Raw genomic sequence first — 144,179 nt, 5'->3', positions numbered from 1 at the left:
CTACAAGTGTCGCATTCCTTGTGTCAAGCCACTCATGACAAATAGACAATGCCAGAAGTATTTTACCTGGGCCAAGGAGAAAAAGAACTGGACTGTTGCTCAGGGGTCCAAGGTTTTGTTTTCAGATGAAAGTAAATTTTGCATTTCATTTGGAAATCAAGGTCCCAGAGTCTGGAGGAAGAGTGGAGAGGCCACAATCCAAGCTGCTTGAGGTCTAGTGTGAAGTTTCCACAATCAGTAATGGTTTGAGGAGACATGTCTTCAGTTGGTGTAGGTCCACTATGTTTTATTAAGACCAAAGGTGGCACAGCCGTCTACCAGGAAATTTTAGAGCACTTCATGCTTCCCTCTGCCCACAAGCTTTTTGGAGATGGAAATTTCATTCTCCAGGATTTGTCACCTGTTCACACTGATAAAAGTACCAATACCTGGTTTTAAAACAAAATTATCACTGTGCTTGATTGGCAGTCAAACTCACCTCACCTTAACCCAATAGGAAATCTATGGGGTATTGTCAAGAGGAAGATGAGAGACACCAGACCCAACAAGGCAGATGAGTTGAAGGCTGCTATGAAAGCAACCTGGGCTTCCACCTCAGTAGTGCCACAACAAGCTGATCGCCTCTGTGGAGACCAGACTGAACCAAAGGATCCATTTTGTCTCCCAGATTAAATCTGCTTCTGCACAGCAAACTTGACATTTCCTTTTATAGAAGTAATCACGCGCGCATTTCTCCTTGATATTGTAGCCTTTCACCCACATACCAGATATTGTAACTTTTCACTAGTATAGATTTGCTTTGTAAGTGATTATGAAATATGAGCGCTTGTGCGCATGTCTGTAAATGCCTAACTTCTTACTATATAAAGAAGGGGCAGCGCCCAGTGAGGCAGGCGTGCTCCGGGGCTACCCCTGTTTATGAACACACAACCTTTGTGCTGCGTGTCATTTACTTGGATTCCTCAATCCAGGAAGCCAGGGACGGAAGAGGACTCAACATTTCTTGGCGCCCGAAACAGGGACCCGAGGCGAGAGTGTCTACTCGAGATTCACCTACGGATACGGACAACGGAGATCTGGGATAATGGACGGCAAATGAATTGAAAAACCTGGCCAGGTAAGAGACATTATTAGTTCTCTTATCTGCCCTGTATTATCCGAAAGATCTCTACGAGCCGTGTCACGCTGGGTTAGTCTAGTAGTGAGTAGATACCTATAAAACTCGGGTTACCATATTGTATAGATTTATGAGTCCTGTCCCTGGCAGTGTGTGAACAAGTGTGAAGGTTGTGGCATGTTATGAAAGAAGGATAAAAGTACGTAGAACAATAAGCCGAAATTGCTAGGACAAGTCTTATTAGTGAAGTCAGCCTAACTGGGTCATGTGGTTGCGTCCTTTCGGGGAGACCTCCGCCCATGCTTGACTCTCTTTGAGAAACTTGTTCCTTCATTTTTGGATAAGAGTTTGATAGAATGAGCCCAGGACACGAGTCCATGAGCCTGGGACAAGTATGATAACAGAGACGGAAAGTTTGGTGATCTGTTTGGTGTTGCTGTTCCTGTTTGCGTGCATTGTAGGAATCAAGTTTATTCTGCACATTAGAAAGAACGGAGCAGATCAGCCCTTCAATATCTTAGCTCCCTAGGAAAGAAGACAACGAGACATCACTCTAGTGAGGTGATTGTCCAAACGTCACCTAGGATAAGTGTAGCTATTATTGAAAAGAAAAATGGGAAATAAACAGACAAAATCCATCTTAGGACAAGTAGAAGCAAAAGATATCATACAGGAAAGATGTGGAAAGACAGTCAGAAGGCAGATCAGAAGGGTAAGAGAAAAATTGGGAATTTCAGAAGCACTTATGTTCAGTACAGAATGGGAAAAACTGAGTAAAGAACGAGGTGGAATTATCAAAGACAATGGGTGGGAAGAAATCATACACTGTATGATAAAGGTCTCAAAAACAGCTAAAGAGGAGAATTGGAAGTATGATCCAGACACTTCCAAATGGAGTATGGGTACGGGAAAATGTTGTGCCACGACTCATTCAGTTCCTCCTACTTACCTAGATCCGAATGTTCAACCATTTGTACCTTCTGAAGGAGGACAAACCAAACCAAATTTATATCCTGGGTTAAATGGGGTGGAAGGATGGGTGTGCAAAAATTGTGGCCAGCAGAATCCAGACTGGAGAACTGAATGTTCTGCCTGTGGGGCCCCCAGAGGTCATCAATTGTTAGCTCCTGTTAGGATAGTACCGAAACCCTTCAGAGAAACTGGTGTAGATGGAGCAATGGCAACTAGATATCACCAAACCCGACAATACTTCCCTTGGTCCCCCGCTGAAGGAATGTCTCTTCTACATTATGCACCAGATCCTACCCAGTACCCAGTTAGATTCGCACAGTATATTCAGCAAATTATGCAGACTCATGCAGGAGTCTGGGCAGATGGAGAGGAATTATGTAGAATGAAAATGACTCCTGGTCTCTTCCAGGAACTGCTAACACATCTACAGGGACACAGGCCACAGGTGGGACAGGAGCTACAAGAGGGACAAGCGGGACAAGGTGCCTTACAAACGATAGAATCAGGAACACAATTTGTAGACCATTTAATAGTTTTCATGAGGCAGAAACAGAGGCAGAGAGGAACAACGGGAGTGGTGGCTCAGAGACCTGGACAATCGGTAGATGAATATTATCTAGGGGTAGAGAATAATTTTAGAGATGAAGGAATAGATCTAACCGCTCCAGGAATGATGAGGTTAATTACAAAAACCTTTATAGATGGATTGTCTCCAAAAGTAAAGGAAAAACTTAAGGCTGCAACTCCTGATTGGAGAACCTTGGAAGACCCACACTTGGCCAGGCAAAAAGCCGTAGGGATAGAGTTGGATTTAAGAGAAAATCATAAGCCTGTCAGAATAGCGCAAGCAAACACAACAGGTGGAAGGGCAAGACATAATTTTCCCTGTCATTACTGCAAGAAACCAGGACATTTCCAGAAAGAATGTAGAAAGAAGCAGGCAGACATAAAATCAGGAAAATTTGTACCAAAGAATAAGCCCTCAGACATCCAACAGACATCCATAGTGGATGGTCCCATACCAGACTCAGATTGACTCAATGTGTTACAAACTTCCCTACCAGCTAGAAGACCTATAATACAGGTGAATGTGGGGGGAAGAGAGATTCCATTTTTAATAGATACAGGTGCAACTTCCTCAATTTTGAATCAAGATTTTCTTCCAAACCCGGAAGATATTTCACAACAAACAACTTTTGCTGAGGGTTATGATGGGGTAATTCAAACACTACCATACACTGTGCCCCTAGAGGTCTCCTTAGGACCTAAATGTTTTGCATCCAGATTTTTGTATGCCAGAGGTGCCCCAACATGTTTGTTGGGAACTGATGTCTTGAAGAAATTAGAAGCTAACATCAATTTTAGGGAAGATGGCACAGTCATGCTGACTATCCCTGATGATGCGGAAACATTAGAACAATATGTCAGAATTCAGGCTTTTGAGGATTATACTGAAGAAAAAGAGTACACCACAGATCTAGACCTCTCAACAGTCCCAGAAACACTGTGGGCACAGGGTGACACTGATGTGGGATTATTGCATATCTCTCCTGTAAAACTATCTGTGCAACCAGGAACTGTTCTCCCACAGCTCAGACAATACCCTGTGAGTGCCCAGCAGGAACTAGCGATTACAAAACAGATAGAGGGATATAAAGAGAAAGGAGTTTTGGTAGAGATACAATCACCTGCTAACACTCCTCTGTATCCAGTCAAGAAGAGAACTCTTGATAAGGGTTCTATGCCCAAATATCGTATGGTACATGATCTAAGAGAAATAAACAAAGTTCTAGATCCAATCACCCCAGTTGTACCCAATCCTCATACGTTACTATCACAGATACCAGCCAGTTCTCAAGTGTTTACTGTAATAGATCTTTCAAATGCATTTTTCTCGGTTCCTTTACACCAAGACAGTTGGCATTTGTTTGCATTTACATTTAAGGGCAAACAGTTGGCGTGGACACGCCTTCCACAGGGAATGATACACTCCCCTACTCTTTATTCAAATGCCCTACAAACAGTCCTTCAGAGGTTTGAACCCGAACCACAGGTAGTAATTTTGCAGTATGTGGATGACCTACTACTTTGCTGCCCAGATCTAGAAACTGCAGAAAGGTCCACTGTGAGTTTACTATGTTTCCTAGAAAAAGAAGGGTGTAAAGTGAATAGACAAAAGCTACAAGTTTGTCAGACCAAAGTGGTCTTTCTAGGTCATTGCATTTCTCAAGGTAAAAAGCATCTTACACCTCAAAGAACTGAAGCAATAAGACAGATGAATGAGCCTAGAAATCATAAACAGCTACGAGCATTTTTAGGAATAGTGTCTCATTGTAGACAATGGATTATACATGCCAGTCAACTAATGCAACCACTGTATGACTGTGTAAAAAGTGAACCTTATTTGTTGACAAAAGAAGGTCAGATTTCGTTCCAACAATTAAAATATGCCCTTGTTTCAGCTCCAGCGTTAGGGCTACCAGACTACACCAAACCATTTCAGCTTATGGCTGTAGAAGTTGATTCCCATGCTACAGGAGTTCTTACCCAGAAGCATGCAGGGAAACAAAGACCAATTGCATATCTTTCAGCAAGGTTAGATCCCGTAGCTAGAGCAGCGCCAACCTGTGTACGTGTAGTTGTTGCTGTCTCACTATTGTTGGACAAAGCATCAGAAATTGTCCTAGAGCATCCACTCACAGTTCAAACTACACATGATGTTTATGGGATATTAAACCAGGTCCAACCAAAACACATCTCCATGGCCAGACATTTGCGGCTTCAGTGTTCTTTGCTGCTACCCTCCACTATCACATTTGCAAGGCTTCAGACTCTCAATTTAGCTACACTGCTACCTCTCGAGTCTGAAGGGGGGAATAAGGACACTGATACACACACAAATTTTTTCCCTACAGACACACATGATTGTACAGAGCTCATTTTACAAGAAACGGTAGGCTTACCCAATGTATCCGAAACACCACTTCAAAATCCAGATTTAGAGCTGTTTATAGATGGTAGTAGGTTTGCAGATGACACAGGTAACTTCCATACAGGGTATGCAGTTGTGTCAGGATCTGAAACTCTCAAAGCAGAACCGCTTCCACCGAAACAATCTGCACAAGAAGCAGAACTAACAGCATTGATTGAAGCTCTAAAAATAGCTGAGAATCAGACAGCTAATATATACACTGATTCTAGGTATGCACATGGTATTGTGTTTGATTTTGGAGTAATCTGGAGAGCTAGAGGTTACATGACAGCGTCAGGACAACCTGTAAAACATGCCTCTCTGATCAAACAGATCTTAGAGGCTGCACAAGAAACAAAAGAAGTAGCAGTAATCAAGGTAGCTGCACATGTGAGACTCGACACTAGGGAATCTAGGGGAAATGATAGGGCTGATAAAGCAGCCAAAGCAGCAGCAGTCAAACCCTTACAACAGGTCCATACTGTAAACCTCACAGAAAATACTGAAGATAGACTGAGACAAGCACAGGAAGATGCAGGAGAAGAGGAGAGGGACAGGTGGAAAAAGGAAGGGGCAGAAGAACAAGAGGGAATTTGGAAGAAAAATGGACTAATATGTCTACCTAGAGCCTGGTACCCGATAGTAGTTGGTGGATTACATCACCCTACGCATGTGTCTGCAAATGCAATGACACTACTGGCAAAGCAAGTCTGGTTGGCTCCAGGTTTTGGCAACTACGCAAGAGACTATTGTGCTGCATGCGCTATATGCCTGACACATAATCCCGGACAGACAGCAAAGACCCCTATGAAGCACCACGTCCGACCTCTCTACCCGTTTCAACGGTTGCAGATAGACTTTATCCAGCTGCCAAAGAGTAATGGGTATGAGTATGTGTTGGTGTGTGTGGACATGTTCTCGGGGTGGCCAGAGGCCTATCCAGTTCGGAAAGGCTTCAGCTAAAAACACTGCTGTAAAGCTAGTTACCGAACTGGTGCCCCGTTATGGTCTCCCTGAAGTGATCGAGTCAGATAGGGGTACTCATTTCACTGGAGAAATATTTCAAAATGTACTAAAAATGTTGGGTGTTGAAAGTCAGTTACACACTCCGTATCATCCTCAAAGTTCTGGTAAGGTAGAACGCATGAATGGAACTTTAAAATTAAAAATACAGAAAGCCATGGCTGAAACAGGAAAGCCTTGGACAGAATGCCTTTCACTGGCCCTTTACTCAATACGCAATACCCCAAGGGGTAAGACTAAACTGTCTCCATATGAAATTTTGTTTGGCAGGACTGCCAATTTAGGATGTTACTTTCCACAGCAACTTGTGTTAAATATTGAATCACTGACTTCCTATGTGCAAAATCTTCAGAAACAATTAACTAAGGTGCATGCACAAGTTTTTGCTTCCCTTCCAGATCCTGATAACACTGAAGGAAGTCACAAGTTGGAACCAGGTGATCAAGTCTATATAAAAAGACACACCAGAAAGGCTCTTGAACCAAGATTTGACGGACCCTTCCAAGTCCTGTTGACAACACCTACATCAGTCAAGCTTGAAGGAAAGGCATCATGGATACATTATACTGCCGCATAAAGAAGAAAATGCACAAGCTTCATGCAAAAATTTATGACAAATAATAAAAGAATATGTCAAAGGGGGGAATTGTGGAGACCAGACTGAACCAAAGGATCCATTTTGTCTCCCAGATGAAATCTGCTTCTGCACAGCAAACTTGACATTTCCTTTTATAGAAGTAATCACGCGCGCATTTCTCCTTGATATTGTAGCCTTTCACCCACATACCAGATATTGTAACTTTTCACTAGTATAGATTTGCTTTGTAAGTGATTATGAAATATGAGCGCTTGTGCGCATGTCTGTAAATGCCTAACTTCTTACTATATAAAGAAGGGGCAGCGCCCAGTGAGGCAGGCGTGCTCCGGGGCTACCCCTGTTTATGAACACACAACCTTTGTGCTGCGTGTCATTTACTTGGATTCCTCAATCCAGGAAGCCAGGGACGGAAGAGGACTCAACACCTCCATGCTATGCTGTTGTGGACGGGAAGGGTGGACATATGGTGCAGCCCTCGGATCAGAGTTTTCAGACCTTCGACTATCCTGGTCTGAAGACTGCACTTTGCCCATGTCTGTTATATACGAGCCGTATGCTAATCTGTATACTGGGTGTTATGTACCATACTATGTACTATACTATGTGCACATATATACAGTGTTATATGCACAGACTGGGCTAGAAGACAGGATAAAGAAGTGCAACAGGATCTTGTCAGGTTAAAATTTATTAAAATATAAAGGTTATGCTAACAATTTTGGAGCACATGATCCCAGCTGCTGCAGGTCCACGGGTCATTAGATCATATGTGAATGTAAGTAGAGGAGATTGAGAATGTTCCGCGCTGCTGGTAAGTGGAATAGCAAATTCAGGTACACACCGGAAGGGTATGCAGCTTTTAATTTGTTGACACGTTTTGAAGTTACTATACTTCTTCTTCAGAACAAAAACCATATAATACCATATTGGAATAGAAAGTAATCAAAATATGTTATGTGCCAATAAATTGTACCAATAAAAACAAGCCCTCTCATGACTCTCTCAGTTTCTCCATCTCCTCTCCTGCCGGCGTTGGCAGAGATCGCACTGCACTTGGGTGATATCAAAGTTCAGTGCAATGTTTCACATGCACCTATAGACTTATATGGGCGCGTGCAATCTGAATTTGGCTTGCAATCGCAGCATGCTGTCTGATCAGGATCTAATCAGAGCATGTGAAAAAACGCCACTGAGATCAGAAGCATAGGATTAAATTGGTACAAATGCAATGCGATTTATAATTCGATTGCATTTGTCCAATTTAATCGCAGGTCAGAGCGAGCCCTAACATCTATCTTATGCTCTAGGCTGAGCACTTACACCAGAGATTCCGTGTAAATCTTTGCATTACATCAAATATTTCCTAGAATGAGGCAGTTGGGGACACTGTGGACGCTGTCTGGCCTATGATCCAGCGGTGTTAGTCTTTTAACAGTTAACAGAAATGCATTGGCTTCCACGTTACTGATAGAACAAAGACTCTGGAAAAGTGCCATGGCTCCTCGCCCCCCAAAAGAAATCCAGTGAATTCTGCGCTCCCAAATCCAGTTCCACATCTCCCGTCTGACCCCCTCAGTGTGCCTAAACCACATTTAACGTCCACGTTTGGTATTTTTGCAGCGATTTCTGTAGCCCACTTAATTTACTTGGCCAAGAACGAGCCAAGAATGAGCTTGGCATAAACTATGGGCACTACAATGTATGGGCACTACAATGTACGGGCAATATAATGGAAGTTTCGCAGTTTTCACTCAGCAACATCCACTGCTACTTGCTTCTGAAAACACACATGGAGTAAAAATTGTCACTACACCTGTAGATAAATTTCGGGAGGGGTGTAATGTCCAAATTAGGGTCACTTGAGGGGGGATTCTGCTCTTCTGGCACTTAAGCGATCTGTATATGGAGTCTGCAAACTAGTCTAAGATAATTTGTTCTCCAAGAGTCAAATAGCACTGCGTTCCTCTGGAGTCTGAAAGTGTGACTGAGCAGTACTGTACAGACACATATTGGGTACTGCTATGTTCAGCAGAAATTGTGTGACAAATTTTGTTGCCAGTTTTACTCATCTCCCCATGTGAAAATATAAAATCTGAGGCTAAAACAAATTTTTTTCTGGTAAAAAAGTAATAATTGCTTCTTCACTAACCAATGGTATAAAATTCTGTGACACATTTGTGATGTCAATATGATCACTGCACCCCTATCTTTCCTGCACCCCTAGATGGATTTATTGAGAAGTATAGTTTGTCCAAAGGGGCACTTATGGGGGGTTCTGCTGTTTTGGAATTTTAGGAGATTTGTTAATGTGACATGTGTAGCGTTTCCCTTACTTCGGGTCTTGGCACTCGCTTGGCACGGGAATAACACATACAGGCACGATTTCTTACACAAATTAAGTCCGTTCCGGTTTATTAAAGCGCACCGTAAGCCAGGTTACACACAGTCTGTTACTTTAACACGTGTGGCTTTACAAAACATTCGGTAGTCACGTTTTTTTTCTCCTTTACAGTTCATTACATGCATCAACGGAACATATTAAACCCCGACAGTCTGTTCCAATGGCAGATACGTCTCTGCCGTATATTACAGGTTTTTCCCATACCAGGGTTTACCTCTCAGGAGCTTCGGCTCCACACACTGACTCCTGCCAGTGCTGGTTTACAGGGAAACTGCCTCACTGGGATCACTGTCCTTGTGACCAGGGCACCTCAGATAGTCCAGACCCACAGTAGGAACTGTAGCTTCCCCAACTGTTGTGAATTCCGCTCTTGGGCTCCCTCCGGTGGTTGTAAGTGGCACTTTTGTGAGTTCTGCTCTTGGGCTCCCTCTTGTGGTTTCAAGTGGTATGGCTGCTCCTTGGATTTAGCTGTCAGCAGCTGCTTCTACTGATTGTCTTTTCTGCTCGGCTATTTATGCCTGGCTCTTTCCTTCAGCCAGTGCCACTTGTAAATGGTTCCTGGTTGGATTCACATCTCTTTGGATTTCCCTGTTATCCTGACCAGTTCAGCAAAGCTAAGTTCTTGCTTGCTCTTTTCTGTCCACAGATAGTGGACTTATCCGTTCTGTGCTTTCTATGTTTGTCCAGCTTATCAGTATGAATTATCTCTGTGTTGCTGGAAGCTCTGGGAAGCAGATTTACCCTCTACACCTTTAGTCAGGTGTGGAGATTTTTGTAATCTCTGCATGGATTTTTGTAGTGTTTTATACTGACCGCACAGTATTCCATCCTGTCCTATCTATCTAGCTAGACTGGCCTCCTGTGCTCATCCTGGTTTCATTCTGTGTATGTCTTTTCCTCTCCACTCACAGTCATTATTTGTGGGGGCTAATCTATCCTTTGGGGATTTTCTCTGAGGCAAGATAGTTTTCCTGTTTCTATCTTTAGGGGTAGTTAGATCTTAGGCTGTGACGAGGTGCCTAGGGAGAGTTGGGAGCATCCCACGGCTACTTCTAATGTTGTGTTGAGCTTAGGGACTGCGGTCAGTACAGATACCACTTCCTTCAGAGCTCGTTCCATGTTGCTCCTAAACCACCAGATCATAACACCCAACACAGAAACCATCTCAGGCTCTGTACATGCAGCCTTTCCATGCGCTTGCAGGAAGTCCAATCACAGGCACTTCCAACACACAGGCCATCAGTCCATGACCTAAGCAGGTGCTTACAGGACTCCAGTCCATCCGCAGACAATCCAACACTCTGACCATTCTAGGACTCACACTCTTACCAGGTGCTTGCAGGACTCCAGTCCATACTAGGACAATCCAACACCACCACCATTCAGTCCATAGCCTCAGCAGTGCTTCCAGGACTACAGCCCACTTCAGGACAATCCAACACCCAGGCTATTGCAGGACTCACTCTACAGTGCTTCCGGGACTTCACTCCAACGCCAGGAGAATCCAACACTGACTGTTCATTAGGTCCACGGTCTCAGTGTTTCCAGGACTCCAGCCCATACCAGGACAATCCAACACTGACCGTTCATCAGGTCCACGGTCTCAGGTGCTTGCAGGACTTCCCCAATGCCAGGAGACTCCAACACCGACCCTCCAGGACGTAGCACATGGAACAAACGGATCCATACACAGGAACCACACAGGAACCCTTGTGACCCACACCCTGGTCACATTACATACCTGTAACCACTCCCCTGGGTGGGAGTGTGGGTGTGTGTGGCTAGTTTGATCCTCCCATCTCTCATAACTAGCCCTGCCAATCTCCCATTAGCATTTACACAATTACTTGTGGGACTACAGGTCCCAGCACACCAACTTATCTTCAGACTGACAGCGCAGAGTGTCTTCCTGTGCAACACAAACACCGGCCATTTACACTCCTGCCAGACTTTGTCTCATCAAATTTATGCTTCCTAGCGCATCTTGAAGCACACACATCGCCCCCTGGCTGTAATGTGGGTCACTGCACCACACATGGTACCTGGAAACCATAACAGCCAAATCTGCACTGCAGTAGGTCATCCATTCCCTTCTGAGCTGTTCAGTGTGCTTACAAAATAGCTACCGATTACATGTAGGGTATTGGTGCACTCAGGAGAAATTGCACAACAAACTGTGAGGCCTATTTTTCGTATAAGCCCTTATAAATAATTCAAAATTTGGAGCTAAAACATCATTTTAATGGCAAAAATATAATTATTCTTTCTTCACTGCCCAATGGTATAAAATTCTGTGAGGCAAATGTGGTGTCAATATGCTCATGGTACCCATAGATTAATTAATTGAGAGATGTAGTTTGTAAAATGGGGTCACTTATGGGAGTTAGGCTCTTCTGGCTAATGTGATCGCACCCTCAAACCATTCCAGCAAAATCTTTAATATGGCGCTCCTTCCCTTCTGAGCTTTTCACTGTGCCTCAAATGTAGTTTTGAACCACATTTTAGGTATTGACGTACTCAAGAGAAATTATGTAACAAATCATATGGTCCATTTTCTCCTATTATCCTTTTTGAAAGTTAAAAACTTGGAGCCAAAGCAACATTTTAGTAAAAAAATTTTTTTAATTTTGCTAAGTTTTCACTTTTGTTTTGTAAAATTATCAATATTTTCATAAATAAATGCAAATCATATCAACTTAAATTTAACACTAATATGACGTATGTTACGCCCAATAGTGGCAGATGTGGATTTGTGGACCCACCGTGCCACAGGGCAGGGCCTGCCCATGAAGGGGAATAGTTATTTGGTATTTAGCTTTTCACTGGAGCTCCTGATGGTTGAGACAGACTGGGCTGCAGGTAGCCGCCAGGTACCAAACCTAGGCAGAGCCTGGTACTGCAACTGCTGACCCCAGGCGTCAGATACGCTCACTCTAATTAGGGCTCGGTTTCCTTTCAGACTAGTAAGTTCTGGCATCTCTACAGAATGGTTACTGACATGGATTCGGGCTTGGTTCAGACATGCTGGTCTAGGATACTGGATCAGGGTTTGGCCGCACACAGACCAGGAGACGAGGTTCAGTCATTGAGCACTCTGGGACCAGGGGTTGAGGATCAGGCACTGGCCACTCCGGGAGCAGGGGGCGAAATGCAGGCAATGGTCGCTCAGGGACCAGTGGACAAGATTCAGGCAATGGCCACTCCGAGACCAGGGGACAAGATTCAGGCACTGGCCGCCCTGGGATCAGGGGACTACAGATACAGGACTGGACACACAGGGACCAGATGACTTTGGATATAGGACTGGACACACTGGAACCACGAGACTATGGATACAGAACTGGCCACACTGGGTGGGACCAGGGATACAGGTTCATGATACTGGCTGCACCGGCACCAAGGGACCTCACAACTCACTAGTAGTACACCTTACTAACTAATCATTCTACATGTTGCTTGGCGACTTCATAGGGGAGAGGGAGTTTTTCATACACGATGTCTACCAGCTATTGGCTTGGAGTCATATTGCAGGTGTACTAATTATACTATATGCTTCTCAGCACCCATTTAGAGCATTTAGTACATGCTCGCTGCCCCTTTAAAAACAGAGGAGCGCACGCACGCACATACTAGGCGTGCCGCAGTCCTGCACACAGGAAGGAGCAGCACGCCAGGGACCGTACCAGGGCCCAGGGTGGTGAGTAAGCCGGCGTTGCTGCAAGGAGGAAGAAGGGTTGCCGGCAGCAGTGCTACAAAATACAACGTCCTCAAAAAGCGTTCCAGAGTTATTACCTCATAAAGTGACACTGGTCAGAATTGAAAAAAATGGCCAGGTTATAAGAGTGAAAACAGGCTATGGGGTGAAGGGGTTAGCTCGGGAGATACATCATGTTAGGTTTAGGGTCCTCGCAAAGGGGAACGCCTTGTCCCTGGCTGTTGAGCTCACACAATTTGGTCTCCTCCATGCCAGGTATTCTGACACCGCTCTCTTGCCGGCTGATTATTACTAATCTTAGCTGACAACAGAGTGGACAATGTGTGTAGATCACACAGTGTACAGCCCCTGAAAGGAATGTCACTGATGACGCTTACTTTCAGAGAGGGGACAGGAGCTGTAGCTGTGACCACAGCCTCAGCCCCCTGCTCTGATTACACTTTGTTTGTGTATCCTAGCATGCACTGGAGGCTCTCAAATGAATCGTTCTCATACAGGAAATAGGTAAAAAATACAATAGGAGTTAGATATTGTGTAGGGAATGGTAGAGAATTTTATTTATTAGAAAATAGCTTAGATTACGGCACTAAATAGATAGGAATTGAGAATGAAATTAAGTTTGACTTCGTACCTCTGTCCTTTTGTGTAATAGGTTCATTATGCAGCAATGGTCTGCATTATATCACAAAACACAATGCCGAGTTTATATAATAAATTATTTTCTTGTCTGATGCTGGAGAGATTACCGTATATACTCGACTATATGTGTAACACCCCAGGTAACCGGTTGTTAGGAAGGAAGGATCCCTTTAACAGGTAACCAGCACATAGACTGTTCCAAGACTGTTCTGTTTCCAGGCTAGAAGGGGGAGCTCTGAACCCGGTTTCAGGGGAGCTTCCCTAGATATATATTCTGGCCTGGGGGAGGAGTTAGTCAGTCTGTCAGAGACAAGGAAGGAGTTCAGTCAGTGAGAGGAGTCTGTCAGAGGGACAGAGGAGAGAGGAAGTCAACAGAGAGAGTCAGAGAGAGGAAAGCTGGGGCCGTGCAGAACCATGGATCTGCAGCTCCTGAAAGGAAAGAGAGGAAGAGCCGTCTGTAGGAGACTGAAAGGGGAAGAGAAGCATAGGAGAAGTAAAGAGCTGGAGGGAGGCTGCAACTGAGCTTTCTCCATTCTGAAGCACAGAATTCCGGAAGCCGGAGGACCAAGGTTGTGGGGGTAACTCTGTGCCCCATGGCAGAAATCGGCAGACAGGAAATTGCAGGTCGTCTGTCCATCATTAACACACGAAGGCACAGTAACAGATAGAGCCCGGAGTCATCTGAGAGACACCTGTAAAAAGGCTCGAGTTACCTGCCATATGGGTAGTGTCCTACCAACAAGGGGGGCAGAGAACGTGAGGACCTTGTGTGATGCCTAAGGGAGCAAGGGACTACAACACAGTGCAGAAGGGAAGGCTTCCAACCCCACCTGGCTAGGGGGATTCCTGAGTCGCTTCCAAGCCAGCCGAACCATACCAGTACCTGTGATCCGGTACCCTGGACTGTGGCTGCTTTATACTAGTAAAGAGGTAAGGAGACTGCAACCTTGTGTCCTCCGTTTCTTACTACACCATCTTTATCTACTACACCGGGAGACCTGGGGACCCAGCTTCACCTGTGGGAAGCCATACTATCCCATCTGCCATAACATCACCTCAGTGGATCCCTTTAAGCAGCGTCGGTCATCCGTGACCGAATACCACAGGTGGCGTCACAAACATTCTTATTCCTAAAAACCCCTTTAAAGACCTTGCCTATAATTTCGATGCTCAGGGCCACAGACTGGGTCACTGCCACCGTGTCCACCCCTTTAATGATGACCGGACCCAGTACCAAGTATCCCTAAGGCCTTGGGCACTCCATAAGCCGACCCGAGTATAAGCCGAGGCACCTACTTTTGCCACGGAAAACTGGGTAAGCTTATTGTCTCGAGTATAAGCCAGGTTTGCATCGTCCCCTCATCCCTGTCCTGCTATGCATGGCTCCCCCTTTCCTGTCCTGGTATGAATGCCTCCCCATCCCTGCCCCTGTCTGCATGCCTCCCCCGTTCCATCCCTGTATGCATGCCTCCTTATACCCTATCCCTGTGTGCATGTTTCCTATTGAAAAAAAAAACAAAATATCATACTCACCTACCTGCGCGCCCTGGGTGCTGGCACTGCATCTCGTTTTGGCCGCCTGTGCCTGCCTGCAGCTCTTCCTGTGCTCAGCGGTCATGTGGTACCACTCATTAAAGTAATGAATATGCGCTCCACGCCTATGGGAGTGGAGACGCGTTAATATTCATCACCTTAATCAGCGGTACCACGTGACCGCTGAGCACAGGAAGAGCTGCAGGAAGGCGCCAGCGGCCGGTACGAGATTCAGTGCCAGCACCGAGGACAGGTAGGTGAGTATGATGTGTGCTGGTTCCTGGTACCCGCTGCTCCGCTGCCCTTCCTGCTCCACCAGCTTTCTGTACCGTGACTCGTGTATAAGCCAAGGGGGGGGGCGTTTTCAGCACAAAAAAATGTGCTGAAAAACTCGTCTTATACACGGCATCTAAAAACACTACAGAAGCAAACTTAAAAAAATCTAAAATTTGTTTTAGTCACAACTGTATACCCTTTGCCATGCTCCATGATGGAATTTGTGATTGGTGGTGGTCATATAACCAAAACCCAAGGATTGCTTGAAAAAAAGGACTGTTGTGTCCTGCTGAGCATTGTACCTGTTTAGATTATGTCAGCATTTCTCCGCTCTGCTTGAAGAGCTCAGCTGAGTATGGAAGATGTCAGTGGAGCCTGTGACTGAAGTGGTTTGGCTTTGTGCTCTGTACTTAAAGCCGCAGCATTTCAGTCCGCCCCTCTCAACAAGGTCAGCACTAAACACAGTCATATATCTCTTCTTCCCCCTGATCAGCTCTCAAGACAATGTTAAGGCAGCATGGTGGCTCAGTGTTTTGCAGAGCTGGGCTCCTGGGTTCAAATCCCACCAAGAACAACATCTGCAAAAAGTTTGTATGTTCGTGTGGGTTTCCTCCAGGTACTCCAGTTTCGTATGTATGTAAATGTAATGTATATCTAGCGCTACGGAATATGATGGTGCTATATTAGCAATGCATAATAATAAAGGCAATTCTACTACACTATTCTGGTACAGTTACCACAGCCCAGCTGTGTCACATAATCAAGTGATTGCAGAGTTCTGCATCCATAGAAGAGAGCATCTCCATTCCCCGTGAGCGGATAGTGCTGCCCCCTACTTTTCTGTGTTAACACTTAATGTGATCATGTGATGACATGACACAGATACACCTTACATTTTGAGTAATCAATAGCTGTTCCTATCAAGGTACTGAAATCTGTAGGGAATTTTTTCTCCGTGTTTAGGTAACAATGTTGTACAAGACGTTTCCACAAATTGCTGATTTATTGTGTTATGGCTGATGATCCACTTTACTCTTTTACAATATGCATCTTGGTCTCAATTTCGAGACTAACACTATGAAATTGCTTTGAACACAAAACTGGGCAAATGGAGAAAAAAAAACAGTAAACTGAGACCTGTGAGTAATGCTTTACAGTCCAATGGAAACATCTCAGTGCTGCTTTACAGGACAAATAAACAGTCTGGGTTACAAGATGCCTGTGGTCAGGGCTGAGAGCACTGAAAAGCAACAAGGGTAGTACAATTTGTATAAAAAGTCAGGGAATCTACATATGCTCTGCTTACATAAAAAAAATATTTAATTATATTCTCCAAAATATGCCATCTAGCATTCCAGAAAGCACAGCTCTATTTAACGTCCAGTATATTTTATCTTAGGTAAAGATAGGGTGCCTGCTTTTGGTAGATGGGAAAAGATGTGCTTTGTAATGCTCAAGAGATAACTCAAATATAATACTTCAGCACAGGATAAAAACACTCTGCATTCTCAACATGGACGTTCATAGCATTCCCACCGGATATGCCATAACTGTCTGATAGATGTGAGTCCCACCTCTGGGATCCGCACATATGTGGAGGTTCCCTGAGCCACCTGGTAAGGCAACCCCATATCCAAGAAGAATATGAATGGAGCAGTGGCCAAGCATTGCTATTTTTTTACCCCCTAAAAAGCAAGACAGATTTATAAATCATTTATATTATATGCAACTAAAATTGTACTATTGAAAAATATAACTTGTTGTTTTGCTAAAAAAAAACAAGCCCCTACAAGCTTATTATTGCCTTTGAAAAAAGTTATCCCTGATCTGTAGGGATCCCCAGCAATTTGAAGATCAGATCTCTGCAACCCTGAGAATGAGGCTATACAGCCCGGTGTTAGATGGCGAGAAGGGGCACATGCTTAACCTTGTTTTCATTCATTGTCAGTGATACTGCTGGAAAAAGTTATGCATCAGTTCCATTTTTGCTGCTTTTTTTCCTTGTGAAATTAGCCCCAAATCCTTATGTCAGCAAAGTCAATGAGAATCTTGAAATACTGTGCACATGATCAGTAATTTTCAGGATTTGTGCTGCTTTTAAATCTGCAGCATGTCAACATGTTTTTGATGCGTTTTTCACCCATTGACTTCAATTGAGTCAGTCAAAAATGCAAGTATAAAAATGTTTGTGGATTTGCACATCTTGTCCAGCAAGACATCAATCACTATGGCCTGGTATCGTCGCATGGGGATCAATGTGGGAAGATTGAAGTGTACACTACACAACGTGATGATCTCTACCTACACATGTATGCCAACCTGATGCATTCTACACTACTCATGTATGCCAACCCGATGCACTGTACACTTCTCACATATGCCAACCTGAAGCACTCTGCACTACTCATGTATACCAACCTGATGCACTCTGCACACCTTATGTACTGTATGCCAACCTGATGCACTCTACACAATTTGCTTATGCCAACCTGATACACTCTACACAACTCATGTATGCCACCTGATAAAATTCACATACCAGGAAAACACTAAATCAATTCCAATATAGGGTCACTTGTGGGGGGTTTCCACTGTTTAGGCACATCAGGGGCTCTCCGAACGCGACATGACACCCGCAGACCATTTCATCAATGTCTGTGTTCCAAAACTGGGCACATATTGCTGGAATTTGAGCCTCCCCTTGACATGTATTAGGGACTCATCCACGCAGATGTTCCTTTGGGAAGTTTACACATCAGCAAACTTGTTGCTGAAGTGATCAATAACCGGACGAACTTTGAAAAGTCGGTCAAAGTTAGGGTCATCTCGGAGAGGACATTGTTCATTATCATTGTAATGCAAAAAATTTTGGATGGCCTTAAAGCATTTACGGGTCATAGCCATGCAGAACAGTGGAGTGCTATATAAAACATCAACACTCCAAAAATGTTGGAAGTTCTGGCTTCTTCACTAACCCCCATGTGAAGGATAAGGCCCCAAAACTTCATCATTTCTACTGTGTCTACAGGGGTCCAGTTAGAAAAAGATGAAAGGCGAATTTGGGCCCAAAACTGTTAAGAGTACAAATTTGTCTGGGACACCATGAGGTTTACAAAATCCTTAGAGAAAAAGGCTTAGAAAAAGTCATTTTGGTGTGGCCAGTAGTGTCAAATTTGGTTCCTGACAGGGCCTCAAAATCAAGAATCTGTGGCTCATAATCATTGGGGGGTGAAGTCCATAGGGGGTCATTAATGATGGGTGCCAGGGCCGGACTGGCCATCGGGCACTTCTGGCAAATGCCAGAAGGGCCGGTGCCAGGAGTGGGCCGCTGCCGCTATCAGCGGCGCCTGGGCCGACTCCTCCCGCCAACCCTGACTCACCCCTCTGATCGCGCGCCCCGCCCAAATTCAACTATATCGGCGTCTATGAAGCCGGTACAGTTGAATGCAATAATGGAGGAGAGAGTGTCCGCTGTCACTCCCTCTTCCATCATTCCACACTCTGGCTCGCGCACCTGCTGTGTTGCCGGGCAGACTGCAGATGCTGAGACCGGAGCCGGAAGCAGCACGGGGCACGAGGAGAGGTGAGGAGAGTGTTTTTGTTTTTTTTAATATATCAGTGAGTGATAATTGGATTGTGGGGCAATTGGGGGGGCTGTATTACATTCTATGGGGGCTGTGCTGTATTACATTCTATGGGGGGCTGTGCTGTATTACATTCTATGGGGGGCTTTATTACATTCTATGGTGGCTGCTGCATTACATTCTATGGGGGCTAGCTGCATTACATTCTATGGGGCTGGCTGCATTACATTATATGGGGGCTGGCTGCTTTACATTGCTGTATTACATTCTATGGGGGCTTTATTACATTCTATGGGGGCTGGCTGCATTACATTCTATGGGGCTGGCTGCATTACATTCTATGGGGCTGGCTGCATTACATTCTATGGGGGCTGGCTGCATTACATTCTATGGGGCTGGCTGCATTACATTCTATGGGGGCTGGCTGCATTACATTGCTGTATTACATTCTATGGGGGCTGTGCTGTATTACATTCTATGGGAGCTGGGCTGTATTACATTCTATGGAGGCTGTGCTGTATTACATTCTATGGGGGGCTGTATTACATTCTATGAGGGGCTGTATTACATTCTATGGGGGTTACATTATATTCCACGGGGGGTTGTATTATAATCTGTGGGGAGGTGGGCTGTATTACATTCTATTGGGTGCTGTATTACATTCTATGGGGTGCTGTATTATATTCTATGGGGTGCTGTATTATATTCTATGGGGGCTGCATTACATTCTATGGGGGGCTGTATTATATTCTCTTGGGGCTACATTATATTCTATGAGGGGTGATGGCATCATACTCTATGAGGGGGCTACATTATATTCTATGGGGAGCTGCATTATACTATATGAGGAGGGCTGCATTGTATTCTATGGAGGGGCTACATTATATTCTATGGGGGGCTGCATTATGCTCTATGAGGGGGCTGCCATGCATATGCAGGGGCTGCATTATACTATATGAGGGGGCTGCATTATATTTTCTGGGGGTTTACATTATATTCAGGGGGCTACAATATATTCTGTGGGGTGGCTGCATTATACTCTGGAGTGGCATCATTATACTATATGTGGGCTGCATTATACTGTATCGAGGACTATGGGGAATACATTATACTATATAAAGAACTATGGGGTGCATTATACTATGTGATGTGAATTGTACTACATGGATGGCAATGGCGGTGCATTATACTATATGGGGGACTATGAGGAGTGTATTATACTATTTGGAGGACTGTGGCAGTTCATTATATTATATTGAGGACTGAGGAATGTATTATACTATATGGAGGACTGAGCAGTGTATTTTGATATATGGAGGACTATGAGGAGTGTATTATACTATATGGATGACTGAGGAGTGTATTATACTATATGGAGGACTAATGAGTGTATTATACTATATGGAGAATTGAGGAGTGTATTATACTATATGGAGGACTGAGGAGTGTATTATACTACATGAAGGACTATTTTATTATTATTATTATTATACATTTTTATAGACTATGAGGAGTATATTATACTATATGGAGGGGTGTATTATACTATATGAAGGACAGAGGTGCACCTTATAATAAATGGAGGACTATGGGGTGTATTATACTAAACAAGAAAAATGCTGCCTATTCATCAAGTGATTGGATTGTTTATGTGGGGACAGAAATCCTTGTTCTCATCAGCACATCACTGGTGTAAACTGTAGATGTGCTGCTGATAACATGATACTGTATGGGGACAGCTTGATCTAATTGTGATTGTTCTGTTCCCTTCATTCTTTCTCAGTTGGTGTAAAGAGGCCGGGAAACAAGAGAAAGACTTCAGTATTGTCGATCACACTCATTTAGCGGCCTTAGATCAGTGCATGTAAATACAGCAGGGAGACCAGGCAAGGATAATGACAGTTGTAGTTAGCACCCGACACCTGGGAATAGCGCTAACTCTACTGCTTTTCCCAGCTGCCAAAGCATTTAATTCTGGTATGTGTAATTATTTTTATGGTTGATGTCAGCTGCGTAATGTCAGCTGCTATCAATCGCTGGTGTAAGTAATGGAGAGGTGTCTATCAGATACCCCCACTACTAGCCCAGTCCTGGCAAGACCCAGCAACTCTGAAGAGCGGTGACGGTAGCAACAGTACCGCTCTTCACAGTCGCCGAGCTCAGCGCAAGACCCGGAATATCTGAAGAGTGGTGACGATACTGATGTCACTGCTCTTCAGAGTCAACGGGTCTCATGCTGCACAGCGGAACCAAAAGTGTCTATAGGCAAAGTTTATGGAGCATCAGAATGAGGTTCCATAGCCTTTGGTCGTCTCATCCCTTCATTATCTGCGAGATCCAGTTATGTAGGTAAAGTAGCGGCTTTTCTTGGTACTGCAACTAAAAGCAATAAATAAGACTGAGCTGTAATGCTAGATACAACTGTAATTATATGTTATATAGCCGTGTTACACTCCCCTCACTTTTTGTAACCTACAAGTGTACAAAGATATTATACAGTCACCATGCGACAAGTGGGCCTGTGTGACTTCAAATGCCAGGGCTGAATTTTAGTCCCAGTCCAGCCCTGATGGGCGCTGACTCATTTTCTGTCCTGGGGCGTTTGCATGGCAGTTTGGTATCACTTGATGAAGAAATGGAGAAGATAAAATAAAGGAAGGTGGCAAACTCTCCCTCACTGTCAGTGTTGGAGGCAAGGAAGGTATATGACTCCTGGGCCGAATACCGTGATTGGAATGGGTGGGACATTTTTTCACATGTGTGGTGTGTGTGTGGGTATACCAAATTGTATTCATGTGTGTGTGTGAGTGTTTGGTGTAAACTTTTTTTATTTAGAAGAGAGAAAAAAAATCGAAAAAGATAAAAAATAAAATAAAAAGAATATAATAATTTGGTTAAAAAAAATCAAACTTACTAAACGGAGGTCAGTAAAAAATAAATTACTGAGCACCTGCAACTATTTGACACTAACCCTGACTACATTAAGTAAAAAATGCTGTAGTAGATGCCGATTACTACGGCATATTTTTACTATCCCTAATCTTGTTCTGCCAACTAATCTAAATTATTATTTTTTCCTTCTTTTGGCTCCCTCCCAAACTAAAAACATCAACTCTCAGCCGCCTCAGAAATGGCGCATCAATAAGATATGCTAAATCTGATGCTTAGCCTTGCTCTTCCCACTTGCCCTGATGCAGTGGCAAATGGGGGTAATAAGGTTGACATGAAGTACCGGGGTTAGAAATGGAGAGGCACACAAACCATAGAGTTCTTTATTTGAAATAAATGACCACACGGTTTTACACATTTATTTAAAAATTAGATGGTGGCCCGATTCTAACGCATCGGCATTCTAGAATATGCATGTCCATGTAGTTTATTTGCCCAGCCATGTAGTATATTGCCCAGCCACGTAGTATATTGCCCAGCTACGTAGTATATTTGCCAGTGACGTAGTATATTGCCCAGCCATGTAGTATATTGCCCAGCCACATAGTATATTGCCCAGTCACGTAGTATATTGCCCAGCCAAGTAGTATATTGCCCAGCCACGTAGTATATTGCCCAGCTATGTAGTATACAGCACAAAGTCACATAGTATATTGCCCAGTGACGTAGTATATTGCCCAGCCACGTAGTATATTGCCCAGTCACGTAGTATACAGCACAGAGCCACGTAGTATACAGCACAGAGCCACGTAGTATACAGCACAGAGCCACGTAGTATACAGCACAGACACGTAGTCATGTAGTATATTGCCCAGCTACATAGTATATTGCCCAGCTACGTAGTATATTGCCCAGTCACGTAGTATATTGTCCAGTCACGTAGTATATTGCCCAGTCACGTAGTATATTGCCCAGTGACATAGTATATTGCCCAGCCACGTAGTATATTGCCCAGCCACGTAGCATACAGCAGAGCCACGTAGTATACAGCACAGAGCCATGTAGTATACAGCACAGACACGTAGTATGTTGGCCAGTCACGTAGTATATTGCCCAGCTACATAGTATATTGCTCAGCCACGTATGTAACAGGTTAAAAATAAAAAATAAACATACTCACCTTCTGAAGGGCCCCTTGTACTGTCGCCTGTGTGCGGTGCACGCAGCAGCTTCCGGTCCCAGGGTTGGATGAGCGCAGGACCTGTGATGATGTCGTGGTCACATGACCGTGACATCATGGCAGGTCCTTCTCGCATAGCATCCTTAGCACCGGAACCTGCCGCTTGCACTGCCGAGGACAGGATGACACGTCGGAGGGCGAGAATAACGTTTTTTTTAAATTATTATTATTTGTAACAGTAGATCTTTTTACTATTGATGCTGCATACGCATCATCAATAGTGAAAAGTTGGTCACACAGGGTTAATAGCTGGCATTAACCCTGTGTGAGGGCAGACTGGAGGGGAGTACGGAGCAGGCACTGACTGCGGGGAGGAAGGAGCGGGCATGTTGCCGCCGGACTGCGCCCGTCGCTGATTGGTCGTGGGCGTTTTGCCGCGACCAATCAGCGAATTGGATTTCCATGACAGACAGAGGCTGCGACCAATGAATATCCTTGACAAAAAGACAGACAGAAAGACAGACAGACGGAAGTGACCCTTAGACAATTATATAGTAGATAAAAACACGTTATACTCTTCCTGACACCTAATCCCCAATGGCCTTGTCCCCTGTAAAAAAAAACAAAACAAAAAAGAAAACAACAACCATAATACTCAACTGTCCAAAGCGAAGAGATAATCCATAATGTCCCACGATGATCCTGATGACTTTGAGAGGAGTCACATCACCAGTCACTGATGTGACTGCTCTAAAGGACAGCAGGCTCACATTGACACAGGAGGTAATCGCTCCTGTGTCAGTGTGTAGCTCTGAGCTGTGGTGAGAAAGTTTACCAGAGTTCACCAGCTGATGAACCCTGATGAACTCGCTGATGATGCTGCTGCTGTGTGAGAACTTTCTCACGCAGTGGTGGTGCCGTAAGTCAGATCACCGGGGCTCATCTGCTGATGAACTCCTGTGAACTTTCTCATCACAGCTCAGCGCTACACACTGTACGCTCCTGTCACTGTGCAGCCGGCTGTCGGGTAGAGCAGTCACATCAGCTGATGGAAATGCTTCACAAGTCATCTGAATTGGCCAATCAGCGGCCACTTCACTCTTCCCTTCTTCGGATGTAACTGACATCCAGGGGAAGTGAGAACTGCAGCTGTTCTCTCACTTTTTCCAAATATCTGATTTGTTTGAAAAGTAAAGCGGCCATTGATTAGTCACAGTGATTGTGTGCCTAGTGAACAATGTCACGCAAGCCCAAGGACAGCCAGTACCAACAACGCTGGAATGGCACCCGCACCAGGTGTGAATATAGCTGTTATTAATTTATAAGGGGGAAACATAGTGATTGAGATGGAGTTGTCCGAGTAGTGGACAACCTCTTTAAGAAAGACACAAGCAGAGGCTAAACATCATATTTCCTGTAAGCTTTATGCTTTAATTAAGCTTTTACTTGGAAACCATATTATTTTTTAATGTGGGAGGCGTTTTCTTAAAGGGAACCTGTCACCCCGAAAATCGCGGGTGAGGTAAGCCCACCGGCATCAGGGGCTTATCTGCAGCATTCTGTAATGCTGTAGATAAGCCCCCGATGTTACCTTAAAAAGGAGAAAAAGACGTTATATTATACTCACCCAGGGGCGGTCCCGCTGCTGGTCAGGTCGGATGGGCGTCTCTGGTCCGCTGCGGTGCCTCCCATCTTCATTACAAGACGTCCTCTTCTGATCTTCAGCCACGGCTCCGGCGCAGGCGTACTTTGCTCTGCCCTCTTGAGGGCAGAGGATAGTACTGCAGTGCGCAGGCGCCGGAAAGGTCAGAGGCCCGGCGCCTGCGCACTGCAGTACTTTGTCTGCCCTCAACAGGGCAGCGCAAAGTACGCCTGCGCCGGAGCCGTGGCTGAAGATCAGAAGAGGACGTCTTGTAAAGAAGATGGGAGGTGCCGGAGCGGACCAGAGACGCCCATCCGACCTGACCAGCAGCGGGACCGCCCCTGGGTGAGTATAATATAACGTCTTTTTCTCCTTTTTAAGGTAACATCGGGGGCTTATCTACAGCATTACAGAATGCTGCAGATAAGCCCCTGATGCCGGTGGGCTTACCTTACTGGGCTTAGTGGGGGGAGATTCGCACCACAGGGTGTTAGAAATTAGGCATTGCTGTGCCACTTCTATGATGGATATTAGCATTAAGCAAATCCACCTTTTGTTCCCCTCAGTAACATCTTAGCCTGGTAACGTATATAGGGCACATGGAAAGTCACTTTGTTTGGTTGTGCTTTAGCAATATAGTGGATGTCTCTCTATGGCTGTTATGTCCCTCTTTTTTGGTTCTAGCACCTTTTTGTTATTATGGGGTAATTTTAATTGTTATAAATAAAATCTGTTTTATTACTAAAGTACCACTTTGTTTGGGATTACCTTTATTCTAATCTCCAAAGATGTGATTTATAGAGTTCCTATAAGGGATGAGGCTGTAGCAAATGAGCAAAAAGTTGCAAAACTTTGCTCAAATTCCACCCCTGAGAAATTTTCTGGTTTTTAGATGCCAGTTTTCTGCCTTAAAATGGATGATCCATTTACCCCACAGTAGTTAATTTAAGGCCACATTCACACGTTCTGTATTTGGTCAGTATTTGACATCAGTATTTGTAAATACTGAAGTGATGTGTTTCTATAACTTTTCACTCTTAGGGTATGTTCACACGTTCAGGATTTCCATCCTTTTTTTTTCCTGACTGTTTTTTAAAAAACTGCAGCTCTTGGCAGAAAACGCAGGTCCTTTTTTTGGTCCTTTTTTGGTCCGTTTTTGATGCGTTTTTTGATGCGTTTTTTGATGCGTTTTTTTGATGCAGTTTTCTAGCCAGAGTCTGTGTGTTTTCTAGGAATTTTTTTAGGGTTAAAATGGCTGAAAATACCCTAACCCTACCCCTAACCCTAACCCTACCCCTAACCCTAACCCTACCCCTAACCCTACCCCTACCCCTATTCTAACCTTAGTGAAAAAAAAAAAAAAAAAAAATTCTTTATTTTTTTTATTGTCCCTACCTATGGGGGTGACAAAGGGGGGGGGGTGTCATTTACTATTTTTTTATTTTGATCACTGAGATAGGTTATATCTCAGTGATCAAAATGCACTTTGGAACGAATCTGCCGGCCGGCAGATTCGGCGGGCGCACTGCGCATGCGCCCGCCATATCTGCCGGCCGGCAGATTCGGCGGGCGCACTGCGCATGCGCCCGCCATTTTGCAAGATGGCGGCGCCCAGGGAGAAGACGGCCGGACGGACACCGGGACGCCGGGTGAGTATAAGGGGGGGAGATTAGGGCACGGGGGGGGCATCAGAGCACTGGGGGGGGGCATCGGAGCACTGGGGGGGGGCATCGGAGCACGGGGGGGCGGGATCGGAGCACGGGGGGGGCAGCCACACTCCGCCCACGCACTTCCGCCCGCTCCCCGCACTTCCTGCTGCAGCGGTTCTGCACATCAAACCGCAGTAAAACCCGCAGATATATTTTTGATCTGCGGGTTTTACTGCGGTTTGGACCTCACAATGGAGGTCTATGGGTGCAGAACCGCTGCGGCTCCGGAAAAAGAATTGACATGCTCCTTCTTTTTTCCGGGAGCTATTCAGCGCGTCTTTTTTTTTACAATTTCCGGACCATGTGCACAGTGTGTCCTGTTTTCCATAGGGTACAGTGTACTGTACCCTGCATGGAAAACAGCCGCGGAACCGCAGCGGCAAAACCGCCGCGGTTCCGCGGTAAAAAACGCACTGTGTGAACATGGCCTTACTATTTCACTCCTGGTTTTGGCATATAAATACTGATGAAAAATACTGACCAAATACTGAACGTAAATGTGGCCTAATACTTACCTATGCACTTAAAGGCAAAACCTTTTTTTGCTACAAAAATAACCACTAGAAAAAAAAAAGCAAATATGCTAAATTTTTGCAAAAAGTGCAGAGTGGAAACCCTTTTTGAAAAGTAATACTGCTATCCGTTACCTATTTTACCACTGTGTGATGATTATCTAGTTCAACAATTTTTTAATACTAATCTCCAACAGTTTCATATGAAATATGCACAAATGCGAACATCGCATATATTTTCTTGAAATGTTGGCAGTAATAGAAAAAAGGGAAAGGAAAAATTGGGATATGCAATGTTTTCCATAGAAATGCTTTCTCCACCCTTATCCTGGAGGACAGTGACTTTCTACTGCATCTGAAAGTAGGAATGAATGTGAAAAATACCATAAGAAATGTTAATAATTAGTGTTCTGTGTGTTTTTTTCAGTATCTGTTCAATACGTGAACCATCCACCATACTCTTGTGTGCCCGTATACTTCTTTTTGTATAACATGCAGCATTTTTGGGAGATTACGAAAGCAGCAAATGAGTAGTTGTCTGCCGCCCATGTGACAGGACTGCCCATAAATAGCCCAGACTGGTTTCCGTTTGTTTTGTAGGAATTAAAACCTCCTCTTTCTCTCTCGGTCTCTTTCTTTTTGTTAGGTCAGGAAATTATATGCATGCGATCCACATGAGCATACAGGCACAGCCTGGGAAATGACTGTGTGTTAAAGTTCTTGTCTCCTGATGATGTGTTATAGGAAATCAAACTCCTCTTAAAGGATGGCTATTCGAGAGCTGAAAGTTTGCCTTCTGGGGGTAAGTGTTCCTCTGGTTTTTTTTCGATATATGGATGCGGGAGGGATTCTATCATACAATGGAAAAAAGCTGTTAAATGCCACTTCTGCATTCTGTACTGCATCTCATTATGTTCTCAGTGCCGTTTACAAGTGTCACGCCGAACCGAGTTATTAATTTATGTGCTATGTGCTAATTTATGTGTCTTTGCCTGATGAACAGACCTGTGTAGTCTCGAAAGCTTGCAATTTGTTACCATCTTTTCAGTTAGCCATTAAAAGGTACCAACCACTGAGGACTCTCAATTCTAAATATTTTTCTGTGCTATGACGCTACTTGTTTCATGTACAACGACAAATCACAGAGGAAATGGTTTTCTGATGGACAAAAGAAAATGGCAAAGGACTGTTATAAAGATTACTACAAAGACTTAATTTTAGGTTTTCACTCTCATACATAAAATCTTCCTATTCTAATTGGATAACAGTTACTTATGGATGTATCTGTAGTCTGCAGCTGATGTTATAATGGAACTTTTCTCCAGATTTGAGAATTACAAAGTATGTTATTATCTCAGATGAATAAGAACTCTAGGTTGAAACGGTTCATGTCCTGTCTGCCATCTAGATATGTGCCAGAAAAGGATGACACTAGAGATTTGAAACAAAGAGAGCTCCATCCTGCTTTGTTGCATTCTTAACATTCATTCTGGATTGTGGAAAGTGCTGATCCTCAAAGAGGTTGTCCACTACTTGGACAACCCCCTTCTTAAATATTATAATCCCCAGTTTAAAATAAAAATAACAGATACTCATCTCCTGGCCCACCAGATTTTTGCGGGGCTTGTGTGACTTTGTCATGCCCGTGAGCACTGCAGCTAATCAGCGTTCGCTAATGAGTTGCTTCGCTCACACTTCTTTTGGACATATGAGGATCATTCGAAGGAAGCGTGAGCAAAGCAGCCCGTTAGTGGTTGCTTATTGGGCTGCAGTGCTCATACGAAATAACAATATCAAAGACCTGATGCCAATATTGCAGGGATGGTGCTGGAGCAGAAGGTGAGTATCTGTTATTTTTATTTTGCAATGGAGAATATGGTATTTATGAAGTGGTTGTCCGAGTGGTGAAGGATCGTCTAATGAAATGCAGAAGTAGCATCCATTGCCAATCATTTCATCTCTGTGAAAACACTAGAAAAGCAAATCACGTGAAATGATGAAATGTAACATCTTGTGCCATGTTTTTGTATTACCGCCGTCATGCCCATCACGTTACAAACAAAAGAGATGGTCAAAGTTTGCAAGAATCTGAATATATTGTTAATGTTTATCAAAGTAACTATTCACTCATGATTTTTAAATAATTACATTTCATTTATTGCATGAAATAAGTATTTTATCACCTACCAACAAGCAAGAATTCTGGCTCTCACAGACATGTTAGTTTCTTTTTAACAAGCCCTCCTACTCTGCACTTATTACCTGTGTTAATTGCACCTGCTTGAACTCGTTACCTGTATAAAAGACACCTGTTCACACACTCAATCACACTCTAACCTCTCTACCATGGCCAAGACCAAAGAGCTGTCTAAGGACACTAAGGACAACATTTTAGACCTGCACAAGGCTAGGATGGGCTACAGGACAATATGCAAGCAGCTTGGTGAGCAGGCAACAATTGTAGGCACAATTGTTAGAAAATGGAAGACACACTGGATGACTGTCAATCTTTCTCGGGGCTCTATACAAGATCTCGTCTCGTGAGATAAGGATAAATCTGAGAAAGGTCAAGAATTAGCCCAGAACTGTATGGGAGGACCTGGTCAATAACCTGAAGAGAGCTGGGACCACATTCTAAAATATTACCGTTAGTAGCAGACTACACTATCATGGATTAAAATCCTACAGGGCAAGCAAGGCCCCCCTGTCATGCCAGCACATGTCCAGACCCGTTTGAAGTTCACCAATGACCATCTTGATGATCCAGAGGAGGCATAGAAGAAGGTCATGTTATCAGATGAGACCAAAATAGAACTTTTTGGTATCAACTCCACTCGCTGTGTTTAGAGGGAGAAGAAGTATAAGTACAACCTCAAGAACACCATTCCAACAGTGAAGTATAGTGGGGGAAAAATCATACTTTGGGGGTGCTTTTCTGCAAAGGGGACAGGACCGGGCTGTATTGAAGAGAGGATGGATGGGGTCATGTATCACGAGACTTGCGGCCAACAACCTCCTTCCCTCATTAAGAGAACTGAAGATGGGTCATGGCTATGTCTTCCAGCATGACAATAACCAGAAACACACAGGCAGGGCAACTAAGGAGTATCTCTGTAAGAATTTCACAGTGGCCTAGCCAATCTCCAGACCTGAACTCAATAGAGAGCTCAAAATCAATGTTACCGAGCGACAGCCCCAAAACCTGAAAAATCTGGAGAAGATCTGTTTGGAGGAGTGGACCAAATCCCTGCTGCAGTGTCTGCAAACTTGGGCAAGAATTACAGGAAATGTCTGGCCTCTGTAATTGCAAACAAAGGTTTCTGTACCAAATATTAAGTTCTGTTTTTCTATGATATCAAATTCTTATTTAATGCAATAAAATGCAAATTAATTATGTAAAAATCATACAATGAGATTTTTTGTTTTATTTTTATATTCTGTCTCTCACAGTTGAAGCGTACCTACGATAAAAATTACAGACCGCTCCATTCAAAGGGTTCCGCAAATTGCATCTTTTATAGGCTTTGTATCACAAATGCATAGTGGATATTGGGTAACTCCAGCATTTCTGTGGAAAGTGATGTCACTTCATGGTTCCTGCTGTTTACAAATCTGTAGCAGAAGTTGTGTTGGTATTTCCTAACAGTAATTTTTCCATTTATTGTAGATTTATGAGCATCTTTTGTCCTTTGTCTTTTCTCTATGGACATAAAATACATTTTACTGCTTACATTGATTACTAGCTTCTCACATGAGGAGAGTTTTGCTGAGAATACTCATCACTTCTGTTAAAGGGACTCTGTCACCTCATTTTTCGCATATAAGCTGCTCTTATCTACAGAATTCTGTAATGCTATAGATAACCCCCGATGTATCCTGAAAGATAAGAAAAACAAATTAGATTATACTCACCCAGGGGCGGTCTGGTGCTGTCCGGGTCCGATGGGTGTTGCAGGTCCGGGTCCAGTGCCTCCCATCTTCATACAATGACGTCCTCTTCCTTGCTTCTGTTGCGGCTCTTGCGCAGGCGTTATTCTCTGCTCTGTTGAGGGCAGAGCAAAGCACTGCAGTGTGCAGGCGCCGGGAAAGGTCAAAGACTACCAGCGCCTGCACACTGCAGTACTTTACGCTGCCCTCAACAGGGCAAATCAGTACACCTGCGCAGGAGCCGCAACAGAAGCAAGGAAGAGGACGTCATCGCATGAAGATGAGAGGCGCCAGACCCGGACCGCGACGCCCATCAGACCCGGACTGCACTGGACCGCCCCTGGGTGAGTATAATCGAACTGTTTTCTTATCTTTCAGGATACATGGGGGGGGGCTTATCTACAGCCTTACGGAATACTGTAGATAAGCTCCTAATGGCGGTGGCCGCAGCTTATATGCGAAAAATGAGGTGACAGAAATAAGAAATGACGGATCTGTTTATGTTTGTGAGCAATTTCTTTTAGTAAGATGTGCACAGATTTGGAGATTTAAAGCAAAAAGCAAGAGAAGAAGGCATTTTTGCAACATATGTAAATAATTGTGCTGCTGTCCAAGGACAAGCATATAAGATCACAGTGAAGTCAAGGCCTGAGAGCTTTAACTGGCAACAGCCAGTTTCTCTGTTCACCACCCCCCTCTCCACTTGTTAACCCCTGTCCTTCTTGTTTCAATCAAAGGAGGCAGGCGAATGATGAGCTTCCTGGAAATTCTTCCAGATAGCATTTCCATCTGGGACTGAGCTTCTTAGAGAAAGTGTGAAATGCAGCCGAATCCAGAGTTTCGCTTTTTGCAAAAATGTGGAACAAATGAAATAAATAAAAGCCTGAGTAACTGAGTAATATCAGAAGTTATTATGACATGCTAAAGTGTATAGAAATGTGCTTAAGTCCTGGGGAAATCATCAGTTAATTTATAATGGCCTCAGCACAGCAGTAGTTGCTAATTGCAAAACTGCTTTACACAAGAAGACCATAAATTGTCTGCCTAGTGGATGTCAACCAGAGGCTCTAAGAAAACACATATCCCAGATCATTTCATGAAAAGTACCACTATGGGGAATTTTTTATATTACCATCAGAGTGGTATCACTAAGGTATAGTATGTGTATTAAAATACTTACTGGCAGCCGTTTTCTACTACTCTCAGTGCAGCTTCGATCCTCTTTTGCACCTTTTGACAGGAGTTGTGACTGGCCAGATGACTCCCAGTCTTTGTTAGGTAGACTTGAAGTCACTTCTCAATATAAGTCTATAAGTCCACTCAGAACGTGGCTCTCATAGACTTGAATTAAAGGAGTTGCCTACTTCTCGGTCAACCCCTTCTCAGTTGGTATATTACCTCATATAAAATAAAACTTATACTCTCCTCCGATGCTGGTGCCATTCCAGTAACGTTGGCGCCGATTTTCCCAGAGCTCACATGAGCTCTCACTTCTTTGTGACAAAGCTGACACCTAGAAAAAGTGAGAGCTGCTTCTGCTCTCTGACTTCCTCTGGATGTTAAGTACCTTGGAAGGAAGTGAGAGTAAAGTGGCCTTTGTGGAGTCGACTTTGAAGGAACGGCAGCGGAAGTGAGTACATGCTGTTATTTTATACTGGGAATTGTCATGAATCATTAAGGGATTTGTTGCAGCTCTGGGTCTGCTGAAACGTAATTGTTTTTTTTTTCCTTTGGTCCAGCAAGAGTTAATGTCAGTCTCTTGCTGGCAGTATCTTTTAGGCTGGTTAGCTGATATTGGTTGGTAACCACTCCCACCAACCTTTAAATAGTCACATGACACATCAGCTGATCATTGGTTATAGAGTTTTTTTCTATTCTGACCAGCTATAAGTGTGGAGCTCACCTGTGACAGTGGTGTTGCTGCACTGGGAGTTCTGCTATCCTGGTGCCGTTTTCTCTCCTGCTGTGGATCTTAGCAGCAGGGCCTGAGATGAGTAGCTTCCTTTTTGTGTGTGTCCCCTGTTCGTCTCTTCCAATGTGTGTTATCGTCTCCAGTGGTGATGCTAGGGTCCTTGTCGGCCAGTGACAATCAGGGACCAGGCACATGATGGCGGCGGGGGAAAGGACCCACATAGGGCATTAAGGAAGCTTAGGGACAGGCACAGGTTGGTGTCTGGAGGTATCCCATCCTCCACTCATTATGATTAGGGCTTTCCTCTTCTTTTTCACCAGAAAACTGTCAAACAATTATTGCAAATTTTTGTTTAAGCCACATTTGGGCAAAAAAATGCACCTTCTCTCAATTTTGATCTAACCTTGCCACTTTTCTTGAAGTACAAGAAGCATAGTGGGAGAAGCATATCCAACCACAGTGCAACAGATTGAAATTGGCGTAAAGATCATGGAAGTATGTGTCAGCTCATTTCATTTTTATAAACCAAAAAGACTGCAATCTCACAATAAATTTGGTACATATTACTCCAGGAGACTTCTGTTTGCATGAAATGGCAGTCTTAGTAAATTCCTCCTTATGCCTTTATTGCACTGAACAAATACCAGAGGATGTTTACCAGGTGTGACAGATGGTACACAGTTGTGAGTAGGATGGAGAATAGTTCCTTTTTTGAACAGGGGCCAGAATTGGCCAAAGATCTTCCAGTTGGTTCAGCACAATGATGAATCCAATGGATACAGCAGAAGACAACATTATTTGGAGCTGACTTTTATCCAATCAGTTGACACTATCGTGAATTTATCATCTCTCACAAATAACCAAAAAGAACTCGTTGTTGATATTTCTCATGTGCCATCGGAACATTCCACCTTTTCAATGTTAGTTCTGTACAGATGGAACGGTACCTTGGACCTTCAAATATTTTTTTCTTGTGGGTCCAAAGAACCCTAATCTGATCTTCACCGTGTCAACACAAAGCAGGGCAGCAATGGGCTGTTGAAAATCTACCAGACTAGTTATTTCTCTGCAGTATAGGAATATCTGACCTGGCACACATTCTTTCACTTACAGCAGTCTTTATTTTTTTGTACACCATTATTATATACTTGGCACAATATATTCGCTAACATATTTTGCTATCATGAGGCTTATCATGAAGTTTACCTATCAATATGTTTTTGAAATATGAGAATTTCTGCATTCATGAAAACATTCAGTCATGGTCGAAAGTGTTGACACATTTGAAATTATTTCTGAAATTAAGTATTATTGCAATTACACGATTTGTTATAGATTTATTATAAATAAATATAATAACAATATTTATTTCCTTTGTGTGTATTGGAACAACAGAAAAAAAAATGAGGAAAAAAGGCAAATTGGACATAATATTCACACAAAACCCCAAAAATGGTCCGGACAAAATTGGTGTCACCCTGAACTTAATATTTAGTTTTACACCCTTTGGAATAAATAACTGCAATCAATCCCTTCCTATAACCATCAACAAGCTTTTTACACCCCTCAACTGGAATTTTGGACCACTCTTCTTTTGCAGAAACAAGAACTATCCAAATTGTAGAGGAGCAAAGAGTAATGTAAACATGCATACCCTCTAAAAACAATATACTTTAATATACCTAATTAAAAGACACCATAACCCATGTGGTGTGGAAATAGAAGATAATCTAAAGAGGACCACCATACAAAATACCCAAAATTTCTTTCTGATAATACCAACTTTAAACTTATTAGTCCCTGCTCTTTGCCTGAGCTGATAGTGCCTAATATGGAGGTTGGCACCCTAGTGCAAACGGATTTGTCCCCCCACTCCTCAGCGGCACTCCCTCACTCACTCTTGTACGCCCTGGTATAGTGAGCTAAAGACAAAAATGAGTGACAGCCTATTCTAATACATATGTGATATTTCTCACATATAAATGAACATATATGAATATGAATAAACTTATCATTAGTTGTACAAACTGCTTCGACGCGTTTCCCCGTCCATTTGGTTCATCAGGGGGGTCAATTGATGGATAATATAAATGATGGCTGCAAATTCATGATGGAAAAAATCACAGGCTAAGATAGTCTATTTATAAGGGTATACAGTGGGTACGGAAAGTATTCAGACCCCTTTAAATTTTTCACTCTTTGTTTCATTGCCACCATTTGGTAAATTCCAAAAAGTTCATTTTTTTTCTCATTATTGTACACTTAGCACCCCCATCTTGACTGAAAAAAACCAGAAATGTAGAAAATGTTGCATATTTATAAAAAAGAAAACTGAAATATCACATGATCATAAATATTCAGACCCTTTGCTCAGATAGTTCTACTCCTTCTTTGGAGTCCAGCTGTGTTTAATTAAACCGATAGGACTTGATTTGGAAAGGCGCACACCTGTGTATATAAGACCTTATAGTGCATGTCAGACCAAATGAGAATCATGAGGTCAAAGGAACTGGCCAAGGAGCTCAGAGACAGCATTGTAGCAAGGCACAGATCTGGCCAATGTTACAAGAAAATTTGTGCAGTACTCAAGGTTTCTAAGAGCACAGTGGCCTCCATAATCCTTAAATGGAAGAAGTTTGGGACCACCAGAAGTCTTCCTAGACCTTTACATCCAGCCAAAATGAACAATCGTGGGAGAAAAACCTTGGTGAGAGAGGTAAAGAAGAACCCCAAGATCACTGTGGATGAGCTCCAGAGATGCAGTAGGGAGATGGAAGAAAGTTCCACAAAGTCAACTATCATTGCAGCCCTCCACCAATCAGGCCTTTATGGCAGAGTGGCCCAACGGAAAGCTCTCCTCAGTGCAAGACATATGAAAGCCCGCATAGCGTTTGCTAAAAAACACATGAAGGACTCCCAGACTCCCAGTTTTTCTTTTTTTAATAAATTAGCAAAAATTTCCACATTTCTGTTTTTTTCAGTCAAGATGGAGTGCAGAGTGTACATTAATGAGAAAAAAATTGAACTTTTTTTGTGCTGACGGTCCGCCAAAACATGACGCATCCATCGCACAACGGATGCGACGTGTGGCCATATGTCGCAATGCATCGCTAATGCAAGTCTATGGAGAAAAAATGCATCCTGCGGGCAACTTTGCAGGATGCGTTTTTTCTCCCAAACGACGCATTGCGACGGACGTCACACGACGCTAGTGTGAAAGTAGCCTTACAGAAACCAACATAAAAATCAGCAGACAAAGCTGTTTGGGCCTTCAGCCAACAATTACAACATAACGCTAGGAAAACAAACATGTCTGCAGGACATCTTTCTCTTCTATATACAAAGATTCTTCTTAGTTACTTTGTTTTATTGAGAAAGACGGAATACTTTTTGAACTAATGCTTATCTGTCTTTTCTGTTCTACCTCAATGGTCTAAATAATGACCCTTGGATCAATGTTCATACTGTGAGTTTTGACTTTATTTATGTACAATCTTTCACCCTTTATAATGTCCTACACACGTTCTAAAGGCAAAAGACATCCCCCTAATTTTGTGGGTGTTTCTTAAAACACTGGGACAAATGTACTATTATTGTAGCACCCAAATTTCTACATTAGTTGCGTCAAAATTCTGACACCAATGATTTTAAACATTTTTAATCAACACCTAAAAAATCCTTGGGGGAAAGAAGGATCGAACATGTTGAATTTTAACTATCCATCCATTTTTTTCAGGATAAATCAGGGTCCGTCTACACAGGATGACTCCCAGTAATAGGCTGGGAGCCATTCTGCAGGTGTACTAATTATACAAATTGCCTCTCAACTACAATCTGAGGGTATTTATTATCTGGGCGTGTTGCCACTTTAAGAGCAGGGGAGCTCACGCGCACTAGACATGACGCAGGGAACTGTGGCATGCACAGCAGCAGCAGAGGACAAAGAATATGCCAGGGACCACACCGAGGGTCGGGGCTGTGAATAAACCAGCGTCCCTGCATGGAGGAAGAAGTGGACACCATGCAGGAACGCCAGCCATTGCATTATGATAGGAGGTTGGACAGAAAAGCTTTAGGCCAATAACTACTCAATGTGTATTGGAAATTTTGAATCTTTGTTTTGGTCCACAAATATGTAGTAGTCAAAAAACTATCTAACTGCTATTAACCCACTATTCCTCTATCTACAGAGCAATTAGCCATTTATACTGCATTTTGGGATACAATATATTATTCTATTCTGCTACCACATGATTTAAATATATAGTTCACTATAAATCAACAGTGACATTGTACTAGTCACAATTCATTTACGGTACCTGTAAAATACTAGTTTTTGTATATAAATTGTCTAGAAAAATGGTTCTTATTTTAATCATTTAGTCTGTCTGTCTCTTTCTTGGCCTATACAAGTGACATCATCCATTACTGAAACAGCTGGCTGCTGTCAGCCCATAGTGAATAGCCAACCGAAAAGTACATTTTACTGCCAAGACGTATTCCTCTATTCCAACTCAAGTGTCATTCAGTAGGGTCTGATATTGGTATGAATACTTCTCACAGTCTGATTGAGGTGTTCTCACCATGGTTGAATAAGTGTTAAGTGGCAACAACAGAGTGGACGTTAGAATGATAATTTCTTGGTATGGCAATCTCATACTTCACTACTTATTTATAAGAATATGTCTATTTTGGTGGATGAGTTCGGAGATTATACTGTGCTGGTGTGTTGTTTTGGAATATTGTTACCCATTCTTTAAAAGGAACTTCTCAGGATAAATTTACTAATCAAACTAGTGGCATTGCTTTGTAGGTCCCAAAACAACAATATAGTAATCCAATGTGCTGGAGCTGAGAAATGAAACATTAAACCATACGCCAATTAGCCTGGAAGTGTATTGGGGATATTTCAATGCACTCTAAGGGAGTCAACAAGCCCCAAACGCTCTGCTAGTCTCATTTACATGTGGATTCAAAGCTTTATTTCTCTACATTGGATTACTGCAAAACAGGGTTTTTTTCATTTTCATTACCTGGTCATTTTTTGCAGTACAACAATTCTTGCAGTTGCTGGACTTTTTCCGCACATACCATTAAAACTGGGATACAATGACCATTTTAGAGTTACAATTCAAAACCAATAATACCCCAACCCTTGACTTCTCCTCCCTCCTATGCATCAAATCCAGAACAACATGTAGAGAAGCACCACATGTAGTTAGAGGCAATTAAATCAAGTGTTAATTACAACCTAAGAAAACAAAATGAGCAAATACCCTGCAGTAAGTAAACAAATAGCAATAGTGAATGAAGATAACTTAGGGAACTAAGCTAACATTGTTTTGTTAAAATAAAAACGTAAAAGCCATCACACCATGTCAAGGTGACCCTATTTGGGTCGGTCCCAACTTCTAGTAATTAGCAACAAATTATAAGGTATAAAACATAAATTTTGTCAGATTGGCATACCGCCAGCTAAGTGTTTCCTCACGTACCTGTTGGTACAGGGAAAAAGAGAATGCCTGCCTCATTATCAATTGCTGAAATGTCTCAGATACATTGAAGAAATGTTTGGTTATTTTTTCTTTATCTAATAACATCTCTATCCAGTTCATTCTGGTGACAATGACGGAGATTAATTTTGAGTCCAACAAAGAAATGGAATAACAAATGTCTCTTTTAAAAAGTGAGCTACTGTCAGCCTTACTTCCTGAATTCTTTGGAATTCCCAAAGGCACTGAAATATTTCAAAAATGTAAACATTATTTTTCTCGAACCATTCTCTTGTAGAATGACTTATGTGCTTTGGGTCATTGTCTTGCTGTGTGACCTATTTTCTCTTGATATTCAGCTCCTAAACAAATGTCATGTAGATAAATGGAAAAAAATTGATATAATGCCGCACTGCCAATGTTCCAGGAGGAGATGAGAAAACAATGAAATATATTTAGATGCGATTTTTATTTGTCAAATAAATGAAAAATGCACTTACATATACTTCATTGTCTTATCATCACCTGGTGGAATATTGGCAAGTCGGCATTATATCCATTTTTTTCCCACTTATCTATATCCTATCCGTTTTGATGGATCCGAAGCGGCCTTGTCCCTCTACAAGCTAACAAAATGAGTTGTGACTGCCACAACCCTACATGGTGAGCACAAATTACGTTTCATACTTTCCCATTTATACCAGATAAGACCCTATTGCGCATTGTCTCCCCAGTTTTCATCTCCCCTAGACAAATGGCATGACATTTTTCCTTTAGAATTTGCTGGTATAATTCAGAATTTCTTGGTCCATCAACGATTGCAAGCTGTTTTGGCCCAGATGTAATAAAAAAGCCCAAAGCATGACGCTGCTACCACCACCATGTTTTACAGATGACATTATATTTTTATGTTGTAATGCAGTGTTTTTCTTTCTCCAAACATAGCACTTCCCATTGAAATAAAATAATCTCTATTTTAGTCTAATTCCTCACAAAACATTGTTCCAATAGTCTTTTGGCTTGTCCAGGTGATCTTTAACAAACTGCATTTGGCATCACTATTCTTTTTGGAGAGCAGTGGCTTTCCCCTTGCAATCCTGCCATGCACATTTTTGTTGTTTAATGTCCTCCTGATGGTGGAAAATTAAGGCTGCTGTCACACTATCAGTATTTGTTCAGTATTTTACAGCAGTATTTGTAAGCCAAAACAAGGAGTGGGTGATAAATGCAGAAGTGGTGCACATGTTTCTATTATACTTTTCCTCTAATTGTTCCACTCCTGGTTTTGGATTACAAATACTGATGTAAAATACTGACCAAATACTGCTAGTGTGACGGCAGCCTTAATATTAACTAATGGGGGAGAGACCTTTAGTTGCTTAGAAGTTACCTTGCATACCTCTGTAAAATAGTATTAAATTTTAAAGTGATCTTTGTTGGTCTATCACTATTAAGGAGGGTAATAATTGTCTTAAATTTCCTCCATTTATACACAGTAACACTCACACCTGATTGTCCTCCAATTGGTTGAAATCATCAGATTCTAATTTTACCTTCAAATAATCTGTTGATCCTAAAGGTTCACATGCTTTTGCCACTCACAGACACGTGATATTGGATAATATTCCTCATCTAAAAACTGAGTCTATCATTTTATGAGAAATGTGAGCAAAAATATGGAAAATTCTGAAGGGTTCGCAATCTTTCAATTACACAGGTCTGCAAAAAAATTTTTTTCAAGAGCTGTTTTGGTTATGCCACGTAATCTTTATGTTTTTAAGTGCGCTGAATCCAAAAATGACCTCCCTTTTGTCATAGGACATCATGTTTTCTGACAATTTAAGTAACTATGATAAATAAGACAATACCTCAAAATAAATGAAAATCAACTCATAAAATTAATTTTTTATTACAAATGTTTCATGAAAATATTTTTTTAACTGCAATGGTGGGAATGGAGGAAATGCACTCTCAAACTCATCAGGCAACCTAAAGCTTGAAATGTATTCAGCATTCGTCCGACGATTTTTTTGTAGTCAGGGTCTTGTATATCTTCAATGCATTGATGTGAATTAATTAATAGTAATTTTGACTTTCAAAACCCTAAGATAAAAAAATACCAAAAATTGAGAAAAACATACTAAATTTGAAGAGAATTTTGCATTTTGTGGCAAATCCTGACATCCAGGATTTTTTTCAATATTTTTTTCGTTTTCAGCACACCAAAATACATGGAAATTAGATGTAAATAATCAAACAGCTTTTTAGTCGCAGACCTGTGTTATGATTGTAAATTTGTATACTTCTCTCATACGTCTTAAGGAGGTTTGGAGAAAATCGATATATATGCTGTACAAACATCTCCATTCACATGTATGGGATCAACCATTAAGTTGCCAAAATTTCTGCAAAGAAATGATGATGATGCCCTATGACTTGTGTTACATTATAGATATCACTATGATATCATTATGTGACCTGTGATCAACTGGAGTTCCAACAGATTGTGTTCTGCTATGATGCGGCACATTAATTCCATTCTATAAAACAATCACTGTTTAAATAGCTTCTACAGATTCAATCTATATAAATGATTCAAATTTTGGTCTACTTTGGCGAGTATTACTCCCTCCTGGACGTCAGATAAGCTAGATAGCTGTCTCTTTTCTATTTTACTTTACCACAATAACACACACATAAAAAATGGAAAGCTAGAATAACGTCTTGCGCAGTATCTTGTGGTAAAACTTTCAGGAGAAAGGCAGAAGTGACACTGGATTGTTTTGCATAATGGAATTGGTGTAATAGGAAGTGCTGGGGTGGACTTGCTAAAAAAAACTTCTTAGTCAGCTGAATATTGCCATACAATGAGGTAAAAAATAATGCTGGAATATTCTTTAGAAAAACTTGTGAAAATAGTACATTTGGTGTTGGATAAGATACCGAAATTTGTAATCCCAGTGAATGTAAGTGTCCCAAAAGGCACTGTATAAATAATAATAATAAAAAAAAAATTATAAGTGCCAGGACAGAAATGGTGATTATAATTATTAAAACACAATAAGATTTATTAAATACAGTTTATAAAAACAACAGGTTTAAATAACCTCAGCAATATAGACACAAAATGGTTTAAGATTGGTGGGTGAGCAATTGTGGGAACTGTGACGGGGTGTACGGCAGAGCACGAAGGGACAACAGGCCGAGGGATGATTCAACAGATTTATTATCAAGAATGCTGGAACAACACATGCAGGTAGATCTACAGAGTCCACAATTAGTCCAACAGAACAGGTTCGGGGGCACCTCCCGATAATCCTTGTGCCATGTAACAAAGCAATAGTCCACACGAGTCCAAGGGATCCCAAAACAATCCCACGAGCGACGAGATATGTCCTCAGCTCAAGTCTCGCCCCATTCGCTTCCGCAGTCACAGATGGACATGGGGTCTTGCCTCAGCTAAGAATCCCCACTCCTTCTCCTTCAAGGATCAACTCACATCTCATCTCAAAATAAGAATGGATTGTCTGAGCTCCAGGGATCCGCCCAAGAAGGGGGGTAGAGGTCACACCTTCTATTCAATGGTTGGGTCCACCAGAAGATTCTAGACTGGTGGCTCCACTTAGTCTATTCATTGTGTGCATTTAACTAGCCACCTGCTGTGAGGAAGAATGGCTATTCCTCCACTAGTGATGTTGACAAAGCTTAATTACATTAGAGCTTAGGGCTGCAAGTATTGGGGGAAGGAGACATATTGTTACAGGTGAACTCCCAGCCAAGAAAATACATAAATTACAGCTAATAGAAACCAGAGAACAGTTACATACATCAAATGGCATATTATTCAAATACAGGACAGGGCAAAAGTACATATCATGACAGGAACCCCAACTGTATAAGGCATAATTCACACATGGTATAACATGTAATCACAAAAGATTTGTACACAGTACTTTATCCCCAGGAAAACCTTTGTGCAGTCTGCAAACAACACACCAATACCGATCACTGAACCTGTGGGTGTGAAGAACATCTAGCCATTTCAATTAAAAAGAGATTTCCCATGCTTTAGTTTTTCACCATACTCTTGATACTAATATTTTTTTTATTTAGGAACTCTGTCAAAATAACTATTTTACCCAAAGTTTGTTATACATATAATTTATTTTTAAAGCACCATTAATTCCTGTTTGCTGCACACGTGAAAAGGATTTCATACATATGACATACATAAAATAACGTATACAAACTGATACACAGGGGAAGAGTACCCTGCCCTTATTGGCTTAAAATTTGTAGTGGGGAAGGAGACAGTATACTGAGGATTGCAGCAGCTTCATTGGTAGTGAGGTAGCAGCTGGATTATTATAGGCTGTATGCTTTCCTCAAAAGATGTGTTTTCAGGTTGAGTCTGAAGTTTCCAACAATGGGAAATAATCGGAGATGTTGAGCTACTGAATTCCAGAGGATAGGGGATTCTTGGGAGATGTCTTGGATGCAATTGGGTAGGAACATATAAGAGTGGAGGAGAAAAGGAGGGCTTGTAAACATGGCGAGTGTAACGCCGAAAGCTGGAGACAACTAAGGGTGAACCTGCTGGACCGCAACAGCGAACCTCCCCTGGGCGAGGGGACCAAGTGGACCACCCCCTATACAGGGAGCATTAGGAGCAGGCCCTGGGGAGACTACTGCTATGGCAGCTGGTACTAAAAAGAGAATGGGACTAACCGAAAACGGAAGGAGAGACAAGAAGAAGGGAACGGCAAGGCAGAAGCAAAGGGAGAAACACGTACGGAGTCAGGGACGTAGACTGTAATAACAAGGAGATGGGAGCACAAGGAGAGGTGAGAAACGAACCAGTGGAGACGGTGACGATACGGGCTGGAAGACTAAGCAGACACACAGAAACTCTGAGGAAATGGAGGCACAGGAAGACTGGAGCTAGAAGGAAGCAAGGAGAAAGCAAAGGTTAGTCAGGGAGAGGCTAGCTAAAAAATACCAAGACGGAGGGCTAGCTGCTGACAGAATGCAGAGGAACACGGGGGCCAGAGTCACTTGAAAATACAAATGATAGTCAGACTCCGCCAAACGGAAGAGGCGGCCTGATATGCAGAGCGGCAGCATATCTTCCGGGTCAGAGTCCTCCAGAGGCATAGAGAGGAGTGAAGGGAGTGGCAGAATCAGCTTGCGCTGTGCGTGCGTGCGCAGTGGGATCTGGAGCGCGCGCGCACCCGAGGAGAAACAGGAGGGACGAACACGCAGGAGACCGGAAGCAGCTGCAGAACCAGAAGCGTGCCGGGACGACGTGGAATGGTAAGCATGAGGAGGCACCCGAGGCAGCGGTGGTGACACAGAAGAGAACCGGTGGCAGCGGCGGTGTGACAGCGAGTACAGTTGATACCAAAAAGTTCGATTTTGGTCTCCTCTGAACACATGACCGTCTCCTATACCTCCTCTGGAATATCCAGATGGTAACAGGCAAACTTCAAACAGGCCTAGAATGTGCTGGTGTGAGCAGGCGGACCTTGCATGCCCTGCAGGATTTTAATCGATGATGGCGTAGAGTGTTACTAACGGTAATGTTTGAGACTGTGGTCCCAGCTCTCTTCAGGTCATTGACCCAGTCCTCCCATAGAGTACTGGGCTTATTCCTGACTTTTCTCAGAATCATCCTTACTCCACGAGGCAAGATCTTGCATGGAGCCCCAGAGCAAGAAAACTTGACAGTCATCTTGTGATTCTTTCACACCAAGCTACTTGCTTATTGTCCTGTAGCTCATCGATATATTAAGAGGATACAAACTTTGATGGCAGTGCTTCTTTAACCACTTACAGCAAAATGGCATAGAGTGGCTTGTGAAAGTATTCACCACTCTTGGCATTTTTTGTGCTTTACTACCTCACAACCTGGAATTTCACAGTTTCTTTAGGGTTTGCATCAGTTCATCTAAAGAACATGCCTACAACTGTGAACATTTGGTTTTCTTATTTTGTGAGGCAAACAACAAATAGGACAAAATAACTGAAAACTTCAGCGTGCAAAGCTATTCACCTCCCTAAAGTCAGTACATTGTAGAGCCTCCTTTTGTTGAAATTACAGCTGTAAGTCGCTTTGGATAAGTCTCTATGAGCTTTCCACATCTTTTTGCCCCTTTTCTCCAGGCAAAACTGCTCCAGGAGCAGCTGGAGCTGAGTGCAACAGCAGCAGAACCTGAGACTTATAAGTTCCCAAACCTGTATGCTTTGGTGCAAATGTTGGTGCTGCGGATATTTAGGTGGTTTCTGGTACAAAGGTTTCCACAGCCATTCGACTCCATGTGAACATACCATCACAGGGGGTTGTCTAATAATAATAATTATTGTATTTCTTTTGCTCCAACATATTCCACAGCACTTTACAATCCAGAGCGAACATTTACAAACAGTATAAGACATTACAGAGTAACACATAATTCAACAAATACCAAGAGAACTAAGGACCCTGTTTGAAAACTTACAATCTATGAGGAAAAGTAAAAAAAGTGATTGTAGTATATAGTCTAGTCATCAATATAATAAATAAGGGTATACAAATAATGCTGTATGAAACAGTCATCAATCAGTATCTGTATAAGTGTAGATTCAAAATGCTATTGAGTGCATGGAGCGTGTGGAAGCAGATGATTGGAGGAGCCAAGTTCTGAGAAAAGTTAGGGAGAACATGGAATAGATTATTGAGGTGATAGGCCAGTCTTAAGAAATTGCTTTTTAGAGTACACTTAACTGCATTGTCTGTGCTAGTGTGTTCCAGAGCTCTGGATTAGTAGAGCGTTGTAGTACTCCAGACCAGAAAGAACAAGAGCGATAGTAAGAGTTTTTGCAATGTAAAAGGTAAGAAAAGGCAGAATTTTTGCAATGTTATTGAGGTGCAGGTGACTTGAGAGCGTGAATGATCACATATAGAGAGTGAAGGAAAGATCAGAGTAAAATATAACTTCAAGAAAGTTAAGCGGTGCTACTTGGGAATAATAGTGGAGCCATACACGGAAATGACAATTTTTGGTTTAGGTGGGTTAGTAGAGGGAGGAAACACAAGGAGTTCAGTTTTGGGAACATTCAGGTTTTAGTTAAAGGGAGGCCATAATATTAGAGACAGCGGACAATCACTGGTATCTTGTAGTAATGTAAGGGTCAAGAGAAGATGTGTATAACCGAGTGTAATCAGCATAGAGATGGTACTGAAAGCCAAATCTACCTAATAAGACAAACCATCAGCAGGTGTACAGAGAAAAGAAGAAGTGATCTAGGGCCAACCCCTGAGCTACCCAACCAGTAAGGGGAAGAAGAGATCAATGTCCGTGAGGCCGATAGCTGTCAAATCCTGCTAAGAGAATCAGCAGGGAGTAGTGGCTATTATATTTTGTTTTTAGTAAATGGTTAGAGACTTTAGTATGGAAAGGTTCTGTAGAATGTAAGGCACGGAAACCGAATTGTAAAGGGTCAAGAATAACATTATCTGAAAGATAACTGATTAGATGAGAGTAGATAAATTGTTTCAGGAGATAAAACATGAAGGGGAGATTATAGACAAGTTTGTAATTAGCAGAGCAATTCTGCTCCAGGGATTTTTCTTAGTAAAGCGGTTATGACTGCTTGTCTGAAGGAGTAGGGAAAATACTGGATGAAAAAGAGAGGTTAAATATTTTAGTTAGGTGGGTAATAACAGCTGGGGAGAATGACTGGAGAGAGTGAGAAGGAACAGGGTTACTGTTGCAGGTAGTATAGAGAGAAGAAGCAAGGTGTATGGTAACCTGTTCTGCGACCGGTTAAAGATGGAAAGTGACTTTGATGAAGTGTAGGAGGGAGGAGGTGCTGTTAGTGATTGAGAGACAATTTCTTTTCTGATGTGATCAATTTTTTTCTTTGAAATAATTGTCCAGATTGTCAGCGCTGAGGTTCATTAAAGAGGTCTGCACTGTAGGGCTGAGGAGGGAGTAAAAAGTATCAGAGTCATTTTACATTGCCAGATAGTGTGGTGACGAGGGTGGTGAAGTAGGCTTGTTTGCAGTGGCGAAGGGCAGAGTTATTGTTATGGACTGACCTGAGTTGGAGTAGTGATATTGCAACCACCAGGGGAAGCACCGGCAGGTAGCGTAGTCATGAATAGTCAGAAGTCGGTACACAGGAGCAGCAGTATATTTGGGAGGATATGCAGGTTGCGTCGTCAGGAAATAGAGTTCAGTACATGGTCGCAGCAGTATAATCTTGAGGATAAGCAGCAAGTGGAAAGAAGCTAGACTAAAGGCTGGGAGCTCAATAACATCAGAAGGAATGTAGTGCAATACCAGGTTTAAGTAGTGTGTTCAATCAGGAGATCACAAGGTTGAGCCAATCACTAACTCAGACTGGAGACAAACATTAACAACACAGGTACTAGTATCTGGGTTAGCAAGCAACTGTTCAGTGAGCTGATTAGCTCAGAGGGTAGAGCTGCTGCCTGGTGCACAAGAGCTGCTGGGTTCGATCTATGTTTTGAGCATAAACTTATAATGGATGCAATTTTTGATCTAATCGTACACAACCAATTTTAAATTGCCACTACCATAGTGATTAACTGACCACTAGTGATGAGCGAATGTGCTTTGATAAGGTGTTTTCTGAAGCATGCTTGCTCATGTGCTAACTGAGCGACTTTGTGAGAGAAAACACCGTGTGCACAGCTATACTGTGGTGCTTAGACTAGGTTCCCAGACCTTCAATACAAATAGAAAGAAGTCTAGCACTCAACTTAAGCGGCGAAAGATTTGATTTATTTGTAGCATTCGAAACGTTTCAGTCCATAAGGACTTTCATCAGTCACGTGCCGTTAGAAGCCCGTAGGGCTGGGTTCAGAAAGAACAGGGATGCACAGAATGTGCAAAAAGCGCCGCCACAGCTTGCGTTATAGAGAATGGAGGTAAAATAGAGCTTAGTTAGAATGCTGTAATGGTGGGGCAATGGCCGCACATCAGGATGTAGCACCCACAAGCTGAAAGCGCTGGTGTTCGGGGTGAGGGGCACTGCCTCCAGACACGGTATCACTCTAACTAAGCTCTATTTTACCTCCATTCTCTATAACGCAAGATGTGGCGGCGCTTTTTGCACATTCTGTGCATCCCTGTTCTTTCTGAACCCAGCCCTACGGGCTTCTAATGGCACGTGACTGATGAAAGTCCTTATGGACTGAAACGTTTCGAGTGCTACAAATAAATCAAATCTTTCGCCGCTTAAGTTGAGTGCTAGACTTCTTTCTATTTGAACCGAGTGACTTTGGCGTGCGCGAATAATATGTTTGAATCCCCGCATATGCATGTCTCACGGCTGTTCGACAGCCGCAACACATGCAGGGATTGACTAACAAACAGACAATCCCTGCCTTTGTTGTTGCTGTCAAACAGCCATGAGATATACAGTTGCTGGGACTCAAACATATTTTTCGAGCATGCCGAAGACACTTAGCACACGAGAATGCTTGGATAGCATCTTATCCAAACACGTTCACTCATCACTAATAAACTCTATGGATCCTACTCCTGGAAATACTTGCAAACTGTGCCAGGCAGGCTTTTTCCATGCAACAGATACAGTAGAGATATAATATTATCGTATGTTGTAGGCATTCAGATTAATTGCCATCCAAGTACAACTTTACAGTATGCAACTTGAGTTCACCAGAATGGGAGCTACTTTCATAGGGTGTCTCAGAGAGAAAGGTCCAAAGAAGGTAATCTTCTACATAACTTTGGCAAATGAAAAGGGGCTCACGAGACAACCCCTTTAATGCTTTAGATATCAAGGCAAACCATAATTAGGCACACAAATGTGCTGATTTGCAATTAGAGGAACAAAGAGGCAATTTCCCATAATTTTGTCATGATTGCATTTCCCTATTTTACAAATGTTGTGATCTTTCCATGTTTTAAGTCTCTGAAAGTATCTACCACCTCTGATCGTCACTTTAATTGAGGTTTCTTGCCTGCAATTATTTACCTGTGCTGGCTTTGTACTACACATACTATACATTGACAATCCATAATAGAGTTTGGGTAGAATATTTGATTTTGGCATAGGTTGAATGATAAAATGATTTATCTTATTGTCTTATTTTAGGACACAGGAGTTGGGAAATCTAGCATAGTTTGCCGATTTGTCCAAGACCATTTTGATCATAATATAAGCCCCACGATTGGGTAAGTGAACCGAGAATAAAAAATTATGAAAACTATGAATACTGTAAATGGCCACTTTTTTAGATAAATCTATCTAGTACTATGTTGAACCTCTTTTGACCAGATTTAGATTTATGACATATGTACCTTAACTGTACAACTGTTTGTCTTTTCAGAGCTTCATTTATGACTAAAACAGTTCCATGTGGGAATGAGCTCCATAAATTTTTGATATGGGATACTGCTGGTCAGGAACGAGTGAGTATCACCAGATACTGTACATACAATAGATTTGCTAACATTAATAAAAATAATAGTTATGAAGATCATTAGTAATTGTTTTATGGATGTGGAATACATCTGTATGGCCAGGTTGTCTATGTACCTTTATGCATTACATCTGCATTTGCTGCATTCGTCCAGCACCGCTTCTTAAGGTACCTTCACACATAACGATATCGTTAACGATATCGTTGCTTTTTGTGACGTAGCAACGATATCGTTAAGGAAATCGTTATGTGTGACAGCGACCAACGATCAGGCCCCTGCTGGGAGATCGTTGGTCGCTGAACAAAGTCCAGAACTTTATTTCGTCGCTGGATCTCCCGTGGACATCGCTGGATCGGCGTGTGTGACACCGATCCAGCGATGTCTTCACTGGTAACCAGGGTAAACATCGGGTTACTAAGCGCAGGGCCGCGCTTAGTAACCCGATGTTTACCCTGGTTACCAGCGTAAAAGTAAAAAAAAAAACACTACATACTTACCTACCGCTGTCTGTTCCCGGCGCTGTGCTCTGCACTCCTCCTGTACTGGCTGTGAGCGTCGGTCAGCCGGAAAGCAGAGCGGTGACATCACCGCTCTGCTTTCCGGCCGCTGTGCTCACAGCCAGTACAGAGAAGCACAGCGCCGGGGACAGACAGCGGTAGGTAAGTATGTAGTGTTTGTTTTTTTTACTTTTACGCTGGTAACCAGGGTAAACATCGGGTTACTAAGCGCGGCCCTGCGCTTAGTAACCCGATGTTTACCCTAGTTACCGGCATCGTTGGTCGCTGGAGAGCTGTCTGTGTGACAGCTCTCCAGCGACCAAACAGCGACGCTGCAGCGATCCGGATCGTTGTCGGTATCGCTGCAGCGTCGCTTAATGTGAAGGGGCCTTTATAGGATCTTTACAATGACCACAATCTCAAAACCAGTGGCGTAACTAGAGTTACATGGCCCCAGTGAAAAATTTGGACCTGGGCCCACACCTCCATGTTAGTCACATGTAGAGGTCTTTGTAATGTTCTAGATCCTGTAAAGAAAAAAAAAAGGTTTTAGGTACCGTGTTAGCCAGTTGGAAAAAGATTGATTGTTCTCAGCGGGGGAAACAAAATTATAATCTTGTAGCTATGATATGTTTAATGGCTAAGAAAAATAAAATAAGTGATGTTACAACGCTAGCTTTCGAGACAAGTTTGGTTCCGTTATCAGTCATGGTATAACAAAATAGCTGAAGAAACACAAATATAGGCCACATTCACACATTTAGTATTTGGTCAGTATGTAAGGAGGTTGCTTTCCCTGCTCCTTACTTGGAACTACTTAGTCAGACAGCTGGGTTGTTGGGGGGAAGACTTTCTGCCCTGGACAGAGGGGACCATGTGACTGCTGGGGGCAGAGAGGAAGAGAGAGGAGTGTGGTCAGAAAAGAGCGGGAGAGCAGAACGCACGGGACAGAGGGGTCAGCGTGCCAGAGAGAGCAGGCTGTAGCGCTGCGCTCCCCAAAAGAGAGTGCTCCCCGTGAGGGCACTAAGGCTGAGATACCAGCCGTAGTAAAGGCTGGATGTGAGAGTGTGGACTTGGAAGCCTCCGTAATCAGAGAAGACGTATCCCCTTAAGGTACCTTCACACATAACGATATTGTTAACGATATCGTTGCTATTTGTGACGTAGCAACGATATTGTTAATGAAATCGTTATGTGTGACAGCGACCAACGATCAGGCCCCTGCTGGGAGATCGTTGGTCGCTGAATAAAGTCCAGAACTTTATTTCGTCGCTGGACTCCCTGCAGACATCGCTGGATCGGCGTGTGTGACACCGATCCAGCGATGTCTTCACTGGTAACCAGGGTGTATACATCGGGTAACTAAGCGCAGGGCCGCGCTTAGTAACCCGATGTTTACCCTGATTACCATGCTAAAAGTAAAAAAAAACAAACACTACATACTTACCTACCGCTGTCTGTCCTCCAGCGCTGTGCTCTGCACTCCTCCTGTACTGTCTGTGAGCCGGAAAGCAGAGCGGTGACGTCACCGCTCTGCTTTCCGGCTCACAGCCAGTACAGGAGGAGAGCAGAGAAGCAGAGTGCAGCGCTGGAGGACAGACAGCGGTAGGTAAGTATCTAGTGTTTGTTTTTTTTTACTTTTAGCATGGTAACCAGGGTAAACATCGGGTTACTAAGCGCAGCCCTGCGCTTAGTTACCCGATGTTTACCCTGATTACCGGCATCGTTGGTCGCTGGAGAGCGGTCTGTGTGACAGCTCTCCAGCGACCAAACAGCGACGCTGCAGCGATCCGGATCGTTGTCTGTATCGCTGCAGCGTTGCTTAATGTGAAGGGGCCTTTACAGTGACCTGAGCGCGCAGCCCCGGTGACTGCACTGATAAGCCAGGATCCCTGAGTGTGACAAAGTAAACTGCTCAGTGTGTGTGTAGCATTGCTGCTGCAGAGAGAGATTGCCAGCCTAATATACAGAGACTTGCAGCCGAGTGGCTGAGTTACTTCCTGCTTCCAGCTACACTGGGAGAAAAGACTTAACCCCAGAGTCTCCAGTTCCCAGGAGACAGAGAGACTTCAGGATCTTCAAGCGCTGCTGGTGACTGAACCCACGTTGGAATAAGGACCCTCCAGTTAGGACCGCCCTGGACTGATAAGTCACAAGAACATTCATTAGCCGTTTCGATTCCGCTTAACTGTTTACTGTTTGCTTTATCTCTATTAACCCTCTGTTTACTCCCTGCAAGGAGAATCTTACTCCTGTTAATAAATTCCCCTCAACAGTTGGTCTGTCTGTTCCGTGGTGACATACTCAACCCTGCACTCTATTACAAGTATTTTACATCAGTATTTGTGAGCTCAAACCAGGAGTGGAACTGTCAGAGGAAAAGTATAATAGAAACATGTCACCACGTCTGTATTTATCACCCACTCCAGGTATTGGCTTATAAATACTGATGTGAAATACTGACCAAATACTGATAGTGTGAACATGGCCTTATACAGAAAAAGAGCAGAGACATGACATAATAAATGGACATTTAAAAAGGCAAACAGACTGAGCTCATAGAATCTTTCATTAGCTAAGATAAGTGATAGCAAAGTTTTATTGACCCAGACCTGATGCCCTCACTGCCTCTGGAGCATACAGTGGGTATGGAAAGTATTCAGACTCACTTAAATTTGTCACTCTTCTTTTCATTGCAGCCATTTGGTAAATTCAAAAAAGTTCATTTTTTTCTCATTAATGTACACTCTGCACCCCATCTTGACTAAAAAAAACAGAAGTGTAGAAATTTTTTCAAATTTAATAAAAAAGAAAAACTGGTCACATGGTCAAAAGTATTCAGAAACTTTGCTCAGACACTCATATTTAAGTCACATGCTGTCCATTTCCTTGTGATCCTCCTTGAGATGGTTCTACTCCTTCATTGGAGTCCAGCTGTGTTTAATTAAACTAATAGGACTTCATTTGGAAAGGCACACACCTGTCTATATAAGGCCTCATAGCTCACAGTGCATGTCAGACCAAATGAGAATCATGAGGTCAAAGGAACAGGCCAAGGAGCTCAGAGACAGAATTGTGGCAAGGCACATATCTGGACCAGGTTACAACAGAATTTCTGCAGTACTCAAGGTTCCTAAGAGCACAGTGGCCGCCATAATCCTTAAATGGAAGATGTTTGGGACCACCAGAAGTCTTCCTCGACTTGGCCGTCAAGCCAAACTGAGCAATCGTGGGAGAAGAGCCTTGGCTAGAGAGGTATAGAAGAACTTCGAGATCACTGTGGTTGAGCTCCACAGATGCAGTAGGGAGATGGGAGAAAGTTCCACAAAGTCAACTATCACTGCGGTCCTCCACCAGTCGGGCTTTTATGGCAGCAGAGTGGCCCGACGGAAGCCTCTCCTCAGTGTAAGACATATGAAAGCCCGCATATAGTTTGCTAAAAAACACATGAAACACTCGGAGACTATGAGAAATAAGATTCTCTGGTCTGATGAGATGAAGATAGACCTTTTTGGTGATAATTCTAAGTGGTATGTGTAGAGAAAACCAGGCACTGCTCAATACAATCCCAACAGTGAAACATGGTGGTGGCAGCATCATGCTATGAGGGTGTTTTTCAGCTGCAAAGACAGGACGACTGATTGTTATTGAAGGGAACATGAATGCGGCCAAGAAAAAGATATCCTGGATGAAAACCTCTTCCAGAGTGCTCTGGACCTCAGACTTGGCCGAAGGTTCACCTTCCAACAAGACAATGACCCTAAGTACACAGCTAAAATAACAAAGAAGTGGCTTCAGAACAACTCTGTGACCATTCTTGACTGGCCCAGTCACAGCCTTAACCTAAACCCAACTGAGCATCACTGGAGAAACATGAAAATGGCTGTCCACCAACGTTCACCATCCAACCTGATGCAACTGGAGAGGATCTGCAAGGAGGAATGGCAGCGGATTCCCAAATCCAGGTGTGAAAAACTTGTTGCATCATTCCCAAGAAGACTGATGGCTGTACTAGCTCGAAAAGGGTGCTTATACTCAATACTGAGTAAAGGGTCTGAATACTTATGACTATGTGATATTTCAGTTTTTCTTTTTTAATAACTCTGCAAAAATTACTACATTTCTGATTTTTTTCAGTGAAGACAGGGTGCAGAGTGTACATTAATGAGAAAAAATGAACTTTTTTGAATTTACCAAATAGCTGCAATGAAACAAAGAGTGAAAAATTTTAAAGGGTATGAATACTTTCCGTACCCACTGTATTAATCAGATTTTGTATTCAGTGTCAGACTGGGGTGCCAAGGGCCCACCAGTAACATTGATTTTGGGGGCCCACTTTTCACCTGCACACAAATATTATACGACCCTGGTTCACAAATTTATCAATATCTCTATATAATAATAAACTGGGCAGTTTGGTTAATGAATGATTAGATGCTGCTTTTTTCTGTACAGAGTCAATCAAGAGAATTATGACAAGTACTGCCCATACAATAAGGTTGGGGGCCCAGATCTGCACAGGGACCCACCAGGGGATTCCCCTTCTCCCCTGTGGGCCAGTCCAAGCCTGTTTGTAGTAAGTCATAAATCCTTGTGATAGATTTAGTCCTGTGTGGAGGGTATCAAAGAATGCCATATATTTTTGTTCACAGACCTTTTGGTGTTTTTATGATTTGAAGATGGCTTTTAATTTAAAAACTTTCATATTGTTTATGTTGTGTCCTCGACCACATAAATGTTTAGTCATACAGTAGGTTGATGGGGTTTTTTTGGTCTGTAATCGAGTGGTGATGAGATGTCATCCTTGCTCTCAGTTTCTGTCCTGTTTCTCGAACATAGAGACCCCCAGTAGGACAAAATGGAAACTACATTGGAAGATCATGTGAATGTCTCCAAAATATTATAGTCCTGTTGAGCATTGTGGATCTGTATCCGATCTATGGTCATTACATGAGTGCAGGTTTTACAACTCTTCACATTGAAGGTCAGGTTCCTCTCAGTGTTTGAGAGGACACTGAGATTCTCATCATAAAATTTCTTAAATTTGGAGGTTGCCTGTAGCATAGCAAGGGAGGGTCTTGAAATATTATTTTTAGCCAGTCATTTTTGTGTAGGATATGGTGACGTTTTTCGGCAGTTTTTTTGAGCACTTCAAGCTGTGGGCTATATGTCACCACCAGAGAAACACAGTCATTTTCCTTTTTTTCTCCATATTGAAGTAGTTGACTTCTAGTGATCCTTGTGGCTATATTGATCTGATCATCAATGGAGGTGGTGCTGTAGCCTAGGTTTAATATGTCTTTTTAAGATGAGTTAGGTGTTCATCCCTCCCTGTCTGTCGGGTTGGAGCAGATATGGTTAAATCTTAGGGCCTGGCTGTAGACAATGGACTTTTTAATGTGTTTTGGGTGTAAGCTGTCCCATCTGAGGTATGACAGTCGGTTAATTGGTTTCTGATACGTGAATATCTAGAATGAACCATTTTGAATTTTCATAGTGGTATCCAGAAAGTTGATTTCTCTATTTGAGTGGTCCAATGTCAAGTTTCTGTTGGTTTTATGGATTTTCTAAGAATTTTATAAGTTCTTGTTCAGACTCAATCTGAATAATTAAGATGTCATTGATGTAACGGAAATAGGCCAAGGGTTTGATGGAGCAGGATAATAAAAAGTCTTTCTCCAGTTTAACCATGAAAAGGTTGGCATACTGTGGTGCCATTTTGCTGCCCATAGCAGTTCTGATGCATTGTAGTTATAGCTCATCACCGAAACAGAAAAAGTTACATGTGAGGATAAATCAGGTGAGTTTTAATACATCAGAAGAGATCCCATTAGTTTCCAGAAACATTTGACTGGTGGTTCGTCCATCTTCATGTGAAATGTTAGAATATAAGGATTCCACATTCATGGTGGCTAAGATGGCACCTTTGAGAAAGGGACCTGTTATGACCTGGTGGTCAGGACAATAATGGACCTGGTGGATAAGAGCACACGGAATGACCTGATAGTTACTGACAATATAGGACGAGCTCTGGGACGTGGGAACTCTGCTGACCGCAATCCCTAATCCTATCAACCACACTAGAAATAGCCGTGGATTGCGCCTAACGCTCCCTATGCAACTCGGCACAGCCTAAGAAACTAGCTAGCCCTGAAAATAGAAAAATAAAGCCTACCTTGCCTCAGAGAAATTCCCCAAAGGAAAAGGCAGCCCCCACATATAATGACTGTGAGTAAAGATGAAAATACAAACACAGAGATGAAATAGATTTAGCAAAGTGAGGCCCGACTTACTGAACAGACCGGTCAGCGGTCAGCACAAAAACCTACAAAAAGACCACGCAGAGAGCGCAAAAAGACCCTCCGCACCGACTCACGGTGCGGAGGCGCTCCCTCTGCGTCCCAGAGCTTCCAGCAAGCAAGAACAATCGAAATAGCAAGCTGGACAGAAAAATAGCAAACCAGAGAAAAACAAGCAGTCACTTAGCTTCTGTTGGGAAGACAGGACAAGAACGATCCAGGAGTGAACTAGACCAATACTGGAACATTGACAGGTGGCCTGGAGCAAAGATCTAAGTGGAGTTAAATAGAGCAGCCAGCTAACGAATTAACCTCGTCACCTGAGGAAGGAAACTCAGAAACACCCACAGCCACCAGAGAAAGTCCATGGACAGAACCAGCCAAAGTACCATTCATGACCACAGGAGGGAGCCTGACAACAGAACTCACAACAGTACCCCCCCCCCCCCCATTGAGGAGGGGTCACCGAACCCTCACCAGAGCCCCCAGGCCGACCAGGACGAGCCAAATGAAAGGCACGAACCAGATCGGCAGCATGAACATCAGAGGCAAAAACCCAGGAATTATCTTCCTGACCATAACCCTTCCACTTGACCAGGTACTGGAGTTTCCGTCTCGAAATACGAGAATCCAAAATCTTCTCCACCACATACTCCAACTCCCCCTCAACCAACACCGGGGCAGGAGGATCAACGGATGGAACCACAGGCGCCACGTATCTCCGCAACAATGACCTATGGAACACATTATGGATGGCAAAAGAAGCAGGAAGGGCCAAACGAAATGACACAGGATTGATAACCTCAGAAATCTTATACGGACCAATGAAACGAGGCTTAAACTTAGGAGAGGAAACCTTCATAGGAACATAACGAGACGACAACCAAACCAAATCCCCAACACGAAGTCGGGGACCCAAACAACGCCGGCGGTTAGCGAAACGTTGAGCCTTCTCCTGGGACAATGTCAAATTGTCCACCACATGAGTCCAAATCTGCTGCAACCTATCCACCACAGTATTTACACCAGGACAGTCCGAAGACTCAACCTGCCCTGAAGAGAAACGCGGATGGAAACCAGAATTGCAGAAAAACTGCGAAGCCAAAGTAGCCGAGCTGGCCCGATTATTAAGGGCGAACTCAGCCAACGGCAAAAAGGACACCCAATCATCCTGATCAGCAGAAACAAAGCATCTCAGATATGTTTCCAAAGTCTGATTAGTTCGTTCGGTTTGGCCATTTGTCTGAGGATGGAAAGCCGAAGAAAACGACAAATCAATGCCCATCTTAGCACAAAAGGACTGCCAAAACCTCGAAACAAACTGGGAACCTCTGTCCGAGACGATGTTCTCCGGAATGCCATGCAAACGAACCACATGCTGGAAAAACAATGGCACCAAATCAGAGGAGGAAGGCAATTTAGACAAGGGTACCAAATGGACCATCTTAGAGAAGCAATCACAAACCACCCAAATGACCGACATCCTTTGAGAGACAGGGAGATCTGAAATAAAATCCATGGAAATATGCGTCCAGGGCCTCTTTGGGACCGGCAAGGGCAAAAGCAACCCACTGGCACAAGAAAAGCAGGGCTTAGCCCGAGCACAAGTCCCACAGGACTGCACAAAAGAACGCACATCCCGTGACAAAGAAGGCCACCAAAAGGATCTAGCCACCAAATCTCTGGTACCAAAGATTCCAGGATGACCAGCCAACACCGAACAATGAACCTCAGAGATAACTCTACTAGTCCATCTATCAGGGACAAACAGTTTCTCCGCTGGACAACGGTCAGGTCTATCAGCCTGAAACTTCTGCAGCACCCGCCGCAAATCAGGGGAGATGGCAGACAAAATTACCCCCTCTTTGAGAATACCCGCCGGCTCAGGAACACCCGGAGAGTCAGGCACAAAACTCCTTGACAGGGCATCAGCCTTCACATTCTTAGAGCCCGGAAGGTACGAAACCACAAAATCAAAACGGGAGAAAAATAACGACCATCGAGCCTGTCTCGGATTCAACCGTTTGGCAGACTCAAGATAAGTCAAATTCTTGTGATCTGTCAAGACCACCACGCGATGCTTGGCTCCTTCAAGCCAATGACGCCACTCCTCGAATGCCCACTTCATGGCCAACAACTCTCGATTACCAACATCATAATTGCGCTCAGCAGGCGAAAACTTTCTAGAAAAGAAAGCACATGGCTTCATCACTGAGCCATCAGAACTTCTTTGCGACAAAACAGCCCCTGCTCCAATCTCAGAAGCATCAACCTCAACCTGAAACGGGAGCGAAACATCTGGCTGGCAAAGCACAGGGGCAGAAGAAAAACGACGCTTCAACTCCTGAAAAGCCTCTACAGCTGCAGAAGACCAATTGACCACATCAGCACCCTTCTTGGTCAAATCAGTCAACGGTTTAGCAACACTAGAAAAATTAGCAATGAAGCGCCGATAAAAATTAGCAAAGCCCAGGAACTTTTGCAGGCTCTTCACAGATGTCGGCTGAGTCCAATCGTAAATGGCTTGGACTTTAACAGGGTCCATCTCGATAGTAGAAGGGGAAAAAATGAACCCCAAAAATTAAACCTTCTGAACTCCAAAGAGACACTTTGACCCCTTCACAAACAAGGAATTCGCACGAAGGACCTGGAACACCATTCTGACCTGCTTCACATGAGACTCCCAATCATCCGAAAAGACCAAAATGTCATCCAAATATACAATCAGGAATTTATCCAGGTACTCTCGGAAGATGTCATGCATAAAGGTCTGAAATACTGATGGAGCATTGGAAAGCCCGAATGGCATAACCAGGTACTCAAAATGGCCCTCGGGCGTATTAAATGCTGTTTTCCATTCATCGCCTTGTTTAATACGCACAAGATTATACGCCCCTCGAAGATCTATCTTGGTGAACCAACTAGCCCCTTTAATACGAGCAAACAAATCAGACAGCAACGGCAAATGATACTGAAATTTGACTGTAATTTTATTGAGAAGGCGGTAATCAATACAAGGTCTCAAAGAACCATCCTTCTTGGCCACAAAAAAGAACCCTGCTCCCAATGGTGACGACGACGGGCGAATATGACCCTTCTCCAAGGATTCCTTTATATAACTCCGCATAGCGGCGTGCTCTGGCACAGATAAATTGAACAATCGGCCCTTAGGAAACTTACTACCAGGAATCAAATTAATTGCACAATCGCAATCCCTATGAGGAGGTAGGGCACTGGCTTTGGGCTCATCAAATACATCCCGATAATCCGACAAAAACTCTGGAACTTCAGAAGGAGTGGAAGACGAAATAGACAAAAATGGAACATCACCATGTACCCCCTGGCAACCCCAGCTGGACACAGACATAGATTTCCAGTCCAATACTGGATTATGAACCTCTAGCCATGGCAACCCCAAAACGACCACATCATGCAGATTATGCAACACCAGAAAGCGGATATCCTCCTGATGTGCAGGAGCCATGCACATGGTCAATTGGGTCCAGTACTGAGGCTTATTCTTGGCCAAAGGCGTAGCATCAATTCCTCTCAATGGAGTAGGATACTGCAAGGGCTCCAAGAAAAAACCACAGCGCCTAGCATACTCCAAGTCCATCAAATTCAGGGCAGCGCCTGAATCCACAAATGCCATAACAGAATAGGATGACAAAGAACAAATCAGAGTAACGGACAATAGAAATTTAGACTGTACAGTACCAATGGTGTCAGACCTAGCGAACCGCTTAGTGCGCTTAGGACAATTGGAGATAGCATGAGTGGCATCACCACAGTAAAAACATAGCCCATTTCGACGTCTGTGTTCTTGCCGTTCAGCTCTGGTCAAAGTCCTATCACATTGCATAGGCTCAGGTCCATGCTCAGATAGTACCGCCAAATGGTGCACAGCTTTACGCTCACGCAAGAGTCGATCGATCTGAATGGCCAAAGACATAGACTCATTTTCAGACCAGCAGGCATGGGGAATCCCACCATGACATCCTTAAGGGCTTCAGAGAGACCCTTTCTGAAGATTGCTGCCAGGGCACATTCATTCCACTGAGTGAGCACAGACCACTTTCTAAACTTCTGACAATATATCTCCGCTTCATCCTGACCCTGACACAGAGCCAGCAAGATTTTCTCTGCCTGATCCACTGAATTAGGTTCGTCATAAAGCAATCCAAGCGCCAGGAAAAACGCATCAACATCACGCAATGCCGGATCTCCTGGCGCAAGGGAAAATGCCCAGTCTTGAGGGTCACCGCGTAACAAAGAAATAATGATCTTTACTTGTTGAACAGGGTCACCTGAGGAGCGAGGTTTCAAGGCAAGAAACAATTTACAATTATTTTTGAAATTCAAGAACTTAGATCTATCACCAAAAAATAAATCAGGAATTGGAATCCTAGGCTCTGACATCGGATTCTGAACCACAAAATCTTGAATGTTTTGTACACTTATAGTGAGATTATCCATCAAAGAGGACAGACCTTGAATGTCCATGTCTACACCTGTGTTCTGAACCACCCAGATGTAAAGGGGAAAAGAGAGACAAAACACACTACAAAGAAAACAAAATGGTCTCAGAACTTCTCTTATCCCTCTATTGAGATGCATTAGTACTTTGGGCCACCTGTACTGTTATGACCTGGTGGTCAGGACAATAATGGACCTGATGGATAAGAGCACACGGAATGACCTGATAGTTACTGACAATATAGGACGAGCTCTGGGACGTGGGAACTCTGCTGACCGCAATCCCTAATCCTATCAACCACACTAGAAATAGCCGTGGATTGCGCCTAACGCTCCCTATGCAACTCGGCACAGCCTAAGAAACTAGCTAGCCCTGAAAATAGAAAAATAAAGCCTACCTTGCCTCAGAGAAATTCCCCAAAGGAAAAGGCAGCCCCCCACATATAATGACTGTGAGTAAAGATGAAAATACAAACACAGAGATGAAATAGATTTAGCAAAGTGAGGCCCGACTTACTGAACAGACCGAGGATAGGAAAGGTTACTTTGCAGTCAGCACAAAAACCTACAAAAAGACCACGCAGAGGACGCAAAAAGACCCTCCGCACCGGCTCACGGTGCGGAGGCGCTCCCTCTGCATCCCAGAGCTTCCAGCAAGCAAGAACAATCGAAATAGCAAGCTGGACAGAAAAATAGCAAACCAGAGAAAAACAAGCAGTCACTTAGCTTCTGTTGGGAAGACAGGACAAGAACGATCCAGGAGTGAACTAGACCAATACTGGAACATTGACAGGTGGCCTGGAGCAAAGATCTAAGTGGAGTTAAATAGAGCAGCCAGCTAACGAATTAACCTCGTCACCTGAGGAAGGAAACTCAGAAACACCCACAGCCACCAGAGAAAGTCCATAGACAGAACCAGCCGAAGTACCATTCATGACCACAGGAGGGAGCCCGACAACAGAACTCACAACAGGGACCTATTGAAGATAGCTTTTTTAAAGGGTCAGTTGAGTCCTGTAAATAGCTGGTTGTTTTCTTACCAGCGATTCAATAACATTCTCTATCCATCCTGATATTTTTTCATTGAGTGTATACTCATCTTTGAGATCATTGGCCTCTCTGGATTGCCTGATTTATGAATCTTGGGAAGCATATAGAAAATTACTATCCTAGGATTATCAGGCATAAAGTTTAGTGAAATCTGTACACAGGCTTCTGATGACCCTTTTCAACTCTCTCATATATTTTGGAGTTGGGTTATCATCAAGTTTGGTGTAGCACTGTCTGCGTGCTCCTTTAATATATTGTATTGAGAAGTACTATGGCACCAGCTTTAGCTGCAGGCTTTAAAGTGATCTCCTTGTTTTTCTTCAGACTATGAAGTGCGCTTCTCTCCTGCACACTGATATTAGATGTTTCCTTTCTCTGTTTATCCCATATTGTGGCTCGCACCGAATGCCTAAATGAGTCAATATATTGATCCAAAGTGATGTTGCGGCCAGGAGGAGGTGTCCAGTCAGATTTTTTCTTATCATCTAGTCTGACTTGTGTTTGGCTGCTTAGAAGCACCAAATCACTTTTACAATCAAAGAAGAACTTTTTCAGTGTCCTGAAGTATTGTTCCATGTCACTACATGGTTCTGTTTTGTCTAAGGGTATGTGCCCACGATCCAGAACTGGCAGCACTTTGGATGCAGCGCATGTTCGCTGCATCCAAAGCGCTGCCGGGCATTGAACGCAGGTGAATCCGCATGTGTTCACTGAACCGTGCAGATTCACCGCGTCCAGTACATTGTATAGGTGAAATTTCTCTTGCGGAGACTGGTGTCTCCACAAGAGAAATTGACATGCTGCAATCTGGAAAGACACACCGCATGTCTGTCTCTGTGGGTGATCAGCCGGCGTCTGTGGACACATAGTGGGCATGGGATTTTTTAAAATCTCATCCACTATGTTGTAACAACTGGCCACTGTGGCTTGGACGCTGCACAAGTACGCAGCGTCCAACCCACAGCGTTTAATGATCGTGGGCACATACCCTAAAGGTGTTGTATGACAAAATTTGAGACCTCTGGAAAGTACTCTATGCTATAGATTAGTGGGTTTGTGGGATGACCAATTACTACATCTGAGAAATCTGGCCCAGAGACAGTAAGGAGACCACTTATCTGAGTCAGAATGTAGCTTACCGGGGAGTCGGCAGGGGTGAGGCGAGGTCACCGGAGGCAGGAGCAAGGTCTCCATTTTCCTGAACCCACCACGAGGTCAGTGTGTGTAGCAGGGACTCCGCTCCTCCTAGCCCAGGGCCCACAGCATTAACCCACTCCTGCTGCGCTTGGCTTCCTACAGCAGCGACCTTGCCCCACCGCCACTGCCCCCAAGTAAGCTACATTCGGACTATAGGGTGCACAACAATTTTGCTCTGACATTTGGGGAAAAAAGTGTGTCTTATATCGTGAAAAGCACTGTACTTTGTTATACAATGCCTGATGAAGACTTAATAAGTCTCGAAAGCTAGCTTTGTAAAAACACTTTTTTATTTTTGTTCGTGATTAAAATATATCATAACTACAAGATTATTATTTGTTGCTCCCACTGAGAACAATAGATCATATAAAGGCATACAGTACGTGTTTACTCTCCATGTAATAGTGTCCCCATCCTGGCCTGTCTTTTTAATAATGTCCCACATCCTGTGCCCCTTCCTGTTATAATTTTCCCCATCCTGGACCCTTCCCTAGTATAATGTCCCATGTTCTAAGCCCCTTACTGTAATAATGTCCCCGATCCTTACTGCTTCCTGTAACAATGTCCTCATTCTGCTATAATGTCCCCCATCCTGGACCCCTACCTTTTGTAATGTACCAATCTTGGGACTCCCTGATGTAATGTTCTTTTTCCTGGTAAAATGTCCTCCATAATGGTATACTAAAAAAAAGAGGGACACAGCAGCACTCAGTAACGACCAATATACAGGGTGGGCCATGTATATGGATACACCTAAATAAAATGGGAATGGTTGGTGATATCAACTTCCTGTTTGTGGCACATTAGTATATGGAAGGGTGAAAACTTTTCAAGATGGGTGGTGAACATCGCTGCCATTTTGAAGTCGGCCATTTTGGATCCAACTTTATTTTTTCCAATGTTAAAAGGGTCATTTGACACATTAAACTTATTGAGAATTTCACAAGAAAAACAATGGTGTGCTTGGTTTTTACGTAACTTTATTCGTTCATGAGTTATTTACAAGTTTCTCTTTGTTTGCAGCCATTGACTTGTCGCAGAGGTTAACACATGAGGAGCAGATAGAAATTGTGTTGATGTCTGGTGAACGCAGTACCCAAGTCATTGCAGCAGATTTCAATGCAAGACACCCTACGCAAGAAAACTGTCGCCATTCCCGTTTGATTTAGGTGTATCCATATAAATGGCCCACTCAAAAACGTTTGCCTCATCACTGAACATAATATTATGTGCAAACTGAGGGTCCTGTTCCAATTTTTGTTTTGCCCATTCTGCAAATTCAGCGCACCGATCTGGGTCATCCTCGTTGAGATGCTGCAGCAGCTGGATTTTGTAAGGGTGCCATTTGTAAGTAGCTAATCTGCAGAAGGGATGTTCGACGGATGCCAGATCGGCGTGCTGAATTTGCAGAATGGGCAAAACAACAATTGGAACAGGACCCACAGTTTACACAGAACATTATGTTCAGTGATGAGACAAACTTTTATGGGTGGGCCATTTATATAGATACACCTAAATCAAATGGGAATGGTGACAGTTTTCTTGTGTAGGGTGTCTTGAATTGAAATCTGCTGCAATGACCCGGGTACTGCGTTCACCAGACATCAACACAATTTCTATCTGCTCCTCACGTGTTAATCTCTGCGACATGTCAATGGCTATAAACAAAGAGAAACTTGTAAATAACTCATGAAAGAATAAAGTGAAGTTAAAACCAAGCACGCCATTGTTTTTCTTGTGAAATTCTCAATAAGTATGATGTGTCACATGACCCTCTTCCCATTGAAAAAAATAAAGTTGGATCCAAAATGGATAAGTTCAAAATGGCCGCCATGGTCACCACCCATCTTGAAAAGTTTTCCCCCCACCCATATACTAATGTGCCACAAACAGGAAGTTGATATCACCAACCATTCCCATTTTATTAAGGTGTATCCATATACATGGCCCACCCTGTTTTTGCAAACATGAGATCCAAACTACATTGTTGCTCAATAAAATGTATTTATAAAAAGTGAAGGTTCTTAGCGCATAAATTGGCCAATTCATGTGTGTCCATCAACTACGGCAAGGTGACACTTCTCTGATGGGTCCTAGCATCCTAAACATGCCTCTCTTGGGCTATAAGCCTACAGTTTAAATGGACAAGCATACCTCTCTCAGGTTATAAACCTACAATTTTATATGGGCAGGTAGGAACCAGCACTAATTAAAAGCACCCTTGTCCTGATGGGAGGAGTCAAATAGGTGGCATATCCCCCACCCTGGGCCTCTTCCTGATACAATCTTTTCTAGCACATGCAAAAAATGTATTCTTCTTACCTTCCTCTGCTCCAACGATGTGTGACATCCTCTTCAGCAGCCTGTAGCTAATTTTGTCTTGCCAGCCATAGGCGAGGCCTGACATCACTACCAGGCGCAGCTCGTGATGGGCATGCTGACGTCAGCTGTCGCTCTCTCATTGACTGGTGGCATGTATTGCAGTGTAAACAGTCAGTGGTCTCAAGCGATCCTCAGACAAACATGCAGCGGAAATAGGTGCTGGCATTGGCGGGCCCCTGTTGTGAATTCTGTGATCGAACTCCCTCCTGTGGTCATGAATGGTACTTCGGCGAGTTCTGTCCATGGACTCCCTCTGGTGGCTGTGAGTGGAGCTGCTGCTTCTGAGGTTCCTTCCACAGGTGACGTAGTTTATTCTTTGGCTGGCTGCTCTATTTAACTCCACTCAGTTCGTTACTCCATGCCAGCTGTCAATGTTCTTGTACTGGTTCAGTTGCTCTTGGATCTTTCTGGTGACCTGTCTACTCCAGCAGAAGCTAAGTCCCTGCTAGTTAATTATTTGTTCTTTGTTTCCTTGTCCAGCTTGCTATCATGATTTTTCCTTGCTAGCTGGAAGCTCTGGGATGCAGAGTGGCACCTCCGCACCGTGAGTCGGTGCGGAGGTCTTTTTGCACACTCTGCGTGGCCTTTTGTAGTTTTTTGTGCTGACCGCAAAGATACCTTTCCTATCCTCAGTCTGTTTAGTAAGTCTGGCCTCCCTTTGCTAAAACCTGTTTCATTTCTGTGTTTGTGACTTTCATCTTAACTCACAGTCAATATATGTGGGGGCTGCCTTTTCCTTTGGGGAATTTCTCTGAGGCAAGGTAGGCTTTATTTTCTATCTTTAGGGCTAGTTAGCTCTTAGGCTGTGAAGAGGCGTCTAGGCAGTGTTAGGTACGCTCCACGGCTATTTCTAGTTGTGTGATAGCATTAGGGGTTGCGGTCAGCAGAGCTCCCACTTCCCAGAGCTTGTCCTGTGTGAGTTTACCCATCAGGTCGTTCCGGGTGCTCCTAACCACCAGGTCCATAACAGTACAGCTGGCCCAAAGTATTAATGCATCTCAATAGAGGGATAAGAGAAGTTCTGAGACCTTTTTTTTTCTCTGCAGTGTGTTTTGTCTTTCTTTTCCCCTTAACCTCTGGGTGGTTCAGGACACAGGTGTAGATATGGACATCCAAGGTCTGTCCTCGTGTGTGGATCATCTCACTGCAAGGGTACAAAACATTCAAGATTTTGTGGTTCAGAATCCGATGTTAGAGCCTAGAATTCCAATTCCTGATTTGTTTTCTGGGGATAGATCTAAGTTCCTGAATTTCAAAAATAATTGTAAACTGTTTCTAGCTTTGAAACCCCGCTCCTCTGGTGACCCAGTTCAACAAGTAAAAATCATTATTTCTTTGTTGCGTGGTGACCCTCAGGACTGGGCATTTTCCCTTGCGCCAGGAGATCCTGCATTGCGTGATGTAGATGCGTTTTTTCTGGCGCTTGGATTGCTTTATGATGAACCAAATTCAGTGGATCAGGCTGAGAAAACCTTGCTGGCTTTGTGTCAGGGTCAGGATGAAGCGGAGGTGTATTGTCAGAAGTTTAGAAAGTGGTCTGTGCTTACTCAGTGGAATGAGTGTGCCCTGGCGGCAATTTTCAGAAAGGGTCTTTCTGAAGCCCTTAAGGATGTCATGGTGGGATTTCCCACGCCTGCTGGTCTGAATGAGTCTATGTCCTTGGCCATTCAGATCGATCGGCACTTGCGTGAGCGCAAAGCTGTGCACCATTTGGCGGTATTCTCTGAGCATAGGCCTGAGTCTATGCAATGTGATAGGACTTTGACCACAGCTGAACGGCAAGAACACAGACGTCGGAGTGGGCTGTGTTTTTACTGTGGTGATTCCACTCATGCTATCTCCGATTGTCCTAAGCGCACTAAGCGGTTCGCTAGATCTGCCACCATTGGTACGGTACAGTCTAAATTTCTTTTGTCCGTTACTCTGATTTGCTCTTTGTCGTCCTATTCTGTTATGGCATTTGTGGATTCAGGCGCTGCCCTGAATTTGATGGACTTGGAGTTTGCCAGGCGCTGTGGTTTTTTCTTGGAGCCCTTGCAGTATCCTATTCCATTGAGAGGAATTGATGCTACGCCTTTGGCCAAGAATAAGCCTCAGTACTGGACTCAATTGACCATGTGCATGGCTCCTGCACATCAGGAGGATATTCGCTTTTTGGTGTTGCATAATCTGCATGATGTGGTCGTTTTGGGGTTGCCATGGCTACAGGTCCATAATCCAGTATTGGATTGGAAATCTATGTCTGTGTCCGGCTGGGGTTGTCAGGGGGTACATGGTGATGTTCCATTGCTGTCAATTTCGCCTTCCACTCCTTCTGAAGTCCCTGAGTTTTTGTCAGATTACCAGGATGTATTTGATGAGCCCAAATCCAGTGCCCTACCTCCTCATAGGGATTGCGATTGTGCTATTAATTTGATTCCTGGTAGTAAGTTTCCTAAGGGCCGTCTGTTTAATTTATCTGTGCCAGAGCACGCCGCTATGCGGAGTTATATAAAGGAATCCTTGGAGAAAGGTCATATTCGCCCGTCGTCACCACCGTTGGGAGCAGGGTTCTTTTTTGTGGCCAAGAAGGATGGTTCTTTGAGACCTTGTATTGATTACCGCCTTCTTAATAAGATCACAGTCAAATTTCAGTACCCTTTGCCGCTGCTGTCTGATTTGTTTGCTCGGATTAAGGGGGCTAGTTGGTTCACCAAGATAGATCTTCGAGGGGCGTATAATCTTGTGCGAATTAAACAGGGCGATGAATGGTAAACAGCATTTAATATGCTCGAGGGCCATTTTTTTTAGTACCTGGTTATGCCATTCGGGCTTTCTAATGCTCCATCTGTGTTTCAGTCTTTTATGCATGACATCTTCCGAGAGTACCTGGATAGATTCATGATTGTATATTTGGATGATATTTTGGTCTTTTCGGATGATTGGGAGTCTCATGTGAAGCAGGTCAGAATGGTGTTCCAGGTCCTTCGTGCGAATTCCTTGTTTGTGAAGGGGTCAAAATGTCTCTTTGCAGTTCAGAAGGTTTCATTTTTGGGTTTCATTTTTTCCCCTTCTACTATCGAGATGGACCCTGTTAAAGTTCAGGCCATTTATGATTGGACTCAGCCGACATCTGTGAAGAGCCTGCAGAAGTTCCTGGGCTTTGCTAATTTTTACCGTCGCTTCATCGCTAATTTTTCTAGTGTTGCTAAACCGTTGATTGATGTGACCAAGAAAGGTGCTGATGTGGTCAATTGGTCCTCTGCAGCTGTAGAGGCTTTTCAAGAGTTGAAGCGTAGTTTTTCTTCTGCCCCTGTGTTGTGCCAGCCAGATGTTTCGCTCCCGTTTCAGGTCGAGGTTGATGCTTCTGAGATTGGAGCAGGGGCTGTTTTGTCGCAAAGAAGTTCTGATGGCTCAGTGATGAAACCATGTGCCTTCTTTTCTAGAAAATTCTCGCCTGCTGAGCGCAATTATGATGTTGGCAATCAAGAGTTGTTGGCCATGAAGTGGGCATTCGAGGAGTGGCGTCATTGGCTTGAAGGAGGCATGCATCGCGTGGTGGTCTTGACAGATCACAAGAATTTGACTTATCTCGAGTCTGCCAAACGGTTGAATCCTAGACAGGCTCGATGGTCGCTGTTTTTCTCCCGTTTTAATTTTGTGGTTTCGTACCTTCCGGGCTCTAAGAATGTGAAGGCTGATGCCCTGTCAAGGAGTTTTGTGCCTGACTCTCCGGGTGTTCCTGAGCCGGCGGGTATTCTCAAAGAGGGGGTAATTTTGTCTGCCATCTCCCCTGATTTGCGGCGGGTGCTGCAGAAGTTTCAGGCTGATAGACCTGACCGTTGTCCAGCGGAGAAACTGTTTGTCCCTGATAGATGGACTAGTAGAGTTATCTCTGAGGTTCATTGTTCGGTGTTGGCTGGTCATCCTGGAATCTTTGGTACCAGAGATTTGGTGGCTAGATCCTTTTGGTGGCCTTCTTTGTCACGGGATGTGCGTTCTTTTGTGCAGTCCTGTGGGACTTGTGCTCGGGCTAAGCCCTGCTTTTCTTGTGCCAGTGGGTTGCTTTTGCCCTTGCCGGTCCCAAAGAGGCCCTGGACGCATATTTCCATGGATTTTATTTCAGATCTCCCTGTCTCTCAAAGGATGTCGGTCATTTGGGTGGTTTGTGATTGCTTCTCTAAGATGGTCCATTTGGTACCCTTGTCTAAATTGCCTTCCTCCTCTGATTTGGTGCCATTGTTTTTCCAGCATGTGGTTCGTTTGCATGGCATTCCGGAGAACATCGTCTCGGACAGAGGTTCCCAGTTTGTTTCGAGGTTTTGGCAGTCCTTTTGTGCTAAGATGGGCATTGATTTGTCGTTTTCTTCGGCTTTCCATCCTCAGACAAATGGCCAAACCGAACGAACTAATCAGACTTTGGAAACATATCTGAGATGCTTTGTTTCTGCTGATCAGGATGATTGGGTGTCCTTCTTGCCTTTGGCTGAGTTTGCCCTTAATAATCGGGCCAGCTCGGCTACTTTGGTTTCGCCTTTTTTCTGTAATTCTGGTTTCCATCCACGTTTCTCTTCAGGGCAGGTTGAGCCTTCGGACTGTCCTGGTGTGGATACTGTGGTGGACAGGTTGCAGCAGATTTGGACTCATGTGGTGGACAATTTAACATTGTCCCAGGAGAAGGCTCAACGTTTCGCTAACCGCCGGCGCTGTGTTGGTCCCCGACTTCGTGTTGGGGATTTGGTTTGGTTGTCGTCTCGTTATGTTCCTATGAAGGTTTCCTCTCCTAAGTTTAAGCCTCGTTTCATTGGTCCGTATTAGATTTCGGAAGTTCTCAATCCTGTGTCATTTCGGTTGGCCCTTCCAGCTTCTTTTGCCATCCATAATGTGTTCCATAGGTCGTTATTGCGGAGATACGTGGCGCCTATGGTTCCCTCCGTTGATCCTCCTGCCCCGGTGTTGGTCGAGGGGGAGTTGGAGTATGTGGTGGAGAAGATTTTGGATTCTCGTATTTCGAGACGGAAACTCCAGTACCTGGTCAAGTGGAAGGGTTATGGTCAGGAAGATAATTCCTGGGTTTTTGCCTCTGATGTTCATGCTGCCGATCTAGTTCGTGCCTTTCATTTGGCTCGCCCTGGTCGGCCTGGGGGCTCTGGTGAGGGTTCGGTGACCCCTCCTCAATGGGGGGGGGGTACTGTTGTGAATTCTGTGATCGAACTCCCTCCTGTGGTCATGAATGGTACTTCGGCGAGTTCTGTCCATGGACTCCCTCTGGTGGCTGTGAGTGGAGCTGCTGCTTCTGAGGTTCCTTCCACAGGTGACGTAGTTTATTCTTTGGCTGGCTGCTCTATTTAACTCCACTCAGTTCGTTACTCCATGCCAGCTGTCAATGTTCTTGTACTGGTTCAGTTGCTCTTGGATCTTTCTGGTGACCTGTCTACTCCAGCAGAAGCTAAGTCCCTGCTAGTTAATTATTTGTTCTTTGTTTCCTTGTCCAGCTTGCTATCATGATTTTTCCTTGCTAGCTGGAAGCTCTGGGATGCAGAGTGGCACCTCCGCACCGTGAGTCGGTGCGGAGGTCTTTTTGCACACTCTGCGTGGCCTTTTGTAGTTTTTTGTGCTGACCGCAAAGATACCTTTCCTATCCTCAGTCTGTTTAGTAAGTCTGGCCTCCCTTTGCTAAAACCTGTTTCATTTCTGTGTTTGTGACTTTCATCTTAACTCACAGTCAATATATGTGGGGGCTGCCTTTTCCTTTGGGGAATTTCTCTGAGGCAAGGTAGGCTTTATTTTCTATCTTTAGGGCTAGTTAGCTCTTAGGCTGTGAAGAGGCGTCTAGGCAGTGTTAGGTACGCTCCACGGCTATTTCTAGTTGTGTGATAGGATTAGGGGTTGCGGTCAGCAGAGCTCCCACTTCCCAGAGCTTGTCCTGTGTGAGTTTAACCATCAGGTCGTTCCGGGTGCTCCTAACCACCAGGTCCATAACAGGCCCCCCTCCCACACAGACTTGACAGAGATCGTTACACCCCTGCTAAAAACATTAGACATCGACTAACGTAAGTGCAGTCAGAGCCCATAGTGCTGCACAAAGGCATAATGACTGTCGTTGCAGCGGTTGCCACTGCAACTAGGCCCAACAGGTGAGAGGCCAGCCGACAACAGCCTCTACTTCAACTGAATGTGCGTCCTATAGGAAGTGTATTAGACTTCTGCTACGGGGCCCCATCACTTCTATGTACACACCGGATTAGTATAATGTTTTATTTTTTTTTTTAATTAAAGAACAGCGGCATAACGGGGGATATATATATATATATATATACCATGATGGGGCACCAAAAGAAGGGACATATACCAGGATGGGGGACATATACTGTATATCGGGGGGAGGGCCACAATCCCACAATCTAAATTTTGCAACGGGGCCCATCAGACTCTAGTTACGCCACCGGTGCTTCTTGTTGGCAGGCAGCACTATATTAACAGAACAAATATACAAATGAAGTCAACACTTAGGAGCGATATTGTTGATGTCCTTCTTGGCTAAATATAGTGCAGCGACTAATTTAGTTTTACTCCCAAACTTTTGGTTCTTTTTTGCAAATGACTTTACCTATTTGTGAATAACCTTATTTATCCATGTTTAATTTGTAAATGCTTTGCCTCCACACGTCTAGACTTCATAATGACAACATAATTGCTTTCATATGAACTAGGCAGAGGCAACTTAATGTTAACATGACAAAAGTACCAGTTCTCCATAAAGAGACCAGATGGAGTCTTACAGGCAATGCTACATGGGAGAAAAGTACGCTATAAGTAAATGTCCAACTCTTTAACAAATTTTGCAACATGATCAGAAATAAATGCCAAGCCATCAACTCATCTACAGGCACTCTGGTTCTGTTTTGGGGTGTTTGCGGGTGTCGCAATCCACCAGGCAGACTATGCTTTACTCTAGGGGGCAAAGACATTGAAAAAGTTGATGATTTTTATGCTTGGAATTTATCCCTGGCCATTTTGCAAAGCTCGGTACAGGTTTGGTTAACTTAGATTACTTACCATTCCTTTCTTGCACATGCAAGATCGTTTTATTTGTTCTGCTAACTAATTTACAAACACATATTTATGTAACAACAAATATCAAGGGTAGGACGGCACTAGAGGAATAATAAACGTCTTCCAATATGGGACTCTTAATGGGCAGCTGTATGTCAGGCGTCACGAAAGCTCCGGGTATTGGTGCTCAGCATAAGGAATATTCAGCGGCAAGTCCAAATATAAGAAGAAGAACAATATGCGGCACTCACCCCAATATAGCTGTGAAGATCGTGAACTTTATTGGAGAACAACTTGAAAATACATCCGTCAGGACATCAGGTAAAACATGAGGGTGCGGTATAGGAGCACGGACGACGGCCGTTTCGCACACACAGGTGCTTCGACGGATCCGGACCCGTCGAAGCACCTGTGTGTGTGAAACGGCCGTCGTCCGTGCTCCTATACCGCACCCTCATGTTTTACCTGATGTCCTGACGGATGTATTTTCAAGTTGTTCTCCAATAAAGTTCACGATCTTCACAGCTATATTGGGGTGAGTGCCGCATATTGTTCTTCTTCTTATATTTGGACATATTTATGTAATGCACTTTTATAAAAAAAATTCAGAACTGCATGATTGCTTGCTGATGGCTTTAACCCCTTACCGACATCGGGCGGAATAGTATGCCAATGTCGGTAGCCCCCGCATTGATGTAGGTTCCGGCGGTAAGCTCACATCTTTTCCGGGACATGTCAACAATAAAAAAAAAATCAAACCTACAAATATTTGGTATCGCCGCATTCAGAATCGCCCGATCTATCAATAAATAAAGAATTAACCTGATCGCTAAACGGCGTAGCGATAAAAAGTAAAAATGCCAGAATAAGGCTGGTTTCACACTTGCGTTTCAAAACGCATGCGTTTTAAAAAAAAAACGCATGGTGAAAAAACGCATGTAAACGCGTGCAAACGCTGCGTTTTTTTGACGCATGCGTTTTTGCATGTGGTGAAAAAAACGCATCGTTTTGATGTGTTTACATGCGTTTTTCATGCGTTTGCGTTTTTTAAACGCATGCAGATAAATGTGTGACAGCTGCCAATCATCAAAATAAAGTAAAAAACCCACTATAAACAGAAAGAGCTAGGGTTAGGGTTAGGGGTAGGGTTAGGGATCCTAACCCTAACCCTAAAGGGATCCTAACCCTACCCCTAAAGGGATCCTAACCCTAACCCTACCCCTAACCCTACTCCTAACCCTACCCTTAAAGGGATTAGGGTTAGGGTTAGGGGTAGGGGTAGGGTTAGGGTTAGGGTTAGGGGTAGGGTTAGGTTTAGGGGTAGGGTTAGGGTTAGGGGTAGGATCCCTTTATCAATTTTATGGTGTGGGGTGGTTTATCAGTATGTTTTTATGTTTTTTTTTTTTTAAAAACGCATGCGTTTTTAACGCATGCAAACGCATGTGGTTAAAAACGCATGTGCTTACATAGACAGCAATGCATTTTTTTGCCGCAAAAAACCGCATGCTTTTTTTGCGGCAAAAAAAACGCCGCTAAAAATACTACATGTTGCATTTGTGCAACACAACGCATGCAGAAAAAAACGCATGCGTTGCAAAAACGCGTCAAAACGCATGCGTTTTTAATGTTAAATATAGGGGGAAAAACGCATGCGTTTTTTTGCGGTTTTTGCCGCAAAAACGCAAAAAAAAAAACGCAAATGTGAAACCACCCTTACATTTTTTTGGTTGCCGCGACATTGCATTAAAATGCAATAACGGGCTATCAAAATAACGTATCTGCACCAATATGATATAATTAAAAACATCAGCTCGGCACACAAAAAATAAGCCCTCATCCCACCCGAGATCACGAAAAATGGAGACGCTACGGGTATCAGAAAATTATGCAATTTGCTGTTTTGGTTTTTTTTTAGCAAAGTTTGGAATTTTTTTTACCACTAGACATGTTTGGTGTCTATGAACTCATAAATGACCTGGAGAATCATAATGGCAGGTCAGTTTTAGCATTTAGTGAACCTAGCAAAAAAGCAAAACAAAAAACAAGTGTGGGATTGCACTTTTTTTTTTGCAATTTCACAGCACTTGGAATTTTTTTCCCGCTTTCTAGTACACGACAAGGTAAAACCAATGGTGTCGTTCAAAAATACAACACGTCCTGCAAAAAATAAGCCCTCACATGGCCATATTGACGGAAAATAAAAAAGTTATGGCTCTGGGAAGGAGAGGAGCGAAAAATGAAAATGCAAAACCGAAAAAAGTTCCTGGGGTGAATGGGTTAATTTCTATGGCCAGTACATATTTAATAACTCTTTCATCTTGAATGTATAATATACTGATTTCTTTGGTCATTTGCATATTTTTTTTAGCCTGATGACATATTGTAAAAGTTAGAGAAAGACAAAAAATGGTAAAAGGATGGTAAAAACAAACTCTATTGATGTAACCATTTGCCCTGGGTACTGATGTGGCTCCATTCTGTTTATATGAGAGTTCAAAGGAAGTGCACCAGCCTCATCAGGCCTAGGGGATCTATTTAATATTGCAGTTTGCATTGTGATATCTGGGGAGAGATTGGTTCAATTATAACACAAAATATAACAATAACACAATTTATCTACAACATAATTAGCAGCTCTCAAAGACCTGCAAAATTCTTACTGGAAACTTCAATTGCTTTTTCAGTTCCATTCTTTGGCACCGATGTATTACCGAGGCTCGGCAGCTGCTGTTATTGTATATGACATAACAAAGCAGGTAAGGAATATCACCTCATATTTTATCCGTCTGGCATTTCATTGAGGACGCTTAATATAAAATAACTGCTAAAACAGAGACACATACATATGGTAAATCAGTGGCACAATTCCACCATGAGACATTACAGGATTTGCCATTAACATATTTAGGAGAGGATGACTCATGTATCGGAGCTAGGACGGAAATGTCATCATTACTGGTATATAATCACATTTCTTTTAACATGGGACAAATCTCAATGGTCCCTGCTTTGTTGGGTTGATAGTTTCATTGATTTGTAGTAAAACGAGGTTCAAACACTTTACATTTCACAGTACTTTACATGTATAGTTTAAACTATAAAGCCAAATAGGGCAGCATGGTGGATCAGTGGTTAGGACTGCAGACATAGGACCCTGGATACAAATCCCACAAAGTACAACGATCAATATTGTATGTTCTCCCCGTGTTTGTGAGGGTTTCTTCCGGGTTCTCTGGTTTCTTCTCACACTCCAAAGACATACTGATAAAGAATTTAGATTATGAGCCCCAGTGAGGACAGTGATGATAATGTTTGTAAAGCCCCGTGGAATATGATGGCGCTATATAATCACATAAAATAAATTCATACGGACATTGTGTTTGTTCACGTCCTCTGCAATGGAAGCATAAAAACAAAAATATACACTCGCAGTAGTGGAAACCTAACTGTAGAATGGATCGAAAAGCTTAGCATTTACTTTTACCTGACTATGAAAGCATTGACCAACTGTTTGCTGGCAGGGCTATATTGACTGGGTTTCTCCTGGTCACCCCCCAAACCTGACTTATTATATGTTAACTGGAATGGATTAAAACGCAGCACCACTGAGATATTGTAGGATTAGGGTATGTTTCCACGTGGTGTCCATCAGGATTTGCCAATCCGCAGCGTTCAGATGTAACAGCATAGTGGAGGGGATTTTATGAAATCGCCTCCACTATGTGTGCACGGCTGCATCCGGAGGCCCTGCGTTTACGCACATGCGGCGTGTCTTTATAGACCGCAGTATGTCTAATTATCTTGTGGAGACACTCTGCCTCCGCAAGATAAATACCACAGTTCTATGTATAGGATGCGGTGATTCAATGAACACAGGTGGAATCACCGTGCGTACAAAGGAGGCGGCACTTTGGGGGGAGCGGGGTATTTGCTGTGTCCAAGGTGCAGCCATTATGCCCCGTGGAAACATAGCCTTGGGCTGGGGTCAGACCTAACGTATCAAAATATGGTCCGTTTTTTACAGCCGAGATACGCAGAAAAGTTCCTGAACAGTGATCCGTATTCAATGCGAGGATGCGATTTTTTTCTCCAAACATTATCCGTGTGTCATCCGTATGGCATCTGTACGTCGAGATTATCTCACCGGCTTGCAAATTGGGCATAGAATGGATCCATGGGCTCAAATTTTCGTGAAAACAAATAGTACAGACAAAAAGTTTGGACACACCTTCTCATTTAAAGATTTTTCTGTATTTTCATGACTATGAAAATTGTACATTCACACTGAAGGCATCAAAACTATGAATTAACACATGTGGAATTATATACTTAACAAAAAAGTGTGAAACAACTGAAATTATGTCTTATATTCTAGGTTCTTCAAAGTGGCCACCTTTTGCTTTGATGACTGCTTTGTAAACTCTTGGCATTCTCCTGATGAGCTTCAAGAGGTAGTCACCGGGAATGGTTTTCACTTCACAGGGGTGCCCTGTCAGGTTTAATAAGTGGGATTTGTTGCCTTATAAATGGGGTTGGGACCATCAGTTGTGTTGTGCAGAAGTATGGTGCATACACAGCTGATAGTCCTACTGAATAGACTGTTAGGCCGGCTTCACACTCAGCGTATGAAAATACGGTCCGTTTTTTACGCTGAAAAGTCCCCAAAATAGTGGTCCGTAGCTCCTCCGTAGGCAGGGTGTTTCAGCGTTTTTTGCGCATGGCATGCTCCGTATGTAATCCGTATGTCATCCGTACTGCGTGTTTTTATCGCAGGCTTGCAAAACCGACATACGGCTATACAAGGGATCCATGTGTAAAAAAAAAAAAAACATATATACTGTCTATATATATATATATATATGTCAGTAGACACATATATGTATATGTATTAATATTTCATCCAGCGCGATATAGCAGATGTTGTCGCAGGTCTCGACCTACTCTCTGATGAGTCCACCGTAGAGATGACGTCACGGCACCGGAGAGATAAGACACAACGCACCAGGGCTGTATCTGAAATATCTCTAATTTTAATAAGCTTACACACACTTTTTATGCATTCTTGTGTCGGAGGCGGATCCTCCATATATGGGCTAAGCGTCGGAGTGTATTACTCCCTTGCCTCCCTATGGTTACGCAAACATATTTTTACACAGTACATTATTCGTTATTTTACCAAGGACATTCCCTGCTACAATTTGCAATAACAGCTAAAATGAAGAATAGTGAATAACAACGTGTTTATCTGACCTATAATAACACTTACACAAAATGGAGGCAAGCAGTATAAAATGGATCCTGCTATAACACAGAAAGCCGGTAATTCAATTACCGGCTTTTGCTTTCTCCTTCCTAAACCCGACATGATATGAGACCTGGTTTACATACAGTAAACCATCTCATATCCCCATTTTTTTTGCATATTCCACACTACTAATGTCAGTAGTGTGTCTATGCAAAATTTGGCCGTTCTAGCTAGCTTTCCTAGAAAGCTCCCTGGCTCGAGTTCATATGAGGACAACCAGCAGAGGGCGCCCTCTTATGATCTCGAGCCTGGGAGCTTTCTAGGAAAGTTCCCACAATCTAGGAACAGCCAGCAGAGGGCGCCTCACCGCAAATGCAGGTAAATATAGGTCAATGACCTACTTTACCTACATTCTCCGGGGTTTTGCAGACATGAGCAACGTTGCATTAGCAAAGCTCGTGGCTGCAAAATATTTTAACCCCTTCAGATGGATTTACATCGTTGGACGTGACAGATCCTCGGAAGGTATGTATATTGTTGGTTTATTTATTTTTTTTTTTTTACAGATCGAGGGTCTTCAGTGAGTGGATTGAGAGTAGAATAAATTAATACAACAACCTTTGTGATTTTTTCATTAAATTAATTTTTAATAATGTGTGTGTGTTTTTTTTAACCCTTTACTAGTATTGGATTAATAATGGATAGGTGTCATAATTGACGCCTCTCCATTATTAATTTGGCTTAATGTCACCTTACAATAGCAAGGTGACATTAACCCTTCATTACCCCATATCCCACCGCTACACGGGAATGGGAAGAGAGTGGCCAAGTGCCAGAATAGGCGCATCTTCCAGATGTGCCTTTTCTGGGGTGGCTGGGGGCAGATGTTTTTAGCCACGGGGGGGCCAATAACCATGGACCCTCTCCAGGCTATTAATATCTGCCCTCAGTCACTGGCTTTACTACTCTGGCGGAGAAAATTGTGCGGGAGCCCACGCCAATTTTTTCCGCCATTTAACCCTTTAATGTACTAGCTAGAACGGCCAAATTTTGCATAGACACACTACTGACATTAGTAGTGTGGAATATGCAAAAAAAATGGGGATATGAGATGGTTTACTGTATGTAAACCAGGTCTCATATCATGTCGGGTTTAGGAAGGAGAAAGCAAAAGCCGGTAATTGAATTACCGGCTTTCTGCTATATCGCGCTGGATGAAGTAATAATATATATACATATATGTGTCTCAATGACATATATATATATATATATATATATATACCTATTCTATGTGTACACATTTATTCTACCTATTCTACTGTAAGCTGTCAGTGTGATTTTACTGTACACCGCACTGAATTACCGGCTTTTCTCTCTAACACCGCTGCGTATTCCTCGCAAGTCACACTGCTGGTCCGTGTGTAATCCGTGTTTTTGGGGCTTCCATAGACTTTCATTGACGTTTTATTTGCGCAATACGGTGACAAACGCAGCATGCTGCGATTTTCTACGGCCGTAGAAAGCCGTATAATACTGATCAGTAAAATACAGCAGATAGGAGCAGGGGCATAGAGAATAATTGTGCCGTATTTTATGCGAGTTTTACGGATGTAGTTTCTGCGCTCTTATATCCGTAAAACTCGCTAGTGTGAGGCCGGCCTTAGAATTTGTATTATGGCAAGAAAAAAGCAGCTAAGTAAAGAAAAACGAGTGGCCATCATTACTTTAAGAAATGAAGGTCAGTCAGTCCGAAAAATTGGGAAAACTTTGAAAGTGTCCCCAAGTGCAGTGGCAAAAACCATCAAGCGCTACAAAGAAACTGGCTCACATGAGGACCGCCCCAGGAAAGGAAGACCAAGAGTCACCTCTGCTTCTGAGGATAGGTTTATCCGAGTCACCAGCCTCAGAAATCGCAGGTTAACAGCAGCTCAGATTAGAGAACAGGTCAATGCCCCACAGAGTTCTGGCAGCAGACACATCTCTACAACAACTGTTAAGAGGAGACTTTGTGCTGCAGGCCTTCATGGTAAAATAGCTGTTAGGAAACCACTGCTAAGGACAGGCAACAAGCAGAAGAGACTTGTTTGGGCTAAAGAACACAAGGAATGGACATTAGACCAGTGGAAATCTGTGCTTTGGTCTGATGAGTCCAAATTTGAGATCTTTGGTTCCAATCACCGTGTCTTTGTGCGATGCAGAAAAGGTGAGCGGATGGACTCTACATGCCTGGTTCCCACCGTGAAGCATGGAAGAGGAGGTGTGATGGTGTGGGGGTGCTTTGTTGGTGACCCTGTTGGGGATTTATTCAAAATTGAAGACATACTGAACCAGCATGGCTACCACAGCATCTTGCAGCGACATGCTATTCCATCCGGTTTGCGTTTAGTTGGACCATCATTTATTTTTCAACAGGACATTGACCCCAAACACACCTCCCAGCTGTGTAAGGGCTATTTGACCAAGAAGGAGAGTGATGGGGTGCTACGCCAGATGACCTGGCCTCAACAGTCACCAGACTTGAACCCAATCGAGATGGTTCGGGGTGAGCTGAACCGCAGAGTGAAGGCAAAAGGGCCAACAAGTGCTAAGCATCTCTGGGAACTCCTTCAAGATTGTTGGAAGACCATTCCCGGTGACTACCTCTTGAAGCTCATCAAGACAATGCCAAGAGTGTGCAAAGCAGTCATCAAAACAAAAGGTGGCTACTTTGAAGAACCTAGAATATAAGACATATTTTCAGTTGTTTCACACCTTTTTGGTAAGTATATAATTCCACATGTGTTAATTCATAGTTTTGATGCCTTCAGTGTGAATGTACAATTTTCATAGTCATGAAAATACAGAAAAATCTTTAAATGAGAAGGTGTGTCCAAACTTTTGGTCTGTACTGTATATTTATTTATATTTCATACAGAGCTAGATAGCAGAAGAGCCGGTAATTCAATTGTCGGCTTTTGCTATCTCCTTACCAAACCCGACAGGATATGAGACATAGTTTACATACAGTAAACCATTTCATATCCATTATATTTTTACATATCCCTCCCTAATAATGTTATTAGTGTGTTTGCAAAATTTGAGAGCTCTAGGTATTAAAATAAAGGGTTAAATCACGGAAAAAACTGGTGTGGGCTTCTGCGCAATTTTCTCTGCCAGAGTGGGAAAGCCAGTGACTGAGGGCAGATATTAATAGCCTAGAGAGGGACCATGGTTATTGCCCCCCGGCTAAAAACATCTGCCCCCAGCCACCCCAGAAAAGGCACATCTGTAAGATGCGCCTATTCTGGCACTTGGCCACTCTCTTCCCACTCCTGAGTAGCGGTGGGATATGGGGTAATAAGGGGTTAATGTCACCTTGCTAATGTAAGGTGACATTAAGCCAGGTTAAAAATGGAGAGATGTCAATAAGACACCTATCCATTATTAATCCAATAGTAATAAAGGGTTAAAAATACACACACACACATTATAAATAAAGTATTTTTATGGTTTTTTTTATTGAATTTTAATGCATTTTAACAAACAAGTAGAGTTAGTAGCTCAAAGAAAAAGAATATAATACTTCAATTATTATAACAAGGCAGATGGTTCATTCAATTTAACCGGCTTTCAACAAGAGCGCCTTATTAACTTGAGCAAGTCATAACCATTTCTGTACCTTAGGAATATAGTAAAGTTTAGTAGCTAGGATTAAAGATAAGAGTAAAGCGATTGTAATAGGGGGTAGAGATGAGTAGAGATATTCAAATATGAATAAAGTATTTTAATGAAATAAATAAACATATGGGGTTTTATTATTTTTATTGTACGCTCAATCCAACTGACGACCCTCATCTTCTGAAAAAAAAAAAGGAAAATAAAAAAGCAACAATATCCCATACCTGTCCGCCATACAGTTATGTCCCACAATGTAAATCCATCTGAAGGGGTTAAATAATTTTACAACCCGGAGCCTGCTAATGCAGCTGCCCCTGGCTGTAAAAACTGGGGAATAAATGGAATGCAGCTTCATTGACTTACGGTGCTGCGCCCCCCTGGTGGCATAAACTCATATGAACTTTAGCGTGGGAAAATATTCAGAAAAATTCAGCACATAGCCTGACTGTGTAAACAGAGTATTAAAAAACTGCTGATCAGCTAATTGTTAGTCGTTTAGTTTAGTGCCGCACATCATTCAATGTAAACGGATCTTAATTGAAATTCAGACTGCGGACCGCAATGTTGAATATTAGCGACCAACCTCACTAATGTTCTCGAAGCACACATATATGGTGTAATGGTGTCTACATACATTGGGCACACATTGTAATTACTTCCATACATCTATGCACTCTGTACACATTATAATGTTGAGTTTTCAACACAAGTATGAAATGTTATATTATTATTATTATTATTAATAGAATGCAGTCAAACTGGAAATATAAGGATTTGTATCTTGGCTTAATTCTGTGTGTCTTAATTGTGATCTGATGTGTACAGGACTCATTCCATACACTGAAGAAATGGGTGAAAGAACTGAAAGAACATGGCCCCGAAAATATTGTCATGGCCATTGCTGGAAATAAATGTGATCTCTCCGACATCAGGTAACAAAATAAGTAATTTCTGTACCCTCGGCATAGTGTTATATAATGTAAAGAGACTACGGCTACATGGTGTACCTATTACAATAATGGAGCAGATGTTTTATAATGAACATGATGATGATGATATAGAAGGGTTATTGAATACCTGACTACTAGGAGGCTACATAGTTGTGAATATAAGTTTTGTGCCCAACACAAATTTTGTTTTTCGCACATTTTGCTGCTTCTTTGGTTTTAAATCTTTGTTGGATATTTCTATAGTTACTGAAGTACAATAAGGCTATGTCCACACGTTGCATTTTTGCTGCGTTTTTTTAATGCAAATTTTAAGCTGTGTTTTACAATACGAGCTAAAGCTATGTAATATCAGAAATCTCATGCTCACACATTGTTTTTTTTTCTCCCTGACGGAATTGGAAAACTGACATGTTTTTTAAAACTGCAGCATGTCACTTCTTTCAGCATTTTTCCACCCATAGAAAACAAGTGCAAAAATGCAGCAAAAAATGCAGGTATCAGGTTTTCTGCATTTTTGGTGAAAAAAAAGCTGATACATCATTAGGTGAAACCCATTTATTTTTGTGATTTTCTCAATTTTAAACCATAAAAACATATAGTTTAGACCTGGCCTATTTAAATAACTCTTCCAAAAAATCATGAAAAAACCCAAAAGAGTACTGAAGCAAATGTCATAGGTATACACATAAAAAAGCTTTATTAACCCCTTTACCCCCAAGGGTGGTTTGCACGTTAATGACCGGGCCAATTTTTACAATTCTGACCACTGTCCCTTTATGAGGTTATAACTCTGGAACGCTTCAACGGATCCCAGTGATTCTGACATTGTTTTCTCGTGACATATTGTACTTCATGACAATGGTAAAAATTCTTTGATAGTACCTGCGTTTATTTGTGAAAAAAAACGGAAATTTGGCGAAAATTATGAAAATTTCGCAATTTTCCAACTTTGAATTTTTATGCAATTAAATCACAGAGATATGTCACACAAAATACTTAATAAGTAACATTTACCACATGTCTACTTTACATCAGCACAATTTTGGAACCAAATTTTTTTTTTGTTAGGGAGTTATAAGGGTTAAAAGTTGACCAGCAATTTCTCATTTCTACAACACCATTTTTTTTTAGGGACCACATCTCATTTGAAGTCATTTTGAGGGGTCTATATGATAGAAAATACCCAAGTGTGACACCATTCTAAAAACTACACCCCTCAAGGTGCTCAAAACCATATTTAAGAAGTTTATTAACCCTTCTGGTGCTTCACAGGAATTTTTTGAATGTTTAAATAAAAATGAACATTTAACTTTTTTTCACAAAAAATTTAATTCAGCTCCAATTTGTTTTATTTTACCAAGGGTAACAGGAGAAAATGGACCCCAAACATTGTTGTACAATTTGTCCTGAGTACGCCAATACCCCACATGTGGGGGTAAACCACTGTTTGGGCGCATGGCAGAGCTCGGAAGCGAAGGAGCGCCATTTGACTTTTCAATGCAAAATTGACTGGAATTGAGATGGGACGCCATGTTTCGTTTGGAGAGCCCCTGATGTGCCTAAACATTGAAACCCCCCACAAGTGACACCATTTTGGAAAGTAGACCCCCTAAGGAACTTATCTAGAGGTGTGGTGAGCACTTTGACCCACCAAGTGCTTCACAGAAGTTTATAATGTAGAACCGTAAAAATAAAAAATCATATTTTTTCACAAAAATTATCTTTTCGCCACCAATTTTTTATTTTCCCAAGGGTAAGAGAAGAAATTGGACGCCAAAAGTTGTTGTACAATTTGTCCTGAGTACGCTGATAGCCCATATGTGGGGGTAAACCACTGTTTGGGCGGATGGGAGAGCTCGGAAGGGAAGGAGCGCCGTTTGACTTTTCAATGCAAAATTGACAGGAATTGAGATGGGATGCCATGTTGCGTTTGAAGAGCCACTGATGTGCCTAAACATTGAAACCCCCCACAAGTGACACCATTTTGGAAATTAGACCCCCTAAGGAACTTATCTAGAGGTGTGGTGAGCACTTTGACCCACCAAGTGCTTCACAGAAGTTTATAATGTAGAACCGTAAAAATAAAAAATCATATTTTTTCACAAAAATTATCATTTCGCCACCAATTTTTTATTTTCCCAAGGGTAAGAGAAGAAATTGGACCCCAAAAGTTGTTGTACAATTTGTCCTGAGTACACTGATAGCCCATATGTGGGGGTAAACCACTGTTTGGGCGGATGGGAGAGTTCGGAAGGGAAGGAGCGCCGATTGACTTTTCAATGCAAAATTGACAGGAATTGAGATGGGACGCCATGTTGCGTTTGAAGAGCCACTGATGTGCCTAAACATTGAAACCCCCCACAAGTGACACCATTTTGGAAAGTAGACCCCCTAAGGAACTTATCTAGAGGTGTGGTGAGCACTTTGACCCACCAAGTGCTTCACAGAAGTTTATAATGTAGAACTGTAAAAATAAAAAATCATATTTTTTCACAAAAATTATCTTTTTGCCACCAATTTTTTATTTTCCCAAGGGTAAGAGAATTGGACCCCAAAAGTTTTTGTACAATTTGTCCTGAGTACGCTAATACCCCATATGTGCGGGTAAACCACTGTTTGGGCACATGGGAGGGCTCGGAAGGGAAGGAGTGCCATTTGAATGCAGACTTAGATGGAATGGTCTGCAGGTGTCACATTGCGTTTGCAGAGCCCCTAATGTACCTAAACAGTAGAAACCCCCACAAGTGACCATTTTGGAAAGTAGACCCCCTTAGGAACTTATCTAGATGTGTGCTGAGTGCTTTGACCCACCAAGGGCTTCACAGAAGTTTATAATGGAGAGCCGTAAAAATAAAACAAAAATTTTTTCCCACAAAAATTATTTTTTAGCCCCCAGTTTTGTATTTTCCCGAGGGTAACAGGAGAAATTGGACCCCACAATTTGTTGTCCAATTTGTCCTGAGTGCGCTGATACCCCATATGTGGGGGGGAACCACTGTTTGGGCGCATGGGAGGGCTCGGAAGGGAAGGAGCTCCATTTGGAATGAGGACTTAGATTGAATGGTCTGCAGGTGTCACATTGCATTTGCAGAGCCCCTAATGTACCTAAACAGTAGAAACCTCCCACAAGTGACACCATTTTGGAAACTAGACACCCTAAGGAACTCATCTAGATGTGTTGTGATAGCTTTGAACCCCCAAGTGTTTCACTACAGTTCGTAACGCAGAGCCGTGAAAATTAAAACAAAAAATCTTTCCCCCCAAAATTATTTTTTAGCCCCCAGTTTTGTATTTTCCCGTGGGTAAGAGGAGAAATTCGACCCCAAAAGTTGTTGTCCAATTTGTCCTGAGTACGCTGATACCCCGTATGTTGGGGGAAACCACCGTTTGAGCGCATGGCAGAGCTCGGAAGGGAAGGAGCGCCATTTGGAATGCAGACTTAGATGGAATGGTCTGCAGGCGTCACATTGCGTTTGCAGAACCCCTAATGTACCTAAATAGTAGAAACCCCCCACAAGTGACCCCATATTGGAAACTAGACCCCCCAGGGAACTAATCTAGATGTGTTGTGAGAACTTTGAACCCCCAAGTGTTTCACTACAGTTTATAACGCAGAGCCGTGAAAATAAAAAAATCTTTTTTTTTCCCACAAAAATTATTTTTTAGCCCCCAGGTTTGTATTTTCCCAAGGGTAACAGGAGAAATTGGACCCCAAAAGTTGTTGTCCTATTTGTCCTGAGTACGCTGATACCCCATATGTTGGGGTAAACCCCTGTTTGGGCACACGGGAGAGCTCGGAAGGGAAGAAGCACTGTTTTACTTTTTCAACGCAGAATTGGCTGGAATTGAGATCAGACGCCATGTCGCGTTTGGAGAGCCCCTGATGTGCCTAAACTGTGGAAACCCCACAATTATAACTGAAACCCTAATCCAAACACACCCCTAACCTTAATCCCAACAGTAACCCTAACCACACCTCTAACCCTGACACACCCCTAACCCTAATCCCAACCCTATTCCCAACTGTAAATGTAATCTAAACCCTAACTGTAACTTTAGCCCCAACCCGAACCCTAACTTTAGCCCCAACCCAAACTGTAGCCCTAACCCTAGCCCTAACCCTAACCCTAACCCTAGCCCTAACCCTAGCCCTAGCCCTAACCCTAGCCCCAACCCTAGCCCTAACCCTAGCCCTAACCCTAACCCTAGCCCTAACCCTAACCCTAGCCCTAGCCCTAACCCTAGCCCTAACCCTAACCCTAACCCTAACCCTAGCCCTAACCCTAGCCCTAACCCTAGCCCTAGCCCTAACCCTAGCCCTAACCCTAGCCCTAACCCTAACCCTAATGGGAAAATGGAAATAAATACATTTTTTTATTTTTCCCTAACTAAGGGGGTGATGAAGGGGGGTTTGATTTACTTTTATAGCGGGTTTTTTAGCGGATTTTTATGATTGGCAGCCGTCACACACTGAAAGACGCTTTTTATTGCAAAAAATATTTTTTGCGTTACCACATTTTGAGAGCTATAATTTTTCCATATTTTGGTCCACAGAGTCATGTGAGGTCTTGTTTTTTGCGGGACGAGTTGACGTTTTTATTGGTAACATTTTCGGGCACGTGACATTTTTTGATCGCTTTTTATTCCGATTTTTGTGAGGCAGAATGACCAAAAACCAGCTATTCATGAATTTCTTTTGGGGGAGGCGTTTATACCGTTCCGCGTTTGGTAAAATTGATAAAGCAGTTTTATTCTTCGGGTCAGTACGATTACAGCGACACCTCATTTATATCATTTTTTTATGTTTTGGCGCTTTTATACGATAAAAACTATTTTATAGAAAAAATAATTATTTTTGCATCGCTTTATTCTCAGGACTATAACTTTTTTATTTTTTTGCTGATGATGCTGTATGGCGGCTCGTTTTTTGCGGGACAAGATGACACTTTTAGCGGTACCATGGATATTTATATCTGTCTTTTTGATCGCGTGTTATTCCACTTTTTGTTCGGCAGTATGATAATAAAGCGTTGTTTTTTGCCTCGTTTTTTTTTTTTTTTCTTACGGTGTTTACTGAAGGGGTTAACTAGTGGGCCAGTTTTATAGGTCGGGCCGTTACGGACGCGGCGATACTAAATATGTCTACTTTTATTGTTTTTTTTTTATTTAGATAAAGAAATGTATTTATGGGAATAATATTTTTTTTTTTTTCATTATTTTGGAATATTTTTTTTAATTTTTTTTACACATTTGAAAATTTTTTTTTTAAACTTTTTTACTTTGTCCCAGGGGGGGACATCACAGATCGGTGATCTGACAGTGTGCACAGCACTCTGTCAGATCACCAATCTGATAGCAGTGCAGGCTGCTTCACAGTGCCTGCTCTGAGCAGGCTCTGTGAAGCCACCTCCCTCCCTGCAGGACCCTGATCCGCGGCCATCTTGGATCCGGGGCTCGAGCAGGGAGGGAGGTGAGGAGACTCTCGCAGCAACGCGATCACATCGCGTTGCTGCGGGGGGCTCAGGGATGCTTCCCTGCACCGCCGGCACATCGCGATCATCTTTGATCGCGGTGTGCCAGGGGTTAATGTGCCGGGGGCGGTCCGTGACCGCTCCGGGCACATAGTGCCGGATGTCAGCTGCGATAAACAGCTGACACCCGGCCGCGATCGGCGGCGCTCCCCCCGTGAGCGCCGCCGATCGCGCTGGACGTACTATCCCGTCCATTGTCATAGGGGCCCACCCCACCTCGACGGGATAGTACGTCCCATGTCAGAAAGGGGTTAAATCCTGATTAAAACAACTTTTTTTCTAAAACAATTATTTTATACCGTCCTCTGGGGAATACACATGCAAATTACAACTGCAGGCACAAGGCCACGCACAACAACCATTACCTATGTTATAAAGTCAAAATGCACATGGGTTGGCTAACTGTTACATAGTAAATTAATAGGCAAAGCAATACATATTGTCATTCAAGAGCAAGCAAAAAATCTTTAGTATTTATCTCTTATAAGGGTCACCATAACCAGTGTTATAATATACATGGACCAATGCCAAGAAATAGGCAATAAGTAAAGTACTTAGTGCTGTTAATCCACATAGCTGCCATTAAGTAGTTAATAGTAAACAGAATAGGCTGTACATGAAGGGCTTGTTACCACGCCATACCCCATACTGAATGCGCATCAAGGATAAAGAAAATGGGTGTCATCACCTGAGAATATGGCAATTAGAATCAGTACAGTTTAATTAAATTAGTGATATGTGTAAAGTAAACATAGGCTGACCAAGGTGTGAAATTGAACAATGCCTGATTAACTCAAGGGCCAACCGAAGTGGGAAAGTAAACAGTCTCCTACAAACTCAATGCTCTGCCAATGTCTTAGGGTACCGTCACACTATACGATTTACCTACGATCACGACCAGCGATATGACCTGGCCGTGATCGTAGGTAAATCGTAGTGTGGTCGCTGGGGAGCTGTCACACAGACAGCTCTCCAGCGACCAACGAAGCCGAGGTCCCCGGGTAACCAGGGTAAACATCGGGTAACTAAGCGCAGGACCGCGCTTAGTAACCCGATGTTTACCCTGGTTACAAGCGTAAAACTAAAAAAAAACAAACAGCACATACTTACATTCTGGTGTCCGTCAGGTCCCTTGCCGTCTGCTTCCCGCACTCACTGACTGCCGGCCGTAAAGTGAAAGTGAAAGCACAGCCGCTGTGCTCTGCTTTCACTTTACGGCCGGCAGTCACTGAGTGCGGGAAGCAGACGGCAAGGGACCTGACGGACACCAGAATGTAAGTATGTGCTGTTTGTTTTTTTTTAGTTTTACGCTTGTAACCAGGGTAAACATCGGGTTACTAAGCGCGGTCCTGCGCTTAGTTACCCGATGTTTACCCTGGTTACAAGCGAACGCATCGCTGGATCGCATCGCTAGATCGCTAGATCGGTGTCACACACACCGATCTAGCGATGACAGCGGGAGATCCAGCGATGAAAGAAAGTTCTAAACGATCTGCTACGACGTACGATTCTCAGCAGGATCCCTGATCGCTGCTGCGTGTCAGACACAGCGATATCGTAACGATATCGCTGGAACGTCACGAATCGTACCGTCGTAGCGATCGAAATGGTATAGTGTGACGGTACCCTTAGGTAAACTATTCCTGACCAATTCATCTACCCTGCTGTTACATTTGTAAATGTGTATTTTTTCATGAACTTTTTTGTTCAGAATAGTCACAATTTTTTCAGACATAAAAGTTTTTTTCCACTAAATAATTAGATCAAATTACCCTTTTTTCCAAAATGTTTTTTTTTTGTTTTCACACCTGTCTTGCATTGGTGACCTACACCTTGCATTGTTCATGTTTCCGCGGTGGAAGCAAAGTTGAACTTTAGGATCCTGAAAAAAGCAGCAAAAAAACGCAGCAAAACCTGCATTTTGTATGCAATTTCTTTTCTACATGTATTGCCTGTAGAAAAAAACGCAGCAAAAACGCAATGTAGCCTTGAAAGCATTTAATAAGTTTTACTTTTATTGATAAATACATCAAGATTATGTAAAGACTCAATATTTCCTGTGTTGACTCTTATTTTTTAAGACTTCTGCAATTAGCCCTGACAGCTGGATATCAGCTTCTGGGCCAAATCTTGACTGATCACAATTGTTTTTCTTGACCCACCAGCATTTTGAAGATTGACCACAGATTCTCTGGCAGGCTGCGGTCACACTACCATATAAAAAAATCGGTCCTATTTTCATCCGTTTTTTTTTTTTTTTTACAGTGGCAGCTGTTTATCTTTTACAGGATCATTTACAGTTTTGTATGCTACAGAATTGTAATGTACTCGTAAAAATCGCAGAGTCGACTACCGCTGACGTCACTGAGCATACGCAGACTCTTTGCCTGACCCACGGTGAACTGACAGCGAGGGAAAATGTTCAGAAACTTTCACATGCTAATGAGTTCATGTCTGGTCAGACAGAGAGGCTGCGCAGGCAGCTTTTCATTCATTCCTCTGTGGTTTACAGCCTGGCCGGTAGCATTAGCACCGCCCCGGGTTGTCAACTAATCAACCCCTTCAGATGGATTGCAGCATGGGACTTGACTGTACGGCGGACAGGTATGGGATATTGCTGATTTTTTATTTTGGATTTTTTTTTACAGAAGAATGATGGCTTCGCTTGGATTGAGAGTGCGATAAAGATGTTAAACCTGTGTGTTTAATTATTTCCATCACAGGGTCATCCATCTCTGCCATACATACCGCCCATCAATCACATGCTCAGTCGCCATGCCACAGTATATACAGTATATAGACTGTATATATGTTTTCACGAATATTTGAGCCTATGGATCAATTATATGTCCATTTTGCAAGCCGGCGAGAAAATCTCACCATGGGGATGCCATACGGATGTCACATGGATGCTTACATGCGAGAAAATCGCATCCTCGCACTGCACACGGATGACATACGGATCACTGTTCAGGGAACATTTCTGCGATTCTCATCCGTGTAAAACGGACCATTTTTTTTATACGTTGTGTGTGACTCCAGCCTTAGATTGAGATCTGCAGAGTTTCCTGGCCAAGGACCCAAAATGTGAATTTTTTGTTCACTAATCACCCCAGGGTACTCATTTTAAAAGAGGTTGTCTACAAGATAGCCCCTTTAATAGTGTGCAGTGTAAAATGCTGTATGCAGTTCTGATACAATTATAAACTAACCATTGTTTTGTAGCAGTTTCATAAAAATTCTACCAACTATATGACAACAATGTGTGATTTTTCTCTAATACTTTATTCAGACAGTGTTTTGAAGTATTAGGCTGGAGTCACACTCAGCGTAAGACAATACGGTCCGTATATTACGGCCGTAATACGCTGAAAAGTCCCCAAAATAGTGGTCTGTAGCTCCTCCGTAGGCAGGGTGTTTCAGCGTTTTTTGCGCATTGCATCCTCCGTATGTAATCCGTATGGCATCCGTACTGCGTGGTTTTCTCGCAGGCTTGCAAAACCAACATACGGCTATATAAGGGATCCATGTGTAAAAAAACAAAACAAAACATATATACTGTCTATATATATATATATATATATATATATATATATATATATATATATATATATATATATATATATGTCAGTAGACACATATATGTATATATATTATTACTTCATACAGCGCTAGATAGCTTTAAAGCCGGTAATTCAATTACCGGCTTTTGCTATCTCCTTCCTAAAACCCGACATGATATGAGACATGGTTTACATACAGTAAACCATCTCATATCACCTTTTTTTTTGCATATTACACACTACTAATGTTAGTAGTGTGTATATGCAAAATTTGGCCGTTCTAGCTATTAAATTAAAGGGTTAAATGGCGGAAAAAATTGGCGTGGGCTCCCGTGCAATTTTCTCCGCCAGAGTAGTAAAGCCAGTGACTGAGGGCAGATATTAATAGCCTGGAGAGGGTCCATGGTTATTGGCCCCCCCCCTGGCTAAAAACACCTGCCCCCAGCCACCCCAGAAAAGGCACATCTGGAAGATGCGCCTATTCTGGCACTTGGCCACTCTCTTCCCATTCCCGTGTAGCGGTGGGATATGGGGTAATGAAGGGTTAATGCCACCTTGCTATTGTAAGGTGACATTAAGCCAAATTAATAATGGAGAGGCGTCAATTATGACACCTATCCATTATTAATCCAATAGTAGTAAAGGGTTAAAAAATACACAAACACATTATTAAAAAGTATTTTAATGAAAAAATCACAAAGGTTGTTGTAATATTTTATTCTACGCTCAATCCACTCACTGAAGACCCTCGATCTGTAACAAAAAAAACAAAAAAAAACCCAACAATATACATACCTTCCGAAGATCTGTAACGTCCAACGATGTAAATCCATCTGAAGGGGTTAAAATATTTTGCAGCCACGAGCTCTGCTAATGCAACGTTGTTCGTGGCTGCAAAACCCCAGGGAATGAAGGTAAAGTAGGTCAATGACCTATATTTACCTTCATTTGCAGTGAGGCGCCCTCTGCTGGTTGTTCCTAGATCGTGGGAACTTTCCTAGAAAGCTCCCAGGCTCGAGTTCATAAGAGGCGCCCTCTGTTATGAAAGGCAATTCAGTACCACAATGGACATAGCGGTCAGAGCACATACAGTGATCTGACAATAACCCAAAATCATAGAACGAGGTCTGAGACGTGGGAACTCTGCAGACCGCAATCCCTAATCCTCTCCAAACAACACTAGAGGCAGCCGTGGATTGCGCCTAACTCTGCCTATGCAACTCGGCACAGCCTGAGAAACTAACTAGCCTGAAGATAGAAAATAAGCCTACCTTGCCTCAGAGAAATACCCCAAAGGAAAAGGCAGCCCCCCACATATAATGACTGTGAGTTAAGATGAAAAGACAAATGTAGAGATGAAATAGATTCAGCAAAGTGAGGCCCGACTTTCTTAACAGAGCGAGGATAGAAAAGATAACTTTACGGTCTACACAAAACCCTAAAGAAAACCACGCAAAGGGGGCAAAAAGACCCTCCGTACCGAACTAACGGCACGGAGGTACACCCTTTGCGTCCCAGAGCTTCCAGCAACAAATTAGACAAGCTGGACAGAAAAAATAGCAAACAAATAGCAAAGAAGAACTTAGCTATGCAGAGCAGCAGGCCACAGGAATGATCCAGGGAAAAGCAAGTCCAACACTGGAACATTGACAGGAAGCCAGGATCAAAGCATTAGGTGGAGTTAAGTAGAGAAGCACCTAACGACCTCACCAGATCACCTGAGGGAGGAAACTCAGAAGCCGCAGTACCACTTCCCTCCACCAACAGAAGCTCACAGAGAGAATCAGCCGAAGTACCACTTGTGATCACAGGAGGGAGCTCTGCCACAGAATTCACAACAGCCCTCTGCTGGTTGTCCTCATATGAACTCGAGCCTGGGAGCTTTCTAGGAAAGTTCCCACGATCTAGGAACAACCAGCAGAGGGCGCCTCACCGCAAATGAAGGTAAATATAGGTCATTGACCTACTTTACCTTCATTCTCTGGGGTTTTGCAGCAAGGAGCCGCGCTGCATTAGCAGAGCTCCTTGCTGCAAAATATTTTAACCCCTTCAGATGGATTTACATCGTGGGACCTTACAGATCTTCGGAAGGTATGTATATTGTTGGTTTATTATTTTTACTTTGTTACAGAGCGAGGGTCTTCAGAAGGATTGAGCGTAGAATAAATTATTACAACAACCTTTGTTTTATTTCATTAAAATAATTTTTAATAATGTGTTTGTGTTTTTTTTAACCCTTTACTAGTATTGGATTAATAATGGATAGGTGTCATAATTGACGCCTCTCCATTATTAATTTGGCTTAATGTCACCTTACAATAGCAAGGTGGCATTAACCCTTCATTACCCCATATCCCACCGCTACACGGGAATGGGAAGAGAGTGGCCAAGTGCCAGAATAGGCGCATCTTCCAGATGTGCCTTTTCTGGGGTGGCTGGGGGCAGGTGTTTTTAGCCGGGGGGGGGGGCAATAACCATGGACCCTCTCCAGGCTATTAATATCTGCCCTCAGTCACTGGCTTTACTACTCTGGCGTAGAAAATTGCGCGGGAGCCCACGCCAATTTTTTCCGCCATTTAACCCTTTAATTTAATAGCTAGAATGGCCAAATTTTGCATATACACACTACTAACATTAGTAGTGTGGAATATGCAAAAAAAAAATGGGAATATGAGATGGTTTACTGTATGTAAACCATGTCTCATATCATGTCGGGTTTAGGAAGGAGATAGCAAAAGCCGGTAATCGAATTACCGGCTTTAAAGCTATCTAGCGCTGTATGAAGTAATAATATATATACATATATGTGTCTACTGACATATATATATATATACCTATTCTATGTGTACACATTTATTCTACCTAGTCTAATGTAAGCTGTCAGTGTGATTTTACTGTACACCGCACTGAATTGCCGGCTTTTCTCTCTAACACCGCTGCGTATTTCTCGCAAGTCACACTGCTGGTCCGTGTGTAATCCGTATTTTTGGGGCTTCAGTAGACTTTCATTGGCGTTTTTTTGCGCAATACGGTGACAAATGCAGCATGCTGCGATTTTCTACGGCCGTAGAAAGCCGTATAATACGGATCAGTAAAATACGGCAGATAGGAGCAGGGGCATAGAGAATAATTGTGCCGTTTGTTTGGCGAGTTTTACGGACGTATTTTCTGCGCTCTTACGTCCGTAAAATTCGCTAGTGTGACTCCAGCCTTAGTCTAAGTTTTCTTTCTGCATTTTTGTATCCATATTGTACTCATACAGTATACGGTCACTGTTCTTACAACAAATTTTGCATAAATAAAAATAAAAATAGTACATAAAAACAGTGCAAACAAAAATCTAAATAAATTGTAATATATTTTATAAGCAAAATATGTTTGCTTCTCCAGGTATTAGCCAGTTTTTCTTCTTCCCTTGCCTTCAACACTTATTAGTCACATAGAAAAACAGTTCAAATCTGACTTTCTTAAGACAAGATGAACTGCTGACTCACTGAGCAGGTTACAGCTGCCTACTGAGGTACTGCATATGGAAAGGGGAGGAGATGGGAGGAGCATACTAAGACACAGGAAGTAAAAAAAAGACTGCACTGAAGCTTCTCCTGCTGGATTCACAGCCACACAACTCAGTAATGTGCTTTACAGTACTCCAGCTGCTGCTTCTGTCTGTGTTTTACATAGAGAGTACCGTAATAGTAATTCCTTTTTCAATTTTCCTATGTATTGTGTATAGGAGACATCATAGCAGCTAATTTCCAGCAACTACATCAGCAGAGGGGAAGAAAACTGGTGAAAAATGCAGGATAGAATTCATACAATTGCTAGAAATGGTGTTGATCCTCATTAAAACACATGAGCTTATTCTGAAAACTTGACAATTGAAATATAAAACAAACAACATGCAAACCAAATGATGTTTTAGAAATGCAGCATGCTCTGATTATTACATTGTGGGGTGCTGATGGGTTACCATGGCAGTTTATGACTTGGCTTTTTAGAAGAACATTAAAGTAACTGTTCACACCTGTGATTATATGTGACTATATATTTCTAATGTATATTTAAAATACTTAATGACCCTCATTTTGCTGCTGCCTTCATCCGTCAAATCAGAGCTGATTATCTTCATCTCCAAAAGGGCGAGAAGCATGGGGAGACATGCAGAAAGTCTAAACCATGTCTCAAGTTATGCTCACCAGGTGAGGGGGATCCTCCAAGCTCGAGGTCCAGGTGGGCACATTGGCCATGGGCGTCGGTACAACAAACGGGTGAGGTTACCAAGAACAAGCAACTGGGATGTTGGAAACCACAGGCAGAAGACGTCCAGGAAACAGCAGGCAAGCAGCTGGGATTCTGGAAACCGCAGGCAGGAGAGGTCCAGGAGACTGCATACAGTTAGCAGTCATGCTGGAAACTGTAGACAAGCAGGAGACGTCCAGAAGACCGCAAACAGGCCTGGGATGCTGGAAACCACAGGCAGGAGTCATCCAGAAGACCGCGGACAGAGAGCTGGTATGCTGTAAACCACAGACAGACATGAGACTTGCAAGAGACCACGGACAGGCAGCCGGGATGCTGAAAACTGCAATCAGACATGAGACATCCAGGAGACAACGGACAGGCAGCTGGGCTACTGGACACCGCAGGAAGACGGGAGACGTCCAGGAGACCACAGCCAGCAGAGAAGTTCAAGGTGTACCAAGAAACTCAGATTCATAGTAGCACTGAAGTCTTAGTACCAATACACAATGGTAAAACATATGTATATATACGGTAGTTAAAAAATATATCACTTTACAATACTTGCTTTTTGTATTCTGAAAATAAAAAAAAATAAAGTAAGGAGCTGTAAAAATATAAACACTGAAAAGAAAAAAAATCTAAATACCAGAATTGCTGTTTTTTTGGTCACTTACCGCAAAAAAAATCATATGTACTATAAGAAAAAAATAATTTAAAAAAGTGACACATCCTAATTATTTGTTTTATAAATTCTGAATTTTTTAAACTAGTCTGCTTGGAATTTTTTTTCTTCGTTTTTCAGTACATTCCATGGTAAAGTGAATGTTGTTAAACTTTAACCCATCCCACAAGAAAACAAGCCCTCTTATGGCTCTATTGACATAAAAATAAAAATGACAGCTTTTTAAAATAAGCAAAAACAGAAATTGTTTTTGATGGAAAGGGGTTAAGTCAGTAAGTTGCTCTGTTGCCAGCTTACCCACAGTTTTAAAAAATAGGAAATAATAAAAATGGTAAATAATGATTAAAAAATGTAAAAAATAACAAACTATTTCATACAGTAAGCGAGACACGGCCTGAAACTTTATACCCTTGGTAACCTCAAGCCTCTGGAATTCTGAAACATATTGATTCTTTTAACTTTTTTTTTTAAATGTATCTCAGCGACCACAGGTAGGAGATTCACAATGTATTAGAGACCTCTTGTGGCCTTTAGAGAGAATACAGTTTCGATGAATTATTCGTGCATAAGCCGTTCAAGGATTATCTCTTCAGTCACATATTAGAAAAAGATGTTCATGATTCTTCATGTACACCAAAATCAGTCCGAGTTTCACCAGTGTTTTGGATCCGTGTTTGTGTGTCAGTTGTTATCTTTTGGATTTCATCAGTGATTTTCAAGAAAAAATAACTATTTTTTTCTCATATTTTGGAATATTAATCAGGGACAGTATATGGATTGCACACTGATGGCATCCATGTGCTGCTTATTATTCTCATGGAACCAGACTTGTTTGGGTAATTTTGATCTGTGACTCAGATAAAAAACGGACCCATTTCCGTTATTTTGTTGTGAACACACAGCCTTCACTGGGTAAATGTTTTATCCATGGAAACCAAGAAGTATCGTTTCTCCTTGCGGAGAGTGACATGTTAAACATGTCGAGATGAGGAGACTTAAAGCCGCAATGCTCCCCTGGGAAATATGCAAATTGTCTCTTCAGAGAGGAAGAGTACTAGAACTCTAGTGCTACCTATTGGAAGTAGTAATCATACAGTGTGATGCAGTGACCCCTGTAACAGGTAGGGGGCGCTGCATGGTCTCCCCAGTATACGCACGGAGGCGTATTGAGGCTGTGAGAGTGCATGGCAGTTGCATGCATGGATGTGATTATATGACAAAGTCCGGCATTGTGGTGAATGGCCGATATGTGTATCGCAGAGGAGGAGACTCTGCGCTGCCAGCCTGAAGTGATGTGATGTTCTGGGACCTATAGTCCCACAAGTATTTTGTGTTGTATAATAATCATGGGAGGTTGGCAGGGCTAGTTATGTGAGATGGGTGGGACAAACTAGCCACACACCCACACTCCCACCCAGGGGAGTGGTTAAGGATATATAATGTGACCAGGGTGTGGGTCACATGTCCTGTTTGAAGCCTGTGTTGGAAGACCTGGGAGGAGGCTTCCTGAAGAGCACATGGTGGGGCTTCAGACCTGGTGGCCGGGGGTGTTGGACTACCGTCCTGAATAGCACCCGGACAGGTCACATGCCTGGGGTGTTGGACGGAGTCCTGAATAGCACCTTGACAGGCCACACGCTTGTGTGTTGGGAGGTCCTGGGAGTAGGACCAGCTGAAAAGCGCACAGTGGAACTGTTGGGGAAGCTACCGTCCTTCGGTGGGTCTGGAGTGACTAAGATATGCCGCACAGGCAAGTTGGTGATTCCCGTGAGGCAGCTTTCCCAGAGGATTGACAAGGAGTCAGCAGGTGGAGCAGGAGCTCCCGTAAGGTACCATAGACTGCTGGTGCTTGTGTTGTTTTATAAACTGTGTGGTAACCCACGGCCACTGGTCAGGAGAGGACCAGCGTGTTTAGTTGCTGCAACTGTAATGTCATATGTTGGTGCCTGTTGTGCTCCATGGACACTAATCAACTGTATGGAGTGCGGTCACCCACGATAACTGGACACAGAGGTTCAGCATGATTAGTGACTGCTTTTTCAAAGCCATATACTGATAATGTGAAGATTGATGCAAAGACTGTTTGCTTATTGTTCATATTTCTGTGGTTTATGGTGCCATAATAAACCATGTGGACTGTTTTGTGTGAAAAACCGTGCCCGTGTGCTTGAATCCCGTGCTAAGCAAGTGTCCCCCAATACACTCAGTAAGAGCAATCTTACAACAGTCAATGTCGACCCTTTAACGAGCCTTGTCACATGACTTAGGATAAAAGCCAAACCAGAATCTCAATTTGCAGACACTGTGTTTCGGGGTACTGCCCCACGTCAGTGCAAAGTGGAGATCTGGTTTGGCTGAGTGAGAGGCGTCTGACTGGGATCCAAGAAGTATCGTTTCTCCTTGCGGAGAGTGACATGTTAAGCATGTCGAGATAAGGAGACTTAAAGCCGCAATGCTCCTCTGGGAAATATGCAAATTGTCTCTTCAGAGAGGAAGAGGACTAGAACTCTACTGCCACCTATTGGAAGTAGCAATCCTAACAATCAATGTCGACCTGTTAACGAGCCTTGCTTGTCACATGACTTAGCCAAACCAGATCTCCACTTTGCACTGACGAGGGGCAGTAGTCCGAAACACAGTGTCTGCAAATTAAGATTCTGGTTTGGCTTTTATCCTAAGTCATGTGACAAGGCTCATTAAAGGGTCGACATTGACTGTTAGGATTGCTACTTCCAATAGGTAGCAGTAGAGTTCTAGTCCTCTTCCTCTCTGAAGAGACAATTTGCACATGATTCCTGGAAATTCACTTTTAGAACATGTACGTGATTCACAGACGTTTAAATAAAACCTAAAAGACACAAAGCTGGCCCTTTAAGAAGGTTCATGATACATTCACTGCTTACAAGTTGTCTGCAATACTGTAAATTTCGTCTGTTGAGAAATATTGACGTGGTAGTGTACATTGCAAACTTGGTATAATAGGAATTTATGCTAGTTGGCTATAATGATTTCCCATACACCGTGATGTCATATAAAAAAACTCTGTTGTAATATTGATTAGAAAAATTAGTAAATGATTTGAATACTATACTTAATAATTGTAACAAATATAGCAGAGCGAAGGGTATATGTAATGGTATTGTTCACTCCTCAAAAAGCAGGTGGGCAAACACAAACAGAAATTGTGGTAAACTCAAAGCACTGATTACACAAGAATATATAGCCATCAGTCAGGATTTCGCCGAGAAGCTGATATCCAGCTGCCAGGGGGAATTGCAGAAATCTTGAAAAATCAGGGACAACACTGTACATTTTTTTTTTTTTTTATAAACTTGATGTATTTGTCAATAAAAGTTTAAAAACACATGAAATGCTTAGGATGTGTGCACACGTTCAGGATTTTTCGCTATAAAAATGAGATAAAACCGCAAAAAAAACGCATACATTAAGCATCCTATTATTAGAATGCAATCCGCAATTTTTGTGCACATGTTGCATTTTTTTTCCGCGGCGGAATCACATTCCGCATGTTCATTCTTTGTGTGGAATTGCGGGGATTCCGCACACATAGGAATGCATTGATCTGCTTACTTTCTGCATGTGGCTATGCCCACCATGCGGGAAGTAAGCGGATAATGTGCGTTTGGTACCCAGGGTGGAGGAGAGGAGACTCTACACTCTACTCCAAGCCCTGGGAACCATATAATTGTTAAAAAAAATAATTAAAATAAAGAATTGTGATATTCTCACCTTCTGGCATCCCCGGCAGCCTTCCCGCTCCTCGCGATGCATTCCGTTCCCAGTAATGGTTTGCGGCAATGACCTGTGATAACGTAGCGGTCTCGCGAGACCGCTATTTCATCTGGGGTCATTGCCGCGAGGCATTACTGGGAACGGGAGCTGCCGGGAGAATTGCGAGGAGCGGGAAGGCTGCGAGGGACGCCGGAAGGTGAGAATATCACGATTTTTTATTTTTTAAAATTATTTTTAACATTCTATCTTTTTACTATTGATGCTGCATAGGCAGCATCAATAGTAAAAAGTTGGTCACACTTGTCAAACACTATGCATGACAAGTGTGACCTACTTGTCAATCAGCTTTCTAAGCGATGCTACAGATCGCTTGGAAAACGCTAGCATTCTGCAAGCTAATTATGCTTGAAAAAACGCTAGTGTTTAGCGAGAAAACGCATGCTAAATCCACATGCGTTTTACCCGCAGCACAGTTGTGGAATTGCCACGGGGTATACAGGCTGTGACATACAGAGTGTGGGGTATACAGGCTGTGTGTGACATAAAAAGTGTGGGGTGTACAGGCTGTGACAGACAGAGTGTGGGGAATACAGGATGTGACATATAAAGTGTGGGGTATATAGGCCGTGACATACAGAGTGTGGGGTATACAGGCTGTGACATACAAAGTGTGGGGTATACAGGCTGTGACATACAGAGTGTGGGGTATACAGGCCGTTATATACAAAGTGTGGGGTATAGAGGCTGTGACATACAGAGTGTGGGGTATACAGGCTATGTGTGACATAAAAAGTGTGGGGTGTACAGGCTGTAACAGACAGAGTGTGGGGTATACAGGATGTGACATATAAAGTGTGGGGTATATAGGCCGTGACATACAGAGTGTGGGGTATACAGGATGTGACATATAAAGTGTGGGGTATATAGGCTGTGACATACAAAGTGTGGGGTATACAGGCTGTGACATACAGAGTGTGGGGTATACAGGATGTGACATATAAAGTGTGGGGTATATAGGCCGTGACATACAGAGTGTGGGGTATACAGGCCATGACATACAAAGTGTGGGGTATACAGGCTGTGACATACAGAGTGTGGGGTATACAGGCCGTGACATACAAAGTGTGGGGTATACAGGCTGTGACATACAGAGTGTGGGGTATACAGGCTGTGACATATAAAATGTGGGGTATACAGGCCGTGACATACAGAGTGTGGGGTATACAGGCCGTGACATACAAAGTGTGGGGTATACCGGCTGTGACATACAGAGTGTGGGGTATACAGGCTGTGACATACAGAGTGTGGGGTATACAGGCCATGACATACACAGTGTGGGGTATACAGGCCGTGACATGCAAAGTGTGGGGTATAGAGGCTGTGACATACAGAGTGTGGGGTATACAGGCTGTGACATATAAAATGTGGGGTGTACAGGCTGTGACATACAGAGTGTGGGTTATACAAGCTGTGACATGCAAAGTGTGGGGTATACAGGCTGTGACATACAGAGTGTGGGGTAAAAAGGCTGTGACATATAAAGTGTGGGGTGTACAGGCTGTGACATACAGAGTGTGGGGTATACAGGCTGTGACATACAGAGTGTGGGGTATACAGGCTGTGACATACAGAGTGTGGGGCATACAGGCTGTGACATACAGAGTGTGGGGTATAAAGGATGTGACATACAGAGTGTGGGGTATACAGGCCGTCACATACAAAGTGTGGGGTATAGAGGCTGTGACATACAGAGTGTGGGGTATACAGGCTGTGACATATAAAATGTAGGGTGTACAGGCTGTGACATACAGAGTGTGGGTTATACAGGCCGTGACATGCAAAGTGTGGGGTATAGAGGCTGTGACATACAGAGTGTGCGGTATACAGGCTGTGACATATAAAATGTGGGGTATACAGGCCGTGACATACAGAGTGTGGGGTATACAGGCTGTGACATACAGAGTGTGGGGTATACAGGCTGTGACATATAAAATGTGGGGTGTACAGTCTGTGACATACAGAGTGTGGGTTATACAGGCCGTGACATGCAAAGTGTGGGGTACACAGGCTGTGACATACAGAGTGTGGGGTATACAGGCTGTGACATATAAAATGTGGGGTATACAGGCTGTGACATACAGAGTGTGGGGTATACAGGCTGTGACATACAGAGTGTGGGGTGTACAGGCCGTGACATACAAAGTGTGGGGTATACAGGCTGTGACATACAGAGTGTGGGGTATACAGGCCGTGACATACAAAGTGTGGAGTATACAGGCTGTGACATACAGAGTGTGGGGTATACAGGCTGTGACATATAAAATGTGGGGTATACAGGCCGTGACATACAGAGTGTGGGGTATACAGGCCGTGACATACAAAGTGTGGGGTACACCGGCTGTGACATACAGAGTGTGGGGTATACAGGCTGTGACATACAGAGTGTGGGGTATACAGGCTGTGACATACAGAGTGTGGGGCATACAGGCTGTGACATACAGAGTGTAGGGTATACAGGATGTGACATACAGAGTGTGGGGGATACAGGCCGTGACATACAAAGTGTGGGGTATAGAGGTTGCGACATACAGAGTGTGCGGTATACAGGCTGTGACATACAGAGTGTGGGGTATACAGGCCATGACATGCAAAGTGTGGGGTATAGAGGCTGTGACATACAGAGTGTGGGGTATACAGGCTGTGACATATAAAATGTGGGGTGTACAGGCTGTGACATACAGAGTGTGGGTTATACAGGCCGTGACATGCAAAGTGTGGGGTATACAGGCTGTGACATACAGAGTGTGGGGTATACAGGCTGTGACATACAGAGTGTGGGGTATACAGGCTGTGACATACAGAGTGTGGGGCATACAGGCTGTGACATATAAAGTGTGGGGTGTACAGGCTGTGACATACAAAGTGTGGGGTATACAGGCTGTGACATACAGAGTGTGGGGTATACAGGCTGTGACATACAAAGTGTGGGGTATACAGGCTGTGACATACAGAGTGTGGGGTATACAGGCTGTGACATACAGAGTGTGGAGTATACAGGCTGTGACATACAGAGTGTGGAGTATACAGGCCGTTATATACAAAGTGTGGGGTATAGAGGCTGTGACATACAGAGTGTAGGGTATACAGGATGTGACATATATAGTGTGGGGTATACAGGCTGTGACATACAGAGTGTGGGGTATACAGGCCGTGACATACAAAGTGTGGGGTATACAGGCTGTGACATACAGAATGTGGGGTATACAGGCCGTGATATACAGAATGTGGGGTATACAGGCCGTGATATACGGAATGTGGGGTATACAGGCTGTGACATCTGCTGTCAATGTAAACCAGACTGGTCTCCTTCTCAGTGATTTAACCCCTTAGCGACCGCCGATACGCCTTTTAACGGCGGCCGCTAAGGGTACTTAAACCACAGCGCCGTTAATTAACGGCGCTGTGGAAAAAGTAAAAAGCGCCCCCCAGAGTCGGATTTTCTCCGGGGTCTCGGCTGCCGGGGGTAGCCGAGACCCCAGAGAACATGATTCGGGGGGGGTTTTACCGACCCCGCATTTGCGATCGCCGGTAATTAACCGTTTACCGGCGATCGCAAAAAAAAAAAAAAACACGATTTCTTTTTAATTTCTCTGTCCTCCGATGTGATCGCACATCAGAGGACAGAGAAATGGGGTCCCAGGTAGCCCCCCAATACTTACCTATCTCCCCCGGTGCTCCTCGTGGCTCCCGATGGGCGCCGCCATCTTCAAAATGGCGGGCGCATGCGCAGTGCGCCCGCCGGCACCGGGAGAATCTTTGGGGGCTCTGCAAGCGCAACATAACGCCCACAGACCATCCTATCTAAGTCTGCATTCCAAAACGGCGCTCCTTCCCTTCCGAGCTCTGCCGTGCGCCCAAACAGTGGTTTACCCCCACATATGGGGCATCAGCGTACTCGGGATAAATTGGACAACAACTTTAGTGGTCCAATTTCTCCTGTTAACCTTATGAAAATAAAAACTTGGGGGCTACAAAATCTTTTTGTGGAAAAAAATATATTTTTTTATTTTCACGACTCTGCATTCTAAACTTCTGTGAAGCACTTGGGCATTCAAAGTTCTCACCACACATCTAGATAAGTTCCTTGGAGGGTCTAGTTTCCAAAATGGGGTCACTTGTGGGGGGTTACTACTGTTTAGGTACATCAGGGGCTCTGCAATCGCAACATAACGCCCACAGACCATTCTATCAAAGTCTGCATTCCAAAACGGCGCTCCTTCCCTTCCGAGCTCTGCCGTGCGTCCAAACAGTGGTTTACCCCCACATATGGCACATCAGTGTACTCGGGATAAATTGGACAACAACTATTGTGGTCCAATTTCTCCTGTTACCCTTGTGAAAATAAAAACTTGGGGGCTACAATATCTTTTTTGTGGAAAAAAAAAATATTTTTTATTTTCACGACTCTGCATTCTAAACTTCTGTGAAGCACTTGGGCATTCAAAGTTCTCACCACACATCTAGATAAGTTCCTTGGGGGGTCTAGTTTCCAAAATGGGGTCACTTGTGGAGGGTTTCTACTGTTTAGGCACATCAGGGGCTCTCCAAACGCGACATGGCGTCCGATCTCAATTCCAGACAATTCTACATTGAAAAAGTAAAACGGCACTCCTTCTCTTCCAAGCTCTGCGGTGCGCCCAAACAGTGGTTTACCCCCACATATTGGGTATCGACGTACTCAGGAGAAATTGCACTACAACTTTTGTGGTCTAATTTCTCCTGTTACCCTTGTGAAAATAAGAATTTGTGGGCGAAAAGATCATTTTTGTGTAAACAAATGCGATTTTTTATTTTCACGGCTCTACTTTATAAACTTTTGTGAAGCTCTTGGGGGTTCAAAGTGCTCACCACACATCTAGATAAGTTCCTTAAGGGGTCTAGTTTACAAAATGGTGTCACTTGTGGGGGGTTTCCACTGTTTAGGCACATCAGGGGCTCTCTAAACATGACATGGCGTCCGATCTCAATTCCAGCCAATTCTGCATTGAAAAAGTCAAACGGCGCTCCTTCACTTCCAAGTTCTGCGGTGCGCCCAAACAGTAGTTTACCCCCACATATGGGGTATTGGCATATTCAGGAGAAATTGCATAACAAAATTTATGGGTACATTTCTGTTTTTACACTTGTGAAAATAAAAAAAATGGTTCTACATTAAAATGTTTGCAAAAAAAAGTTAAATGTTCATTTTTTCCTTCCACATTGTTTCAGTTTCTGTGAAGCACGTAAAGGGTTAATAAACTTCTTGAATGTGGTTTTGAGCACCTTGAGGGGTGTAGTTTTTAGAATGGTGTCACACTTCGTTATTTTCTATCATATAGACCCCTCAAAATGACTTCAAATGTGATGTGGTCCCTAAAAAAAAAGGTGTTGTAAAAATGAGAAATTGCTGGTGAACTTTTAACCCTTATAACTCCCTAACAAAAAAAATTTTGTTTCCAAAATTGTGCTGATGTAAAGTAGACATGTGGGAAATGTTATTTATTAACTATTTTTCGTGACATATCTCTCTGATTTAAGGGCATAAAAATACAAAGTTTGAAAATTGCAAAATTTTAAAATTTTTCGCCATATTTCCGTTTTTTTCATAAATAATCGCAAGTAATATCGAAGAAATGTTACCACTAACATGAAGTACAATATGTCACGAAAAAACAGTCTCAGAATCAGCGGGATCCGTTGAAGCGTTCCAGAGTTATAACCTCATAAAGTGACAGTGGTCAGAATTGCAAAAATTGGCTCGGTCATTAAGTACCAAATTGGCTTTGTCACTAAGGGGTTAAGAAACCTATATGCATGAGATAAGAATTGGCCAAACCTCCTAACTATCCCCCAACAAATGATGTTGTAGAAAAATGTTTGGGCCTTAGGAATGAGTTTTATTTGGTATGGAGATAAACTGCTGCCAGGAAAGTCTGACAGTGTCTTTGTCCGAGCGAACACCGGAGTGCGTGGTCGGACGAGTGCTCCTGTGTATGGGGGAGTCGGGAGAGATAGCTTTCAGCCGACAGCGATAACTATGGTCCGCTTTACTCACACAGTTCTATAGCATATTGCAATGTTGGATGACTTCTATATTTTCAGTGTTTCCAACTGTGATATTTTGCATTTTTTTCAGGGAGGTATCAATGAAAGATGCCAAGGAATATGCTGAGTCCATTGGAGCAATTGTTGTTGAAACTAGTGCAAAGAATGCCATCAATGTTGAAGAGCTCTTCCAAGGCATAAGTAAATATTCCATCCCATAACCATAATCTATTTACTTGTACAGCTTATCGTCTACATTAGTAAGATGGTACTCTGCAAGCACAGTGCTGTTGAAATTAATTTTTCCCCATCTTTCTATGCCGTGTTTTAGGCCTCTTTCACACATCCGTGTCTCCGGTACGTGTGGTGACAGTTTACACAAGTACCGGAAACAATGACATACGTAGACACATTCAAATGAATGGGTCTGTGCATATGTCAGTGTGTTTCCAAGGACCGTGTGTCGATGTGCCCCACAAGTAGACATGTCTGTATTTTACCGTCAGCACCGGCCGCAAAATGTTCTGCACATGTGCACAAGGAGAACACACATGGATGTCATCTCTGTGACACACATCGGTGCCAGGGAAGAATTGCTACAGTAAGCGCTGTTCCCCGGCGCTGGGTGCTGAAGACGACTCTCATCATTCTCCCCTGCTCTGCTGGTGATCGGCGCGAGCAGAGAAGAATGATGAGAGTTATATTCAAGTCAGAACAATGATAGCAGGTGGGGCTTTTGGGACTATTTCTCCCATCAACCTACACCTGCTGCCACTAAATAACAGTGACAGCAGGAGCGGATGATGGGGTTATTCCTCACCCACTACCTGCGCTATAACTAATAAATGAATGAAAAACCCAGCGTGGGTTCCCCTGTATTTTCTATAACCAGCCAGGCAAAACTCACAGTTGAGAGCTGCAACCCTTAGCTGTCAGCGTCATCAAGGCTGGTTATCAAGAATAGATGGGTCTTCACATTGTTTTTTCAATTATTTAAATAATTTAGAAAAACGGCGTGGGGTCCCACCCATTTTTTATAACCAGCCTTGCTAAAGCTAACAGCTGGGGCTGGTATTCTCAGGCTGGTAAGAAGCCATTGATATAGGCCCCCCAGCCTAAAAATAGCATCCCGCAGCTGCCCAGAATAGGCGCATCTATTAGATGCGCCAATTCTGGCGCTTTACTCGCCTCTTCCCACTTGCCCTGTAGCAGTGGCAAGTGGGGTTCATATTTGTGGGGTTGATGTCACCTTTGTATTGTTAGGTGACATCAAGCCCATGGCTTAGTAATGGAGAGGCATCTATAAGACACCTATCCATTACTAATCCTATAGTTATATGATAAATAAAGGGACAGTCAGAATAACGTCTTTTTTTAGAAATAAAACAAAACACATATTTCCTTTTTTATTTAAAAATAACAAACACAGTTATACTCACCTAACACCTATTCTACCGAAGCCCTCGTGACTTTTCTGGGCAGTTGCGGGCTGCGATTTTTAGGCTAGGGGGCCTATATCAATGGCCCCTTACCAGCCTGAGAATACCAGCCCCAGCTGTTAGCTTTAGCAAGGTTGGCTGTCAAAAATGGGGGGGACCGCACGCCTTTGAATTATTTATTTAAATAATTAAATAAAAACAGCGTGGGGACCCCTCTATTCTTGATAACCAGCCTTTGTGAAGCTGACAGCTGAGGGTTGCAGCCCCCAGCTGTGAGGTTTGCCTGGCTGGTTGTAGAAAATAGGGGGGAACCCATGCCGGGTTTTTCATTCATTTAGTTATAGCGCAGGCGGCGGGTGAGGAATACCCCCATCATCCGCTCCTGCTGCTGTCACTATTAATAGCGGCAGCAGGTGTAGGTTGATGGGAGTAATAGTCCCAAAAGCCCCCACTTGCTTTCATTGTTCTGACTTGAATATAACTCTCATCATTCTCCTCTGCTCGCACCGATCACCGGCAGAGCAGGGGAGAATGATGAGAGCTGTTTTCAGCACCCGGCGTCGGGGAACAGCGCTTACTGTAGTGCTTCTTCCCTACCATCTGTCCGTGTGGTACTGATGCGGCACACAGTTGCCACATGTGTGCCACAAGTATTACACACACAGACACGGATATCTCCGGTACCGGAAAAAACGGACGTGTGAAAGAGGCCTTAGTTTTAGTCCTTAGTTCCAAAGTGAGTAGTAGTGAGCATGTGCAAGCACTCCAGCGTCTATAGCATTGTTTCTTAAAGGGAACCCGTCAGCAGGATTGTGCACAGTAACCTGCAGACCGTGTCAGGTCGGCGCCATTATACTGATTACAATGATATCTTGGTTGATGAAATCCGTCTTGTGGTTGTTGTTTAATCAATATTTTCAGTTTTTAGTTAATGATATGCCCATGCTTCGGGACAGCCTGGGTGGGGGTCTTCATGTGGTGCTCTGCTTAGCCCTTTAAATGCAGTGCTAAAGACTCCCTCACTTGTCAAAATTTGATATCTTAAAGAGACGATCTGTAACAATTTCTGAGCCTTGCTCATAATTCCATCATGTGTCCAATACTAAGAAAATCCTGAAAACATGACTTGTGGGGGGCCATGAGGGCTGGAGCTGAAAAACACTGGTCTATAGGCATGTTGGATGCACATGCTCACTACCTACCACTCTATTCATATAGGGGACTCTGGGCCCCCGTCATTAGGGTTAGTTCACAATAAATGGGCAATATTTAACACACAAATATTATATATTGCAGGTCAGAGAATCCCTCCACTGGATCCACATCAGAATGGCTCTAACGGTGCAATGAAACTCGGAAGACAATCCTTACAGCCTACAAACAGATGCTGCTGATACAACCTATCACCATGAATACATAAAATCATAGTTGTTCAGTGAGCTCAAGGAGATGGATACAGACATGAAAATAAATGACCATTAAATAGGAAGGAAATAGAATATGTTCATGGTAAAAGTATGTGTATGCTTTTCCCTGCATTTAATTTGAGCCAAAAGTAGTAGTGCAGCCGACAAGGAAGAAGGGTCTTTGGATTCTTTGGATCCATTTCCATTAAGAGTATATTCATAGATAGCTGATTGTTTTTTGCAGAATTCATGTATGTGCAAGAAATGCACAAACTGCCAACACAACCCCATACAGATACATACAATAGTAGAAATCCCTGCCGCAATTCTGCCACGTGTCAGTGTAGGTCCAAGAACTGCACCATAAATGGAGAGTAAGAACTGACTCTTTGCTGTCTAGCTGTAACAGTATTTCATTGTTTGTTTGCACATACCGTAGTTTTCTATCTCGATTCTTTTACTTGTACTAAGCAAATATTGAAATTACAGAATGTTAGAACTTTTTACACTTTGAGGGTTTGTCCACTTTCAGGAGAGTGGGCCCCAGACTTTACAAAATAGCTAAAAGGCCAGAGTCACATTAGCGTATCACATCCGATGCAAGAGCGATATGCTAATGACACTCGGCTCCTGATCTGCTGCGGGAGGGGCCGTGTGTCTGTGCTCCGATCCTCTCGCATGAGTGGATCGCTGCACAGCTGCGGAGGAGATGGTCCAAGCACCGAGACCGGATCAGTATTGGGGAGCCACTACTGAACCCAGGAATGGCGAGAACCTGCTGACTTTGTTATTTTATGATCTGGTCACACTTTCCTTAAATGTAAAATAATGCAATTAACATGCAGGTTTATAATGCTCTGATACCATGTGATGTCGGCACTGAAAGCCCTGCTGCTGGAAGGAAACAAACTTTATTCCCCCCTGCAGCATTTGGCTTCCAGTGGTGGTGCCGGCGCTGGATCTGTCACCTCTTTGTGTATAGCCGAATCAGCATTATAGCAGTGTCTGGGGGCTCAGTTACGCTCACCACTCTCTGTACACAGCACATGGCTGAAACCCTTGCCGATGCCACCACTGTGACTGGAAACCAAATGCTGCCAGGGGAATAAAGTTAATTTCCTGCTGGCGGAGGGGCTTTCAGCGCCTGCACCACACCGTATCAGAACGCTGTAGATTAAGCCCCATATATGCAGGCTAATAGTGTTATCTTACATGACAAGTTCCCTTTAAAGCTGAAACCCCCTTCAATTTTAACTAAGCAATAGTAATTATCAAATAAAGTAATAGTGATAACAACAAGGCTATATACACCTGTATATTGTCTCTTGTGTTGTAAGCCAAATAAGGAACATTGGGTTGGATAGAAATCATTCCATCACTGCTATCTTCTAACAAATATGGGTTATTACAGGAACACAAGATCTATTAATCAGGAATGTGCCCATATTTCTACCAGTGACCGCTTATATGGCCAATTGTAAAACTCTTAGCTGGAGCTTTGATAAACATAACTTTTTGGTAATAGGTTCAGCCCCATATATATTGTAAGATCCATGTGTGACCAGAAATAGTGCTATGGTAGGTCATAAAAAATTGATTCATGAGGATCTGACTGCGGTGACTGTTTAGGACAGATTTTCCTGGAGAGCCGTCTGTGCATACAAAGCCTCTTTTATTAATCAGAAACTAATTCTTGTCCTGAAATACAAGCACAAAGAGGATGTGTGATGGTAGCAAGGCAACACAGGCATAGCCATGACATCTAAGTGGGCCAAAGACAAACTAATGTGTACAGAAGGAGATGTGCCTGGCTGGAATCGCAGAACAACTGCTTTTAGAAATGTAAAGACAAGGAACGCATGCCTGAGTATAGGAAATTAGGGTGATAGGGAACCTGTCAGCTGAATCCTGGGGCCCGAAATATGAACAGCAAGGTTCAGAGGCCGGCCCTGTCATTCATTCAATTATGTTTTGCTCTGAAACACTGTGGCTTCTCAGAGAAAACATACATTTCAAAGTCGGCCAGTGACCATGCTGTATAATGACTAGTCCAAGAGGCCAGTCCCTGGCAGCTTCTCCAGTCTGTGCTCAACTGAAGTGACAGGTCTCTCCCAATGTGGGTGTGCAAGAAGAGACCTGCCACTCAAGGGCAGCGGGGTGGGGACAAGCTGCTGGGGACTGGGGTCTTGAAGTAGTCACCCAGGCGGCATGGTCCCAAAGACTAGTGTAACACATATCTGCTGGAAGTGGCAGAGCCAAAGTCTGAGTTATGCTGCTCGTGGTTCACTTCACTTTACATATGATCTGTCTTATTAGATTCTACAGCACACACTGCTTACATTATTATGGGTTTATCCATCATGAGCGCTGATAAATTAGTGCTCCATGATAGGTAAATCAGTCATTCTGATTGGGCAGCTATTTTGTTTGTATCCACATCAGTTACAGGAGCCCAGGTGAAATTGGCGAGGACACTGATGCCCAAGCTTAGCTGCCTGGCTCTGCATGATTAACAACTCTCTGCCATATGTGTATAGGGAGAGGTCTGTCAGTCATGCAGAATGGGGTGGAGGAGTGCCAGCCTCATTGGCTAGTCATTGCCGTCACTTCGTTCAGAGTCCAATGTAGAAAGCATGTTTTTTTTCTGAAAAGCCTTAGCATTTCAGAATGAAACAAGAGTATTCGTGATAAGGGAACCTGTTCCTGATTTATGCTGCTTGTGTTTTGGGCAGCATTAATCACATGAAGGTTCCCTTTAATTTGTGTTTAGATTAACTAAAATTGTTGAGGTCAATATTAGAAATGTTCCCGACTGTGTGCTCATTTTCCTATTGCCGAACGTGCGAACTAGAACACATCTACATTGTCCTTCCTTGCTACACAAACCTTCAGAAACAATTGTTTTTGAATACTAAATCCCTTATTCTTAGTTCATGTGTCTTATTAGTGCATGTGGAAGTCATATGAGGGGGAGATAGTTGGGGATTTCTGCTGTGAACCCCCCTTTTAAGCCACAATGGAGACTTGGTAACAATTATATTCGCTAACTCTGAAGGTAACAATCATGTTCTATATGTTTTCCCATACTTCTGAATGGGCGATACGTAATAATGCATTTCCCCTGAAGTGGGTGTACAGCTGATTATATATCTTTTAAAAACCCGACCAATCAGCCACCAGGCACATTCTGAAGGTTTTAAATAATTGATCATTGTCATTTGCATGTCAACACCCAAATTATTAATGTAAAAATAATGCCTATTTTTAGGATAATCACCCAAATAAAGGTCAAGATATAGCTTCACAGTACTAAGGAGATACTTGTGTAAAGCTTACATTGTTTTTTATGGTTTTTTGTTCAGTCCAGAAAATCTTCACATTGTCTTGACAAAAGTAAATGTATGTGGACATAATCTATCTTGACGATATAGTGGAAATTTTAATGGTCAGTTTAAATGAGTGTCTTAATTGTAGTCCTTATATTGTTTTTCATGTGTGAATATTGGGTACATGGCTAGTAATAGTAAGGGGTGAGAAAAAGGGAAACTTGATTTGGTCATTTCTTTGCTGTTTTGAAGATGTGATCAATATGTCTCTGCTAAGGCCATTGTCACAGTCAGAGAATCTGTGATTATGGAAAATGACCATAAACTGGTATATTTCACAATGCATATTCCAGCTATGTCATTTGTCTCTCTAATCTCACATTCACACAACCCCCCACCCTAGTAAGTGTATATTGTAATGTGTCCCCTGGGCTCCATGGCTCCTACAAACTGCAGGACTCTTAGGCAGTCTGCCTTTACGAACAAATGGGAGAGAATAGGTCGTTCTAAAGAGCTCACTGAATCAGAGTGTGGTCCTGTATTCGGATGCCACTATTGTAACCAGTCAGATCATGAAATTACTCCCCTACTCAATATTCAAACAATTATTGAAAAGTGGAAACATTTAGGATCCACAGCATCTAAGCAGCAAGGTAGCACACTAAGCACAGTTATAGAGCAAGGCATCCAAGTGTGGTGGAGCATATGGCAGAAAAATAACCTACGCTCTGCTGTCTCAATAACTGCATAGTCCAAACCTCAAATGGGACAAAAACTCCACTGGGAGCTTCATAATATAGGTTTCCAAGGTTGAATAACTGCATGCAAGCATTACATTAAGTTCAATTTCTTGCATCAGATATCGTGGTGTAAGGCACTCAACATTGGACTCTTTAGTACAAACGTGTTGGGTGGAGTGATAGATCACACTTTTCTATCTGGCAGTCTAATGGACCAGTCTGGGTTTGGTGAATGCCTGACTGCATTGTGCCTACTGTGACGTTTGGTGGAAGATAGGTTGGTCTAGGCCCCTTATTTTCATTGAAAGAAAATGCTTCAGCACACCATGACATTTTGGACAAATGTATGCTTCTAACTTTATGGGAGAGTTTTAGGAAGGTTCTTTTATGCTTCATGACTATGCTCCAATAAAAACATTGTAGTTTGTGTTTGTGTGGAAAAACTTTCCAAGTCCGCGTAAAGCCCCATTCTCAGCTCCATTGAACGTCTTAGCGATGAACTACAACAGAGATTGCAATTTTCGGTCTTTTTGTCCAACATCAGTGTCTGACCTCACAAATGTTCTGCTCAATGAATGGGCAAAAATTCCCACATACGCCCTCTAAAATCTTGTAGAAAGCCTTTCCAAAAGAGATGAAGTTATTTTACTTGAAAGGGGAATAACAAGTGTATGTTAATGCCTATGGATTTAGATTTGGATGTCATAAAAGCTCCAATAGGTGTAATGTGTAGGTATCTCAGTACTTTTGGCCATGAATACCAATGGACTTATTGACTGTTCCAATGACAGCCACAGAAATTGAGAGTGTATTTCTGAACTGTAATACAGACTGTAATTCATAGTTAGTATTTTCAAAGTTCCTCAATTTTTATGTAGACGCATTTAATACATAAAATGCACAATGGTGTTCAAATGTTGTATGTCTTCTATAGCGGTTAGCAAAAGGATAATCATGAAACTACACGACCAAACTGGATAAGGTGGAAATGTTTGGCCTTTCTCGTAAACTGTTTTTAAAAGTATTCCTGCCCATAGCGAGCAATGTAGTCTGGGTAAAAGCAGTTTGCTTTGGGCAACAAGTGAACTCTTCTTTACTCTAATTTTATTCATCGGTCAATCAAGTGTTATTGCTGGTGTTATGGACTGTCCCAGTATTCTTGAAAGTTGTGAATAAATGATAGTAAAAACATAGAGGAGCCTAATGCTTAAAAATAGCCTGTATGCAGATAAACAGATATTTGGGTTTGTTCACATGTAGCGTTTTTTTTTGTACAGAAAAAAACACAGCATTTTACAGTAACTGCAAAATTAATTTGATTTTAGAAACATTGCATTTTTACATTGCATTTTTTCCTTGTGTTTTTGACCTGTGGTGCATTTCATAAAAAACACAGCATGTCAATTCTTCCGGGACTTTTTCTTCAGTTTTTACCCATTAGGCTCAAAATGGCTTAACTACTAAAAATTGCATCAAAAACTGCATTAAGAATGCCTTTAGTTTATGCTATGGTGTTCCGGACATAGCCTGAGTTTTTCCAAAACGCAACATCAAACGTGTGTTACGTGTGAACAAACTCTTACAATTCATAATGTAGAATGACTATTTGTCCATTTTTACAAAATGTTAGATGGGTTGTCACTTACCTACCGGTCCCTCACTGTTCTTGTTCTACAGATGTCCCCCACTCCATTGCTTCTTTTTTGGTGGATTGATATATGACCAGTGTGGTGAGTGACTGGCTGCAGTACTTCCATGTCCGTGTAACCAAAAAAGGAAGCAAGGAGGCCAATGAAGTACCTGTGAGTTATCAGTAGATGACTATATAATTTTTTTGCATTATTAGAAAATGTTGGATTGTCCCTATTAAAATAAAAAAGAGTAGTGGACAATATCTAAGTCAATGACCACTATAGCCACCTTACATAGTATGTATACTATAATAGAGAAGATAAAGGTACAGTGCCTTGTGAAAGTATTCGGCTCCCTGGAACTTTTCAACCTTTTCTCACATATCATGCTTCAAACCTAAAGATACCAAATGTAAATTTTTGGTGAAGAATCAACAACAAGTGGAACACAAATGTGAAGTTGATTGAAAATTATTGGTTATTTTAAATTTTTGTGGAAATTCAAAAACTGAAAAGTGGGGCGTGCAATATTATTCGGCCCCTTTAACTTAATACTTTGTTGCGCCACCATTTGCTGCGATTACAGCTGCAAGTCGCTAGGGGCATGTCTCTATCAGACTGAAATTCTTGCCCATTCTTTCTTTGCAAACAGCTCAAGCTCAGTGAGGTTTGATGGAGATCGTTTGTGAAAGCAGTTTTCAGCTCTTTCCACAGATTCTCGATTGGATTGAGGTCTGGACTTTGACTTGGCCATTCTAACACCTGGATACGTTTATTTGTGAACCATTCCATTGTAGATTTTGCTTTATGTTTGGGATCATTGTCTTGTCTTGTTGGAAGACAAATCTCCATCCCAGTCTCAGGTCTTTTGCAGACTCCAACAGGTTTTCTTCAAGAATGGTCCTGTATTTGGCTCCATCCATCTTCCCATCAATTGGGATGGTGTGTTCAGGGTGATGAGCTGTGTTGCCTTTACGCCAAACATATCGCTTGGCATTGTTGCCAAAAAGTTCGATTTTCGTTTCATCTGACCAGAGCACCTTCTTCCACATGTTTGGTGTGTCTCCCAGGTGACACTTTTCATGGATATCTTTGAGAAATGGCGTTCTTCTTGCCACTCTTCCATAAAGGACAGATTTGTGCAGTGTACGACTGATAGTTGTCCTATGGACAGACTGTCCCACCTCAGCTGTAGATCTCTGCAATTCATCCAGAGTGATCATGGGCCTCTTGGCTGCACCTCTGATCAGTCTTCTCCTTGTTTGAGATGAAAGTTTAGAAGGATGGCCGGGTCTTGGTAGATTTACAGTGGTATGATACTCCTTCCATTTCAATATGATCGCTTGCACAGTTCTCCTTGGGATGTTTAAAGTTTTGGAAATCATTTTGTATCCAAATCTGGCTTTAAACTTCCCCACAACAGTATCACGGACCTGCCTGTTGTGTTCCTTGGTCTTCACAATGCTCTCTGTGCTTCAAACAGAACTCTGAGACTATCAAAGAGCAGGTGCATTTATACGGAGACTTGATTACATACAGGTGGATTATATTTATCATCATTAGGCATTTAGGACAACATTGGATCATTCAGAGATCCACAATGAACTTCTGGAGTGAGTTTGCTGCACTGAAAGTAAAGGGGCCAAATAATATTGCACGCCCCACTTTTCAGTTTTTGAATCTCCAGAAAAATTTAAAATAACCAACAAATTTCGTTCAACTTCACAATTGTGTTCCATTTGTTATTGATTCTTTACCAAAAATTTACATTTGGTATCTTTATGTTTGAAGCATGATATGTGGGAAAAGGTTGAAAAGTTCCAGGGAGCCGAATACTTTCACAAGGCATTGTATGTTTGTCTTTGCCCCATTAGGAAGCAGATATTGATGGAAATCCTCTTCTATGAAATTCTTTAGTACAGACAAATGCTTGCATTATGGCTATTATCACATAATAGAAGTAAAATCACCTTTTAGTGCCCATAAAAAGACAAATGTTGCCTGTAAAGTGCGTCAACATGAGTATATTGAATTGGTTCTAACAATACTTTAGCAGTGAATCCAAAATGTTCTGACTTGTTTCTTATGTATTAGATGCAATATAAGACTTTAACCTCATTTATTTAAACTGTTTTTTTTAGTTTCTAAAACATTAGTGTTGCTTTGTTGGATGATTCCTTGATTTGTTTTGTTCTGTAAAACTAAGAATGGGCTGGTTCCCAATTTTGTACTGAATGTATAACATATAGAAATTATGTTCATTATCATCATTATATTATACGTGTTATGTACTTCTGACTTTATTCAACAATATAAAAAGCAAATAAACTACTTTAAGTTTTTTTCTTTAAGGTGTGAAAACTTAATTCAGACATGAATTACCATACATCTTGACATGTAATATTGTATTAATCTTCTTCCTAAAGCCAATTTACCTACAGCTCACCTGTATAGTTTATCAGATCCTGAACATACCGCTATGAAAGAATATGTTAACGAAAGTTTACTGAAGAGTCATATCTGTCATTCCTAAGAATTCTTAACCACTTCCACTCATGCCCAACCTGTATAATCAGCATACTTGGGCTAAATGGTTTTCAAAACTGGATCTTAGAGGGGCTTATAATTTGATATGTATCCAGAAGGGTGATGGGTGGCAAACAGTATTTTTAACGTTTGTGGGTCCATTTGAAAATCTTGTTATGCCTTTTGGTTAACCAGTGCGTCAGCAGTTTTTCAAAACCTTACGAAGTATATCTTTTCTCATTGTGTTCGAAGATTTATGTTGGTATACCTTGATGATATTCTAATTTGTTTGCCTGACCTGGATTCGCATTATAAACATGTCCTTTTTATTTTTTACAACAGCTTATGGAAAATTCTTTTTTGCTAAATTGGAACCATGGATTTTTTGGGTTCAAGAAATATCAGTTCTATGGTTCATTGTATCGGCATACGGGTTTAAGATGGAGCCTGGGAAGGTGAAGTCCATAATTCTAATAATAATACTCCTCCGCTCCTCCCCTCTGCAAATCTGTTCACTGGCTCCCATTCCCTCAGCGTATCCAGTTCAAATGACTAATACTAACCCACAAAGCCATCCATAACCTGTCTCCTCCATATATCTCTGAACTAATCTCCCAATATCTTCCCTCATGTAATCTCCGGTCCTCCCAAGACCTCCTTCTCTCCTCCACACTTATTCGCTCCTCACCCAACCAATTTGTATGTAACCCCTTCTTATGTACAGCACCATGGAATCAATGGTGCTATATAAATAAATAATAATAATTGATTAATTTCAGCCTCATGATCTTAAAGCATTGTAACTTTTTTTCTCCAATTGCTATAGAAAATTTAAGTAGAGGAAAAGGGGGTGGTTGGAGTTTACCACACTTGTAAGATTAGAATCCACGTGAGGCAAAACTGGTGGGTACCATGTCTCCAGCTATATTTACTGAAGTTTTGTTATTTGTATTGTTACCTCTGTCCATTGATTCATATGTCTGTTCTCATTACACACCTGTTATGCATCTTTCCCAAATGACAGGTTTCTGTGGTCCTGGCTAGTTTAAAAAGAGACTATTGTTATTCTTGCTATATTATGATTAAGCGCATCCTAAACACCAGAAATGCATCACTTTTTTTAACCATTTGTCTTTTTTATGGCTTGCTAAATAAAATCCTTGTTTTATTGAGCCACTGGAAGTGCTGTTCTCCCACTTTTTTCCTTCTAGAGAAAATGTATTAGGCGTTTTCCTCAGATGCTAAACCTTTTACTGATCTCACATGCAAGGTGTCGGATCTTAAGGTTTGGTCGCTCAACGCTATTGGAGCCTTTAATACATTGAAAGAGTATTCCATGTCCACTCCAGTTTTAATCTAACCTGATCTCTAGAGACGTTCGACGTGGAGATGTGTGCTTCAGAGGTCGAGGTAGTGGCTGTATTATCTCAAGGTTCCAAAACTCTGACCAACTTCTGGCCATGTGCATTTTTCTCAAGGAAATTTTCATCTGCTGAGAGAAATTACGATATTGTGAATTGCGAACTGCTCACTGTCAAATTAGCTTTTGAAAAAGACATTTTTTTTGAGGGAGCAATACCTGTGGTGATGGATCATAAAAATTTACAGTACCTTACACTGAATCAATTAAACAGTTAACCAAAAGACAGGCCTGATGGTCCTTATTTCTTTCTAGATTGAATTTTTCTATCACGTTCAGGCCATAGTTGTGAAGGGTGGTGCTTTATCATGCAGTCTTGATTCAGTATCTTCTCCAGAACCTCCATTCTTCTTTATGGTACTGTGGTTTCTATGGTAACCTTGGAGTTGGAAGAGAAAATCCATAAAGTCCAGTCATTGGCTCCTTCCGCCGTTCCAGGGTCCAAATTGTTTGTGCCTGTGTATTTAAGGTAACATCTGTTACAAGAGTTTCATGATTCTGTCCTGAGTTGTCATCCTGGGGTCACAGCTATGCCGAAAGCCATTTATAGACTCTTTTGTTGGCCATCCGCTTGTAAAGTTTTGTGCAGGCGCTAAAATCTGTCATAATCGGACAGCCGGGGAATTAGATCTATTGCTAATTCCAGAATGACTGTGGACTTATTTGTCTATGGATTTCATCACTGATTTGCCTTTGTCCTCTGCCTACCACCCTGAAACCAACGGTCAAGCAGAAAGGACTAATCAATCATTGAAACAAATTTTAAAGCGTTTTGTTGCTGCTCAGCAGGACGACTAGTGTTCATTTTTACCTTTTGCTTAGTGTGCCTTTAACAGTTGAGTCAATCAATCCACTGGAACCTCGCTTTTTTTTGCAATTGTGGTTTTCATACCCATTTGGATTAATTTTCTAGGATAAGTTCTGAATGTTCTGCGTGGAGGTCACAATGCAGAAACTTGGTTATGTCTGGAGGGAGGTTTAAAAGAATATGGGGGCTGCTCAGATTTGACAAAAACGTACAGCAGGTCCCATCTTTAAGGTAGGTGATAAGGATTGGTTGTCATCCAAAAATATTAAACTTAAAGTACCATTGACGAAGATGGGTCTGAAGCTCATTGGTCCCTATGAGATTCTGGAAGTGGTCAAACAGTGGCTACATCCCTTTGCATTCCTAACATCTTCCATAAATCCCTATTAGGCCTCTTTCACACTTCCGTTTTTTACAATCAGTCACAATCCGTCAAAATGTTGAAAAGACTGATCCTGTGCAGATTGTAAAAAATGGGTGCAATGGGTCAATTTTTTTGACGGCTCCGTCGAGGCTATGTGCACACGTTGTGTATGCGTCTTCACCGTGTTTTTCCGCTGCAAAAATGCATACACAACACAACCCATGTTAAGAATAATAAAAAACATAAAAAATCGTGATAGTCTTACCTTCCGGTGTCCCCCGCAGCCTTCCCGATGCTCGCGATGCTCCCGGCAGCTTTCGTTCCCAGTAATGCCTTGCGAAACAATGACCTGTGATGACGTAGCGGTCTCGCAGAGCTGCCGGGAACATCGTGAGCATCGGGAAGGCTGCGGGGGATGCCAGAAGGTAAGAATATCATGATTTTTCATTTTTTTTATTATTTTTAACATTATATCTTTTTACTATTGATGCTACATAGGCAGCTGTTGTGAATTCTGTGGCTGAATTCACTCCTGTGGTCACAAGTGGTACTGCAGCTTCTGAGCTTCCTCCCTCAGGTGTTCTGGTGAGCTCGTTAACTGCTTCATTACTTAACTCCGCCTGATGCTGCTATCCTTGCTCCTTGTCAATGTTTCAGTGTTGGATCTGAGCTTCTCCTGATTGTTCCTGTGACCTGCTGCTCTGTATAGCTAAGTGCTTTTTGCTTTTTTGTTGCTTTTTTTCTGTCCAGCTTGTCTTTTGTTTTGCTGGAAGCTCTGAGACGCAAAGGGTGTACCGCCGTGCCGTTAGTTCGGCACGGTGTTTTTTTTTTTGCCCCCTTTGCGTGGTTTTGCTTTAGGGTTTTTTGTAGACTGAAAAGTTCGCTTTACTGTCCTCGCTCTGTCCTAGAATATCGGGCCCCACTTTGCTGAATCTATTTCATCCCTACGTTTTGTCTTTTCATCTTACTCACAGTCATTATATGTGGGGGGCTGCCTTTTCCTTTGGGGAATTTCTCTGGGGCAAGTCAGGCCTATTTTTCTATCTTCAGGCTAGCTAGTTTCTTAGGCTGTGCCGAGTTGCCTAGGTAGTTGTTAGACGCAATCCACAGCCGCTTTTAGTTGTGTTTAGGATAGGATCAGGTGTGCAGTCTACAGAGTTTCCACGTCTCAGAGCTCGTTCTTGTATTTTTGGGTATTTGTCAGATCACTGTGTGCGCTCTGATCGCTAAGCACACTGTGTTTCTGGATATCCTTCATAACACCTGTCATTAGCAAACATAACAGTACAAGGAGCCAACTATTGATTCTCAATAGAGGGAAAGAAAAAGTTCTGACATCATTTTTTTTTTTTTTTCTGCTCTGTGTTCACTTTTTTTTTTTCCCCTAGACATTTGGGTGATTCTGGACACAGGTGTGGACATGGATATTCAGGGTCTGTGCTCTTCAATGGATAATCTCGTTATAAATGTACAAAAAATTCAAGATACTATTGATCAGAAATCTATGTTAGAACCAAGAATTCCTATTCCTGATTTGTTTTTTTTGAGATAGAACTAAGTTTCTAAGTTTCAAAAATAATTGTAAGCTATTTCTGGCCTTGAAACCTCATTCTTCTGGTAATCCTATTCAACAGGTTTTGATTATTATTTCTTTTTTGCGCGGCGACCCTCAAGACTGGGCATTTTCTCTTGCGCCAGGAGACCCTGCATTGAGTAGTGTCGATGCGTTTTTCCTGGCGCTCGGATTGCTGTACGATGAGCCTAATTCAGTGGATCAGGCTGAGAAAAATTTGCTGGCTTTGTGCCAGGGTCAGGATGATATAGAAGTATATTGTCAGAAATTTAGGAAATGGTCAGTACTCACTCAGTGGAATGAATCTGCGCTGGCAGCTTTGTTCAGAAAGGGTCTCTCTGAGGCTCTTAAGGATGTCATGGTGGGATTTCCTATGCCTGCTGGTTTGAATGAGTCTTTGTCTTTGGCCATTCAGATCGGTCGACGCTTGCGCGAGCGTAAATCTGTGCACCATTTGGCGGTACTGCCTGAGGTTAAACCTGAGCCTATGCAGTGCGATAGGACTATGACTAGAGTTGAACGGCAGGAATACAGACGTCTGAATGGTCTGTGTTTCTACTGTGGTGATTCCACTCATGCTATTTCTGATTGTCCTAAGCGCACTAAGCGGTCCGCTAGGTCTGCCGTCATTGGTACTGTACAGTCCAAATTCCTTCTGTCCATTACCTTGATATGCTCTTTGTCGTCGTTTTCTGTCATGGCGTTTGTGGATTCGGGCGCTGCCCTGAATCTGATGGATTTGGATTATGCTAAACGGTGTGGGTTTTTCTTGGAGCCTTTGCGGTGTCCTATTCCATTGAGAGGAATTGATGCTACACCTTTGGCCAAGAATAAACCTCAATACTGGGCCCAGCTGACCATGTGCATGGCTCCTGCACATCAGGAAGTTATTCGCTTTCTGGTGTTGCATAATCTGCATGATGTGGTTGTGTTGGGGTTGCCATGGCTACAAACCCATAATCCAGTATTGGATTGGAATTCCATGTCGGTATCCAGCTGGGGTTGTCAGGGGGTACATGGTGATGTTCCATTTTTGTCGATTTCGTCATCCACCCCTTCTGAGGTCCCAGAGTTCTTGTCTGATTATCAGGATGTATTTGAAGAGCCCAAGTCCGATGCTCTACCTCCGCATAGGGATTGTGATTGTGCTATCAATTTGATTCCTGGTAGTAAATTCCCTAAAGGTCGATTATTTAATTTATCCGTGCCCGAACACGCCGCTATGCGCAGTTATGTGAAGGAATCCCTGGAGAAGGGACATATTCGCCCATCGTCATCACCACTGGGAGCAGGGTTCTTCTTTGTAGCCAAGAAGGATGGTTCGCTGAGACCGTGTATTGATTACCGCCTTCTTAATAAGATCACTGTTAAATTTCAGTATCCCTTGCCATTGTTATCTGACTTGTTTGCTCGGATTAAGGGGGCTAGTTGGTTCACTAAGATAGATCTTCGTGGTGCGTATAATCTGGTGAGAATCAGGCAAGGAGATGAATGGAAAACTGCATTCAATACGCCCGAGGGTCATTTTGAGTATCTAGTGATGCCGTTCGGACTTGCCAATGCTCCATCTGTGTTTCAGTCTTTTATGATTGACATCTTCCGTGAGTATCTGGATAAATTCCTGATTGTTTACTTGGATGACATTTTGATCTTCTCAGATGATTGGGAGTCTCATGTGAAGCAGGTCAGAATGGTTTTTCAGGTCCTGCGTGCTAACTCTTTGTTTGTGAAGGGATCAAAGTGTCTCTTCGGTGTGCAGAAAGTTTCATTTTTGGGGTTCATCTTTACCCCTTCTACTATCGAGATGGATCCAGTTAAGGTCCAAGCCATCCAGGATTGGATTCAGCCGACATCTCTGAAAAGTCTGCAAAGTTCCTGGGCTTTGCTAATTTTTATCGTCGCTTCATCTGTAATTTTTCTAGCATTGCCAAACCATTGACCGATTTGACCGAGAAGGGTGCTGATTTGGTTAATTGGTCTTCTGCTGCTGTGGAAGCTTTTCAGGAGTTGAAGCGTCGTTTTTGTTCTGCCCCTGTGTTGTGTCAGCCAGATGTTTCTCTTCCGTTCCAGGTCGAGGTTGATGCTTCTGAGATTGGAGCAGGGGCGGTTTTGTCACAGAGAGGTTCTGATTGCTCAGTGATGAAACCATGTGCTTTCTTTTCCAGGAAGTTTTCGCCCGCTGAGCGTAATTATGATGTGGGCAATCGAGAGTTGCTGGCCATGAAGTGGGCATTCGAGGAGTGGCGTCATTGGCTTGAAGGAGCTAAGCATCGCGTGGTGGTATTGACTGATCATAAGAACTTGACTTATCTCGAGTCTGCCAAGCGCTTGAATCCTAGACAGGCCCGTTGGTCGTTATTTTTTGCCCGCTTCGACTTTGTGATTTCGTACCTTCCGGGCTCTAAAAATGTGAAGGCGGATGCTCTGTCTAGGAGTTTTGTGCCCGACTCTCCGGGTTTATCTGAGCCAGCGGGTATCCTCAAGGAAGGAGTCATTGTGTCTGCCATCTCCCCTGATTTGCGGCGGGTGCTGCAAAAATTTCAGGCGAATAAACCTGATCGTTGTCCAGCAGAGAAACTGTTCGTCCCTGATAGGTGGACTAATAAACTTATCTCTGAACTTCATTGTTCGGTGTTGGCTGGTCATCCTGGAATCTTTGGTACCAGAGAGTCAGTGGCTAGATCCTTCTGGTGGCCATCTCTGTCACGGGATGTACGTACTTTTGTGCAGTCCTGTGGGATTTGTGCTAGGGCTAAGCCCTGCTGTTCTCGTGCCAGTGGGTTGCTTTTGCCCTTGCCGGTCCCAAAGAGGCCTTGGACACATATTTCGATGGATTTCATTTCTGACCTTCCCGTTTCTCAAAAGATGTCAGTCATTTGGGTGGTCTGTGATCGCTTTTCTAAAATGGTCCATCTGGTGCCCTTGGCTAAATTGCCTTCCTCCTCTGATTTGGTACCTTTGTTCTTTCAGCATGTGGTTCGGTTGCATGGCATTCCTGAGAATATTGTTTCTTACAGAGGTTCCCAGTTTGTTTCAAGGTTTTGGCGAGCCTTTTGTGGTAGGATGGGCATTGACCTATCCTTTTCCTCGGCTTTCCATCCTCAGACTAATGGCCAGACCGAACGAACCAATCAGACCTTGGAAACATATCTGAGATGTTTTGTTTCTGCAGACCAGGATGATTGGGTGTCCTTTTTGCCGTTGGCTGAGTTCGCCCTTAATAATCGGGCCAGCTCGGCTACCTTGGTTTCTCCATTTTTTTTGCAATTCTGGGTTCCATCCTCGTTTCTCTTCAGGACAGGTTGAGTCTTCGGACTGTCCTGGTGTGGATTCTGTGGTGGATAGGTTGCAGCAGATCTGGACTCAGGTAGTGGACAATTTGATCTTGTCCCAGGAGAAAGCTCAACTTTTCGCTAATCGCAGACGCCGTGTGGGTCCCCGACTTCGTGTTGGGGATCTGGTTTGGTTATCTTCTCGTCATATTCCTATGAAGGTTTCCTCTCCTAAATTTAAACCTCGTTTTATTGGTCCGTATAGGATTTCTGAGGTTCTCAATCCTGTGTCTTTTTGTTTGACCCTCCCAGACTCCTTTGCCATACATAATGTATTCCATAGGTCGTTGTTGCGGAGATACGTGGCACCTATGGTTCCATCTGTTGAGCCTCCTGCCCCGGTTTTGGTGGAGGGGGAATTGGAGTATATTGTGGAGAAGATTTTGGATTCTCGTGTTTCTAGACGGAAACTCCAGTATCTGGTTAAATGGAAGGGTTATGCTCAGGAAGATAATTCCTGGGTTTTTGCCTCTGATGTTCATGCTTCCGATCTTGTTCGTGCCTTTCATGCGGCTCATCCTGGTCGGCCTGGGGGCTCTGGTGAGGGTTCGGTGACCCCTCCTCAAGGGGGGGGGGGGTACTGTTGTGAATTCTGTGGCTGAATTCACTCCTGTGGTCACAAGTGGTACTGCAGCTTCTGAGCTTCCTCCCTCAGGTGTTCTGGTGAGCTCGTTAACTGCTTCATTACTTAACTCCGCCTGATGCTGCTATCCTTGCTCCTTGTCAATGTTTCAGTGTTGGATCTGAGCTTCTCCTGATTGTTCCTGTGACCTGCTGCTCTGTATAGCTAAGTGCTTTTTGCTTTTTTGTTGCTTTTTTTCTGTCCAGCTTGTCTTTTGTTTTGCTGGAAGCTCTGAGACGCAAAGGGTGTACCGCCGTGCCGTTAGTTCGGCACGGTGGGTTTTTTTTTGCCCCCTTTGCGTGGTTTTGCTTTAGGGTTTTTTGTAGACTGCAAAGTTCGCTTTACTGTCCTCGCTCTGTCCTAGAATATCGGGCCCCACTTTGCTGAATCTATTTCATCCCTACGTTTTGTCTTTTCATCTTACTCACAGTCATTATATGTGGGGGGCTGCCTTTTCCTTTGGGGAATTTCTCTGGGGCAAGTCAGGCCTATTTTTCTATCTTCAGGCTAGTTTCTTAGGCTGTGCCGAGTTGCCTAGGTAGTTGTTAGGCGCAATCCACAGCCGCTTTTAGTTGTGTTTAGGATAGGATCAGGTGTGCAGTCTACAGAGTTTCCACGTCTCAGAGCTCGTTCTTGTATTTTTGGGTATTTGTCAGATCACTGTGTGCGCTCTGATCGCTAAGCACACTGTGTTTCTGGATATCCTTCATAACACCTGTCATTAGCAAACATAACAGGCAGCATCAATAGTAAAAAGAGAGAGAGAGAGAGAATTTTCCTGACTGGAAATTCTTCCGCACATGCTCAGTTACAAAAGATGGCATCCGTCGCTGGATTCCTGCTTTTGACAGTCTGCGACGGATCCTGCATCCATAGGCTTCCATTTTAGCCAACGATGGACAGCGCAGGATCTGTCGCTGAGCGATTTTCCGACGTACACAAAAAACGTTTCTATGTGCATTGTCTCCGCCCAACGGACAGCAATTTTATGATGGATAGAGTGTACGATGGATGAAACGGAAGGCCATCCATCACAATCCGTCGCTAATACAAATCTATGAGAAAAAAACGGATCCAGCAGAAACATTTGCTGGATCCATTTTTTTCACAAAACGATGCATTGTGACGGAAAAAGAAAGATGGAGGTATGAAAGAGGCCTTAAAGAAGTTTGTCCCTATGATTTTGTCTCCCTCATCCCCGCCTTCTCCAGTTTCGGACAATGACAATTGATTTTCAGAAGGTCTGTAATTTCCTCCAGTATCTCATCTATTGGAAGGGATATGGACCAGAGGAGAGATCCTGTGTTTCAGCCTGAGCTGTGAAGGGCGATCGCCTGGTCAAAACCTTCCATTTTAGGTTTCCTAAGAAACGGGGGTCCGGTGGAACCCCTAGAAGAGAGAGTACTGCCATGATTCCTCGACTGAGTGTGCTGAGTGGCAGCTCAGCCGTCCAATCTGGGGTAGGGGAGTGCTGAGCTGTATGTATTGTGATAGGCAGTTTGGCCATCCAATCTGAGACTTAGGCATGTTGAGTTTTCAGTATGGTAACAGTCCAGTCGTCCAATCAGGTCTGCAGTGTGCTGGGTTTCCTACAGGTGGCTCCTGTTCGGAATGATTCTCAGACCATTTAGCTGGCTGCCTCTGATATCTGCGAGTTGTAGCTTAGCTCAAATGACGTATGCTTGCTCTGTTCTCTGTGTTCCTGTATTTGATCTTTGTTGCTCAACCTTGAACCTTGCCTTTGACAATCTGTTTTCCCTGTCCTTTTTTCTTGATCTGCTACTTTTCCAGTATTCTGACCTCGGACTGTGACCTGATGATGTCTTTGCCTTACCCCATTTTTTATAACGAGCCCACTTGGAATCTGACCCCGGATCTCTTGAATAATCATCCTCGCGACTTGTTCATAAGTAGTGACTGGTGTCATACTGTGTCATTACATGTCTTACATAAGAAAGCCTTTTCTGACTTTCTCTGGGAGCGTTTTCTTTTTCTCTCTTACATGACACCTCCTGTTTATGTTTGATCAATGTAATGTAAGGGAAGAACAACACAATCCCAGAGTCAAGTCTGTGCTAACGCCTCCTTGGTCGTAGCATAAATTAGAACCTAAATTTTACTAGCTAACATCTCCACAAAGGAGACGAAAAATAAAAAAATAAAAGCTATGCTTTACTCAGTTTTACAGCCAATAATCCATGATTTAGCCAAATTAACGTGATAAAACTTGCTAAAGATCCTCTCCAAAGAAGCTCAAATATTTTTTTAATTGTTACTTAACAGTTTTGCTTAGATTGTGTCTTCAAGTAACGTAAAATAGAATACAGACTTTTACTCTCACAAATAGCAATACCTATTATCCTGTGTCTGAATAATAATGCTAGTTATCCTCTAACAGCACCCCATGTCTGTGTCCAAATCGTTAGGGGCAGAACAGACCAGCATCACAGGCCACATGTTGCCACCAGGGAAGTAGGTCATTCATCACTGCTATACTTTCTGGAAAGAAAGCATCAGCAGAGCGAATGCTCTGCATCCTTATATAAATGTGATATCTCAGATTAGCTACATAATGTGCAAACATCTACCGCTGACAACCCATAAAAGCATAAAGTAGTGGGGAGGGCGCTGTTCTTATGCTTTGTGTTATGTACGGCAAGTATTTGTTACAATCTGATGGTTTCTCATTGCATTAGTATCACTTACACAAATCAATTATTTATTCCAGTTTGTTCGTGGCCACAATACTCAGTACATTCAGCAGCTTTTTTGCTTGATTACGTTTTGTGAACCTTGGGAATTCACTTATATCAATTAAACTTCTGGGAGGTGTTATACATCCCGGAAAAATTCTCATATCAGTTATAACTAAACACTTAGGAAAACCGTTATATGGTTAAACATCACTCCTAATGAATAAATGCTTCTAAATCCAAGCTGTAGACATAGCTATACAATCAGAATGTCTGCCGAGGACATAGAACATGACAATACAACACACCAGAACATTATAATTTGTAATTTTTGTCAGTGGGTCATAACTCATCACAGATATTGGATAACTTTTGAAATGTCAATGCATTTCGGTCCCTTGGACAAATGTATGCAAATTAGCTGTCCTCCAGGTGATATAATGCTCCTTTTCTAAATGTCACCTATTGGTGTAGCTACCCTATTAGTCAAAGTCCGACCCTTTACTGAGCCTGGCCACTTTCTCTTTAGCCAAGTCAGAGTCTTCCCTAAATGAAAGACACCTATCTGGAGACAGCTGTATCCGGGTTCTCATGCTCTACGCCAACTGGTAGTCTTCTCAGGAAGAAGCATACACTGGAGCCACCCTAGAGGCTTACCCAGCCAACTAGTACCCTGCTCTGACAAGGGGTAAGAAGAGGAGATAAGCATTTCTTTTGACTGTAGTTTGGCTTATATCTTAGGGCATTTTGCAGGGTGCGTTAAAGGGTCAGTATGTGCTCCAATAGGCGTCACTGTACAGCAAGTATTCTTTGACGCCTGTAATGATATAAGAATACATAAAAATCCTTCTTACGGGACCCCTGTGGAGAAGCACATGCTGATTATTAGGTATGTCCATCTACTGTAAGGTCAGAAGTTGCCATATTAACATATGATCACATGGGTAATAGGGTTACAATGAGTCAATACCTACTCGTATAGTAAGGGTTAAGACATTTGCAGGAGCAGCATGCTTCCCTGTCATTACTGGTGTAGATTTACTGCTTTGTATAGCCTCAGATTTCACATACAGACACTGTGGGCGAGCAGACTGCTTACATGTAAACCTGAAACTGTGCTGAATACTTATTAGATGTCCATCCATACACAGTAGTGAATGTACACACCAGGAGTCAAACTCCTGCCTGTAAAGCTCACTACACTCATGAGATGGCTGGCAGACAAGCGATGCTTCAGCTGATCATTTGTCAGGTAGACATCTTCGCTGGTTCTCCAATAAATAGAACTCTCTCTGCCGAGCGCTCCTGTGTTTTCTATGAGAGAGCCACCATTGTCTGATTATCTCCAAGAGAACAAAAGGATCAGCAGTCTGACATTGGACATACTGGATCAATATTTTCTCTAACAATAAACTGCCCAGGGCTCCCATAAACATTAGCGTGATTACTGAACTTGTCAATATTGGCTGATATTAGTCTAATGTTAATGGGGCCCTTAAGACTGAGGGTACCGTCACACTATACGATTTACCTACGATCACGACCAGCGATATGACCTGGCCGTGATCGTAGGTAAATCGTAGTGTGGTCGCTGGGGAGCTGTCACACAGACAGCTCTCCAGCGACCAACGATGCCGAGGTACCCGGGTAACCAGGGTAAACATCGGGTTACTAAGCGCAGGACCGCGCTTAGTAACCCGATGTTTACCCTGGTTACCAGCGTAAAAAACAAACAAACAGCACATACTTACATTCTGGTGTCCGTCAGGTCCCTTGCCGTCTGCTTCCCGCACTCACTGACTGCCGGCCGTAAAGTGAAAGTGAAAGCACGTCACCGCTGTGCTCTGCTTTCACTTTACGGCCGGCAGTCACTGAGTGCGGGAAGCAGACGGCAAGGGACCTGACGGACACCAGAATGTAAGTATGTGCTGTTTGTTTTTTTTTAGTTTTACGCTTGTAGCCAGGGTAAACATCGGGTTACTAAGCGCGGTCCTGCGCTTAGTAACCCGATGTTTACCCTGGTTACAAGCGAACGCATCGCTAGATCGCATCGCTAGATCGCTAGATTGGTGTCACACACACCAATCTAGCGATGCCAGCGGGAGATCCAGCGACAAAAGAAAGTTCTAAACGATCTGCTACGACGTACGATTCTCAGCAGGATCCCTGATCGCTGCTGCGTGTCAGACACAGCGATATCGTAACGATATCGCTGGAACGTCACGAATCGTACCGTCGTAGCGATCGAAATGGCAGTGTGTGACGGTACCCTAAGAGGTGTTTTACACTGTACAATCTCGAGACAAAAATGACTGCCGATTGACTACAAAGAAGCCATTTGGTGGTCATTTAATAGGTTGTCTAGACTGGCCATCCGCACTTATGATGTACACAGGGTCAGGATCAGTAATTTTTTAGGTCAGTCCAAAGATCAAAAGAGCGCTTTGCTAATTTCTCGGGTGATTGGTAGCCTGTTTACACTGCACGATTATCGGGAAGAGCGTGTGTTTAGGAATGCTTGTTTCCCATAATTGTGCAGTGTAAAAGATCCTTAAAGCACCACTCCAACTTTTTTTATTGCAGCGCTGGAGTGGTGCCAATAATATTATTTACCTACCCCTAGTATTATATTTACCAGCAGTTGTCTTCAACTGGTCGGTCTTCTGGTTGTGACCTGACTGGACCTCTCCAGTGTTTGCTGGCAAGTCACAACTCTGTGTAAGTCTTTGAGAGCCAGAACCAGGCTTTCATAGAATGCAATGAAAATTACAGTGAAATCCGCATTATCCTTTGAAAACTATTAGGCTGGGTTCCCATTGCGTTAATGGGAAAGCGCTAACGGACAGCGTTGCACGGCGAAATTAACGCCGTGCAACGCGTCCGTTAGCGCGCCCATTCACGGCAATGGGAACGCACACTAGCGCGTGCCATGTTCGGCACGCGCTAGCGACGCGCCGGTGTTTCCTGGCGCGCCACGGACGCTGCTCGCAGCGTCCGAGGCGCGCCCGCGGTCCGTTCCCCGCTCTCGCAGATCAGGGATCTGCGAGAGCGGGGACGTTGCCGCGACCCCGGGACGCAGCCATATTAAAAACATTGCGTTAGCGCAACCCGCTAGCGCTAGCGCTAAACGGGTTGCACTAACGCAATGTGACCCTAGCCTTAGGCTATGTGCACACGTTCAGGTTTTTTCGTGCTTTTTTAGCGATTTTTCGCGGTAAAAACACTATAAAAACTCATTAAAAATGCATGCATTATGCATCCTATCATTTAGAATGCATTCTGCATGTTTTGTGCACATGATGCATTTTTTTCCGCGAAAAAAACGCATCGCGGTAAAAAAAGCAGCATGTTCATTAATTTTGCAGATTTTCTGCGTTTTTCCCGCTATTCTATGCATTTGGGAAAAAACTCACAAAAAGCGCACCAAAAACGCATCAGAACGCATCAAAAACGCATGAAAAAACGCAAAAAAAACACATGCGGATTTCTGGCAGAAATGTCCGTTTTTTGTCAGGAAAATTTCTGCAAGAAACCCTGACGTGTGCAAATACCCTTAGGCCGTTTGAACACAGAAGTAGTTTGGTCAGTATTTCACATCAGTATTTGTAAGCCAAAACCAGGAGAGGAACAATCAGAGGAAAAGTATAACCTTTTCACTTTTAAGCAATCCTTTTTGCCACAGAAATAACCACCAGAAAAAAAAGCAAGTATGTGACATTTTTGAGTGGAAAACCTTCTATACTGAGTCAACATGTTGCGTTTTTCTGTGGCGTTTTTTAATGCAAATTAAAAGCTGCATTTTACAGTACCAGCAAAAGTAATAAGATTTCAGAAATCTTATGCACACATATTGATTTTTTTTAACTTATTTTTGTTTTACTTACTGAAATGGCAAAGTGCTGGGTTTTTGAAAACTGAAGCATGTCACTTCTTTCAGCATTTTTTCACCCATAGAAAACAATGAATAAGTGCAAAAATACTGCAAAAAAACGCAGATATCAGGTTTTTCTGCGTTTTTAGTGAAAAAAAGCATGCACAGCAGTATGCGAAACCCATTTATTTTTGTGATCTTCCCAAGTTCAAAACGACGCATGCGGAAGCATCCGCATACAGCCGCACGACCTGCGTACCTAATGTTAAAGATAGGTACGCAGGCCTCAAGCGGGCCGCATGCAGAAGTAGGCGGAGCTAGCGATGGAGGTGCGGCCGAGGGCGCAGCCCTCCGCAGATCAGAAAAACGCTAGTGTGAAACTAGCCTAACATGCAGGCAGCTCCTTTTTGAAGAAACAGACCTCGGCTGTGCCAAAAAATTTCAATTGTGCGTAGTCAAAAGTATATAGATTGGATAGGTAAATAAGGCAGGAAAGGTCTTTTCAGAGGGTTGGTTAACAAAGATACATGTGATTACACATAGATCGAGAAATGGAAGAAGCTATTGTTCCCCCCTCAGGCTTGGGGTCTCCGAAAGAAAATTAAGAATATTGAGGATTGTATACAGTACAGACCAAAATTTTGGACAAACCTTCTCATTTAAAGATTTTTCTGTATTTTCATGACTATGAAAATTGTACATTCACACTGAAGGCATCAAAACTATGAATTAACACATGTGGAATTATATACTTCACAAAAAAGTGTGAAACAACTGAAAATATGTCTTATATTCTAGGTTCTTCAAAGTAGCCACTTTTTGCTTTGATGACTGCTTTGCACACTCTTGGCATTCTCTTGATGAGCTTCAAGAGGTAGTCACCGGGAATGATTTTCACTTCACAGGTGTGCCCTGTCAGGTTTAATAAGTGGGATTTCTTGCCTTATCAATGGGGTTGGGACCATCAGTTGTGTTGTGCAGAAGTCTGGTGGATGCACAGCAGATAGTCCTACTGAATAGACTGTTAGAATTTGTTTTACATGGCAAGAAAAAAGCAGCTAAGTAAAGAAAAACGAGTGGCCATCATTACTTTAAGAAATGAAGGTCAGTCAGTCTGAAAAATTGGGAAAACTTTGAAAGTGTCCCCAAGTGCAGTGGCAAAAACCATCAAGTACTACAAAGAAACTGGCTCACATGAGGACCGCCCAAGGAAAGAAAGACCAAGAGTCACCTCTGCTTCTGAGGATAAGTTTATCCGAGGCACCAGCCTCAGAAATTGCAGGATAACAGCAGCTCAGATTAGAGACCAGGTCAATGCCACACACAGTTCTAGCAGCAGACACATCTCTACAACAACTGTTAAGAGGAGACTTTGTGCAGCAGGCCTTCATGGTAAAATAGCTGCTAGGAAACCACTGCTAAGGACAGGCAACAAGCAGAAGAGACTTGTTTGGGCTAAAGAACACAAGGAATGGACATTAGACCAGTGGAAATCTGTCCTTTGGTCTGATGAGTCCAAATTTGAGATCTTTGGTTCCAACCACCGTGTCTTTGTGTGACGTAGAAAAGGTGAACGGATGAACTCTACATGCCTGGCTCCCACCGTGAAGCATGGAGGAGGAGGTGTGATGGTGTGGGGGTGCTTTGCTGGTGATAATGTTGGGATTTATTCAAAATTGAAGGCATACTGAACCAGCATGGCTACCACAGCATCTTGCAGCGGCATGCTATTCCATCCGGTTTGCGTTTAGTTGAACCATCATTTTCAACAGGACAATGACCCCAAACACACCTCCAGGCTGTGTAAGGGCTATTTGACCAAGAAGGAGAGTAATGGGGTGCTATGCCAGATGACCCGGCCTCCAGAGTCACCAGACCTGAACCCAATCGAGATGGTTTGGGGTGAGCTGGACCGCAGAGTGAAGGCAAAAGGGCCAACAAATGCTAAGCATCTCTGGGAACTCCTTCAAGATTGTTGGAAGACCATTCCCGGTGACTACCTCTTGAAGCTCATCAGGAGAATGCCAAGAGTGTGCAAAGTAGTCATCAAAACAAAAGGTGGCTACTTTGAAGAACTTAGACTATAAGACATAATTTCAGTTGTTTCACACTTTTTTGTTAAGTATATAATTCCACATGTGTTAATTCATAGTTTTGATGCCTTCAGTGTGAATGTACAATTTTCATAGTCATGAAAATACAGAAAAATCTTTAAATGAGGTGTGTCCAAACTTTTGGTCTGTACTGTACATTCGATAGTGATGGGTAGGGTTGAGCGAAACGGGTCGAACATTTTCAAAAGTCGCCGACTTTTGGCTAAGTCGGGGTTTCATGAAACCCGATCCGACCCCTGTGCGGGGTCGGCCATGCGGTACGCGACTTTCGCGCCAAAGTCGCGTTTCAATGACGCGAAAAGCGCCATTTCTCAGCCAATGAAGGTAAACGCAGAGTGTGGGCAGCGTGATGACATAGGTCCTGGTCCCCACCATCTTAGAGAAGGGCATTGCAGTGATTGGCTTGCTGTCTGCGACGTCACAGGGGCTATAAAGAGGCGTTCCCGCCGACCGCCATCTTACTGCTGCTGATCTGAGCTTAGGGAGAGGTTGCTGCCGCTTTGTCAGAAGCAGGGATAGCGTTAGGCAGGGTCCATTAACCACAAAACCGCTTGTGCTGCAGCGATTTGCACTGTCCAACACCACCCTCGGTGTGCAGGGACAGTGGAAGTTTTTTTTTTTCCCCTCAGCGCTGTAGCTCATTGGGCTGCCCTAGAAGGCTCCCTGATAGCTGCATTGCTGTGTGTACGCCGCTGTGCAAACCAACTGCTTTTTTCAAAGCACAAATCCTCTTGTTCCTTCCTTTCTGCACAGCTATCTTTTTTGTTTGTCCACACTTTTTATTTCATTTGTGCATCAGTCCACTCCTTATTGCTGCCTGCCATACCTGGCTGAGATTACTGCAGGCAGGGAGATAGTAGCTGCCTGCCATACCTGGCTGAGATTACTGCAGGCAGGGAGATAGTAATTGTAGGACATTCCCTGTTTTTTTTTTTTTTTTTTTTTGGTGGGAGATTAAGATTGGCAATTTGGCATTTCTGCTAGAGTGCCATCCCTGTGTGTGCCATCTCTCTCACATAGTGGGCCATAGAAAGCCTTTTCATTTTTCTGTATTTTTTTTTGTGGGGTGTATAAATTCTCCCTGATAAAAATACAGTGGGAGATTAATATTGGCCTTTGGGCTTGTGTGCCAGTCCTGAGTGTGCCATCTCTCTCACAAATAGTGGGCCATAGAAAGCCTATTTTATTTTTTTTGGGGTTTTATAAATTCTCCCTGAAAAAAGGGAGATTAATATTGGCCTCTGGGCTTGTGTGCCAGTTGTGAGCGTGCCATCTGTGCCAGTCCTGAGCGTGCCATCTCTCTCACAAATAGTGGGCCATAGAAAGCCTATTTAAATATTTTTTTGGTTTTATAAATTCTCCCAGAAAAAAAGGGAGATTAATATTGGCCTCTGGGCTTCTGTGCCAGTCCTGAGCGTGCCATCTGTGCCAGTCCTGAGCGTCCCATCTCTCTCACAAATAGTGGGCCATAGAAAGCCTATTTAATTTTTTTTTTGGTTTTATAAATTCTCCCAGAAAAAAAGGGAGATTAATATTGGCCTCTGGGCTTCTGTGCCAGTCCTGAGCGTGCCATCTGTGCCAGTCCTGAGCGTCCCATCTCTCTCACAAATAGTGGGCCATAGAAAGCCTATTTAATTTTTTTTTTGGTTTTATAAATTTTCCCTGAAAAAAGGGAGATTAATATTGGCCTCTGGGCTTGTGTGCCAGTTGTGAGCGTGCCATCTGTGCCAGTCCTGAGCGTGCCATCTCTCTCACAAATAGTGGGCCATAGAAAGCCTATTTAATTTTTTTTTTGGTTTTATAAATTCTCCCAGAAAAAAAGGGAGATTAATATTGGCCTCTGGGCTTCTGTGCCAGTCCTGAGCGTGCCATCTGTGCCAGTCCTGAGCGTCCCATCTCTCTCACAAATAGTGGGCCATAGAAAGCCTATTTTTTTTTTGGGGGGGGTTTTAGAAATTCTCCCTGGAAAAAAAAAGGGAGATTAATATTGCCCTTTGGGCTTGTGTGCCAGTACTAAGCGTTCCATCTCTCTCTCTCTCTCTTAGTCAGTGGGCCATAGAACGCCTATTTTTGGTTTTATTTGTTTTGTAAATTCTCCCTGAAAAAATCATTTTATTTTATTTGGTTTCTAAATTCTTCCTGATAAAATCATATTTTTTTTATTATTTTTTTTTCTAAAGTCTCCCTGAAAAAAAAAAAAAAAAAAAAAAAAACAGTGGGAGATTAATATTGGCCTTTCTGCTTGTGTGCCAGTCTTGACTCCTGGGTGCGTCATCTCTCAGTCAGTGGGCCATAGAACGCCTATTTTTGGTTTTATTTGTTTTCTAAATTCTCCCTGAAAAAATCATTTTATTTTATTTGGTTTCTAAATTCTTCCTGATAAAATCATATTTTTTTTATTATTTTTTTTTCTAAAGTCTCCCTGAAAAAAAAAAAAAAAAACAACCAAAAAAAACAGTGGGAGATTAATATTGGCCTTTCTGCTTGTGTGCCAGTCTTGACTCCTGGGTGTGCCATCTCTCTCTCTCTCTCTCTCTCTCTCTCTCTCTCTCTCTCTCTCCAATTGTGGTCCATAGAAAGCCTATATTTTTTTTCCTTGATTTGGGTTCCAAAATCTACCAGAGAAAATAACTACATCAATCATTGGTAGAAAAATATTGGCCTCTGGGCTTGTGTGCCACTTCTGATTCCTGTGTGCGTCATCTCTCAGTCAGTGGGCCATAGAACGCCTATTTTTGTTTTTATTTGTTTTGTAAATTCTCCCTGAAAAAATCATTTTATTTTATTTGGTTTCTAAATTCTTCCTGATAAAATCATATTTTTTTTATTATTTTTTTTTCTAAAGTCTCCCTGAAAAAAAAAAAAAAAAAACAGTGGGAGATTAATATTGGCCTTTCTGCTTGTGTGCCAGTCTTGACTCCTGGGTGCGTCATCTCTCAGTCAGTGGGCCATAGAACGCCTATTTTTGTTTTTATTTGTTTTGTAAATTCTCCCTGAAAAAATCATTTTATTTTATTTGGTTTCTAAATTCTTCCTGATAAAATCATATTTTTTTTATTATTTTTTTTTCTAAAGTCTCCCTGAAAAAAAAAAAAAAAAAAAAAAAAACAGTGGGAGATTAATATTGGCCTTTCTGCTTGTGTGCCAGTCTTGACTCCTGGGTGCGTCATCTCTCAGTCAGTGGGCCATAGAACGCCTATTTTTGGTTTTATTTGTTTTGTAAATTCTCCCTGAAAAAATCATTTTATTTTATTTGGTTTCTAAATTCTTCCTGATAAAATCATATTTTTTTTATTATTTTTTTTTCTAAAGTCTCCCTGAAAAAAAAAAAAAAAAAAAAAAAAACAGTGGGAGATTAATATTGGCCTTTCTGCTTGTGTGCCAGTCTTGACTCCTGGGTGCGTCATCTCTCAGTCAGTGGGCCATAGAACGCCTATTTTTGGTTTTATTTGTTTTCTAAATTCTCCCTGAAAAAATCATTTTATTTTATTTGGTTTCTAAATTCTTCCTGATAAAATCATATTTTTTTTATTATTTTTTTTTCTAAAGTCTCCCTGACAAAAAAAAAAAAAAAAAAAAAAACAGTGGGAGATTAATATTGGCCTTTCTGCTTGTGTGCCAGTCTTGACTCCTGGGTGTGCCATCTCTCTCTCTCTCTCTCTCTCTCTCTCTCTCTCTCTCTCCAATTGTGGTCCATAGAAAGCCTATATTTTTTTTCCTTGATTTGGGTTCCAAAATCTACCAGAGAAAATAACTCCATCAATCATTGGTAGAAAAATATTGGCCTCTGGGCTTGTGTGCCACTCCTGATTCCTGTGTGCGTCATCTCTCACTCAGTGGCCCATAGAAAGCATATAGTTTGTTACATTTGTTTTCTAAATTCTCCCTGCAAAAATCAAATTTCTTTTTTTTTTGGGGGGGTTTCTAAAGTGTTCCTGAAAAAAATAAAAATAAAAAACAAATAATAGTGTGACATTAATATTAACATTTGTGCTTCAGTGACAGTCCTGCGTGTGGGGCATCTCTCTAATTTGCAGCCACCAAAAAAAGAGTGTGTAACATTGTGCCTGATTTTCGCGGTGGTCTCACCAACCTGTAAAGGGGTAGCTAAATCATACTGAAGTTATAGCTCACCGTGTAAGTTGTGTGACTGCAACAAATAACGTTAGTTTGGTTACGTTTTTAAAACAATGAGGAAGTCTAGTGGAAGAGGTCGTGGCCGGGGGCGTTCATTGTCAGCTGGTAATGAGGGTAGTGGTAGTGGTGGAGCATCAGGTGGTCGTGGGGAAAAAAATATTGCACCTAAGTCTGGAGCTGTGGAGCCAGGTTCGTCGTCCGGCTACACAAGGCCTCGAACGCTCCCTTTTCTGGGATTAGGAAAACCGCTTTTAAAGCCGGAGCAGCAAGAGCAAGTTTTGGCTTATCTTGCTGACTCAGCCTCTAGCTCTTTTGCCTCCTCTCGTGAAACTGGTAAAAGTAAAAGCAGCGCGTCGTTAGTGGATGTTCACGGTCAGGGACAAGTCACTTCCTTGTCCTCTTCAGCAAAAACAACAACAGAGAAGAATGCAGCAGGCGACACAACGGGTTACTCCATGGAGCTCTTTACACATACCGTCCCTGGCTTAGAAAGTGAAGCAGTTAACAGTCCATGCCCATTACAAATTGAATCTGACATGGAGTGCAGTGACGCACAGCCACAGCCAGACTACTATGCTGGTCCTTTGACTCAGACCACAACATTGCCCTCGCAGGGTGCTGATCAAGAATCAGACCCTGATGAGACTATGTTGCCCCATCACGAACGCTATACCACCGAACGACACGGTGACACAGACGAAGTTGCGCAGGAGGTACAAGAAGAGTTATTAGATGACCCAGTTCTTGACCCCGATTGGCAGCCATTGGGGGAACAGGGTGCAGGCGGCAGCAGTTCTGAAGCAGAGGAGGAGGAGGGGCCGCAGCAGGCATCAACATCGCCACAGGTTCCATCTGCCGGGCCCGTATCTTGCCCAAAACGCGTGGCAAAGCCAAAACCTGGTGGAGGACAGCGTGGCCATCCGGTTAAAGCTCAGTCTGCAATGCCTGAAAAGGTATCCGATGCTAGAAAGAGTGCAGTCTGGCATTTTTTTAAACAACATCCAATTGATCAGCGCAAAGTCATCTGTCAAAAATGTTCTACTTCCTTAAGCAGAGGTCAGAATCTGAAAAGTCTCAATACTAGTTGCATGCATAGACATTTAACCACCATGCATTTGAAAGCTTGGACTAACTACCAAACGTCCCTTAAGGTTGTTGCACCCTCGGCCAATGAAGCTAGTCATCAACGCAACATCCCTTCCGGCAGTGTAGGACCACCATTTAGCGCACCACCTGCTGTATCTGTGCAGGTATCTTTGCCAGGCCAAAGCAGTCAGGGTCAGGGAATCACCAGTTTCGTAGTAGGAAACACTGCATCTAGGGCACCGGCGGCAACAATACCATCTCCCACCGTCTCTCAGTCTGCCATGTCCACCGGCACCCCCGCTAGTTCCACGATCTCCATCTCTCCAGTCCAGCTCACCCTACATGAGACTATGGTTAGAAAAAGGAAGTACTTAGCCTCGCATCCGCGTACACAGGGTTTGAACGCCCACATAGCTAGACTAATCTCGTTAGAGATGATGCCCTACCGGTTAGTTGAAAGCGAAGCTTTCAAAGACCTGATGGACTACGCTGTACCACGCTACGAGCTACCCAGTCGACACTTTTTTTCCAGAAAAGCCATCCCAGCCCTCCACCAGCATGTTAAAGAGCGCATCGTCCATGCACTCAGGCAATCTGTGAGCACAAAGGTGCACCTGACAACAGATGCATGGACCAGTAGGCATGGCCAGGGACGTTACGTGTCCATCACGGCACACTGGGTAAATGTGGTGGATTCAGGGTCCACAGGGGACAGCAAGTTTGGGACAGTTCTGCCTAGCCCACGGTCTAGTAAACAGTTGTCTGTAGCCGTTCGCACCCCCTCCTCCTCCTCCTCCTCCTCGTCCTCCTGCAGAAGCAAGAGCTCGTCCACAGACCGCAGTCGCACAAACACTCCATCCGCACCTGCCACTGTTGCACACCAGGTCTCCCATTATGGGGCAGCTACTGGCATACGTCAGCAGGCTGTATTGGCTATGAAGTGTTTGGGCGACAATAGACACACCGCGGAAGTTCTGTCCGAGTTCTTGCAGCAAGAAACGCAGTCGTGGCTGGGCACTGTAGATCTTGAGGCAGGCAAGGTAGTGAGTGATAACGGAAGGAATTTCATGGCTGCCATCTCCCTTTCCCAACTGAAACACATTCCTTGCCTGGCTCACACCTTAAACCTGGTGGTGCAGTGCTTCCTGAAAAGTTATCCGGGGTTATCCGACCTGCTCCTCAAAGTGCGTGGACTTTGCGCACATATCCGCCGTTCGCCTGTACACTCCAGCCGTATGCAGACCTATCAGCGTTCTTTGAACCTTCCCCAGCATCGCCTAATCATAGACGTTGCAACAAGGTGGAACTCAACACTGCACATGCTTCAGAGACTGTGCGAACAGAGGCGGGCTGTTATGTTTTTGTGGGAGGATACACATACACGGGCAGGCAGTAGGATGGCAGACATGGAGTTGTCAGGTGTGCAGTGGTCGAAGATTCAAGACATGTGTCAAGTCCTTCAGTGTTTTGAGGAATGCACACGGCTGGTTAGTGCAGACAACGCCATAATAAGCATGAGCATCCCCCTAATGCGTCTGCTGATGCAAAGTTTGACGCACATAAAGGATCAGGCGTCTGCACCAGAGGAAGAGGAAAGCCTTGATGACAGTCAGCGATTGTCTGGTCAGGGCAGTGTACATGACGAGGTACCGGGCGAAGAGGAGGTGGAGGATGAGGAGGATGATGGGGATGAGTATATTTTTAATGAGGAAGCTTTCCCGGGGGCACGGGAAATTGGTGGCGTGGCAAGGCCGGGTTCTGGTTTTTTGAGGGACACAAGTGACGTAGATTTGCCTGCAACTGCCCCTCAACCAAGCACAACCGCAGATTTGACAACGGGAACTTTGGCCCACATGGCGGATTATGCCTTGCGTATCCTCAAAAGGGACACACGCATTACAAAAATGATGAACGATGACGATTACTGGTTGGCCTGCCTCCTTGATCCTCGCTATAAAGGCAAATTGCAAAATATTATGCCACATGAGAACTTGGAACTAATATTAGCAACAAAACAATCAACTCTTGTTGACCGTTTGCTTCTGGCATTCCCTGCACACAGCGCCCGTGATCGTTCTCACACGAGCTCCAGGGGCCAGCAGACCAGAGGTGTTAGAGGGGCAGAAATCAGAAGTGGCGTTGGCCAGAGGGGTTTTCTGACCAGGTTGTGGAGTGATTTTTCTAGGACCGCAGACAGGACAGGTACTGCAGCATCAATTCAAAGTGACAGGAGACAACATTTGTCCAGTATGGTTACAAACTATTTTTCATCCCTTATCGACGTTCTCCCTCAACCGTCATTCCCATTTGATTACTGGGCATCCAAATTAGACACCTGGCCAGAATTGGCAGAATATGCATTGCAGGAGCTTGCTTGCCCGGCAGCTAGTGTCCTATCAGAAAGAGTATTCAGTGCTGCAGGTTCAATACTAACAGAAAAAAGGACTCGTCTGTCTACCCAAAATGTAGATGATCTAACCTTCATTAAAATGAACCACAACTGGATTTCAAAATCTTTTGCCCCACCCTGCCCGGCTGACACCTAGCTTTCCTATGAAAAGGTCTTGCCTGTGGACTATTCTGAATGACTTTTCCAATCTCGTAATTTTCTTCACCTGATTGTCCAGCATACGACATGTTTCCACCTCACGAAATGGCCAAACTCCCCACACGGGGTCGTGCTATCGCCACTTTGCGCTTGGACCCTTGAGAGTGCTGTTTGTCTGAAGAGGTGGGTGAGCCCGCTTTTGGTCGACGGCACTGCCACTGGGTCCCTCATAGTACAATAAAGTGTCTCTGGCGGTGGTGGTGCGCACCCAACGTCAGACTCACCGTTGTAATATGAGGGGCCCTGTGCCTGTACCGCCGGCCACAAGCCAGTTCCCCCCCCCCCCAGCTCAAACAGTGCTCTACCACTAGCAAAATTATCTCTCACAGCTTCACCAATGTGTAGTCTAGGCGCTGACATCCTTCAATGACTGGCACTGACAATACCATTGTTTTGACATTTTTGTTATGTTAGGCCTTCGAAGCCTGTCTGCGGTCACTCCTTCCACTAGACTTCCACTGACCAGACCACTGCTGCCCGTGTACCCCTGGAACCAATTTAAAATTGCCTACAGCCATGTGTGATTATTTTAGGCCGTCGATGCCTGTCTGCGGTCACTCCTTCCACTAGGCCTCCACTGACCACACCACTGCTGCCCGTGTAACCCTGGAACCAATTTAAAATTGCCTACAGCCAGCCCAATTTTTTTATTTTAGGCCTTCGATGCCTGTCTGCGGAACATTCTTTCAACTACTACTACACTGACCAGGGCACTGCTGCCCAAGTACCCCTGGAACCAATTTAAAATTGCCTACAGCCATGTGTTAATATTTTAGGCCTTCGATGCCTGTCTGCGGTCACTCCTTCCACTAGGCCTCCACTGACCACACCACTGCTGCCCGTGTAACCCTGGAACCAATTTAAAATTGCCTACAGCCATGTGTTATTATTTTAGGCCTTCGATGCCTGTCTGCGGTCACTCCTTCCACTAGGCCTCCACTGACCACACCACTGCTGCCCGTGTAACCCTGGAACCAATTTAAAATTGCCTACAGCCAGCCCAATTTTTTTATTTTAGGCCTTCGATGCCTGTCTGCGGTACATTCTTTCAACTACTACTACACTGACCAGGGCACTGCTGCCCAAGTACCCCTGGAACCAATTTAAAATTGCCTACAGCCATGTGTTAATATTTTAGGCCTTCGATGCCTGTCTGCGGTCACTCCTTCCACTAGGCCTCCACTGACCTGTCTACTGCGGCCCGTGTACCCCTTGAACCAACCTAATAAAATATTTAAAAAATTAATTTGATTATAAAAAATAAGATCGTGTTGAGATCTCAAATGCAGACATTTTAACATTAAAAACAAACACACAACAAAAATCTGGAACTGTACTAAAAGGTCCACCAGCTACAATTACTTTCTCCTGCAAGAAGTTAACTGAAAGGTTTTTTTGGAGTTGTTAACACAGATATGGCATCCACCGAGTGTTGTCCTGTCGCGTCTCCTTTAAATTATTTCCAATAAGATGTTAAACTATTAATTTAATAAAATCAATAATTAAAAAAATAATTGAGTAAGTCAAAAGCACATTGCAAATAAACATTAATTACAAATCAAGAAGCATGGCGCGTCCGAGGGTGAGTAGATACCGAATAAGAATATAATCACCCTCGGGCGCGCAATGCTTATTTACAACAGCCTTCCTTCCTAAGAATCAGCCCTTCCGTGGTGTAGAGAGAGGTTGTTGTTACACTCCAAGGTGTTCCCCAGGTTGCCTTTCCTGAGCTTCGATCTTCCGGCTCTCGTTTACTAGCTGTTGGAAACTACGCTGCATTAGGCCTACAAATTGTGTATGGGTGAAACAGTGGCGCATCTGCGGTCCCTCCTTCCACTAGGCCTCCACTGACCTGTCTACTGCTGCCCGTGTACCCCTTGAACCAACATCTTAAAATAAAAAAATAATTATTTTGATTATAAAAAATAAGATCGTGTTGAGATCTCAAATGCAGACATTTTAACATTAAAAACAAACACACAACAAAAATCTGGAACTGTACTAAAAGGTCCACCAGCTACAATTACTTTCTCCTGCAAGAAGTTAACTGAAAGGTTTTTTTGGAGTTGTTAACACAGATATGGCATCCACCGAGTGTTGTCCTGTCGCGTCTCCTTTAAATTATTTCCAATAAGATGTTAAACTATTAATTTAATAAAATCAATAATTAAAAAAATAATTGAGTAAGTCAAAAGCACATTGCAAATAAACATTAATTACAAATCAAGAAGCATGGCGCGTCCGAGGGTGAGTAGATACCGAATAAGAATATAATCACCCTCGGGCGCGCAATGCTTATTTACAACAGCCTTCCTTCCTAAGAATCAGCCCTTCCGTGGTGTAGAGAGAGGTTGTTGTTACACTCCAAGGTGTTCCCCAGGTTGCCTTTCCTGAGCTTCGATCTTCCGGCTCTCGTTTACTAGCTGTTGGAAACTACGCTGCATTAGGCCTACAAATTGTGTATGGGTGAAACAGTGGCGCATCTGCGGTCCCTCCTTCCACTAGGCCTCCACTGACCTGTCTACTGCTGCCCGTGTACCCCTTGAACCAACATCTTAAAATAAAAAAATAATTATTTTGATTATAAAAAATAAGATCGTGTTGAGATCTCAAATGCAGACATTTTAACATTAAAAACAAACACACAACAAAAATCTGGAACTGTACTAAAAGGTCCACCAGCTACAATTACTTTCTCCTGCAAGAAGTTAACTGAAAGGTTTTTTTGGAGTTGTTAACACAGATATGGCATCCACCGAGTGTTGTCCTGTCGCGTCTCCTTTAAATTATTTCCAATAAGATGTTAAACTATTAATTTAATAAAATCAATAATTAAAAAAATAATTGAGTAAGTCAAAAGCACATTGCAAATAAACATTAATTACAAATCAAGAAGCATGGCGCGTCCGAGGGTGAGTAGATACCGAATAAGAATATAATCACCCTCGGGCGCGCAATGCTTATTTACAACAGCCTTCCTTCCTAAGAATCAGCCCTTCCGTGGTGTAGAGAGAGGTTGTTGTTACACTCCAAGGTGTTCCCCAGGTTGCCTTTCCTGAGCTTCGATCTTCATGCTCTCGTTTAGTAGGTGTCGGAAAGTAGGCTGCATTAGGCCTAAAAAATGGGGAATGGGGTGGAGAGAGATGGTGTGTTACACTCCAAGGTGTTCTCCAGGTTTCCTCGCCATTGCTTCGATCTTCCGACTCTCGTTTAGTAGTTGTAGAAAACTACACTGCATTAGGCCTACAAAATGGGTATCGGGTGGAGAGAGATGGTGTGTTACACTCCAAG

General features: G+C 43.1%; 1 protein-coding gene across 1 annotated transcript; it reads left to right on the top strand.

Moving 5' to 3' along the window:
• Positions 1-27,394: 27,394 nt before the first annotated feature.
• RAB31 (RAB31, member RAS oncogene family) lies at positions 27,395-116,085 on the top strand. The gene is made up of 7 exons (XM_069731044.1): positions 27,395-27,563; positions 48,221-48,300; positions 48,456-48,537; positions 74,170-74,241; positions 81,213-81,319; positions 105,284-105,393; positions 107,928-116,085. Exons 1-7 carry the CDS (start codon positions 27,528-27,530, stop codon positions 108,023-108,025), a joined length of 585 nt encoding a protein of 194 aa, XP_069587145.1. The 5' UTR covers positions 27,395-27,527; the 3' UTR covers positions 108,026-116,085.
• Positions 116,086-144,179: the final 28,094 nt, after the last annotated feature.

The sequence above is a fragment of the Ranitomeya imitator genome, chromosome 6, assembly GCF_032444005.1.
Source record: "Ranitomeya imitator isolate aRanImi1 chromosome 6, aRanImi1.pri, whole genome shotgun sequence".
In the NCBI taxonomy this organism is placed as follows: Eukaryota; Metazoa; Chordata; class Amphibia; order Anura; family Dendrobatidae; genus Ranitomeya; species Ranitomeya imitator.
This window is presented reverse-complemented; position numbering and strand designations above follow the sequence as displayed.

What these genes read in the sequence shown, in the direction of transcription:
- RAB31 (XM_069731044.1), top strand. Translation starts at nt 27,528, where the DNA reads ATGGCTATTCGAGAGCTGAAAGTTTGCCTTCTGGGG. An exon ending in ATACTGCTGGTCAGGAACGA is followed by an intron (nt 48,538 to 74,169) that starts GTGAGTATCACC and finishes TTGCTTTTTCAG; the next exon opens with TTCCATTCTTTGGCACCGAT. An exon ending in TATATGACATAACAAAGCAG is followed by an intron (nt 74,242 to 81,212) that starts GTAAGGAATATC and finishes TGATGTGTACAG; the next exon opens with GACTCATTCCATACACTGAA.